At 32.9% G+C, this 144,179-nt stretch overlaps 8 protein-coding genes, 4 long non-coding RNA genes and 1 pseudogene across 20 annotated transcripts in view; 8 read left to right on the forward strand and 5 right to left on the reverse strand.

Annotated features, from left to right (window-relative positions):
- Positions 1 to 10,106: 10,106 nt before the first annotated feature.
- Positions 10,107 to 16,255, forward strand: LOC128160065 (uncharacterized). The gene is made up of 12 exons (XM_052823332.1): positions 10,107 to 10,418; positions 12,623 to 12,715; positions 12,795 to 12,887; positions 12,989 to 13,307; positions 13,512 to 13,794; positions 13,934 to 14,048; positions 14,378 to 14,499; positions 14,630 to 14,706; positions 14,802 to 14,906; positions 14,991 to 15,205; positions 15,330 to 15,494; positions 15,642 to 16,255. Exons 4-12 carry the CDS (start codon positions 13,098 to 13,100, stop codon positions 15,925 to 15,927), a joined length of 1,578 nt encoding a protein of 525 aa, XP_052679292.1. The 5' UTR covers positions 10,107 to 10,418; positions 12,623 to 12,715; positions 12,795 to 12,887; positions 12,989 to 13,097; the 3' UTR covers positions 15,928 to 16,255.
- A 157-nt stretch (positions 16,256 to 16,412) lies between these two features.
- On the reverse strand, positions 16,413 to 18,212 carry LOC128160577 (uncharacterized). Its single transcript, XM_052823911.1, has 4 exons — positions 18,138 to 18,212; positions 17,267 to 17,479; positions 16,930 to 17,178; positions 16,413 to 16,762 (listed from the first exon to the last, which is right to left on the reverse strand). Exons 1-4 carry the CDS (start codon positions 18,210 to 18,212, stop codon positions 16,499 to 16,501), a joined length of 801 nt encoding a protein of 266 aa, XP_052679871.1. The 3' UTR covers positions 16,413 to 16,498.
- A 2,449-nt stretch (positions 18,213 to 20,661) lies between these two features.
- Positions 20,662 to 24,636, forward strand: LOC128160560 (uncharacterized). Its single transcript, XM_052823898.1, has 4 exons — positions 20,662 to 20,785; positions 22,053 to 22,345; positions 22,577 to 23,089; positions 24,011 to 24,636. The coding sequence occupies exons 1-4, from the start codon at positions 20,685 to 20,687 to the stop codon at positions 24,472 to 24,474; spliced, it is 1,371 nt and encodes a 456-aa protein (XP_052679858.1). The 5' UTR covers positions 20,662 to 20,684; the 3' UTR covers positions 24,475 to 24,636.
- Positions 24,637 to 34,858: 10,222 nt separating this feature from the next.
- On the forward strand, positions 34,859 to 42,102 carry LOC128161288 (uncharacterized). 2 transcript variants are annotated; one of them, XM_052824544.1, is made up of 5 exons: positions 34,859 to 34,971; positions 35,135 to 35,187; positions 35,399 to 35,694; positions 36,673 to 37,176; positions 40,612 to 42,102. In XM_052824544.1, the coding sequence occupies exons 2-5, from the start codon at positions 35,150 to 35,152 to the stop codon at positions 41,073 to 41,075; spliced, it is 1,302 nt and encodes a 433-aa protein (XP_052680504.1). In that variant the 5' UTR covers positions 34,859 to 34,971; positions 35,135 to 35,149; the 3' UTR covers positions 41,076 to 42,102. The 2 variants fall into 2 exon arrangements, with proteins under 2 accessions (XP_052680504.1, XP_052680503.1); XM_052824543.1 differs by having other exon boundaries at positions 34,865 to 35,002.
- On the reverse strand, positions 41,943 to 45,640 carry LOC128161289 (putative universal stress protein SAUSA300_1656). Its single transcript, XM_052824545.1, has 4 exons — positions 45,427 to 45,640; positions 44,283 to 44,378; positions 43,406 to 43,512; positions 41,943 to 42,413 (listed from the first exon to the last, which is right to left on the reverse strand). Exons 1-4 carry the CDS (start codon positions 45,512 to 45,514, stop codon positions 42,219 to 42,221), a joined length of 486 nt encoding a protein of 161 aa, XP_052680505.1. The 5' UTR covers positions 45,515 to 45,640; the 3' UTR covers positions 41,943 to 42,218.
- Positions 45,641 to 46,601: 961 nt separating this feature from the next.
- LOC128161577 (uncharacterized) lies at positions 46,602 to 51,607 on the reverse strand. The gene is made up of 5 exons (XM_052824890.1): positions 51,511 to 51,607; positions 51,315 to 51,376; positions 50,837 to 51,075; positions 47,231 to 47,381; positions 46,602 to 46,949 (listed from the first exon to the last, which is right to left on the reverse strand). Exons 2-5 carry the CDS (start codon positions 51,373 to 51,375, stop codon positions 46,837 to 46,839), a joined length of 564 nt encoding a protein of 187 aa, XP_052680850.1. The 5' UTR covers position 51,376; positions 51,511 to 51,607; the 3' UTR covers positions 46,602 to 46,836.
- A 13,502-nt stretch (positions 51,608 to 65,109) lies between these two features.
- On the forward strand, positions 65,110 to 68,397 carry LOC128160104 (uncharacterized). The gene is made up of 3 exons (XR_008240237.1): positions 65,110 to 65,229; positions 67,957 to 68,034; positions 68,340 to 68,397. It is a non-coding gene; the product is annotated as an uncharacterized LOC128160104 (long non-coding RNA).
- A 7,271-nt stretch (positions 68,398 to 75,668) lies between these two features.
- On the forward strand, positions 75,669 to 81,213 carry LOC128160503 (uncharacterized). The gene is made up of 4 exons (XR_008240295.1): positions 75,669 to 76,126; positions 78,270 to 78,436; positions 79,760 to 79,834; positions 80,218 to 81,213. It is a non-coding gene; the product is annotated as an uncharacterized LOC128160503 (long non-coding RNA).
- A 12,093-nt stretch (positions 81,214 to 93,306) lies between these two features.
- LOC128160433 (uncharacterized) lies at positions 93,307 to 96,912 on the forward strand. The gene is made up of 3 exons (XR_008240279.1): positions 93,307 to 93,474; positions 94,989 to 95,063; positions 95,441 to 96,912. It is a non-coding gene; the product is annotated as an uncharacterized LOC128160433 (long non-coding RNA).
- A 4,521-nt stretch (positions 96,913 to 101,433) lies between these two features.
- On the forward strand, positions 101,434 to 106,919 carry LOC128159739 (uncharacterized; annotated as a pseudogene).
- Positions 106,920 to 107,942: 1,023 nt separating this feature from the next.
- Positions 107,943 to 108,800, reverse strand: LOC128158209 (uncharacterized). Its single transcript, XR_008239933.1, has 3 exons — positions 108,718 to 108,800; positions 108,496 to 108,589; positions 107,943 to 108,141 (listed from the first exon to the last, which is right to left on the reverse strand). It is a non-coding gene; the product is annotated as an uncharacterized LOC128158209 (long non-coding RNA).
- Positions 108,801 to 114,624: 5,824 nt separating this feature from the next.
- LOC128158712 (uncharacterized) lies at positions 114,625 to 124,786 on the reverse strand. The gene is made up of 10 exons (XM_052821660.1): positions 124,613 to 124,786; positions 120,774 to 120,945; positions 120,390 to 120,535; positions 119,937 to 120,054; positions 119,657 to 119,715; positions 119,407 to 119,523; positions 119,002 to 119,088; positions 118,696 to 118,765; positions 117,860 to 117,946; positions 114,625 to 117,669 (listed from the first exon to the last, which is right to left on the reverse strand). Exons 1-10 carry the CDS (start codon positions 124,709 to 124,711, stop codon positions 117,608 to 117,610), a joined length of 1,017 nt encoding a protein of 338 aa, XP_052677620.1. The 5' UTR covers positions 124,712 to 124,786; the 3' UTR covers positions 114,625 to 117,607.
- Positions 124,787 to 124,864: 78 nt separating this feature from the next.
- LOC128158711 (harmonin-like) overlaps positions 124,865 to 144,179 on the forward strand; it is a 22,857-nt gene continuing 3,542 nt past the window's right edge. Inside the window, exons 1-8 of one of the 8 annotated variants that reach the window (XM_052821653.1) lie at positions 124,865 to 124,968; positions 127,756 to 127,863; positions 138,278 to 139,090; positions 139,468 to 139,615; positions 141,120 to 141,207; positions 141,670 to 141,708; positions 143,137 to 143,230; positions 144,015 to 144,117. In XM_052821653.1, the coding sequence (XP_052677613.1) occupies positions 138,377 to 139,090; positions 139,468 to 139,615; positions 141,120 to 141,207; positions 141,670 to 141,708; positions 143,137 to 143,230; positions 144,015 to 144,117 (1,186 nt within the window). In that variant the 5' untranslated portion in view covers positions 124,865 to 124,968; positions 127,756 to 127,863; positions 138,278 to 138,376. Of the gene's footprint in view, positions 124,969 to 126,996; positions 127,468 to 127,755; positions 127,864 to 129,077; positions 129,245 to 133,283; positions 133,642 to 135,188; positions 135,540 to 135,568; positions 135,699 to 136,439; positions 136,629 to 138,277; positions 139,091 to 139,467; positions 139,616 to 141,119; positions 141,208 to 141,669; positions 141,709 to 143,136; positions 143,231 to 144,014; positions 144,118 to 144,179 lie in introns of those variants that run through there. The other 7 variants (XM_052821654.1, XM_052821659.1, XM_052821651.1 and 4 more) reach the window with 7 other exon arrangements.

Here is a 144,179-nt window from a genome sequence, read left to right on the forward strand (position 1 = left end):
GTCGCAGTCACCCGTTCGTTTGTATAGTTACGTGTATAAACTTTGGAGGTTTTTCTTAATCCCAGACAGGCAACAGATTTGTATCAGTATATAGACATGCACAAAAAAAGGAAAAAGTCCACCATCTTTAATTTTAGCGTTGACTTCCAATCAGTATGAAGACAATCATTAAGCAATGAATTTCAAATTATTTGAATCCATAGACATTATCCCGTAACTTGAAATAAATACATGTATACTTTTTGGACGCCAATGTACATTTAGCCTCTATCCAATTTACTGCATGTTACCTCTACAAGTACTTTAGAGAGAGAGAGAGAGAGAGAGAGAGAGAGAGAGAGAGAGAGAGAGAGAGAGAGAGAGAGAGAGAGAGAGAGAGAGAGAGAGATTTTCTAGTTTTTTATAGTGATTAGGGAATCAGTATATCAGCAACGAATGTCAATAAACGCATGCATACATGCAAGCGTGTATCTATATATGTGAACAAATACTAATCAGTCCTCCTTTTAAGGTCATGTAGAATAACGTTGGTGCATTGCTAAATGTTGTGTGCATACAGTCATTGAGATGGCGGCATTTCTTTGATGCCGGCAAAGCGACCCAGTGAACTCTAATGCGGTCGTACTGCAGGGGCGCTTCGGCGGCATGTCTTTGATGGCGGCGATGCGAACTGCTGACAAAAACGAGCTCTATATTTGTACTAAAAAAGCTGTTATTATTTTTATTTATGATAAAAATAAAACGGAAAACAATAAAAACCATCATTATAAAGGTAAAATCGTTAAACAAAAGAAAATTAGGGAAGAACAAATAATCGGCACTCGGGGATGGAACCCGGGTCGCCTGGGCACAAGTCCAACACTCTAACGCCTGAGCTACGCGGACTCTCGCTTCAGAAATTTTGAACTCAAAATCTCGGGAATGCCTGGATCGATTTTAACACGAATTTCATATTCTGAAGTGTTTAAAGCGTCTCTATCGAATAAAAACATAAATAAAATTCAAATCTAAAAATTTGAAAAATTAAGGTTTTTCATTTCCTTCCGGTGACGACCGGAAGTGACGGCGGACGTTCGGATATGCGAAGGGCACTGCGGCCGTTCACTCTCTACCATCTCTGAAAATTTGAAGTTTCTATCTTAAATACTTTTTGAGAAAAATCGTGAACAAGCAAAAACGTAAAATCTTTAATATCTCGGTACCGGAAGTGATGATCAAAAAAAGCCCGTGTACCTTTCTTACAAATTTTGTCATGAATAAGATCTGAAAATTTCATGAAAATTGGCTGAAGCATTTTCGAGAAAACGTGACAGAAAAAAAAAACAATAAAAACTAGACACGATCTCGTTGCGAGCAACGAGGAGGTCTTCCGTCCGCTGAAGACGGAAGACCCTAATCATAAAACACTGTTTTTGTCTAAATCTTAATTAAAGAGTGTTTTTCAACTTGTACTACAGTCAAACACCCTTTTATGTTGAATATTTTAGTTAAAAAATTAAATAAAAAGGAGAGAAAGAAATAGAGAGAAAGAACAAATCTCGGCTCCGGCGAGTTTAGAACACACTGCATGTGTCTCAAAACATGGCTGACGCGAAATAATTCCCGAATTTGTCTTTGAATTTTGGGCGTTTCCGCCCGGGAGAGGAGCTGAGTTTTTGTATGAGATGAAAAACAACGTGTAAGATGTCTGACTATTCAGGTTTGGTAACAGTGCGAGGTCATTTGAAATACTGACGCATGTTTGTGTCTGGAGGGGGGTGAAAAGACCCGTGCTTGATTTTCGTCGTAAATAAATCGAAAATAAAATTTTGAGGTGTGGATCTCGGATTTGGCTAACAACAATTAGGGCAAGTCCTAAAACAATGACTGATGCATTTTACCCATGTATTTCAGTGTTGAGAATTTTTTTTCGTGTCGTTTACTATTATGTTTGACTGTTTTATTTCAGCAGGATTGATAAAATCTTTATAAATGTAGAAATAACGAAATCAGTAACACGTTGATTTATTCGGTAAAAATTTGATGACAGTAATTTCCACAGTTCTAACATTCATAAGTACATATGTAGTTCACACGCTATCGTAAATACAGACTAAATGGAAAACAAGAAATATACATGCAACAGAAATATTACGCGGCTGCTTACATCCCTTGTATTGTGTAAATTTTAAGTCCCCGTACAGGCTATACTCGCCGATTGATCTCAGGAATTTCTTCTTAATAGTTCAATCCGCTGCATATTTGGCAGACAATAAAAATGGGGTCCGAGGTATATTTACACGAGATTGCATTAGGATTGAGTAAGGTGCGCGGGAGTTAGAATTTTTTTCTACAGTACATGTCAAGCACGCCAATCGAAACTCGAATGCCCAAAAATTCATTACTCTCTTGAAAATGAACGAATAGGTCTGGTCATCAGAAAACAGTTATCTAGAATTGAACTAGGTTGAAAATAAAGGTTCAGTTTTCACACCGTATCGCAGTCACCCAGTCGTCAGGGTTAGAGAGAGAGAGAGAGAGAGAGAGAGAGAGAGAGAGAGAGAGAGAGAGAGAGAGATTACATAGTGTTTTATAACGTTCAGGAAATGAATATATAAGCAACCTTTGTCAATAAACGCATGTATACATGCATGTGTGTATCTATATATGTAATTAAATACTAAGCAGTCCTCCTTTTTAAGCCGAGTAGAATAACGTGGGTGCATTGCTAAATGTTGTGTGCATACAGTCATTGAGATGGCGGCATTTCTTTGATGCCGGCAAAGCGACCCAGCGAACTCTAATGCGCTCGAACTGCAGGGGCACTTCGGCGGCATGTCTTTGATGTGGGCGATGCGACGAGCGTCGGAATTTCGAGAGCTGCTGACAGAAAACAGCTCTTTATTTGTACTGAAAAAAAGCCGCTATTATTTTTTATTTATGACAAAAATAAAACGGAAAACATTCAAATCCATCATTTTAAAGATAAAACCATTAATCAAAACACAAATGAGAGAGAAAAAAGATTCGGCACTCAGGGACTGAACCCGGGTCGCCTGGGCACAAGTCCACCACTCTAACGACTGAGCTACGCGGACCCTCGCTTCAGAACTTTGGAGTCCAAAATCTCAAGAATGCGTGGATCGATTTTAAAACGAATTTCATATTCTGAAGTTTTGAGAGCGTCTCTATCGAATGAAAAAATAAAAAAAATTCAAATCCAAAAAATTGAAAAATTAAGGTTTTTCATTTCCTTCCGGTGACGACCGGAAGTGACGGCGGACGTTCGGATATGCAAAGGGCACTGCGGCCGTTCACTATCTACCTTCTCTGAAAATTTGAAAGTCCTATCTTGAATACTTTTTGAGAAAAATTGTGAACAAGCAAAAACATAAAATCTTTAATAACTCGGTACCGGAAGTGACGACCAAAAAAATCTCGTGTAATTTTCTTACAAATTTTGTCATGAATAAGATCTGAAAGTTTCACGAAAATCGGCTGAAGCGTTTTTGAGAAAACGTGACAGAAAAAAAAATTAATAATAATAATAATAATAGAGGAAAAGAAACAAAGCAAAAACAATAAGGTCTTCCGTTTCCAACGGAAGACCTTAATAATAGTGAAAAAGAAACAAAGCAATAACAATAAGGTCTTCCGTTGGAAACGGAAGACCTTAATAATAGAGGAAAAGAAACAAAGCAAAAACAATAAGGTCTTCCGTTTCCAACGGAAGACCTTAATAATAGAGGAAAAGAAACAAAGCAAAAACAATAAGGTCTTCCGTTTCCAACGGAAGACCTTAATAATAGAGGAAAAGAAACAAAGCAAAAACAATAAGGTCTTCCGTTTCCAACGGAAGACCTTAATAATAATAATAGAGGAAAAGAAACAAAGCAAAAACAATAAGGTCTTCCGTTTCCAACGGAAGACCTTAATAATACGTGTAAGCCATACTGAGATTGGACTTGATATCTCTGCATTTTGATATGAAATAATCTGAAATAGAGTGTTCTGAATTTATTGAATTTTAATATCATGATAATCGAACTGGACATGGTTTGGTTTAATTTTTTTTTCATTTTTTGCAACTATTTATTAAGTGATTAATAAAGAATGTACATAGACTTTGGACACAAATAACATTATAGACTGTTTTAATAAGGCATAAAATGCAATACTTACTGCTTCCTAAAGTATTTCTCTGAAATTGTAAAAACCACAAAGCAACAAAAACTCAATGTTCAATGTTTCAACATAAGAAAAACTTGTCAATATACACTAGTAGATAAACTAAAAAGATGGATGAATAAGGTGTGTAAACTGCCTATATGAGGATAGATAAGATACTCTAAAATTAAAATATAAACAAACCTCAGAATTTATTTCTAAATCATTAAAAACAATGTATATTTACCATAACATCAGTTTTTAATATTTGAAATAGGTTAATATAAACTGGCATATGCGTGTCAAAACCTCCAAATGATATCGTTTTTAGAACTTCAATTTTTGCCTTTTCTTTTATAGAGTGAGTCTGAGCTCCATATTTTTGTCATAGTCTATGTAATGTTTAAAAGAAATCAAACCAATTTCAATCAACGGAAACGTGGAGAGATGGCCCACGGTACTTTAAAAATGTCATTTTGTATCGCAACGATTGAACGTTTAAGAAAAATAATACAAGTCCGTAAATTCGTGGTTTAAGTCGCATATAACATTTAACGACGGAGTTTGTTGTGACTGAAATGGCCCAGAGCATCAGACATTAGGTAACATTATAGAGCTAGGGTTTGATACCACCAAAACTTTAGAATTAATTAATCAAAGGTCTTCCGCTTTCAACGACTGAACCCGAGTTCAGTCCCCGACTGCCGTATATTTTGTATTCCTTAATTGTGTTAAGATTTATAATTTTATATTCAAATTGATAGATTTTACTTATTTCCAATATAATTTTATCAAAAATCATAATGATAGCGACTATATAAGTATCATTCAACGATAATTATATGTCTTTTGAAATTCTAATAGAGGGGTTAAAGAAATTTGATGAAGTATTGAGAAATGATAGAAAAGAACATCTATCCTAGAGTCTACTTTATAGTGCACTCAAACGGAAGACCTCTTGTTGTTCGCAACGAGCGTCTAGTTTTGTTTTTCTTATCGTTTGTTAAAATATTCAAAACGTAATAAAGTTAGAAATTGTGCTTTTGTAAACATGTATCTTAAAATTATCAAGTATATTTAGTTGAGAAAAAAAAAGAATTTGTAATTGTAATTTACGACTAAACCAAATAGCCATTTGTGCTACCATGTTCCCTCATATCTGTAACAGAATCCCTATGCATATGTATAATATAATATAGATTCACACTCGTAGACGTGGTATTAAATAGTATGACATTGATCCTTGTAAATGGATTATATTCAGAACTGCTGAATGTCGCTCATTAACAGTATCACGTTGAAAAAGTGTTAAAAGTTCAATTCTTGTTTTCAAACTCAACTGAAAAAGTTAATATGAATCGTTAATAAACTTAAATGTTTTTCATTAAATACATTGCTTTATCTAATAGTGTCTCCTTATAATCACTATCTTTGAAATGGTGGCAAACGACGCCATCTTTACTTGGTTTCCATAATCCATGCTTGCTTAAAGACCGCTTTATTGCCACTCTCCGTCTCAAACAAAGGTCTGGGACAGTCAGTATACACTGGCACACAACAGTGAATTGGCATTTTCACATCTTTGCAATTTTTTGAGCATACACAAGTAGTGATCACGTTTTCTCCAGGCGCATGACGAATAAAATCGTCTATAATGTATTTATCCTTTGAAAGAGTTTCCAATGTTTCTGTACTTCTGTATGCACATAAAATGATGCCTTATTTCGCTGGTACATCGGACACGTGTGTCTTTCATACAAAGTGCATAACGTCTGTATCTTTTCGGCGGCACTACATCCAAAACAGTATATAAATGATAGTTATTTCAAGAAAGATAGTAGCAACGTAACATCGTTTCGTCGGTTTCTACAAAACAGTCCCTTTATAAAATCCATTGCGTCATGGATATTGCCCATCTGGCACAGTGTGGGTTGCGCATGTGCAGTGTTACAACACATACAGGAAAACATTCCACAATTATTGTAATATGCATGTGTGCCTGGATTTCAGTCTGTCTTGTTTCGTATTTTAATGAATATTCCTTACCAGTGCAATGGTTGTCATTTTTGTTCAAAAAGCATTCTACAAGTCTTTTCGTCTTCTGTATATGTTCGGGTGAATGAAATATCGGAGTGCGATGAAGCATAAATAGTACTATAGGCCTTATATAGGGGTGTGTAGCGATGAGCAGAACATAGAAATTGACAACTAATATGGCGGTAGTCCGAGATAAAAGGAAAACAACATATGCTTATTTTTGAATGCATGTCAGCTTTAAATACCATAGCCCTCAGAGAGTCTCATGTTTGCATTTTAAGTAATTGCAGAGGCTCGTAACATAAAGCATGCTAAGATTTTGACTTAAGTAGGGTCATAAGTAGGACTTAGGCGGAATCTTAGGACCTACAAAAGTCCTGCTTAAGTATGTCTTATACTGTAACATAAGGCAAACTTAGCAATGTCTTAGCTAAATTATGCTTATGTCAAAAAGTAAAAACGATTTTTTTTCATTTCTTTTGCCGAATTTGAATGCATTGATAATAAAATCATTGTCTTTTTATGTGACTAGCTTGTTTATTTTTTTATATCATTGATATTAGATGGGGGTTCGGTAGATGTAATTTACGGACACAAAATCCAAGGTGGCATGAGTATTCATACATATGTACATAAAATTTCAAAAAAGTTCAAAGCGATGGATCTAAGGCAATGTATTCAATCTGTTGTTGTTATTTCGTTGTTTTGATGAATATCCACTAGTTTATTCGTTCTCAAAGACTGCCTGTGGCGTAAAATCGAGATGCCGTTAGAACTTGATAGAATAATATAGTGGATTTTTTTTTATCTTTTGTTCTACATCTTATCTCACCAATACGGCAATTCACATACTCTGAGTATAATTTCTTCATTAAGTCGATATACATTGTTATTGTAATGAAATGAGGCAATCGTCGTCTTTAAAATCACTGAGGGTTTTCTGTCTTTAAACGTATTTTTCTGCAATTTCTCAAATTTTGCGAGTTTGCTTATAGCAAGGGGGCGAAGCGAGCTCTACCGGCAAGGCGTGTGTGAATAGAAAATTCGGAGTAGTTGCACATTCATTCAACGGGTTTTTTTGGCGTCAGTAAATCGAACCAGTAATGCATTGTTTTAATCGTCCCAGTAGGTCCCTGTAATCATGGCAATTTTTATTACTCCACACTCTCACGAGAATCAACAAGTTGCTGTCCTTTAAAAAAGGACTACAATACGAGGACTATTTGCATGTGTTTTCAACGAAAACGTGAAAGCTTTAAGATAATCAGAGATTCCACCAACTTTAGCCCTCTGCATTTAACCACTAAATTTGTACATTGTATTAAGTATACTCGTATGTATAGCCCTGACTTTTCATCTCAGAATTTAAAGGATTCATACTTCTAAAATAATTATGATCTATTTATGAATGAAGTGTGCATGTATAGTATCAGGCACTCGGTGCATTCTACTATTTGCGCACACATTACGATTAGCACTACTTTGTTAACTATGCACTGACAGCTTTGTGTAAATTAGAAAATTCATATTTTGATGCATTTTTCTTGAGATTTAAACTTTTATACAGTGACTTATTGATATAATCATACTTAAATGCATAAAAAATTTAATCGGGAAGTCCTCTAGCCTCGCCCACTATAAAAGTAAAGTTAAGTTACATGTGTATTCGGAAAACAACAAAACATTGCAAATTATGCTATTTGATGCATGTTGTAGTTTCGGCATAACATTAACTTATTTAATAATACTGATATTTCATAGCACATGCCAATCATTTCTTTAAAAGGAATACTTTGTTTCCGTACTGTTTACCGACAACTTTACAATTACAGCGCCTTTGAACTTATGTGTGCATATGACACGGAAAAAAAAACCCCATGAAAATTCTAATCCTTCAGCTTTTTTTTTACAGTTCAATGGTTTCTTTATTTTCACTTCCATTTATTACATGCGGGAGGAGCGGGGGATGGGGGGGGGGGGAACTCCATGTTCTTTTAATATGATAAGCAAATATTTTAAGCGTAATTTTAAAAAAATAATATTTTAATAATAATTTTTTTTTTTAATGGAGGGGGCAAATCCATGATAAGTCGATTTTCTTTGTGTAAACTGAAAAAAAAAATTAACATGGGGGGGGGGGAGCTCTACGGTGGGTCAATTTTTATATGTAAGTTTAAGAAAAAAAATGTCTTCTGCAAAAAAGGGGATGAACTGACGTTACAATCACTTTAAAAGAGGAGATCCAGTGCAATGAACATTTATATTAAAATCGTTATAATTATTCAACAACATTGTATCTGAGATTAAACTATTGTTTTACCTATAAATAAATAAATTATAACAAATCTTATCAAATATGAATAATGAAAATTTACTGAAAAATAGGTATGTGTTATTTTATTTTGAAATCAAATTCATTTACGTTGTTAATTTTATTTTTATTGATTCATCATAATTCATTGTTTGGTCACATGCTGTGCTCGCTCCAACGGTTGCACCGTAAAACATATTATTATAGTCACAAGTACTTCTTGTAAACTGACCATTACGTGTTTACAACCTATTCAGCAGCCCAGTTGCATACTATGAGGAAAATGTTCCAGCTCATTAGGACCACTGTTAGACTTTCTATCAATTAAATCAAAACTTTTATATTGGTGAATATTAAGATATTGTTTTTGTTGAAATATGTAATTAATACACTGCATTCAAATGCTGAATTGAAATAATTCACGATAAAACTTCTAAATGTATGAAAACAATACTACAAGACATACTTAAGTCACCTCTACCGGCCGCTTAAGTTTTGGGTAAATTGTCGTAGCTTAGCAACTTCTAGTTACGGACTTAAAGAGGTTCGATCCTCTGATTTTGGGTAGCCATTTTGGGTCACCTCTAGTCTGGAAATTCTGTGTCATATATGAATTCTACTTGTAAATTCCTTTTTTTACAATGCCAAATAAACTATATTGAATAAAATAGTGAAGGAAAAATTCCATATTTAGTGAGTGTAGTAAGGGACTTGTGGCGGAAGGTTTTTAAGAAGAAAATGAACATTTTTCATAACTCAGTTGTTTTAGAGTACCGTAATTTTAGCTTTCTTTTTTTCTGTGCAGACCAAATTTTCAGATAGTTTATGCATTGGGATGTCTTCGTGTTGTTTCAAAAAACATATTTCAACATTTCTATCGACATATATTGGCATGTTTAAGTGATATTTCATAAAAGTAAAGAAAAAATCAACTCCAATTTCCCCCTAAAATTAGCTTATTTCATGCCATATCTCAAAATTTACATTATAAACACATACTTTTGGTTTTAGTTTCTGAATATTTAAGTTTTTTTGACAAGTCTGTCATAATTTGAGAAAAAGTTTGAGACTTTTAAATTATTTAATTGCATGTTGAATCGTTTATGAATAAAAATAGTATTTTTTCAGTGCAAAAAGGTCAAAATATCAATAAGGTTAAGAAATTGCAAACTTTTTCATTATGATAATTTAATTTTATTAATTCTTAATAATGCAAATTTGTATTTGATACCATGGTTCATTTCGATAAAAAATTATAGAGGGAAAAGCGATTTATGTACAATTTGCACTTTCAGTGCAGAAAGGTCATATTAAATACACAGTAGCACCGAAAGGAGCATTTATATTTACCATTATTTTTTACAAAAGATGTAAAATAAAAAAGGACATGTTTTATTTTAGCTCTATAATTAATAAAATGTCAGACTCGTGTTAATAGTTTACAAAACTTACTATAGTACATGTTGATTGTTCAAACCATAAATAAGCCTCGCGAATATATACACCATTTCAACTTGTTGAATAAAGCAAATATAAATTCACACAATATAGATATCCTCTATCTCTGTTCAAACGAGCTATTTACTATAATTTGGAATTTACTATGAATAATTGTTATGCTATTCATTGGCATATCTTTTCCTTATTATTGTAATAATTTCACACTTCTCTCTTCTGAAAAAAAAAATCTGTCCGAAACAAAATTATTGTTCTATTGAAATATAAATGATTATCTTTAATTCATAAGGTATGATCAGAGTGAAAAAGATACCGAACTGCCAGTTAAACAGAAAAGCAATGCTGTTGTGGCAACTCCTGATTTGACAGCAAAACATGGTCTGACATCAACACCAGGACCTAGTCATCAACATAGTGTTCAAATTCCAATAGATGTTTCAGAGATCTCCAACACAGATACAGATAGGTAAGTAGTATGTACTTTATACATATGCAGCAAAAATTCAATATGATTAAAATTAGTGGTTGTGATATGCTACCGCTTTTGAGAGCGAAAGTGTATCAAAACAGCTGATTTTAATCAAATTGAGCAAAAATTAATTCATGTGCAAGTCAGAGACAAAAATTTCTACAATTTCTTAAACCATGTTAATTATATATATATATATATATATATATATATATATATATATATATATATATATATATATATATATATATATATATATATATATTAAATATTTTTTTTTTGGGGGGGGGGGGAGTTGATTTTAATCAACTCTCCTATGCAGTTACTCTGGCAAACCAGAAGTGAAACAGTGTTTGGACCTAAGCACAAATCATCACCGCTGACAAGACTTAGTTCTTGAAATTAATAGAAAAATTTAAAGTGATGTATTGCTGAAGCATTGTTTTTCAGGAAACTTATCAATAAACACTTTGAAAATAGTCAGATTTTATATACCCGGTAATACGAACACATAAGATATATTTTTATAGTCTCATGTATTCCTACGCCAGATTTTAATATAGCCTCGTTCAACCAAACGCTCGGCTGTCTCCATAAATCTCTGAGAAGCAGAAAGGCTCTTTTGCTTGTCAAAGATTAATGGAGACGGCCGAGCGTCTGGTTGAATGGGACTAGAATTCGATATCAATAGTGCTTGGATCCATAAAATTTTTAGAATTGCTTCGATTACTTATAGCGAGCGCAGCTCGCTGGTGCGCAGCGCCGGCGTGAAGCGAGCTCTATCGGCAAGGCGTGTGTGAATAGAAAATTCGGACTAGTTGCACATTCATTCAACGGATTTTTTTGGCGTCAGTAAATTGGACCAGTAATGCATTGTTTTAATCGTCCCAGTAGTTCCCTATAATTATGGTTTCCCATTTCACACTCTCACGAGAACAAGATAAAAGACTGTGTACATGCATATTGTAAATAAACTGCCGACACAACGCAAATTCCATTACATAAGAATAACAGAGTTATCGTCCTTTCGAGTGACGTCACAATGGATTTCTTACACATTGATCCGACAGAATTTTTCGGCGTCAGTAAATTTCGACCCACAATGCAATTCCTCAATGTCGGACGATCTCTCTAGACTGGATACCATCTCGCGAGAATCAAAGTAAAACTTTTGAGAAATAGATAAATTATGTAATTTCAAGAACATAATGCTTTTAAGTAAACAAAACAGTATATTTCGCGGAGTTATTTTTTTTAGGGTGTTTTCAAAGAGACAGACGACACTTGACCGACGTGAACTATGACGTCACAATAAGGGGAAATTACTCTAAGTAGTTATTGTAAATCTGCAGAAATATAAATACCAAAATCTTACAGAGCAAACGAATGGGGACATTTCTTCAAAGATAGGAAAGAGCTGTAACTTGCTCTTATTTGAATGAATGCTCACATTTATTTTATTCACTATATTTACGGTAATTTCCAGGAACGTTTTTTTAAAGGGGGTGTGGCAACATCATTCAAAAATTCTTCGCAAGCAAAAAGAAAAAAATTCTCAAAATCAGGAAAATTCTAATCCGGGTGAAGAATTGGGAGTGCGTAGTATGCCTATAGCTCTTTAGCTGGTCAATAGTGTCTTTATTTTCACTTCCATTTATTACATGCTCCCGGGGGATCCATTTTCCTTCTATGATCAGCAATTTTTTTTTTATAGATTTGTACATTATGTTAAAATCTTTATTATTCAACAACATTTAAATTTATCCGAGATAAATTCTATATATAAATAGATAACAAAATCTTATGAATTATGAATAATGAAAATTTACTGGAAAAAATAGGCATATTTATTTTATTCTGCATTCAAATTCATTTACTTTACGTCGCTACTTTTATTTTTTTTTGTTGTATCATAATTCATATTTTATCACATGCTGCGTTCGCCCCAACGGTCGCACCGTAATACATATTACAAGTTTGAAATCTATCTTTAAATATTACACAAAATGATTCATATGGAGTTTCTCGATATTCTTGTTGTAAAAATCTAAAATTCATATAATAAAAAAGTGGGTAATTCAAATACAGACTAGAAACTAATTGCCATGCAAGATAAGTTGATTTTAAAATAAATGATAATCGACAAAATCAACTCCCATCAGTACTTCAGTACTTTGATTAAATTTTCTTCTTATTTTCAGTGATGGGGCAATATCAGGAATACAGGCATTACCAACAAAAAGGCCTAGAAAGGAAAAATCAAAGCTATCAAGCAGTTTTCTTGATCCATTTGAGTAAGTGTTAGATACCCAATTTCGTTCATTTTATTAGGCTATTAAGCATACTCGATACATTGAATGCATTTTTTTTTAGGTTGTCAATTATAGATATATCTGAATCAGAAAGCCAAAATGAAAGCCACAGGTCTGATGAGGATTATGACCCAAGTTTTAATATCACTATAAGGTACATATACCTTTTGTGCTTTTTTACTTTGTCCTTCTTGTTAACCTCATAAGTACATTAAATATGATATTTTGTTAACTTATACATGTAATTTTTTCCAGACCAAACAATGATGATTTTGATTCTCTAAAGATTTGCAGTGGTGTGAATGATGATGGTTCTGATGATGATGATGATGATGATGATGATGATGATGATGATGATGATATTATGGAAGAGGGGTGTGTGGATCCAGGCCCTGATTTGATTAAAATAACAAGTATCAACCCTGAGAAGTTGACCTCAGATCAACCATTTCTTGTTTATTACCAGTGTTTAATGCAATTGATAGATATATGCATCCAGGGAAAATGTAAGGAATGTGGATCAGATGTAGACCTGACAAAGAACATCATTGGGTCAGCATTACATTTGAAATGGGTGAGCTCATTTATCACAAGTTTTGATGATTAAGTTGAATGCAAATATTTTGTGGATTTTGATAATTACATGTATTGGTTTTATTTGGAGGTTAAATTCAAAATTGTAATTAAAATATATCATGGCCATAATTATTTTCTTTGCATTTTAAAAGGAAGATGAAAATATTATAACATTATTTAGAAGAATTCAATTTGATTTCAGACATGTAGAAAAGGACATGTTATCAAGAAATGGTGCTCGCAGCCGATATTGAATAGGAGGATGCACAGTGGGGATCTGATGTTTGCATCTGCTGTCCTGCTTTCAGGGAACAACTTTCAAAAAATTTCTTTATTTGCAAAGTTTCTGAACTTGCCCGCAATCAGCAGCACAACATTTCACAAGATTCAAAGAACATACCTTATACCATCAATTGATGACTTTTGGTTAGAAAAGCAGGAAGAAACCATCAATCTTTTTCGTGGTCAGGAATTGGTCATTCTTGGTAAATAAACTACTATTATATTATGTGTGTACATATACTTGTACTTCAAGTTAGAATATTTATTTTCAAATCTTTAAAAGTACCAGGTATTATATTTATGTTTGCTGAAAAGGTTTAAGAATATTTCTGCTTTTTGCAGGTGATGGTAGAATGGACAGCCCTGGGCACTCGGCGCAATACTGTTCCTACACATTCATGGAATATACCACAAAGAAGATCCTTTGCATAATTACTATGGATAAAAGAATGACAGACCTAATCAAAGTACTGATAGTACTGAAAAGCGCTAACCAAGCTTTTGTTTGTATACTAGTATAAAAGATATATGTATATAACATTTCAGCTTCTGTATGCGCAATATATTTCCTCATCACTGCGTGGCAGCCCCTGCAATGATGTATGTAAGCCCCGTACAATAAATTCACAATAGCCCGTACTAGCCCGTGCAGTTATCTGCACAAACTCCTGAAACTGGTTCCCTAACCAGTTTAAATGATGTAAACTTCTGCTCATAGGGGGCGGTTATTCCTTGCACCGGAAGTAGTAGTCTAACGACAATAAAGCGCTGAGCTATGCTTAGCGCTTTAAAAAGTACAAACTTAGAGAAATCTTGCTTTGTAAAAGGACTGCAGTTTCTTCTGAACAGGGGTTTGAAAGTTGTTGAAGTTGTAACTGATGCTCACGTACAAGTTGCTTCTATCATGAGTAAGTTTCACTCAAATAATTCTTGTCTATATTAAATTCATTTTTCATAAAAATTGAACTTTTAATTTTTGAATTGATTTAGTTTTAATCAGTGTTCTCTTTATATATTGTTTTTGTTTTCATTTCTCAGAAAAAGATTACCCAAATATTTGCCATTCATTTGACATCTGGCATGGTACTAAAAATTTGGGAAAGAAAATAATGTCAGTAAGTATGATCACCAAAACTAAATAAAAGCATTTCATTCATCTCTATTGATTATTCATGAAGAAAATTGATCTCCTGGTTTTTTTTTTTTTTAGATTGGACAAGAGTCAAATAAAAAAGAATTACTGCCATGGACAAAGGATATCATGAACCATTTTTGGCATGCAGCGCAAGTTAGCGATACATATGAGACGTTCATAGTAAGTTTCTTCTTTACTTGGTCAACTATCCACTGCTACAAGTTTATGTATAAATATATTATTTTTTTTGTCAATATTTTTCAGGGCATATGGTTTGGATTGCTTCACCATGTCACTGATGAGCATGAGTGGATTCTCTCCTACAGTGACAATGGCATAAATGCCTGTCAGCATGGTCCCCTGACTGAGGAAAGAACGAAGGGATGGCTGAAAAAGGATTCCCCTGCTCACATTGCTTTACGCAATGTTGTCATGGATAAGAGACGCTTAAATCAGATACACTACTATTTAAACTGCAGGTAAAACATGTTAAATGTTAAGCATGTTAGATTTACATGTATGTAAATGTATAGTGTTCAAACTTTTATGAATGCAATGTTCAACTTACATGATACATCTTTGTTCTATTTTTCTCTTCTATAGGAGTACTGCTGAGCTTGAAAACTTTCAAAATTTGATTTTGGTGTATGCCTCTAAAAGATACTCGTACGGTCCACCCACGTACAGGGCACGAAATAGACTTGCAGCCTTGGATCACAACGGGCATTTGGAAAGGGAGACAAAGATTAACAAGGATGGAAGTGTTAGGTCTGTATCCAATCATTGGTCTTAGGACATTTGTAATATTTACATAGTACATGTACTGAGAACTCTATATTAACAAGCTCTTTCGACAATTTAGATTAAATACCATAATATATTATAATGTAGTTGAGAATCGTTAAACTATTACAGGTATCAGAGATCCTTCAACAAGAAAAGTGGAATATGGTCCGTCCACGAATTGAAGGAGGATAAAACTTATAATTACATCCAATCTCTGGTTGAAAAGATTGTCCGAAGAAGATTAGATGATGAAGAAGGAATGAGTGGAAATGTTGTTTTGGAAGCAGATGATCCAAGAAGAATATCGAAGACTCTGGCCCGCATTCCTCCTCCCCCAACTGCACAACTTGTGAAGGAGAGGAAGTCACGATTTGAATATCCAGACAAAACATTAGACTATTCATGGGACTCTTGAAGTTATTTTATTATACCCCTGCTCTGAAGGAGAAAGAGGTATACTGTTTTACCTGTGTCCGTCAGTCTGTCCGTCTTTCCTTCCATCTGTGTCCGTAACAAAAATTTCTGTCGCATTTTTCTCAGCAAGTATTTATCACAGATGCTTGAAATTTTAACTTATTGTTTGTTTAGGCATGCCATATGGTGGGATATTTTTTTGTACCAATCGGACGTCAACTTCCTGTTAAATGACAATTTTGTTTATTTTGCATATTCACATTAGAGCGGGGGTATTGATAGTGAGCATTAGCTCACAGATATCTTGTTGTATAATACAATGCATGCTAAAGGACTGGATACAAATTCTTACAAAACAATATTATCATTCTTTGCTGAGTATGTACTTTATATGTCACTTGAAACATAAATGAATCCATGTACATGTATGTTTGAACAAAAGCAGAAATAACAGACTGTTAAATTTTAAAAGATGTTTGAGTTTTAATCTCTAATTGATATACTGTTACACATATTTCATATACAAACATCAGTGCAATGAGATTTTAAAAGTCTGGAGTTGGTAGGGACTGCTATGCTAGTCTGCCATGCACAAACCCTGAATATTGTCCAAAAGGATCAGGAAAAGTATCTCTAATCCTCCACACGCAACAGCTTGGAATCACTCGACGATTCCCAGCACCAAGTCGGCCATGCTGCCAGAGAATGTATTGCCTGTAGGCAGTATGACGGTTACCCTTGTTCCAATCGTTGTCATTTGGAACTGCCAGGACATCTTGCCTATATGTTCTGGCAACATGAAGGATCAACTCATCTAGAACTACAAGGTCAAAATCCTACAAAGCACAATTAAAACTGATCAGCTTGAGAATTTAAATAGGGTACCATGTTATAGACTGCGGTAAATATCAAGGATGATTAAATTTCGAGGCTAAAATTTGACTGAAAAATTAAGTATCTTGTGCACAATACATTACACATGTAGTATTGAGAAGCAAATTACTCGGATCCTGGAGAAGCAGTTCTCTGGCAATTGTCCACAGCATAGCCGTTCTGCTTCGGTTGGCATTTCTCTGCAATTCCTGCAGGAACACCAGTTTGGGCTTCCCTGGTCGGGCGATGGGTGATATCCTTGCTGCACCCTAGTCCTGCTTCCTGCCTCAAGAATATCAAACACTAAAGCTGGATACTTTTTGGTGACATCAAAGAGCAGCTCTCGCACGTTTTCTTCTGGAAGGTTATTAATGCGCTCCTGCAAATGAACCCACAATCATGTCTATGTATGATTCCAATAATTTGGTGATTTACTTACACTAGTGTCATTATTATAAATACCTTGCCTTCAATTCTGTGGATCTTTCTACTCTGGCAGTTGCTGCTATTTCAGCTCTGTTGGGGGTCTGATCTTGTCCACCACGTCCACGACTTCGACGCGTTGTCAACCCTCTACCTCTGGTCATGCGTCCTGCTCTCCTTACTCTTCTTTGACCTCTGCCTCCCTGCCCCCGTACCACTCTATCTACATCACATCTTATATGTTCCTCTTCAGATGTCTGCAACATCCATGCCATTGTTTATTTTAATTTTTATATGATATAGGCCTAATAATCAGTCAACGGGATTACAATATTCTTTTTATGGGATATCAAAACTAAATGTTAGTTATAAAAAAAATTAGGCCTTGTGTCAAGTCAAATCTACAAAAATATACAAGTTGTTTTAATATGCTTCAATTTATCAATTCACTTTTTTCATACAGACTGATACAATATGTATTCAAATATTTCGCCATAACCAATGAGTCAGGTAATGCATAAATGATGCATGTCAAATCACAGGCACCTGAATTTATATCGATCAGTTGCTCAACAATAAGCCCAATATAAATAAAACTCTACCTCATATATATATTTATTTTTATGTATTTATATATTTATAGAGGAGGTACGGTTTTTTTTATGTTTGGCTTATTGAGCGACTGATTGATAAAAATTCAGGAACTTGTGGTCAAATTATCGTATTGTTTTATATTACAGTTTCCCCGTTTTGGGCCCCTTTGAAGGGTGAGAAACACAAGACCCGTTTTCTAAGCAATTAAATTTTATTTACCGCTTCACTGAATGTTTATTGTACATGTATCACATATATTGCCTACTTACATTAAAGATGTTTTTATACAATGTTTCATTCAAAAAACTTTTTAAAACTCACATTTTCGTCATCGGTGTCCATGCTTGCAGACATTCGGTAATCTTCGTTGTCAGCAGCGCGCGCGCGACGAAGCATCTTCGGAACTAACGACGGTAGTTAATTACGTAAACCAGATTGGTTTTATTTACACTTAAAACTATAATATATCAAAATAAGTGTTTTAACCTTAAAATTGTCAATTTTTGTTATTGTTATACGTAAGGAAAAACGAATGTAATGCTTTTGGGCACTAAAAATTGTATTGATTTGAGCTTTAATATCCCTTTAAATATAAACAACTGACTGATCGCGGTGCACTTGTCGATGTGACGTCATACTGTAAATTTTTACGCATATATTTTGTGTAGAGAGAGGCAGATCAAACAATTTTTTTAACATGGAAAAAATGCATTTTATAAATGAACAGAGCATAATCTTAAAACAATTATTATACCATTAAATCCTATCCATTATTCTTGTTTTGATTCGATATGTGATTTTTTTAGAGCGTGTATTATTTCCTTTCTAGAGTGTTTAATGTACAAGTTCGACGTGTTTAACATCGGGAAGGCTATTTAAATCCAATCTTTACAAGGGCAAGGACTAAACAGGTCATTACAATCTTTTGGATATAAATTAAGGGAAGGTTTAATTTATTAAAAAGTGCTGTTGCTTCGATGAGATCTATAGAATTAATTTTATATATACGTAAAATATTAAGCGATGGTCATATAAATTCCAACCGGAGCTTATTTCTTTGATATTTATTCTAATATAAGATGAACTCTATACAATGCAACAGCACTTTTCAGAATCTACCAAAAGAGTAGAATTTCATTATCTTATAATTTACTTTTTTAATTCTAATAAGGGTATGTCCTTGTAATATTGAAATTTGTTTGTGACCTTCATTCGGGAAAATTATAAACACATGTCAAGTGACTGTTAATTCAGGGGACCACACTATAAGTGTAATACAAAGTAGCATTTACAATACTGTTTCATTTAATATCACATTTATATCATCTGAGGATGGAATAACTTTACGTAAATATTTTGTAATAATAGATGCATCGGTTTATGAACGTTTAAATCCGCTGATATTTTCATAGTAAGCCTTAACAGTGCTGCGTTTTTCAAATTTAAGATATTTCTTAACATTATATCATCCTTGCCTTACCCTTTAATCAATTTACAATCAATTTATCGCTTACCCCTCCTCCCTCCCAAAAATGCATTATACTAAAGGATGACTGCACTTAGCACTATATTTTGAGGGTTTTTTGGTCGCTTCTGTTCCGGTTTTTTTTCTTAACCTAATATTGTTTATTTTATAAAAGAGTCTTGTAAATTCCCAACATAAAATAAGATTTTAGACTGTGATACAATAAGCTCATTCTATGTTTTTCTCCTTACATTTTTCGAAAAAAAAGATGATTTTTGATTATCTGCCCTTGTTCGAACATTAGATTGATATCAAAATACATGATCATAAGAGGTGGAACTGACATTATCAGAATGATACTAAAAGTAGACTAGCATGAATAACAATGCCATGTCTAAAAGCTCACTCTTTTAGATCACTCTTTCACCATGGCCCGTATTATTCTATATGGTACACGTAAACTATTTACTATGGTTTCAACAATAAGACCACGCCCAGAAAACTTTAAAACTTTAAAGGGGTATGGTCACAGTTTTGGTCAAAAATTATTTTTCTTATTTTAATTTATACAAATGTTTCAGTAAGGCATTTTTAATAGGCAGCCAATTTGAGTGTCATTCGTAGAGGTATAGGCGATTGACAGAGCTTGCAATTCTTTACTTTATTAACAAAGATTTTGTTTGCATTTTGCATGCTGAAGTGAAAATTCCAGTTTTTAAGACCTAAAATAAATGTGTTACACGTAAGTAACTGTTTATTTATGGTTAAGATGAATAAGAACATAGACAAGTCAGCTTGAAAAAGATTTGTTACTGGTATATTGAATCATATTAATCTTCCTTTGACATAACTTAGACAATGCACAACTACTGTTATAAACAGAGAACAATAGAATAACAGGATCTGACTATGTATGAGGTCAATAGAAAAGTGTGCGTACTCATCATCGTATGGAGATTCAAGAGATCGTGATGACCCCGCCTATGAAAACAAATTCAAACAATATAGTATTGAACGCAATATAACGTAACGTTGCAGTTTGGATGTAGGCCATTTCTGCAATGGAAAAAAAAGTCTTTAAAAAGTTTATTTTCTCGCAAATATTGCATGTCCCCAAGTGTAGTCATTGTTTTAGAAAGAATTGACCATGTAGATATAAAGAAGCGTATAACCTGAATGGCCCAGGAGACCTAAAGTCCTTAAAGAACAAACCAAATGCAATTTAAAAAGATAAATTATTGATTGCTATCGTCTATTAAATTAAATTCTATTTGAGTCAAGCGTTTTTGGACTTGGTTAAAGATTTTTTTTTTTAAAACATACCAGGCTTTAAATTGTTTGGTATCAGACACTTACCACATTGAAAAAACTCAATATACTGTTCAAGTCAATACAACAACTGAATGGGTTCCTGTTTAAAGATCATGTATGCGCAATACATACTACTGATATATGTGTCAGCCGGTAATGACGTTATGAAATTCATGCTGCCATTAAAACACCGGTAAGTTCTGTAATTCCTGTTCAACAAACGAATTTTAAAATGCAAGACTATGTGTAGCTTCTAAACTGTATATGTACGGGAAATTCAGGCTGTAGAGCTTTAGTTTCATTTATGCAAAAAGTCTATTGGTCGATAATCAATAAATGTCACAGTGAACAGCAATAAAAAAGACTAGTAATACCGCTCCTCTGCAAAACGATATTTCATGAAAACCAAATATCTCTCTCTCTCTCTCTCTCTCTCTCTCTCTCTCTCTCTCTCCAATTTCTGCATTATTTCATTCCATGCATTTAACTACACTGTGTTTTGAAAAAAAGGATTTATTTCTATTAACTACAGATTTTCATAGAGAATTGAATGTTTATTAACACATATATAGCTATCTTAGCAGTGAATGTTTCGCAGATTCGTAACAATTGTATTTGGTTTAATTTGTCAAACAAAGCAGAGCAAAATTCGATTGTCCTTAAAACAAACCAAACAATTTTCAACAGAATTAGATGTACATATCTAGCAGAATGTCACTTTTGCGCCAGTTACATGTTTTAGACATAGCCAACTTTAAGATTCCATACATCATTTTTCCATTTAAAGACTACCGGAATCATGAATGAAAAATAAAATCTCAAAAGTTTCTTCTCATTTTTATGTAAATTTCTTTAAATTTTTTGTTTTTAAGTACTTTTATTAATACGAGATATAGTATGCCGCAGAAGCTTTGTTCTCTGATACATCCATATAAAAAAGATCCTAAAATTTATTATTTTACAAGTAGTTTTCAGGCCTAGGCGGCCAGTTAAGTACAAAAGCCTTTTGTTTGCATTTGAGCTTCATTTTGAACTCCATATTTTACCCTGATCTTAAACTCCTTTAAAAATGTAACCTTTGGTAAAAAGTGACCTGCATGCAATGTACAATGCAATGTAATAACAAAAATCAATGCTCGCACGACCGTAAAAGAGCATAAGTAATTATTTTATTTTACATTTTTACTAAATGAACAAATATATATATATGAACATCATTCTCATGTCTTTTTTTTATTGATAGTGTCGGGGGGGGGGGGGGGGGGGGCTTCACAATTTAAGTTTCATTCACACTAAATTTGAGTAAGACAACCTTAGCAGTTTCGAAGAAGAAACACGGAGATGGACAAAACAGGGATCACAGTAGCTTACCTGAGTGACTTACTAGGTACAAGTAACCATATATTGATCATAAAAGTTTAACACTAAGTACAATAAAGTGTTTATTTTTTTTATTTCAGGTTAGTCTTCACACTGTGTTTTGTGATAATTCAATTAGGATTTCTTATATATTTCACTTCGCTTATTGATCCAAACTATGGAAAGGATAGCAGAGTACGTTTCAAAAATGAATATAATACCGAAACTCAAAGACTTAAAAATATACTTCATGGGATGCAGAAACTGTTGACTTTGGTACACAGGAAAGCAAACGTTGGAAACAGCCGGGAGGAGTCTTGTGATATTGAAACAGCTCTATTATTTTTGAAAAACAATAATGTGTCCGAAACAGTGTTCACTAACACATTTGAAGGTATTTATCCACCTCCAGAGGCACTGTACTTTATATTGTATATCCATAAATCAATAAAATTTTTCGTGAAAAAAAAACAGCTCATAGAAATCACCATTTGATTTCTTCTATGCAGGTCTTTAACTATTAATGGTACAGATAACTATTTAATAAGATATCAACATATTTTAAAGCATATCCCCATTACACAAATTATTCAAGAACCAATTTTAAGCTTGTATTTATTTTCAGATGTCACACCTTTAGGGGGTACAGACTGGGGCTTTAGAACACACATACCTTGTTCAAACAAATCCTCAGCGGTTAATGACGCCGGTAAGGAAGTGCCTCGGAGACAGTTTATACCTTCGTGTTTCAATGATTACGTGACATTAGAAGTGAGAGAAAACTTTAATGAGTCTTTGCCATTATTTAAGTTTCCTGATACGTGTCTCAAAAAAATTATAGATAAATTTTGTACCACACCTTTCTTAGTTCCAAATATTATACACTATATATGGTTGGGAAAAGGGATATTTGATTTCATGTATTTTGTAAGCATCTTAAGTGGACATAAAAAACAACGTCCTTGCTTAATATTTCTGTATTACGACACGTTACCCTCGGGTGAATGGTGGAATCTTTTACTCCTGCATGTGCCTAATATCATACCAGTAAATGTGACTCCTCCATCAGAAATATCAAACCAGAAGATCCTGTATGTACAGCACAAGTCGGACATACTTAGGCTTCAAATTCTCACAGGTATAATTGTATGACTTTATCACGTGATGTTGTTCCAAGAACTTTTTATGTTTTAAGAATTTATGACATTGGTCATCCACAGTACCTGTACACTGGAATATTCCATCTTTCAAATAATCACTAATGCATGTAAGTAAAACATCCACTTTATATAAGTAAACGGGTTTTCTATGTATTTCAGGAAGGCAATATTATTTTCTTGGGTACGCGTGGAAATAAAACATAAATTTAAATGGATAAACCGGGCTTTCTAAAATTTGAACATATTTGTTGACATTCGAAGACGTTTTATAGTATTCCTGGATTGACAAGTGCCACAAAAGTAGTGAGCGCAAGAAACAATGGTTTTTTTTCAACAAATGATATACAGGATACAGAGTTATTATCGCCGCGTGTAGTGTTTGCCCTTCTACACTTGCAAACAATTTCGTCCCATCTTTAATTTACCCAGGCACACTGGTGTTTAAAAAAAAGAGATAATTTGAGACAACGAGTGCGAAAGGAGTGAACATCAAACGTGGGCGAGTAATTAACTGTCGGGTTTAACTCTGAAAACATTGACCAAAAATTATGCTTTGTACAGAATTAATTTTTTTTAAATCCATCAAACTTTAAATAGAAAAAACTGCTAGATTCATTTATCAATGAGTTATAATACAACATTTCCATGGTATGAATACATGTATTATCAACCCAGAAGTCAGGACCATCATTAATTTTTTTATGAAAAGAAAATTTCAAACTTATACTTTTGTTGAACAGTTGTTCTTTAAAAAATTGGTATCCAAAATAAAATTCATTTTAGATCTAAGAAAGAACATGGTCATTTGCGTTTTTAGGTTTTGCATAACCGTTAACACTTTATGCAAACATTTATATAACATAAAAAGTACAAGCTATCACTTCAGAATTGTTTTTCAGAGTATGGAGGGATTTATCTTGATACCGACCAACTGCTGCTTACATCCTTAGACAAGTTCCGGAACAGAGAGTGCACCATGGGAATGGCGGCGGACGGTTATCTTGGAAGTGCGGTGATTATCGCTCGTAAAAACTCGGCATTTATCAAAAAATGGATGGACAGCTACTCTGCTTACAAGCCAAACGCATGGGGAGAAAACTCGGTAATAAATGCAACCAAACTGGCCAAACAGAACCCGGATCTCATTCATACAGAAAAACATTACTGTTCATTTTATCCACATCCTAACTATCTATCTAGGCAAAATTACAAATGGTCACATAGCTATGGACTCCATATATACAAGCCAGGACGTGTGGAACAGTTGAAACAGTTAAACTTCTCCAGCATAAGAAAACTGAACAATACGCTTGGGGCTGCTTTCCGGTTCGTTCTATTTGATAATAAAGAACTATGTTTGTAATTTTCAATTTATAATTTTCAAACTTTCAAAGCACACATATACAACTTTTTATTACTATTCAAAAGTGTTTTGTTAGAGCACAATCTATGTGATTTTAAGTGTACCGATATAATTTATATGAAAATTAAACACGATTAAATGTTACAAATACTAAATAAAATATCATCCTTTTTTTTATAACAATACAATTGTTTTGATAAAATTCATTTGACAGATGGATTTTTGTAATTCAATAAACAACTTTTAAGTATGTAATTTGTTTTCATTGGTATTTTTTTTTTATCTTGAGTCAATCTTGAGAGGCTAAACGAGTAGTTTTTATGTTGGAAAATTGATTTTAAGTGTACTTAAAATGCTTTATATATATATTGATTTTTCAATTTTGCCTTACGAGTTATCGTACTTTTTAATAAATATTATCAAGAAGTAGAGAATGCTCCAAGTGGCCACGTAATGTTGGTGTCATCGATGAAATTAAACGCGGGAATTCTAGCGCTGATTCACTTTCTTTCAGGACGCTGCACGGGTAACACCTTTGAATACTGATTCTGTTCCTTCGGACCATTTCCTTAAAAATCCACCACCTTCCCTCCACCTTTTCAGTGTTAGATTTTTTATATTATTTTCTTTATTTTTCTTCTTTTTCATGCATGTATTTTTTGTAGGTGTACAAAGCGTTTTCAGACCACAAGGAATTTGTTTGACGATATTACGTAACCAATTTTCGATTTCAGTTTCTCAATACCGTCAATTAATAAAATTCATATTCGTATATGATTATTAATTACTATTCGGAAATTAATTATAATTACATCATATTAAGATTTTAAGATCAAATGCAGAATTGTGACATAATTCAATTAAATTTCAATTGTAGTATTACGTAATATTATTTTACATAATTTTACACAATGTGTTACAATTAAAGTCACGCTGATGGCAAAAAGCAACATATACAATGTCTTGTTTTAGTTATATATTATGTATCGAAAGATGGAGGTGATGGTCATACGTCAAGTAAACTACATAAGCTATCGCCCCTTCATAGGGAAATCAATTATTATCAATAAAGAGACAATCATAACACGGAGTGCATAGTTCGTAGTTGTAACGTTATTCAGACATCATATAGTGTTCCGACACTAAACGTGTAATCACTGCTCGTTGGTTGAAATTCAGAGTCCAATAACTAGTCAAAATTTAGTCGTAATTAAAAACGAGGTCTACATTACATGTACAGCATTACCTCAAAAACAAATATAATTGATACAGAAAATGAACGAAAGCCATGTAATGAATTGATTCAACATCACCCAAAGCAAGCGAGGGTCTGAAGTTTAACTAAGACGGATCGGAGTGGGCTTGATATACAAATAGTATCAAGGGTTTAACTGACTGATGATCGACGAACAAATGAACGTAATAGTATAACGATTTAATTTTAATTATAATATTAACTTACCCCTATAAAAACTTAATTCTCATCCTCCTCATTACATTTTCAAGGGTGTGAACCTTGTATAAAAGGTGACGTTCACTTTCACAAAGATAATAAGATTAATCGCCTCTCTCTCTCTCTCTCTCTCTCTCTCTCTCTCTCTCTCTATCCTTCCTTGAAAGATAAAACTCTGCGCCATCCAGTCGCCTTTAAAGTCAAGATGTATTAAATGAAAGGTGCCTACAGGTTTATGAAACTCAAGATATAAGTTTTTTTAATAATGCTTCATAACAATATTTTTGTTTCATAGGGTTTAAAACAACCATTTTCTATGAAATATGAAGGATAAAAGTAACAAATCTCGCAGTTTTGTTCATTTTTGACTAACGAAATATACCTAGAATGTCTGCAGTCTCTCCAAAAATGGCAATATACAAGCTCTTGACCTCCTCTTTAAAATGATGTCAAATTAAATATAGGTACCGGGATTACTTTTCCCATGATTAAACATACATGTAGAATGTCAAAATATTGTTTAATTTTCTACATAATTCCTTTAAAGCCGTAAAATACGGGAAAAGATTCATCAAATCAATTATGACGTCGATCATAATGGTTCTATCACCAAAAAGACAGTCTGGAATCATTTACTAGATCTTGACCTTAAGTTATATTTCAGTTGCCTCTCTGTTTAAGCTTTTTCCTACGATATTGGAAAAAGTTTCCTTAGACAATATATTTTGTTTGTTTTATATGCATGTATGATTATCAGAAGATTAACATTCTTATCAAATACACTACTTGTATAATTTCATAAGAAAAAAATGATGAGTTGGTTTTCTCCAGCTATGGTCAAAAATTTAAAGTGTCCCTGCACGTTCTCACTTGAACATGTTTATTTATTTCGCCATAAAACTGACATTTTTACAAGGTTTTTTTTCAATTTGAAAACGCCGTATTTGAAGAAAGTCGATAAAGCGTTATTACAAATATTCTTTTGCAGAGGAGACTTTGTTATTACAAGTAGCTATTTTTATTCTTATGAGGTAAGATAAGTAACAATTTTTGCATGATTATAATGACATTTCTCTAAAAGCTTGAAAGAGTAATATTTGAACACTCGGTTGAATTTACGATTTTTAACCATAGCAGGATTATTAATGCAGTCTGCCACTAATACGTACATTTGTAAAAGTAATACAGCTGGTAAATTGAAAGAGGGCAGATTAAGCCCAAACACTTTATCATTACATGTAAATTACTCTCCGACATTTTCCAATTTTCTATAGATAATGGTAGTCTACCTTCTAATTTTATTTTGCTATGACTTAAACAGTGCTTCCAGTTTGTCGCTATTTTCTTCCATTTTCACAGCTTATGTGAACTGTGCTTTGAATGCATTCTGGTGTTGTACTAGCTTAAGGGTTGAATTACAAAGTACGTTTAGTAATCGACTTTACCTTCCAATCACAAAATTCATTGACCCTCTATAATCTGCCTCTAAAATTATAATTCTATGTGTTCAGTGTGACTTTACTAGTGTCTTCATCCTTAAAGATGACTTGCGAGATACAACACAAAATTGATTATTCAGCGGAGGTAGTTTCATTTTATTAGGCTTTAGGCCAGTCAGACTGATAAAGTTGTCTGTTATTCAAAATGAGACTTGTCGTGACGGTTTATCAATTCTTTAAATTTAATGCAAGATGTTATCACTTTTTTTTAATTTTATCGTGTGGTAGGCCACTACTGTAATGTCCTTATGTTAATGAATACTTTTGTATAACATCGTGTAAAATCTTTTGTCGTAACAGTCAACTTCTGAATATAGTTTGTCGTAACGATCGTTCCCTGAATACAATCAAGATGTATTAAAACTGCTTTTAAAAAAAACTCTGTATAACAGCGATCCCGTCCTGTAATTATCTCCCGTAAGTACTTTAGTTATCCAGAATCGGAACTGAATTTCTGGCAAATGAAGTGAACGTATACTGTAAGCAAATATTTCTAGCATAAAAACAGCAGGGGTCATCAAAGGTCACCCTGTGAAGCTATACAATGCAGTCAATTGATCTGTGAGTGAGGAAAACACTTCAAAGTGATTTTTTGCATACTGTACATCTGCCATTTATCATCTGCCCCTATCCATTCCTTTCATATAACATTCAGTTGTGTAATTCCTTGGTTAATGGGATTTGGATCGAGCAAGCTTCCCTTATTACGGGCCGCCGGAAGGCGGTCCGTTATTTGATATACATTTAGATATTGTTACTGCGTTTCTGCGGGATAGTTCTTTTTTAATAGAATTAATATTATGCTTATTTTTTATGAATTAAAAGTAAATTTGCATGTAGAAATATGTGTTATGCATTTTTTAAAAAAATCATACACATTTTGTGTTTTACTCGTAAATGAAAAATAGGTCATACTTTGTGAATTGTCGTGTTTTGCGCGTTTTTATCGAGACTATAATCTATTCGGAAAATTTCAGAGTTCTTTATTCTTTTCAAAACAATGCATTGGGATCGGTATGCGGGACATTCTAACGACCTGAAATACTAAAGACCTGAATGTCATTAAATTTTATATAAATGATATATTTGAATTTCTATGTGCCGTATCAAGTAAAATGACTTGTTGTATATATATATTATATTTCCATGTAAAATGTGGTAGAAATATCATGAAATGACATCCATATCAATTAGTTACGCAAAAATATGACAGAAATGAAAATTTGAATTGACTGGAAAATTTGAACTAATACATTTCTATTTTATCACGTGGTCCCTTGAAATCATATAAACAGTAACGAACTCGATTCTTCATGATAATAGTAAAATGTTAAACTTCAAAACAAGTTGCTGAAAGTATATTAAAATTTACCATTAAAATTAGTACAACCAACTCTTATTTTCTTCTTTGTGGTGTGTGTTTATGTAAACAACCAATGATTCATACAACAATTATATTTTTTGCCGCCCTTTTGACGCTTGCGTCAATATGATTTCTTGTATTTATTGTGATTGTTTTCACTTTCCTGATTTTTACCTTCTGTGTTTCATTTAGAGGTTGTGATGTTTGTGCATTTACTTTCTGCTACTTTTAAAAAGTCACAATTTAATTTGTGCATAGGTATGCTCTTTTTCCATGAAGAATAGAAACACGTTTGGTACATGAATAATGAATAAACATCATGTTTAGTTTTAATATTCAGAACTATCAATGCTATATACGCATTTGTCGATAGAAAAATAAACTATGTAAAGAATGACAAATAATAACTTCAGATACGCCGAACCCTTTCATGAGACAAACCATTGATTCAAATCATAGCCTATGCCCATTTGAAACTCATCTTTTTAACAGTGACCATCTGTGACCTAAACAGTAACTATTCGTTATTACTCAAAAAACTGTTTACTGAACCATTGTTTGTACCTGTCTAGTCGTGGATTAAATTGTGTCTTAATATTTTAACCAATTACTTGGTGGTTTTCAATTTAACGTTAAGACTTCATACACGTGCCTTACTTACATAGCGTTTTGAGGTTGGGATCAGTAAACTTTGATGAAGGAGTTCTGTAATATTTTTTTTGCTTTGGACGGGATCGCCATATTGACGTGTTGTATATGCTGTGAATTTACGTCTCTTTCATCATCGATCACATTTTAACAAAAAGTTGTACTTCCCAGCCTACCATAGTTTTATCTTATTGTGTCTAGATAGCTGTTTTGTTTTTAAATTATATTCATTCCGCTGCATAGAAAAAGGTAAGATTTAAGTTTATGTTTTATAAAGTGCCAAATCAGTACAATTGATGATGATTTATATTTCAATTGGCTAATACAGTTCTGGAACAGCAACCTAAATTACTGGCTTTGTGTCCCTTATTCATTGTAATCAAAACTTTGCCCGTAAATAATATACACTAAGCAGCCTAGTATAAAGATAAAATGGAATAAAACAAAGTTATTTAACTGATGTATTTTTTACTAGTTTCTTCGGAAATGTCATTTTACATTTTTTTTTCGCTGATCAATCTACACGTACCTAACAACTATTAGAAGTCTTATTTGTAAATCAACTAAAATCCATGTCAACCTGTTGAGGTTTCTTTTTAAATGAGTAAACGTAAAACAATCATGTACACACGACAGAATAAATAATCGTTACCATCTGGGCTGAGTCTTGTAGGGATGAAACTTTCTTTAATTTTGTGTTAACCACACAACCCTTCTTGATGTGTTTAGGGTTCATTTCGCATGCTATTATCTACTATTATTCACAATTATGCTGTTTTATATATCATTCAATATACGTCTTGCTAACATATTCAGCTTTTTTTAGATGATCAGTCAGAGAACCTAGACAAAACAGAGATTTTGATTTTCCCTGTTCTCCATAGCCGTCCTTATTTTTTCTTTCACGATATAAGCCTGTATGGTGAAGTCTATTTTTTTCAATCTTTAATTCTTTACCACCCAACATCTCTAAAAAGTTTTTATATGTCTGCAAAAACCAGTTTATCATCAAACGGATTACAATTTAAAGTGACCGAGTCTCAAAGTACAGTAGCTCGATTTTGTAGCTATTTTGCAAAGGTGAGCGCAATGAAAACCCCAACACCAATTCTGTTCTTTTTAAAGTAATTTTTTATGTACATTACAAATGTTATCAAATTTTATGGATCATCCTGTATGTAATGAGACAAGCTGTAATTCAAGAATTGATACATTTGTTACTGTCACAATTTGTGTTAAAAGGCCTGGAAATTCCCTCGTTTATAAACTGAACTTTGAAAAGATAAAGAGGCAGAACCGTGAAAGTAACTGTATTTACAGTGTGAAGAAAAAATATAAAGCTAAAGCATACAATCCTCTCTAAACACACATACACTCATACACTCAATTCACACACGCAAATAGCTGAAAAATCACACAACGCATTCACACAAATAATATTAACAAAAAATAAACAATCCCCTTAAATACCCCCCAACATATATAAACAGAATAAATAACCCGACTTTGGCTGATGTCACTTTAGTCTTATGAATACTAAGTCCGGTCAATGCTTTTGAGAAGTTATATTTTAATAAATAATTTCACCCGCAGCAGGTACGTGCATAGTTGAGACCACAATTCTTGTTCATCATTGGTGGTAAGGATACATCACACGTTCATTTATATCGCATAAACTGGTACACGTACGTAGACACACTGTCATGTAAACCAAACCTTTCGTCACGGATGATACTGGACCATATCACCAGCTCATATAGTGGCCGTGCGTCCGCGTGTGTCACATGTCCCACGTTGACTATGGGTCCACTATGGTTACCTTGTCGTTGTCCTGAACCCACAGATGATACCGTCATGTATATAACAACCACACCCACTCAGCTAGTCACCTAAAATTCAATTCATTGTCGGGTCCTCAGTGAAAATTACAACACTACACTGTTCAAAAACACACATTATATTCAACCGTCGGGCTACCATATTTTAAATTCTTATACAAACAAACAAAAATGTCATAAAACACTTAGCAAAGGACAATATAGATATATACTTAAGTATGCTTCTAAATGGAAATGATAATGAAAAATACTTCTCACTTACTGCTGTTCTCTCTCAACACGGTTTATCGTACTTTCACCACACAGGAATTCTATTCAAACACTCCACACAGGATTAGACATAGGCCACACAGGTCCTAAGACATATTGTCAAACTCCACGAAGGTTCATACAGAAGGACACACCTTCTCTCATCAACGACCTGGCCGGAACTAACTCATGCACGAAAACCGGTCTAACAAACAATGACTAGCTGACCGTGGCACTCTATGGAGCGCCGTTTCTTACAAAAATTAATAGACTAATAAAACTTTAATTGAACATATATACAAAATTGTGACAGTTACATTTTCTTCGTTTTCAAATGCAACACTGTAATAAAACAGGCATTCTGATAGAATTGCAAAAGAAATACATGTTCCTCACCGGTTTGTTTTATAATATGAAAGCTTCGAAGTATGCAACTATTTAAGAACTGTAGGAGATGTTATACTTTAATAAGATATTAAAAAAAAGCCCAGATGAAATTCAAAATATATATTCTACACCGGATTAAAAACAAACTTAATATTACTTTAATTGCATGATATTTTCTTTGGAATTTTCTACTTTTAAGTTTAATGATAATATATGACAATTTATACTTTGATAAGGAATAAAAGAACAGAGAAAATTCAAACTGTTCAGTTAATATTGAAATAAGATAGAAAGTGGGTAAAAGAATATTCTTTATTTTATTTCCTGTAATAACGCCAAGTCCATTGAATATTTGCTAGTAGAAATTTGTGAAACAACGCACTGTTGGGCTCATTATCATATTTTACCGTCATCTGTGCCCCGAATCAAACCAAACATTTAAACAGCCCAATGCCATAACGAACCCAGTTGTAAAGATAAAAAAAACTGCCAGCAAAATTTACAACACAATAATTGACACTATTTTTCAGAACTTATTTTTTTTTGGTTAGGAATGATAAAAATAATGATACAAGTAACGCACGATATTATCACTGACCATATACTGGCCTCATCTGTTCAATACACACCGAACCCGATAACAAACCTGAACATTAAAACTTGAAATATAAAAAAATTATTTTCTCGAAAATATGTCGACCAGACGCTACAGAATTGTAAACTTGATCTGCTGTTTGACATTTTGAGGCTTTTCAGCAAGTTGCATATGTTTATTTATTTCTCAAACAAACTAATAAAAAGAGTGTGGAAAACTGAAGTGGGACAGACTGACAGACGGACGAAATGACGGACGCAGAGGAAAGCTTGAGTCCCTCCTGTGAAACCTGTGACTTACTTGACTTGAGCCTTTTTCACTCCCCTGTGGAGCATAGGCCATATACAATTCTTGTGAACCCTGTAGAGGACTAATAAAAAAAAATTAAGATAAATAAGTAGAGGAAGCCAAACGTACAGTATACTTCTTTAATTTCAATGGTAGCTACTGTTAAAAATCTTGGGAAAAAAATGAAATTATATTTAAAAAAAGTAAATTAATTTTTTTTCTACATATTCTATAGCTATAAACTATCATTAAGTAAAAACAAAAACCTCATTACGCTTAAAAATTTGAGAATTTCCCTATTATTTATACAGATTTTTTCTTTTATTGAGGATATTAGAATAGAAGACAACAGCCATCGAGCCCTCTAAACCTAGGTTTTTAAAAAAACTACTTCACAATGTATTCTTTAAAAGGGGAGTGGTCAGGATTTTGGTCATTTTGTTTTAATTTTCGTTGTTGACAATGCTTGAGTAGAGTAATGCATTTCTTATTATCAACCAAACTTTGATTGTGTCAGTTGTAGATTAATAAGCAAGATACAGAGCTCACAATTCTTTGTTAATTTGGTTCTATGTACCAGTATTTAGAAGGTACAATTTTATTCAATATGTATCATAAAATTAAAAAGTTGTTTAAATTTCAAGAAAATACACATATACCATTTTGACTATGTGTGCATATAAAGTACCAATATATATATTTCATCTTGTTTCAAAAAATAATTATTACTTCAACATTATGGCAAATTTCGAAGATTTAGTCAAAAATTATGAAAAATAGCTAATTATCATAGTTTTTTGAAGAGGAAAATTTGTCCGCAGCCGTCGCCAACAACACAATACATTTTATGTGATATCACATGATAAGATTATAACACGAGTGTCAATATGGGCGACAGCTGTGGACATAGATCTCTATTTAAAAAAAAAAACCAGTGAGAAATATGTTTTATGAAAAAATTCGAGAAAATGCACTGTTTATGACTTGAAAACTGCCCTTGTGAAAGTTTAATCAGGTAACTTTTTATTGATTCTTAATTTTTTTGGTATTGTTGTGTAAATAAATGTTACATTTCAATTTCTTGTGATAATTTTAATAATCACCCTCAAACAGGACAAAATATGGCTGAAGCTGTACCTAGTTCTTTCTTTATAACATGAAAAAAATAGTTCTAGCGTTTGTAACATTCAGTTTAGGTCTAAACTAGGAATTTTAAAATGCATACAAAAACATTATCTGAGCTTTGTTTACATTACAAAGAACTGTGAGCTCTGTATCTCTTATAACTCGATGACTCTCAAACTTTGGTTGGCTATTAGCAATACCTTACTGAAGCATTGTACACATTAAAAACGCAAAAATAAATTTCAACCCAAATCGTAACCATGCTCTTTGAAAACATGGTGCCTAAAATTTTTGAATTATTATTCAGATATGTTATCAATTTAAGATTTTAATTCTAATTCTAATTAAGACTTCAATCACTTACTCCACTTACATGCATATCTAAGGTAGTTATCAGTAAACATTTGATAGACAAATTATACATTTTGATTATCGTATAGACTTTCATAAGATACATGTGATTCAAATAGTAAAAATTGGCCGCTGTCTTTATCGATCAGATTTTAAACAGAACATATTAAACTCACCAATCAACTATACTTTTGTCTACTGTATACAGGGTTATTTCTCGCCCCGTGTTATTTTTGCCATTCTACACTTGAAAACAGCTTCGCCCATTTTGAATTCGCCCAGATACAGTTATTTTAAATAAGATAAAATTTGAGTCATTTTATCTCACTCAAAATAACCGTGCACTTACTTATATGAGTATTTTTGTGCGTGTTCTTCCTGTTCCTGCTTAACATATATGACACCGGAAGTACCAGTTCTCTATATGTATTAGTTAAAAGGAAATGTAAATGCTTGTCCAATAGATGAGGCATACATGTTTGTTAAATAGTTTACTTATATATATATATATATATATATATATATATATATATATATATATATATATATATATATATATATATATATATAAGTAATGCTAGTTTGGATGTTTCTAGATACGCAAATGAATGTGGAAAAAAAGAGGACTATATTGGCCACACCACGCACCTTTATCACTTTGTGAAACTTAACCGCAAACTTTTAGATGTGACTGAAGTCGGGTAGGATTATATGCTTACTTACAAATACCTGGTAACAGTTTTACAAAATTTATTTTTGTTTATGTATGTTTTCTTATGTATTGTTTATTTTATGTTTATGTATGCTTTTGTTGTAGAAAAAAAAATCTGTTAAAATAAACTCTTGTATTTCATGATTTTGTAGATATTGATCAAGTCAATGGTAATAGATGTAATGAAAACCAGCTGGCAAATGAGGTAATGTGATTATATTTAATTTCACGGAGTGAGTTTATAACAACACTTTCTACTCATCTTGATGCTTCAATGGAAATTTGTTAATTTCGTAGAGCGTACTGACATTATTACGATCAGCATTCATCTGCTTTTAAGGTTCTATTGAATGACATGATTTGTTATTATAAAATGATAGCGTCAGTTATTTAATATCACTTTCATATCTTTTTAGAGTTGTGTTCGCTTCGTTTTTTGTGATATTTGTGATTATCCAATTCATACATATTCTTGTGGCCACGCAATCAAATCCAAAATGCAAGGCAGAAAACAAAACGTGCGCCACAAATGAGAGTAGAGAACTTACAAAACTGAAGACTAGGCTATTGCGAATGCAAAGTCTTTTGACTTTGGTGCACAGAATAACAAAGGGCGGGAAACGTCAAGAAGAGTCATGTCATATCGAAACAGCTTTGTTGTTGTTAAACCAGAAGAAAGCGTCAGAGACAATTTTTAACGATCCATTTGAGGGTATTTATATATATGTTGAGTAGTTTAAAACATATTTTTATAAAAGCGATAATGCTCACCTTTCTACATACGCCAGATTTGAGCTTTCTTCGATTTTTTTTATTTTGGGGGGGGGGGGGTTCATTCATAAGGTGTAGTTTTTCTTGTTATTGTTTTTGTGATGTGTAAACTTTTATTCTTATCGTAATATTTCTTTTTTTTGTATTATACAAATGATTATTTATTTATTGTTTATTAATTAAGATCTCTTGTTATGGTTTGTTGAGAGGGATCTAATAATTTAATAATTTTCTTCTCGATTTGGTTAATGCATGGATTTTTGCAGTATAAAATGAATTTAGTACTTTTCAATGACAAGTATAATCACATTTAGTTATTGTTTTATAATGTAAATTATTTATTTAAAAACTTCATAGAATTTAAAGTTATACATAAGCACTATCATGAGCTACCGAACTTTTTTTTATAATCATCGTTTATGAATCACTTTCAGTCCATTTAAAGATTTTTCGCTAAAAGCTTTTGTGATTTAGTGCAAACCATTCGAAACACCTCGCGCAACGCCTAGTTAGCTATAGATATGATATATAATTTTATCAAATGGCATTTGTCGTATGAAAACAAAATATAAACTAATCCTTACAATGCAAGTTAAGATTTACTAAATATTTTTTATGAAGTTTGCAAAAAGGAGACTTTTAAAATATATATTAAAATTATACAATACAAATGAAATTAAGTACAAAGAGGCTATTAAAAGATAAAATTATTTTTTTAACAAATACAATGGATGAGATCAGATATGACAATTTAATGAATTTTTCAATACCATGTGTAAATAAATAACCCATTCTTTGATATATCCACATTTAAATGAATACATTCTGTTACGTTAAAAAATGTTGTAAGCTTTGCACACGAAATATCAGTGAAATCAACACAATTATTTTAATGTTTTACTTTCATTTTCATGTGAAGACTTCACACCTTTAGGAGGTACAGATTGGAGTTTTAGGACATACATTCCTTGCTCAAACATATCATCAAAGTTCAGGAAGAATGGGCGGCGGCGCCAGATCATACCCTCGTGCGACAATGATGACGTAAAATTGAAAGTGAAAGATAACTTTAATCAGACTATTCCGCTATTTGGGTTTCCTGACAGTTGTCTGCAGAAAGTCATCGACCAATTGTGTACAACACATTTCTTAGTTCCAAATATTCTACACTACATTTGGTTGGGAAAAGGAAGTTTCGATTTCATGTACTTTGTAAGTATCTATAGTGGATACAAAAACCAGCACCCGTGTTTGATATTTCTGTATTACGACAAACTACCCTCAGGCGAGTGGTGGAATGTTTTACTTCTATCCGTTCCAAACATAATTCCAATCAAGGTGAACCCGCCATCAAAAATAGGAGGCAAGAAGATCGTCTTTGTACAACACAAGTCAGACATACTAAGGCTACAGATACTTACCAGTATGTATTAACATGTGTACACTGTACATGTAGCATCAGTCTTATTATAATTAGATGTTCCGAATTGTATCACTTCTCAATCACAAGTTGCGGTGGGGGGGGGGGGGGCAGATTCGGAGCATCTGAATTTAATTAGATTGTTTTAGCTTCTGATAGTCACAATCAAAATTGTCTTGTGTAGTACGTAAATACATGTACGTATTATTATGGTGTTACTCTCAACTTTTGAATTGTAATATTGACCACAGGTTCGCTGTGGTCAATTTCTAGTTTTTTGGAAATTTACTATTGAGGGAAGAGTGTGTCGTTTCCAACACAGATGTTCGCTGTCGTCTGTATAAACAGCTTAATCAGGTGTTAAGTTATATCTGGTACTGGTCCGTTAATATTTAGGAAATTTAGTGTCCAATATATGCGGCTGGGTATGGCGATTGTAAGATTCCTTACAATGTTTCCCATTGAACTTTTATTGGATGACAACTTTAAGGTTCTTCCAATAAATTGTGATCCAGTTGTAAAACAACTGAGTTGTGATTCTACCAGAATTATAAAATTCAGGATCAGTTGTAAAACAACTGAGTTGTGATTCTACCAGAATTATAAAATTCAGGATCTACGGGTCAAAGGAGTCCGTGTAAAAGCGAATTTTAATTTCGTAGATAAAGTTGCGTTTTCCATTTTACTTTATTTCTCTTCTTCTTGACAATAAAACCTAGGCATGGACTTGGGCATGAACTTAAAAAGAAAAAGAGATTGTGAAACTGTTTTCTACTTGAGTTGTCAAATCAGTCACCTTCAGTCCCTGTTAATTTTTGTAATTAATTATTTCAGTGTAAAACGCATTATAAGATATTTGCGATACTACAGCTGTCGCATAATCATGTTTCATAATAGAAGGGGCACACATGTCAAATCTATATAGATAGACAACATGATCTAATATTTACATTCAATTTCTTTCCCCCTATTAGATTGCATTGATAGATTTGAGTGACATTTACGCATAACAGAAGACCCAATCACCAAATCTGGTGCATATGAATGCATTCATTCTTCCTTCAGAACATGACTGACTCTCCTCCCGACTTCAAACCGGATCACGACCTTATATTATACTTGGGCTGATTAAAATTTCATGGATGTAAAATATTTTTTTTAAAGATTTATATGAATTCAATTGATTAATTTCTTAGTATACCTAAAATTAATTCATCAAATTACAGAATGAAAAATAATATTGTGTTATTAGAATTTAAAACGCTGCGCTGTGTCAGCATAATTCGGCTGTTCCAATGGCTCTTCAGTTAATTGCGCATTTCTCGTTGAATAAGGCCGATATTTTTTAAAATAAATCTTATTTGCGGAAAGAGAACAGGTGTTAATAAACTTAAATATAAGCATTGAATCATTATTTTTTAAAGATGTGGTCTCATAACTGCAACGGTGTGTGCAAACAATTTTTTTATAACCCGCTAGCGCGCGTTATTCAATTTGTATGTACACACCGTTGCAATTATGAGACCACATCTTTCAAAAAGTAACGATTCAATGCTTAAATGTCGATCTTTAGTAGCATTACGTTGTGCATTTAGGCACACCTGTCAAAACTATATCTAGATATCAATATAATAAATGTCGATCTTATATTGCAATACGTTTTATTCATTTAGGCAATCGATAAGTACAGGTGCAACATGTTTTTGAATTATATATTTGAATACAAACAAACGACCAATGGGCCACATCGCTCACCTGAGCAACAATGGCCATGACAATATAAGCTTTATGGAGTCAAAATACAATTTATCTGGACAATGTAGTATAACACATGTAGATCCTGTACACAGAAATCCATTTTCCCCTGCATATTCTTATGTTTATAACAAAGTCCCTTATCTAACACATGTTGAAAATCGCAATTCTCACAATATTCTAAACAATTATTTATACATTGATATGGAATATAAAACTACATTAAACTCTGAACACTTTGAGAGGCCAAAGAAACGTCCATGTGCCAAAGTCTTAACAAATTTAAAGAATCAGGAATTTGTCAAAATGATTGCATATACAATGTAAGTGAAACTTTAATTACTATTAAAACGTTTCAGTTCTTGTTAATTAAAATGTTTTCATTTGTTAGATTGGATCTCTATCCTACTTCTCAATATTTTGATTTTAACGAATTTGAATCTACGCTACCTAAGGTTGTTTTCACTAAAGCTTTTCATGGCAAATGATTTTTAGAAGATCGTTAAAGATTTTGCTCTATATATTCCTATGTAAAAACGTGTCCCCCTACCCATTCCCTTCCTGATAATGCTTCCACATAATTAAGTCTGAGCTATTCTAGCCAAATGGTTCTTCAGTTTTGAAAATTTCTCAAATTTTCCAAGAATTTTAAAATATCCCCCTTGAAAGAAGATGTGGTCCCTAATTTTCACAACTTTGAATACCCTTTCCATATGCGTGCTTTGTGCCAAGTTTGGTTGAAATTGGCCTAGTATTAGAAGATGTTAAAACTTTAAAAATTTTACGGACAGACAGACAAAATGTGAACAGAAAAGCTAATACTTGAACTTCAGTTCAGGTGAGCTGAAAATCAATCTAGGTTTGTCTGGTGTTTCATGATTTGAAATTTTGGAATTTGACTTGTATCACAACATTACTGTGGAATGCTGTCTATTTTCAATGCATAGGAATTGTTTTAATATTTCGTTAGTGTTTTTTTTTTTTTATTTAAAAGTATATATGTATTGATTTAATGTTGCGCAGATAAACACATGTTTGCTAGGTAGTTATCTTCTTTTTAACTCTCTGTATCGAAATTTATTTTTTAGAAAGAGAATGCATAAGATGAACGTGTGCCAATCCCTCAACTGATAGGTCCGGAAATATGACCTGATAGCAAAACTTTGCCACTCAATTAATTTTATTGAGTCCACATTGAGTTGTTTTAAGTTGACTGAATGGCAAAGTTTATCTTGTGATGGGACTAGAGTCTGATAAAAAAAATTGAGCGTTCAAAAATCAAGTTTAAGGCACCTCACTACACTTAAACTTATAATTTTTACGACACAATGTAACAAGATGGCGATTTAAATGTTTCGATAATAAATTGATTGTATCGATTAATTTAGTTGTATATCATCATAGCTCAGTGGTTAAAGAATCGAATTTGAGAACCGCAGATCATGAGTTCGAATCCGTCTGGAGGTTTTGTTAATGTTTATCAAATTATTTTTTTTAATTTTAATTCTATCCATAATTGCAGATGTTTTACCTTTTTTTACTGAAATAGTTTTTATCCATCATGCTATCTATTATAATAAAGTAATTTTCTGCTGATTTGATAAAGTATTTAAAGGTGCAGTGAGCTAACTTAACATAATTTATATTCTTGGATTTACAATACGCCAAAACCATTTATTTCAGAGTATGGAGGGATTTATCTTGATACCGACCAACTTCTGCTTACATCCTTAGACAAGTTCCGGAACAGAGAGTGCACCATGGGAATGGCGGCGGACGGTTATTTCGGAAGTGCGGTGATTATAGCTGGTAAAAACTCAGCATTTATCAAAAAATGGATGGACAGCTACTTCGCTTACAAGCCGAACTTATGGGGAGAAAATTCGGTAATCATGGCAACCAAACTGGCCAAACAATATCCTAAGCTTATTCATGTAGAAAAACATTACTGTTCCTTTTATCCGCATCAAACTTATCTATCTGATCATAATTACAAATGGTCACATAGCTATGGTATTCATATTTACAAACCAGGACGCGAGGAACAGTTGAAACAGTTAAACTTCTCCAGCATAAGGAAACTGAACAATACGCTAGGAGCAGCTTTCCGGTTCGTTCTCTTTGATAATAAAGAACTGTGTTCGTAATTTATCAGTAACTAAGAGGAAAAGTATTATCAAAAAAATTGGAGCATGCAATAATTAAAATGTCTTCTCAAAACAGAACTGAGAACAAAATAGCTTTTTTATTGTATTACAAGCATTGTAAACCATTGTAGCGACTTCATTTCACGATTTACTTACGATACACTGGTTTGCGCTACAACTTATTTTCGCGACCAAGCTCTATCAAAACCCGTGTTGTTATAACAACCATAGGAAAAGGACTGGTTCGCGTCGTGAAATATTCGCGACGACGAAACTTGGACACGAGAAAAATTGGTTCAAAGTATTTGTTAGGTTCACTGAAAGAACAGTAACTCCAGCTTTAGAAAACAATTGAAATTCAAATTAAATTGTTTTTTCAAGAAGAGGTATATATTATTCTCTTGTTCACTTAGTTGGGAAAATGCATAGATGTGTGCATGCATTTTTGTTCGATAGATTGATAGAAAACCATGGCACTGAAAATCATTGATTTCGTATGCTTCTTCACCATTATAACACATTATCTACATTCGTATTCCAAGTTTTCCGTAAATTGAGTATTCACGATTCAAAGTACAATTCTGTTCAAGTTAAGATTATAAACAAATGCACTTATGTAGTATTTTCTACAGTCCCTACTTTCAGGCAAAAACAAATTTTCAATGGATCTAGTGACCTTAATTTGTACTTCAATGTAATTAAATAGGTTGTCTTGTCAATATCTTACAAGGAAAATAAACAAAATCCGGATAAAGCTAATCGGTCACTCATCCAACGTTTATACAAACCCAATTATTATAACAATGTATGATTGTCCGATTATAGTAATAAGTGGCGATGTATAATCAACAACAAATAAACAGTTGATTGTCGTCCTAAAATAATGAAATCTTTATTTCAACACAAACACTAATAACCAGCTACAACAAACTATACCGGGTCTATACACAGAGGTACACTCAAAACAAATATACATTTTTGTACATGTAGCATCTACTCTCGCGGTAATATTAATCACCTGTATACTTCTAAAACAAAACATCCGATTACAAGACCAAACGTACAGGTATGAATACTACTAACCCTTCATAAGGTGTTATAGAAAGTGTATCTAAAATACACATTGTTCATTGGTCGGCGCGCTCAGTGACGACACACAATGACAGGTACGTGGGCGTGGTGTAAGATGTAGTCACTGACACTACCCAGTAAGGTGCGTCGAACGCTCCCCATACCACGTGTCCCAGTAATAATCAGGTCGGCGTTCACTTCCTTGGCAATCTTACAGATCCCCTCTCCTGGACTGGATGAATGAACACTCTTTACTGTGCCGTTTATCTGAAAATAAAGACGGCATTTGAAAATGATATAAGGGAAGAAACTGCTCTGGTCATGGTCTTCAGCAGATGGGAGCACTTTGCCTTGAAGAATTAGGAGTGAGAACCTTGTGACATTCAGACTGAGTCGTAATCACTATCGAATCAGTGGCACACATACATACAGGTTTCAACTCACGCTTTATTACATTTTTTACTGAATTAAACACGTGGCACAAGTCGTTATAGTAATATGAAATATCAATTACGGATATGAAGTTATGACGGTCATAATAAGTCGCATTTCTCAATTTCCATTGCAACTTTTTAATACCCCCCCCCCTCCCCTAGGCAAAATCATACAAATCGTTATCGCTAGTTCGGAGAACTTTATAATACTTTGTTATAAGAACTCCCATATGATTTGCATCAACTGCTGGTCTAAACAGGAAGTCGTCAGGGAGAACAAAAACGGCGTGTATACCGGGAATATTATGTCAGACCATTAAAATTCTCCTGATTTCTCGCGTGATTATGTGCTCACTATTTTAACTGCCTATTTTAGTCGCCGCAGTTAGTAGCTTACAAGCAAAGTAGATCATTTTACTGGTATTATTTATCTTTAAACTTTCGAAACCATGAACATTATAAGTGGTTTTACTATCATTGATTACATAATATTATGCTTGTACATCTATTACACAATGATGAGGATAATTTATTTGTCAATGAGTTTTTTTTATTTCCCAAGGGCACTGCATAAGTTATTGGGCATTTTTAATTTCAAATAGTGATTGCATAATCACGTGTATGAAGTATGAGATCCCTGATTTATTTACATAAACACTTACCACGATATGCGTATTGAAAGGGACAGTCAACACACATTTGCACCCATCACTATAAATCTTATTTTAAAGGTGAACGCAAAAGGGTCGCTTTTAACACACTCGAAATTACTGGAGTGCTAACTATGCATAACACTTCAGTTCAATATGCACATGTCTTGCCTACCTTAGAGTCCCGGAGCAGTTGAGCAAACTCCTCCAACTTCGCAGTCACTTTCTCCTTCTCCTTCTCTAGGATAGCAAACAGGGTGTCCTTATCGAAGCTATAGGGAGCTGTAAATTGTACAGAAGAACACCTTTTTATCTTGATGATAATTACAAAACACCTGTATATTATATATCTGACACGGGATGCATGCTCTCTCTCTCTCTCTCTCTCTCTCTCTCTCTCTCTCTCTCTCTCTCTCTCTCTCTCTTTTCAAAAGGTCTGTTCATAAAACGTGTAATGAAATGAATGCAAGTAAACCTCCCCCACTGTGAATGGTTTGGTTGAACTGACTTGTCACAGATAGCTTTTATCTACATGTGCATCGTGTAATAAAACAAAATATAGGTCAATGGGGCAATCTCCCCATACATGGTAAAAGGTATCGTAGAACTGACATGCCACACTGGTCAGAACTTGAATACCTTGGTAGCCAACCCACCGTTAAAAAAGACCCGTACCTTTGTGACTATTTACATACATACCCCAGACCACTAATACACTCATCTAGCAAGAGTATCCTATATAAATCTGAACTGTCATCTGCATCATTACATCAAAGGAATTCAGAATTTACAACTCAGTCGTCTCTAAAGGTGCATTGTTTCGTTCGAAGTATAGAAACGGGAACTTGCATGTGGATGGAAGAATTGAAAATTTGACTTTTTAAAATAGATAAATTAACTACTAGTATAAACATGTACCATGCTTTCGTACTCTTAATAAGGACTGGAACAGATATAATAGCAATATTAGTTTTCAAGTTGGACACTTTCGTCTATATTACAAGTATTATGACAGCCCGACACACTGTTATTGTGACTCATTTTATACTTACTGGCATACCACTGTTGGGAGTTTAGGATTTCGTGCATTTCCACGGCATGGACCAGTACCACTTTGTCTGTGTCCTTGAAAATGTTGTTTTTGTACCCTAGAGAAAGGACACAGAATAAAATGACATATATGTCAACCCCAAAAATTAGCAAAATAACTCATTATTAAGAAATCAAACAAGGGACTAATATAGTTGTATTAAATGTAACGCCACAAAAGTATTACATCACTGCAGTAGTAAATACATGTAAGGAAAGGAGTCAAAGGACAAAGATACTTCGATCTGAAGCAGGTGCGTTTAAAATTAAACTTCAAAATTAACTGTGTGCTTGGTGCAATTCTAAATTACGCCAGTGTCAATATCGTTCATTCCCATGGTCGCTATTTACTTCGAATACAGCGAGTTTACACAGATGGGTCGATAAGGAGAAAACTGGTTTCATCTTAATAGGAGGATAATTCCCAGTAGAGGTTTTCCCATTATATTTCCACAGAAAATTCGTTATCGATCAACTTTTTTTCGTCTTGAAATATTGGTTCTGCTCAAAAATAAATTAATTATTTAGTTGTGACTAACATTCCCTTCCTGACAGTGTAATTTCGCGAGAAAAGACCAGCTGATCAAAGCGTTATACGTTATTTGTTAACAAACTGCGTAGTTTAAAAAATATCCCGAAACTCGATATCTTGTCGTCTGCTGAAAACATTTCAACGATGTAAATGTCAGGTAGATTTGCTTTCACACAAAACCGCTTCATGTTCAGGTTGATGCTCCACAATTTAAATTCTTTTCCTCTTTACCTTATCATGGAATTATTCGACACTGTTGGGTTATTTTTTGTTCACCGATGGCAAAAGAGTATCATATTTTTTTTTTATATCAGTGTGTCTGACACATAACACGTTATATATATTGAAATTGTAAGTGCAAGCTACAGTGTAGGCTAGCATAAAATTATCTCCAATTTTTATCAAAAGGCATACGTAAACAAACATGGCACGCGACAGCTTACGATTACTATAAGAGTACAATACGATTTAAAATTTTAAAATTGCTGACTATTACATTAATATTATCTACAAAGACGAACGTCGACTCTAAACAACCGATGAGCTACACGTGTTAATATGACTAGATAACTTACAATCGAATGCATTTCTGGCTTGTTCACTTCCGTCTATGGCAATCAAAACAGTTTTCCCCGATTCCGTTTTTGCTGCCTCGTCCGCCATGTCGACAGTTTAAAGTCCTGACCAGAATGAATCTTCAGCGAACTAGATCTGTCGATGGGTAGATAAAACGGTCTATGTCGTCTGTAAACAAACTCTCGCGGGGTGAACTCGCTGGAGTGGTGAACCCTGACACGGCGCGACGTCACAAAACACCAGCAGAAAGCAGTGGCGGATCCCAATTAAAATACTTTTAAATACCGATGTTTATTTTGCATGTCTTTACAGTTTTTTCTTTAATAAAAGATTTAAATTAATGTTAACTTTTAAATAAATTATAATTAAAAATGCATTGATAAGAGTATTGTAAAATTCCTTTTTTTTAATGGAAGAATAAATCAACTGTGTTCAATATTATTGGCAGTGATGACATCCTCTACTGTCTACGCTAAGCAGGACATATGAGTGTACATGTATAAGACATTAAAGATTTTAAAGAAATGCACAAATCATTAAACCTTCAATTTTATTTCTTTGGTTTAATTTTTTTAATTTTTTGGTTTAATAAATCAAACTCTGCAACTTTACGGGTGATAATTACATGTATCACGGAAAAAATGATATCTTAAAAAACACATTAGGGTTAAGGAATATTCTACACGTATAATATTATTAGGATAAAGGAAATTATATCATTTGATCTTTTAGATGTACAAGACCTATAAAACGCAAGAATTCCAAATTAAAATGACCTAATTTGTTAAAGGGCCAGTTTTGCTTATTTTATAAATATTTTTTAAAAAACCCACATCTATACGTACGGACATAAATAGAACATTCACAGGCTGTGCGAGAGAACAAACATGAGGCAAAATTTTACGGGGAGGTATGTACATTTCTAAATTGCTTTAAAAAATTGGTTATTTTGACTCAAAATAAACATTATAAAATAAATGAACTGTTTGATTCATTTTCATACTGTACGAAGAAAATGAAGCGTTATTTTTTTCTATAACCAAATATATTTATTTTTCATATTCTTATTTTATTCAATGTTTTAATAATTTTTAAAAATAAATTGAAACTATTACCACTGAGTCAGCAACAAAATAAAAAGTGAAAAAAAAATTTACATTGGAGAGTAGCATAATCCTTTATTCATTATTAATGTGTCATGTGATATTTACTAAAAATTAGAAAATTTAATCAATAAATTCCGATAAAACAAATGAAATTACGATAAAATAAAATTAATGAAATTACATTTTAATATTCATCATCTTGGTAAATGCAAATTTAACTGAAATAATTATATTACAAGTAAGAAATTTAAAACAAAACAAATATTCAACCATGATGACAATGTTCGTGGCACTGAAAACTATTTATTTTTTATCCTTTCTCTTTTTTCGAAACAAGCAAATTCCAAATCCAACCAAACTTAAAAGCACTACGAGCCCAATGGATCCCCCTGAGATGATTGCTATCAAGTCTTCAGCTGGAAGATAAACATTAACTTTATACAACTGGAATGCATGCAGAGTACTGTAATATTTCACTTTCCAAATATATGACAAAGGCGTCGGAACGAAAGGGGGGGAGGGGCTATTTTGCAAAGTTACATGTAATCACAACCATAACCAAAATCTTTTTTTTTTGGCGTGTCAATATTTCTGATAAGTCTTGCCCACCCACCCCCCACCACACACTTTCAATTTGCTTCCGACGCCACTGTTCTATAAAGATGAGTGTTGATATTTAAACGTATTGATTGCATACTGCTGAAGGTTGCTCCAGTAGGTATAAGTTTCAATTTAAATCGCGCCTTCTCCAGATTGGAATTGGTGGGAATAATCTGAAGGTAGAATGTAGAGTTCTTTGTCATCTTGAGATTGTATCGATCCTCAGCAAGAGCAGAGCAGTTGAACCTCTGCAAAACACACATTTATTTCACTTAGGTATCCCCAATTTTGATGTGTTATAAACAGCTGCACGTCTGTAGCTGTTCAATGAAATTCGGGTAAACAGACCGTATAGCCACAGTTCCTCCCGTAAAATAGTCGCGTTTGTTAACGGCGTTAAAGATTTAAACTAGCGCAATTGTTGTCAATATTTGGCAATATAATGAGAGGAACTGTAGCTTTATGGCATGTCAACCCCAATTTTCCTTGTAGAGCTACAGACCTGCAGCAACGTTAGAAACTATAACAAGATACAATTTCAAGTTTTAAAGTTACATTTTGCATGTCTTTCAAAATTATTTTTAATAAACCCAGTAAATAAACAATGATGTTGAACGTTTTAGGGAACTTTAATTCACCCTCTATACATGTATTTGGATGTTTTCAAAGTAAATTAAAATGACCGCAGCATCAAAAGAATCTTGGACTACAAAAGAAACTAAACGTAGTACAAAAGTACTGTCTGAAGTGGAACCTAACAGTAAATATGGACAAATCAAAAGTAGTGGTTTTCAAGAGAGGTGGAGTAATAGCAGGCACAGAAAAATGGATGTTCAACGGGAAATCTATGGATGTTGAGTCTTACTACAAGTACCTTGGTACCACATTTTCCTGTCGACTGAAATGGACCCAATGCTGTAAGTCACTAGCACTACAGGCACGAAAAGCATTAAATATGTTAAAACATTCCTTGAAAATCCTAAATAACCGTTATCCTAAGGTGTGTTTTAAACTTTTTGACAGCATTATCGTTCCTATTCTAACATATGGAGCATAAAATCTGGGGAACTGATATCAACGAAGAGATTGAAGCTGTACAGAATGACTTTTGCAAATGGATATTGGGAATAAGCAAAAAAGCCACCAATATAATGGCTAGAGGAGAATGTGGAAGACTACCCCTTTATGTTATATACATGATAAAACCAGTGAAATACAGGCTGAAAATGCAAAAAATGGAAACTACAAGATATCCAAGACATTGTTTCGAAATGCTTTACAATTTGGATTTGTGTAACAATCGATCAACTCCAAACTGGGTATCTAAATTGAAATCAGTCTTAAATCACTACGGCTTTGGGGACGTTTGGTTAAGTGGTGGCCCTGGAGATCCAAAGGTCTTTATGTCAGAATTGAACCAAAGGGTGAGAGACTGTGCCCTACAGGAATGGAACTCAAATTTAGACAATTCACCAAAGTGTGCTTTCTATGTGATGTTTAAAAAACAACTTGCATGTGAGAGTTGCCTCTCCTTTCTAAGCTACCCCTTAAAACAGGCATTAACCTCTTTTAGGTGTTCCTTACACAAATTACGTATTGAAGAGGGTAGATTTGAAGGAGTTGATAGTGTGGATAGATTATGTCAACTTTGTTATTTAAGACAAATTGAAAATGAAGTACATTTTCTATTTCACTGTCCAATGTTGGAGCACTTAAGAAGAAATTTTTTGTTTCACTGTCCATCAGTAAGAAAAGATGTTCCAACTTGTATTGACCATCTTTTTAACAGCAATGACCAAAATGTCATCAAATGTACAACAATTTTTATTAAAAAAGGTCTGTCAATAAGACAAGAAATTCTAATTCTATGACAATCTATGTTAAAACAATACAGTACCAGGTATTGTTACTGTTTCAAATTTTCTATGTATATGCATTATGTATATAATATGTTTATGTTGCATATAGATATGATGCCTAAATGTACAGTGAGCAATGGCCTTTAAGTACAAAATAAAGATCTTATCTTATCTTATCTTATCTTATCTTATCTTATGGAAAATAAGATTTGAATACTCTCCGTTAAATGTGTATTCCTTTTTTTTGCATAACTCGATCTTTGTGTCACATAATTACTTCAGGGTTCGTGCTTTCAACAGTATGAGTTTACAGAATTTTAAGTTGCTTCAATAATACATGTGTGATATCACAAATGTTATATAACTAAATTTGTTTTGAAGGCAATTAAATAAAGTAGAGTGTAAACAATATAATGCTAGTTCCAATTGTCGTGCGATCTGTTACGAACACTAAAATTGACCAAACGCAACCGATCTTGGTATGGTACGAGATGCTGCGAGTCGATATGCCAGCATGCAATTTGCTGAGCTTTCATACGGTAAGATAATGTCAATGTATGATATATTTCAGGTGATGTTACCTGTAACGATCTCATTTCCCGTTTAGATACCAGAAAATGAGTTCTGATACGACTGACCAAGTAGAAATCCCGATTAATTCTCGATTAGATCCGACCATTACTACACAAGTCCCCGATATGTTACGCTTGTGTATGTGAATGTAAGTTCGAATATATTAAGATACGTATATCACGAACCGATGTGCTATGTTACGATCGGGCATGAAAGTGATTGAGATTTTTGTCACGATCAATACGGAAGATGATCACGAGTTGAGTTACGATTCGACCCCGACAGTGTATCAATATAGCCCAAAATGACCATAACTACTCATCGCAACTGAAAGCAGCGCAGCCTGGTGTTTCTCTTCTCCAAGATTGATCTAGATCATCAGCATTTTGGGGGAGGGGAACACGGTCAAATGCGACGTGTTGCGCTTAATAACGATGAGCTGCCATTTGATGCGATGATAACGAACAATAACGATTGAAAATTAGTCGTGATGATCGTAGGAAACTTTTTTAAGAGTCAAAACATTTAATATTACACTTAACACAATTACGACGACAGACCTCAAGATCTTGTGAGATTTGATGCAATTAATACGATTACTCTACGATTAAGACTGCAATTTCGATCAGTCTGCGAATCATGATAATTGGACAAAGCATAAGCATGGTTGCTGACTTATTATATACAAAATGTTGAATTGTTGTCCTATTTTAAAGTTAACATTTCTCCAACATACATGTATTTTCTGTCATAAACATTACACAGGGGCCCAGCTATAAGTTATCGGCAAAATATAATAAGATCAATATATGAAATTTTGAGTATATCGCGATGACCCTGATTGTATATTCTTTTTTGTAATATATAATTTAAAAAAAAGATGTTCCCATTAAGATAATATAACAATACTCCTGCAGCTCCAATATTTGTCAATGCGCTCAGAATAAACGATTGGAAATATTGTAATCTGAAGCTTTTTGAAATTTCTGTGTTCAGAGGTAGACCTTTTAAAAGTTTATATAATCATGTCCCTTCAGCAGGATGTATTTCTTATTTTTTCCCCCAAATTGTATACCTCCTTCGCAAATTATTTTGCTAAGTTTGATTAAACGCGTCTAAGTGGTTCTGGAAGAGAAGTCAAACCATTAGATCATAACATTTTCTATGATGAAAAAAAATGTATAATAAATCATACGAGTACATAGATGAATTTCTGACTTTATCATGAGCTATAACCAGACGATACTTATATACGTTTACAGGTGTCTTACTTTTAGCTCTTTTGAGGTAAGCGTCGACCGATATAGTAATGATATAGCACAGTCTGGATCTTCGTGATACAACGGATTGACCATGAGCTCATACGTCACAAGGTCAGGGTCATTGAAAGTAGAAAACGCTACATAGTCACACCTGATTGGTCCTCCTTCATATGACGCAACAATCACTTCCGAGTTCAAAGGATTCAGGTGGTGAGGAGGTGTATCACAAGAATGTGACTCAAAAAATACTGAAACGAATTGGCAGTCTCAAGTAAACATCTTAAATAATCAGCTGTTCGTTATGTATGTTAAATATAATTGAAAAATGGCTTGTAAAATATAAAGTTTACTATAAATAATATTACAAGTGCATTGCTTTTAAGTTAGTAAGAGAAACATTTTACTAAGAGGCAGACATTCATAATTTTATGATCATCATTGTTCGACAATAGATAGATATTTGACAAGAATTGAATTACCAAATCACCTTCGAACATGTTGTAAGCCTCGTTTCCCTTTACGACTAGAATAAACACCAGCAGTAGCATGCTTTAAATAAAATAAAAGAAAAGTATGGTTTTGAATTACGATAATTACCTATTAAATTACAAAAACGTATCAATGCAATAGATGTTTAGCATATGGATATTATATGTTAAGTTAAAATATAAGTACATTCATACCTCGTATTGTATTGTTAGTTCCCCAAATTAATACAGAAGCGGATCCCATGCATTATTATTTCCCCCAAGAACTTCTCATTGGAGTCCTGAATTAAGTTTTGCACAAATAGTTCTGATTGGAGTCCTGTATCTTTATTTTCAATTACAGAGAGCCGTGTTAACAATCAAAGACCAATATAACCATTGGGTTTTTGCAATCCGAGAGATATTGCTCGAATGATCATCGTTTTGATGAAACCTACTTTTATTTATACGATTTGCTTATGGATTAAAACCAAAATTAAAATGAGTCTCTCATGAAAAACTCCAATAAAGACAAATTTAGGTAAATCAAAACTTGTATTAGTGCATGACGCTTCGTGGCGTTTTTAATCTGTCTAAGGCAAAGTTCTTTTATAATCAACATGGAAAGTAGATCCCTGCACAGAAAATGTGATGGCAACTTTGTATAATTAGTGTATGTGCATTTAAACATTGTATTATATCACCTGTAGGAAAATTGATTTGTTACAGAAATTTAGACTCAACAAAAGGTCTAACATTATATTTTATTTTCTTATTTGATATTTCATTCCAGTAAACTTTATATCAAAATCTGTTAGGCATGTTAAATTCTGCAGAAGGTATAGGTATATATTTATTTCTTGTAGTTATACTTTATCATGAATATTATTTTTTTCCTAGCGTGTAAGGTTCTTTTGGTGTAGTTGACAAATGTTTTGTACAATTTCAACGAACCCAGATTTAAATGCATACATATTTACATATATATCTGGGTTTACTTTTCAATTCAATTTCGTTGAAAATTTAGTTTCAGAAGATGAAGTTTCATAGGGATTTTCCAATTTTACATTCGTTTTATCCCCGCTTATCTGCTTCTAATGCGTTGCATCTGTTAATTAAAGGTAAGTTGAGTGAGATATATATTCGATGTATTTTTAAAGAAAAAAGACTTCAATTAAAATATTTGATGAGTTTAAAACATCACATGTATATCGGGATTTGTCTGAAATAATTATTTTACAGTGTCATATTTTATTGTTATGATTTTAATGAAAGATGTAATCATGATGTGAATACTTCTAGGTTTTGCGCATTTTGATAACTTAGATGCCTATATTGTTTTATTTATATGGGATGAACAATTTGTTCAAAGTGCAAATTAAGTAAAAAGAAAGAAGTCGCATACAATATTGAGCGAATTCTAAGTTTATATGCATTATGCACAAACACGTAATCCTGAATTTATGCTAAATCTTACTTGCAAAATGGTTTTTTAAATGGAAATGTTTCATAGCTTTTCAACTACTTTCATTTTTGCTCCACTTTTTGCGTTGAAGGGTCACAAAAGCAAAACACTCCTCGCATCCTGCATCTTTCATTTATTCTCATCACAAACTCCAAATCTACAGATATTAAAAGTTTGTCTTTTGGAGAGTAATATTGTATGAGTTGAAAGAGTTGAACAGTGTGTGAGAAAAGTTTTGGTAGATGTCAGAAATTGTTATGCCAAGCGTGTACAAAATAGATACTATACTAGGCTGTAAGATTTATGTACATTCATCGTGTTTGAAAGTACAATTGTACTTTGTTTTATTTGGATGCAAGGTACGCAGCGATACTGTGTGCCATTATGTTACTGAATAGAAAAGTAGTAAACATAAACCCAGATATATATACAAATACTGCAAAACAGAAACTTGGCCGTATATGGCTTGAATTTCATGACGAAATCACGCAAGGTAGTTACATGTAACATTGTGTGTAGTTTGATATAAAAAAAAATTTGGCCTGCAAATGTTGAGCAAAGTAGTATTCATTTCATCTAGAATCGATTTTCCTATAACTGAATATGTGTAAAAATATTTTAAAAATTTGAAAATATATGATAAAAACAATATGAAAGTAAAAAAGTTATAAAAAAAATGAAAATGACAATTTTTCTACACTCTGCAAAGTCTGTTTTTTCCCTGTACTTTTCTCTCTAAGTGACGCAATAAGATTCATTGGCAGTTTAAGAAGGACAACATGATTGTTTAATTTAAAAACTCACTTTTACTGATTTTAATTTTAACTGAGTTTTATTGACCATGATTTAAAATGTTGGTAATTTAATTATTTACTAATGAACCAGACTAATTTCGAAGCAATTAAACCAGAGACATAAATAACAGAGATTGGCAACCGATCCAAATCTCGCGGTCCCTATTGTAAAGCATTACCAGTTGAAATCAATATATCTTTCTAATAAACAATTATATCGAGATATAAACAGATAAAACCTATTACATTACCAAAACATTCAAAATATTATATTTTCATTAGTCTATGTCCTATAAACAATATTAAAAGAGGAGTTTTAGGAGGCAGTTGGCTACCCGTCGTCCGAGATTTCGCCGATGTTTTATAGCTGGCCAATATATTTTCTATATATTCATTTATTTTTGCTTAAAATGTCTAAAACCACATTTTTCATAAAACAATATACTTTTAGATTAAGATCATTATCTCAGTTTATTAATATGTACAGCAAAACTCGTCTATAACGAATTTCAAGGGGCCATAGAAAAAACTTCGTTATAGCCGTAATTCCCTATACGTTTATAACGAATTCGTAAAAAATATTATAGCGAATTCGTTATATGATAATCAAGGGTTTTTCCGGCTAACAGTTTTCTAAACTATCGTAAGTTATAAAATTAGTTTTACCTTCATTTACAAAAAATGTCAATATAACCATTTCATTTCAATATTTAAAAAAAATTCCATATACTTTTTGAATTTGAGTATTTTATATATGCATCTTAAAATTGCATGTTTCTTCAATGAAATTTGAAATGGAAAAAATTCGTTATAAAAATGATAAAATACGTTAAAATTTTGCCAGCGGGGGTCTTAAAATTACTTCGTTATAGCCGTAAATTCGTTATAGCCGTGTTCGTTATATACATCAATTTTCTATAGGTTCATATAAGAAATTTGCCGGGACATGAATAATAATTCGTTATAGCCGTAAATTCTCTATATCCGTGGTCGGTATATTCGAGTTTTGCGGTAGTTCTCAAAGTAAAGTTGGCCCTGTTACATTTTTCAACAACAAAACACGATACTGGCAGAGTTGCCCATCTCAGTTATTTATGTCTCTGATTAAACTGATTGTTAGATTTATAAAAAAATAAATCCTAATTCAGAGCAAAAAAAAATTTAAATCAGAATCAGAATCCATATGTGTGTACTAAGCTTTGTTTGTTAACAATAATTACAATTTAATCTCAGTTAAAAGAAATAAACATCGATTTTTAATGAAAGTTTATTTTGTTGTAGATCAACATGCTCCATGAAGTAAGATTTTATAGATACCATCTATTCCTCAGCCTTATCAAACATTTATATCATTAATAATTAAAAACTAATCAAATGAATTTTTTTCACAACCTCTTCAAAATAATCAAAATTGAAAGAAGTATTGACAGTATTCAAAACACTTTAAGATAACTAAATATCTTCAAACATTACATTACAAAGCCTAAAATTCGCTATTTTCATTTTTTTTTATCCACTTCAAAACATAAAACATATCTTACAGTACATATGTTAAATAGGACGGACTCAGATCAGCTGTAAATAATAGGAATTGCTATGTTCAAACCATAATATTATTTTATCCCATATTATCTATGTTTCATATGAATTTATTATGAAAGCCTCTCATGAAACATTTAATCAATTATGCACATCTTTGAATGTAGCCCTTTTTTAACAATTTGAGTTTTACGGTTTTACATATCTTTTGTTTTGTTGCGTGGTCTTCTACAATAATGGAGAATGTTTCCCTTTATGAGGATGATCCTTATATATGTTTCGTAAAGTCTTTCTGGAAATACACATGTATCAATTTATATCATACTTCGTGTTTGATCAATGGATATTTGAAACTGGTGTATTTATTGATCATTCATTTCATACTTTACTCACTTTTACCCAAAAATTGCAACAACGCTAGCTACCTTTTACCCATATGTATCATTATCATCAATGTGTTAACGAGTTCTATGATTTATACCATATCAGCAGACAAAACTATATGCAATGAATGCATTTATATGAATGATTACATATTATATGGATAGTAATTAAAAGATCGATTTTAACAAGTATCATATTACTACCAAAGGTTTTATATTATTTTAAAGTTCTCTATCGATGATTTCGAAGAGGTGGACGACACGCCTGTTTACAAGAAAGACAAGAGGTTTAAATTGGTAAGAATGAAAGACTTGCCCCAAGTAATTTTCATTTTTCTTGGGTATTCAAACATTGTAGATCTTGAAAATAAGCGAGTCTAAAATTATCATATTGATTATTAAAACATGTATGGTAATGTTTTAGAGGGACATGATCACGGTTTTTAACATTCCGGTATTCCATTTTTTTTAAATTTTATTATTAACAATGCTTTAGGAATGCATTTATTATTATCAATGAAATCTGAGAGTCAGTCGTGAAGTTATAAGCAAGATTTTAAGCACAAATAAACAGTTCCTAATGTGTAACATATTCATTTTAGGTCTAAAATGTTCACTTCAATACTCAAAATGTAAAGAAAAGCTTTGTTTATATAGCAAAGAATTGTAGGCTCTGTAACTCGATTAAAACTTAGCAATGACACTCAAAATTGGGTTGTCTAATAAAAATGCCTTACTGAAGTATTTTTAACATTAAAATCAGAAAAAAATATTCCCGAAATCGTGGCCATGCCCCTTTAAGCCATTAATGTTTAACTATATATTTAACTTTTTTTTCATAGAAGATTGGAATCGTCGTCCTACTTGCGCTTGTTCTAGCAACAATTGTGACAGTCGTTGTTGGAATCATCATTGGACACATACATACGTAATACAATTTAATTTAGCTCCGATTTTATTGTTTTTCAGTCAAAATCTTTAGAAACAGAATATTGATTTGACATTGTCCTTTTTTTTAAATCCTGCTGTGATACAAAAACCTGCTGTAATAAAGAACCTGTTTCAGGGTTTTGGTTTGCAAATGATAATATTTTTTAACGGGATTAAGTAAAATACTTTGTGATGACATCGTATTACAGTGTAAAATTGCAAATACTATCGTACAATTACTTAAAGGGGCATGGTCACGATTTTGATCAAATTCTATTTTGATGTTTTTATTATTTACAATGCTTGAGAAATGCATTTCCGATGATCAAATAAACTTTGAGAGTCATTCGTAAAGTTATAAGAAAGGTACAGGGCTCACATTTTTTGTGATGTAAACAAGGCTCGTGCCCTGTTTTTGTTTACATAGGTTCAATATACCAGTAAACAATCTTTTTCGAGCATATTTGTCTATTTTTTTTTTTTTATTTTTTTCAAGCAAAGATACACTGTTCCTAACGTTTAACACATTCAATTTAGGTTTAAAAGTGAATACCTCAACGTTCAAAATGTATACAAACGCTTTGCTTATATTGCAAGAATTTACTCTCTTACTCACTTATAAATCAACAAATGACACTCAAATTTCGGTTGCCTAATAAAAATACCTTTCGGAAGCATTGTAAATATTAAAAACGGAAAAAATAATTTTTGACCAAAATCGTGACCATGCCCCTTTAACATTACAGGAAATATGGCAAAAATGTAATTTGAATTTTGTTATTGAATTTTCTTAAAATGTAAAACCTTCTTTATTACGACGCTGGAGTCAAAAATTGGCACGTTAAAAGAAGAAAAAATCGATTTGTGTATCAAATTTTTAATTCTTCTTATTTAAATTTGCTAATTGATAATTAACATCCGCGGTGCTCCGCAATACTGAATATGATACAAGATTATAGTTTTAGAAGTTTATAGATTCGACTTTAAATGACAGCATGGCTGTGAAATTTCAAAAATCTAACTCATTAATCCATGGTCATCAACCTTGCATTGATTTAGCTGACTGATTGCGCTAGAAAGATGGAGATCTTTAAATTTGTAATCAGAAAATGTGAAATCGGCAAACATTAACACAAATATTAAAATCAAGTTTATAAAATGCATGTTAATGATTTTAGAGATTATCCTTTTCATATCGATTTCTTATAACAGTTATTATTTGCTATTTTATTAAAATGATAAGTGAAAACTTGAGATCTGATGTTCTGTAGGCTACCTGATTGTGATTTTTATATGTTTATACACTATGGGCAGTAAAGCCAATCAATATGTGATAAGGATGACTGTAATTCACAAGTTTACTATACCTAGAATCCGTTCAGTTTAAATTTGAGGGTAAAACCTGTGGTTAATTGTGCCATAGTTCCACAGTTCATAGTTCTTTAAATATTAAATATATAGAACTACTTTTAACAAACACTGAATGTGCCATTTGTTAATACATGAAGTCGTAAATATAAATAGTGTAGAAGTAGTACTATTGTAGAAAATGACGATATACAGCAGAGATCAAATGAATACAATAATATGTGTATATCAGATCAACGTGATATTTCATTGTTACGTCACAAAAGAGCAAAATGAATATATATTTTAAGACTAATTAAAGTAGATGAAAGATATGAACCCAAGAATTGAATTAGTTGAAATGTACTTTGTAATTTGAAATAGTATTTGCTTATTAAAAGGATTTTTTATTAATCTTTTTTTTTTTATGCATTTATTGTCCAAATTATTCGTGACTTGTATATGTGTTTGCATTAAACACAAGAACATTATGGTTGTTGGTATTAAAAAATACAATATTCATATCCGTTTTTTGTGCTTGTTCATTTCCAATTCTTTAAACAGTCAGCCAGCATTTTATACAGAGTTTTACCAGAAGGCATGATTTTACAATAACCATATGACAATTAAATTTTGAGAAAATTTAATTTGAATACGATAATTCAGACCAAATCTATAGAGGACTAACACAGACATTGTAAAGTAATACCTATCAATTTAAAGTTTAGTTTACTTTTCAAAACTTTTCTAAGCATGTTGTCAACCTTTTGCTTGCCGTTTGATTTGGTCATTTTAGATCTCACAGTACTCCTAAAAATTTACCAACATGCGCTTCTTCAAATTTTTTATTACTTGTTACATTTTTGCGCTTAATCTTTCTTATATGGTCTGTAATAAAGAAAAAACAACAAAACGTGTTTAAATTGCCTAATATTTAATTTACATTATGTCGTGCATATTTTTATGGCTTCTTTAAAGATTCGTAACATTTAGACTGTTTATCATTATTTTAAAAACAAAATTGATTAAAGGATCCAAGTAGTTTTACAATGGTTTTTAAACAACTTTTTCGGTTTATAACACTCTACTTACTTTTAAAAGTTGTTATTCTCCCTGCAAATAAACAATTTGTATTTACAGTTTGGAATCAGTTTTAAATGTGAATGTATATTCAGAAATTTTAGTAATATTTTCACATGACGGCTAATCCTAGTTGTATTCTACCAGGAGGTATTTCAAACAAATCGTACTAACTGTTTTGTTTTGCAAGTCCCATATATCATTGATTTTAATTTATTATAAGCACTACAGGTCATATGAATTCTAATGAAAAGTGAAGTTTTTGGTTGAATGTACTGGTATTGAAATTAAAACTGAAACTTAAATATTGGTATGTAACGTGTGTTGTTGTAAATATTGACGAAAAAAATATTTTATTTCTTTTTTATCACTTGTATAAATGCAAAAAATTATCTTGCTGTGTGTTATTGATAAAAAGAAAGGTAATGCATTTTAGACGAATTAACAATCAGAAAATATTATGATTCATGATAAAAAGTAGATTTACCGCATTTTGGGACTGGGCAGCGTTCCATGTCATTGTTTGAACTGATGTAGCAGTGAGGATAATCGCGATACATATCTCCTCCTCCATAATTTCGACAGAAATTGTGGTTTGGGAAACCACTTGTCATCTCTGACCATATCATGCAGGCTGCTTCATTCTTCGTTGTGTTGTAAAACCCTTGATAAGTACTGGCGTCACCAGTGTAACAATCTAATCAAATAAAGAGGCTGTGTACAGAATTATTCACAATTTACTGAATTTGACAAAAATCTGAATAAATGTTAAATATATTCAATGTAGGTTGATATAAGTTAAAAGATTAATACGTACCAAGTTATTTATCTATGCCAACATAATATTCATTGCATATGTATTTATATTTCTATTATTCATGTACCTATGCACTTTGATGTGTCACCCTGCAGAATAAAAAACAAAAATAACGAGGCATTGTTTTAGATAAGAATCATCTGATTTGAAACTTATTTCATATTTCATATTTCAATAATTGTTACAACTGCGTGTGCTGTATACGAGTATCTATGGTGTAAATTTTGCCACCGTGAGCATTTTACTTTCATATGCTAGGAAAACATGTCTTTAAAATAACGTGTCGTATTTATTGGTTCCTTGATGTTATTTATGGTTTAAACAAAAAGAAATGGATCACTTGATATGAAGTGTTTAAAACCGTGCATCATTATTATTTTTCTGTTGATATACATCAGCTAGTCAGGATTCTAAGTTCCTGAATTTTTTTACTATTATTAAAATCGTTGGCATTTCATCAAGATTATATTTTAAAAACATTAGTTTAAAATAGGAGGAGTCAAAAATCAAAAATAAAAGTTCTCTTTTCAAGATAGTCATGTTGAATAAATTTATACTTCTAGAACAATTAGGCGAGATATACTATAATCCCAATTAACAGCTTCCTCTAAGTTTTTGTCAAACGATATTACTAACATCTATCAAAAATAACAGACGACTTTAAAATTTATGTAAGAAGATATACCAAATGATTAACAGATTGTGCAGAATATATGAGAATATGTTTTGGATACCTACCAGCTCGCAGAGGTTATTTTCACACGTGTAGCCACATTGACACTCGGAGCAAGATGCCCCCGTCCTGTAGGCAGAGTTCCAGTAGAAATAGTAATCATCTCTTCAACACAGAAATAAGAATACTATTTATACGCAGGTTTAGGTCGTTATATCAGCTTATTACTATCATTCCAATTAGTTGTTTGTTGTTCAGATTTACTTTATAAATATTCTTAGAAAAATTACAAACTTCAAATTTGTATAGAAATGTTTACTCCAATTCTGTGATAATCATATTTTAATGTTACACCCTCTTTTCCTATTTTAATATTTGTAAAAAAAAACTTTAGAAATGCACACTTACTTAAGCAGAACAAAATCACAAAAATGATTCACAACTTGTAGATCTTTAAACATGTAGTTATTGATTGTTAATACTTGCTTAATGAACAATCAGTATTCCTCCCTGTCTTCTGTCATATATTGAAGGTACATAATACAACACCTTATATATGAAATCAAAATGAACATCAATTTTATACATACACAAGTTTATATTTGCAGACAAGAATACTTTTGAATTAAAACAAATGCAGACTACGTGAAACTTATTAAGCTAAAGATTTAGGTAAAACTAGTTATGTAACTGTAGGTGCTGGATACGTTTATTTGGGCATAAATCATACAGGTATATTCAGGCCTAATTATTTCTTTTAGAATCATATTGCATACATTATGTTTAACTTATAAAGCACACAATTCAGCTATAAAATTTCAATTTTTAGGGAAGGCAGCCATCCAGTCGAAACCATAGTGATGTCGTGTATATTGAACTATTTTATTTTTGATGTCTTTGATCGAACTTAAAGATTCATATTTTAAGATATTGTAAATGTAATATATCAAAAATGATTTTTTTTATCACATGGTCAGTAGCGGCATGAACTCCAGCGTATATATTTAAAGAGGGGGATGGAGTGATAATAATACAAGGCTTTTATACATTTATGCCTATTTAACATAATGTGAAATACGTCCCTAGCATATGGATGCATCTTAAAAATTGTTATGTATGTACCATAATCGAATATAAAGCAATCACATATATAAAAGATTATCATCCATATTTAAAGCAGGGGTATATAATATCTCAAAACTACATTTTATGAGGTTGCTGTTTAAAATGCCACATAGACCCTAGCTCCATTATCCGACACCGTGGTGTAGGATTTTTAGGTCCCTTGATTCACTCTGGTGATCTACTGCTATCGGTTTTCGTTCATCGCCGTGGGTCGTTCGTTGACAACTTTAAAATATAAATTCTTTTTGAAACTACAAAACAAACTGTTACCAATTATATTTTAACGCATATTTAGGAGTCTAAATTGTGAAATTAATAACCTTACCATCCCCGACGCCTCATGGGCGGGGCGCTATATGCTTAAAAGTTGTTTTTTTTTGGGGGGGGGGGTTATCTTCTCATCTACTCCCACATATTTTGGAAAATAATGAATACATGGTTATGTTGTCCATGAAGCGAGTAAAAATACTGTATTCTGTCGCAATATATTTATGCAGCACATTTAGACGATATTTGATGAAAATATACATATCTGTGAAAAAAGTGCAATTGAAATCGATGAAAAGGAAAATTTCCAAGTTATCTTAATTAACACATTATTATTTTTCACTTGAAATTCACAAGAATGAAAAGAAATTTCTTACAGAGATTTATAATGTGGAATGTTTGCATCTTTTCTCCATTCGGGAACACTCGGAAAACCTTGCGCGATATTTTAACGTTATCATCCGGGCTTGCTGCAATGCAAAATCCCCGTAGACATCACATTTGTTAGCCTTGTATTGAAACCTGATAAGTGGGTTGACTGAAAAATATTGAAAAATTTTCAGACATTAATAATTTTGAATGAGTTTATTTGAACCCTAAGGTATTTAGAATTATCGAGTAATTAGGCAAACGTGAATCGACGATATCTTGGGACAGAGTATACTATATTTTACTTGACACACCAAAATAATAACAATGCGCGTTTGCATTACACATTAGATATAAATTAATTCTTCTATAAATAAAAACAACTATTTGCATATTCGCAAGGGTGATAGTACCATTTACCATGAACCAGTTCCAATGGTGCTAAATCGTGGATTTTAAATGCTATTGATTTTATAGTTAGATTACCGAGCTTCGATCAACAATGCTTAAAATCTAATTTGAGTATTTGTGTTTGTTTACAACGGATGCGACTACATTTTAAAACTTGGATTTCCATGCACTTTTTATTGCATTGCATTACGAAATTTGTGTAGCATACTCCCATGATTACTGTTAAACATTGGACCCCTATACGATAGATTAATCAACCAGACTAACGTCAAAAAAGCTCGATAGTTTCTCAACATGTATACTAGAATTGGTAGGGAAAAATAATTAGAACTGCTGAACCTTCGAACTAGTGAACCATCGAAGTAGAGGGCCTTAAGACTGATTCTCTTTACAACTAATGAGTATTTGCACTATGACCTAATGATTAGTTGGCTTACGGACTAAAAAAGAAGACCCCGAAGAAAACCATATGTATACATCTTAGGTATTACCGATTTTTGGGTTTCTAATGAGACCTAGAAGTGTGTCAAGACATTAGTTTTAAAAGTGGTATTTTGTTTAAAATCTCCTCAAGAGTAATACCTAGAGGTTATTTATATTTATATTTTGTGCTATTTAATTAATAGAAATATTCATTAAAGGAAATTTAGTGGTGCATAGAGATTAAACAAAAGATAAATCAATGTGTATATATTGAATTTTTCAAGGCTGTCATAAATAGCACACCGGGGTTATCCCATTTCAGAAATAAATAGACTGAAACTTGGCGTCTTTATCTTAAAATGTAGTTTCGATTCTAAACTAGTCCGTTAGTTCAAAACTCTACGTCTTCACAAGTACAAGGTATGATATGGTAGTTTATATATTTCAATATAAGCTTTAAATTAGAAAATTAGAAAAAAATGATAATATAATTAAATTTTTTTAATTCGTTTTTTAATTACCAATTTTCTTAAGTCCCCAGAATGATAGCTCGAATTTCCATTTAATGGAAAATGTCCAAATTAAATAGGAGGTAAATCCGTTGAATATTTCATTTTCATAATGTCACTACCTGGAATATTACATTTCAAATTAAATCTCAAGAAAATTAGATGTATCATCAAATCCATGCATATTGTGACAAACACCAATCAGAGACAGGTAGGTTAATTTCTTTATTAAAAATGAATAAGTTTGGTGGTCATATACTAAAATTCTTTTAGAACGATATAATTTATCATGAAAACACACGTAAAATCAGTTTCTTTTCAAAGTTACCAGTATATGAAATCAATTTAAATACTGCTACTTTTTGTTGAGGTAAACAGAAAAATTAAAAGGCGCATTGGCAATCGAAATGTAAACAATCCCTCTATAAATAAATCCCACTCATTAGTGGGGCAAAGGTAAGGGTAATACCACGTTTAGTTGAATTAGGTCCAATGGTGCCAAATATTGCATTTATAATGCTTTTTTTTTTTAATTGTCGGATTTAAAGGGACAATGAGAAGCTTTAAACTATAACGTTTAAAGTTTTATTTATATATGTGATTGTTTATAATGGATGTTGTTAAACACAGAGCGTTTGTAACAACATTATAGAACATTGCATGTCCTTGTACTTTCTATTACATGCATCCTTAAGCAATTACTTTAGTATATCCCCATGAATATGTTATAAGCTGAAGACTAATGCATAATGTGATCAACTCATGAGATGACTAAGTTCAAGTTATCGTATTTTTGGTAGAAAGACCTAAAGATGTGTAGATGTTACTTATTGGCGATATTAGTAGATTTTAGAATCATTTGTAAGTGCAGTTTTATTTGATTTGTGATTAAATTGATGAAATGCCATGTGCATTTGGAATTCATCCATGTTTCCGAAGGGTCGATGGCTGATATTGGTCGTCGGCCCTCTGGCTACTTTTGGTGGAAAATGGTTTTTAATTTAATATCAATTAGATACAAAGTAACATTTTTACATAACATAAAACTGAAAATTGAAACCAATTATATTTAACAAAGTAATGAATATCAAGTAACAGCAACATTTTTACAGAGACAAGAACAAACATTGTTGTGATATCAAACGTTTTTTTTCACCATTTTTTCAATACCTGCAATGTTGCGATTAATACTGAGTAGATTTTACAATGGCTATGTTTATCATAAGATGATTCATTTCATTACATAAATGTACTTGTATCTATAACACAATTGCATGTTAAGCGACGACCTAATTTCGAAGCGTTCTGCAAGGGTCTTTTTAGCACGGCCTTGCTGGATTCTATTAGCCCTGAAGGCTGATACAGGTATTGTAAATTGGGCTGTATCGAGTATGCAAATACCTTGCATTTATAATGAAGAATGAAAAACAATAAGTGCAATAAAAATTAATTATCAATGGAAATAGCAGAAAAAAAGGGGAGGGAGAATATAAAAAAAACAATAGTCATGAACATAGCGCGCTGCCTGCCGTATGAAGATTTCAAAGGAAACAGTTTTTGTATAGAATTTGTTTGTTCAAAATTTACTCTTGTTTTATTTAACAGAAATTAAATTGTCAAATTCTGAGGTTGCCACAATAACTACCGACAAAGCGCTGAAGGGTTAAAAAGTGCTCACAATGTCTAAAGAAGAGGAAAGGAAGGGATACTGTACAAAAAAAGGGAAAGATAGTGACAAGGAAATTGAAAGGCAGAGCTATAAATCAGATGTCGTTATAGCTATAGAGAACCGAGATACAATAGGTGACGAGCTTTTGGTAAGAAGCTCTGTTTCCACATTTACGATGAATTGTATATGCAAAAGTGGGAACTGGCATTCAGAGGGAAATGCGGCCATCTTGTACATTTGAAGACAAGAATGTACATATTTCTTGAACTTGCTTGTTTCTGTCCGAAACTGGTAATGTTGCTAATAGCTATAAAAACAATAAATATTAAGTCGTACATGTCATTTAGTTTGAAAAGTATGCATACAAGAACATGGCAGTGTCTTTTGAATCACTTAGAACAGCTGTCGAACTGTGCAGCTACATAATCGTTTTAAAGTTTTAAATATTGAACAAATATAAATTGGGGTCATTGATGTCTTCACCACAACTATATGTCAAGAAAAAAGCCTAAGCTTGCTTATTTAGGTTGTAAATCTGTATCAAAGTAGAAAACCCTTTTCTTAAAATAGGCCTAAAAACTATTAATTCCCACAAGATATAAATTAAAACACGCTTATAACTAAGTGCCAGGGAACGGAGATTTCCCTTCGCTCTAAGCTTTATTTATTAAATCCGTCAAGTTTACAACATGTAATGAAGTCGTGAAAAATGAAAATCACACTTCGCTTTAAGCGTCAATTCATTATAAGCGTGTTCGCTATAAATGTGTTTTACTGTATTTGCCTCTGTCTATGGAGATACTTCGAAGATATATTGTCATTGAAATATTATTTTCAGTTTTTTAATTTAAGACTATCACGTTTTTGGACCTCCCCCACTTCTAAAAAGAATTTACTTTAATTCATACGTTTGTAACTGAAACCCCGTAAAACAAAGATAGGACAGGTATAGAGATGTATTTCAAATTTAAAACAGATTGTTTTGAATTGACATTCATTATTTTTTTATGAAAATATAACGTCAGTATGTCTCAATAGACACATGTGTTCTAAGTATAAACTGGATTTTTTACTCTAAAAAAACCCATGCCTACTAATGAAAAGAGGGTACACTATTTTAAGGCAAAGTTACAACATATGCAAGATTAAAACTTTTTCTCAACACATGGTTGAGGAGATGACACCAATGAACCCTATTCATATTTTTCAGATTTTTAAATCTTCAAAATAAGTCTGCACTGCGCTGTTCGACGTTTGTTTTAAGTTATTTAAAAGGCATTGTCCTGTTCTTGTATGCATAATTTGCATACAAAACAACATGTTTTATTACTAAATTACTTTATTACTATTTATTGCTTTTATATCTTTTGGCAACATTTTTGGTCAGTTTCGGTTATGAACAAGCCAGTCCAAGAATGTTTACATTCTTATCTTAGAATGTAAAAGATGAACGCACACCTTCCTTAAGGAGTAAAATTTTACAATGTCTGACACTTCAGATGAAATCTATAATCGGAGATCGTTTAGTATAGAGTTCATGATCATGAATTTATTATCTCATTGAATTCGTAATGTGGGTGTTTTCCCAGTTATGATGACATCCTTCATACACTGTGGTAGAAAACTACAAGATTTCAACTACACCAAATGCGTGAGATTACATAGTAATCTCCTGCAGTAGAGACCTTTGTGAATGATATATCCTCAATGTGGTGATGATGTTTTGTTCCCGTTTTGTACCTTTTGAAAATCAAGCATAGAAAAAAAATGCAGAAAGAGAATTTGTCTAGGTAGTAATTATTTAATTGGTATAGTCTACACCATAACTAACGCTTATATTTCGGTTTAATACCTATCTCCAAAGCTACAGAAAGCAAACTTACGAGAGTTTGATCTCTTAATATCTTTAATGATGTCACTATTCTTGTCAGGTAATTTGATGTCGCAAATTTTGGATATTTATTTTTTTATTATTTGTACAATTTTCGAATTCCAGCCATTTCCCATGTTCATTGCAATGATTGAAAACCACGGGAATCCTTTGGTAAAAAAGAATAAATTTTTAAATTAAGTTCATTCTCCCATTACATGAATGATCTGTTTACCAATAACGTGATAATAGAAAAATCGAGATTGGTAAATATAATTATCAATAAGTAAAATTTTGAATAACTAAGAATACATGTAGATGCATTAGAATTATCTCAATAAGTAAAATGGCTTTTAAAAAAAATGCATCTCAGATTTCATTAAAATGAATGAAACAGAATATTAAATAGATGTAGATCAAGTTTAGTACTGTACAATGTATTTTTTGCTGTCTGTAAATAAGTTTGTTTTAGCAACAATGCTCTAAAAAATAATTGACGTTTATAACGTGTTTTTATTTGTAACAATTTAACAAAAGATTTTAGGAGATATTACATCAAATTTTTTCAAATGATTTGTAATTGTCCAGTCTAAGATTGTGTATATAAATTCATAAGGGTATATAACTTGTGTTTTGTGCAATAACAATAATACTGTATCATCAGTTGGTTTTATTATTACAGTTTAAAGAAAAAATGTATTTCAAATCATTAATCCTTATAAAGTGCATCACGTGTTACATGTAAATAAAACACGTACACTGAACTTTTTATTGAAGTGCATTTAAAAAATACAGGTAAATCTCAGGTTAAAAAATTCACACCAATTGTCCTGTTATTGATTTCCAAATATGTGCAAAACGAGAACACAACAGGATAGGTCCCTTTACAATGATTCGATATTTACGTTAAATAGTCTACTAGTAAAAGTAAAAATGAATGTAGCAGTCTGAACACGGATCCATTTTCGTCATGGATTTTAAATACTTTTAGAAACCTTTGGCAATGTCAACGAAATCTAATGAAGCACAGAAAGCAGACATGATGCAATGGTGCAATGATATCAAAAAGGTATGATAATTCCTAAAAAGTCATGTTTATTTATCAAGCAGTTTTGTGTACTAGAAATTCTGTGCATGTAATTGTTTGTAAATATAAGAAGTAAAAATATTAACGCGATTTAAACAACATTATATATATTTTATTAGTTAATAGGGACAAACAATTGACCTTAAATCGAAACAATAAGAATCAAACCCAAACAAGTTGAATTATTTTTTATCTTTTACGACAATTGTTAATCATTACACATTATTACAAGATAATATAACGTCGCATGAGAATTTTCAAAGGTAACATATTTCTTTTATTTACAGAGCTGCACCTTTGGTTTTGTGGTCCTCCTTTTTTTAATAGTTGGCACAGTTCTCTCCTTTCTCTGTTATATTCTGTTCCGGTAGGATATATATAAAAGTCTTTTCTGTAAATAATTTTTTTTGGCAATTGAATTATGATTTTGGGTGATTGATTGTAAAATCTGGGCCGTTTTAAACTAAAAAAAAACAAATGAAGTTTCCACGAGAAAAAGTGGCTAAAAATGCGAATTTTCAAATCTTTATTTATTCAATTTTGTGAATATAATTCGGTTAACAGAATCAAAGGAAGAGTTTTCTGTTCTTTAAATATATTTTTCTATGGTTTTCTGTCTGATAATGGCTTGACTGAAAACGATGATGAAAAGAAACATTACGTCCAATATATATCGCTTGTCACCACTGAATGTTTACATAAACCAACCCATCGGCATCGCCAGACATTGGATTAAACGAGGTCCCATTCATTTCCTTTTTTTATGACATACCGGTATTATTTTAGGAATAAAGATTCATTTTTTAAGTATTGTGATATATTGGGAATGTCCTGATCTTATCTATTATAGCCCAAATTCGAAAAGCTTAATGATATGCTAGTATTTGATCACACCCCCACCATTAATATCACCTCATAATATTAAATAAATGAGTACTTATTAATTGTTCTTGGAGTTGTACGATTAGATATTAACATTTGTATTCAATTCCTTGTTTGCGCCAGTACATCATTTGCATTTGTTTAGCTATTCACTGACTAAAACAATCAAAGTTTATGGCATCTAGCATTTGGTTTGTTATTTACGTTATTTATTTTCAATATTTGTTGATTGTATATTGCATATTATATTTTTCTATATACTGCTTTGTAACTTTACAAGAATCGTTATAAGTTTCCTTATGAATTTTTCTTCGTTGTTGTTTGATTCTTATTTGACGTGTTAAAATTCTTAACGTCTGCATATACTACTTATTGTAAATACGTAAGTGCAATTTAAAATGTGCTGATTGCATCATGTATTCCGTGTTTCTTGAATTCAAAACGATCCGGATATATTCTACGGTGTACCAGTACCGTTTACCAGCAGAAAGCTTGAGTGTTTTTCATTTTGTACTATTTAAATGTTGTTATATTATATATAAAATGTTGTTATATACTATATAAAATATTGTTTTATTATCGTATCTACATTTAGACTACATTTAAGTCAAAATATGTGCAATTGCATATATGCTTCCTTATATGAACCTATGGAATTGAGAAAACGTTCAATTCTGTATGAACGTTTTTGTAACGTCACAATGATAACTGCGCGCGCTTATCGCCTGACGGTTGGAATATTGTAACCATAAAAACACCGTTATATTAATGATTCTGAATGGTTTACCATTCTCAAACGTAAATATAAGTGATAATCAGCAATGTTAAAAAGTTCTCCGAGATATGAACTTCGTTGGTTCATCAAATCTTCTGAGAAGCCCTATAGCATACTATAAATGGATTTTTATGCAATGTCGCTCTCTTTGTATTCCACATAAATCACCATAGAAAGCATTTTATTGTTTAAATGAATAGTGATTCCTATGTTCAAATGTGCAAGACGTCACGCACGATTCTTTTAAACTATTAATATGCACTTGTCTTATCAAAAGTTCCGAGTGGTTTAGAAAGAGACGTAACGCCAGCAGTTTTTTTTTTTATTTTTAGGTTTACGAACATCATAATGATAAAGTTCCGTAGGAGGTGGAAATAAAAAATAAATCACCTTTGACCAACAATTTTTGTTTTGGGTTTACGAACCACAAAATTGTAAAGTTCTATAGGAGTATTTTTTTTTAGATAATCTTTATTCTAATAATGTAATGAAAGGGAACTTCATGATAGTGGTGTGTAACTGCATCAAGTGCAACATGAGGTGTAGCATGTGAAACGTATGTAATCTGTGAAACATATCACTGAATTATATTAGTACAATGGAATATTAGACATACAGCTTTGATATTAAATGTAGCAATGTTCATTTGCCATTTTATAGGGATCGAGTCATTTATCATTTTGAGAATCTTTATTTACAGTTGTACCATATAAACTTTTTAGCTAGGAACAAATTGTTTTCCAATTTAATTGTTAAGGGTGATCTTCGCTAATACCAATGGAACAAAATTTCATATAAAATGTTTGAAATAAGGAATGCTATATATAAAAGTATAATCAAAGGTGTTAAGCATAGTCATCATCTTTAGACAATGTTGCTTTAGAATATGTTAACTTTCTTAAACAAATGGTATTAGAATTTTATCCTTCTGCGTTTTGGATGCGTGTTGACCGGTTCCTTTCCACTTGCAACACTTTGACATGCATTAATTACATATCGGTGTGACAAGATAGTATGATCTTTTGAAGCTGTTGATATCGACATTTTCAACCAACGCGAACAAATTTCAGACTAAACCATGCCGAAATAAACACAAACTTCTCTTCAATTTTCTCGCGCCATCTTGGACAGGAAGTTGTTGCCTTACAATATGAAATCTCGACCCCGAACCAAAATCTCGATCCTGTCAAAAATTTGCTGTCGGGGAGAAAAAGATCTCTTTTTTAATTTTATTTTTTTTTACTAAAAACTCAGAAAACCGAGCGGCGGGTTTGTAAACCTAGAAATAAAAAAAATGATGGCCTAAAAAGAAAAGTGTAAATTAATATAAGCAATAAAATGCATTTATGATAATCATGAAGGTAGCAATCAATACAGAAAAATAAGTGACATATCCCGCTAACCAGGGTGATAAATTGATTTCCCTGCAATGTCTCTACCCTTATCATCCAATGGAATCACCAAAGAAAGCATTTTATTGTTTAAGAAAGTAGTAATTCATATGTTTCTATGTCACCGATAATTGCGGAAAAAAGATACATAAGCCGCTAACACGGGTAATAAATAGATTTTTCTGCAATATCCCTCTCTTTATACTCCACATGAATTACCAAAGAAAGCATTATATTGTTTAAATGAATAGTAATGTTATGTTCCAACGGGTAAGACGTCACACACAATACTTTTAAATCATTAATATGCACTAGTCTTATCAATAGTTCGGAGGGGTTTAGAAAGAGCGTAAAAGGAAAAATGTAAACAAAAGCAATAAAATGCATTCTTTGATATTCATGCAGGTTATGAAGGTAGCAATCATCACAGAAAATTAAGTTACATAACTCGCACACCAGGGTGATTTATTGATTTTTCTGCAATGTCGCTACCTTATACTCCAATGGAATCACCAAAGAAAGCATTTTATGCTTTAAGTGAATAGTAATTACTATGTTCGAACTGCGCAGGTATGGCCGCATATCCCCCTTTTATTCATAATTTAACGATACCCACTCATATCACTCATGCACGATGGAGTCCAAATCTTTTCCAAAAAGAAATCGTGTTCTATGCTTTTGTGAACTCTCATGAGTTTGTTGTAAGCTCGAGTCCATCTTTATTTCCAACAACAAATTAAATTACCTTTAAAACCATTCTCATTTTATTGATATGTTTGCTATGATTTTTATAATAACATTTAACGCTGCTGTGATTTTCAGTTGCTCTTTAGTATTTTTGGCTTTCAAATATATCTTGATTAAAATCAGAGTTCTGAAGATTCATTAAGTGCTGACACCTGTTCAAAAGGGCATACATTTGTTGAATATTTTACACATTAAATACATGTCTCTACATCCATGTATAATAATACAACTAACTTCATCTACAAAATCGGATGTGATAAATGCGAGTCAAAGACAGGAAGGTACTTTAGCTTTGTTAAAAAAATCAAAAACATTATAACTTTTTTTACATGAACAACGTTTAATAGAACAATGTAAAAATAAATTAATGATAATCAAAGTTGTCAGAATATAATCTGAGTAAAAATTGTGTACCTTATGTTGAGGCACACAAAAATACTATACAATTGTGCAATTTAAATGTAAACATTAAACTCGAGTTCGCATAACGCATCTATAAATACATCCGAATCATAATGCTATTGTTTAATTTGATTCATCGAAACCGAAACCACACCTCTGAGGAGTAATTGATCCAAATATTTCTTGTTCAAATATAATATGTTCAATGTACGTCAACTGTACGAATTGAAATGGGGGTTATTTTTTTTTTATTTCATTCCTATAAAACATGCAACTACAAGAATATTGCAACAAAACAAACTTTAAATAAAATCAGATGTTACTTTAAATTTGTGTATATTGTAATAAATGCAAATCAGGTAATTTTGTTAAAAAAAAAAGAAAAAAAAAAGTTTTTGGTCAGATATCAAAGTATGGGTTTTAGACAAACAACCTTTCAAAGAACGATATTAATTCTCTTTCTGAGACATTCAAAAATCAAACTTGTCAGTATATAAACTAAAATAAAATCAATCGTTTTGTTAAGGTATACAAAAACAAATTGCAAATGCAAGGTAAATGTGAACATTAAAATCAATTTGACGCAAATCCATGAATACATCCGATTCATAGTTTTGGAGATGTTGAAGTTAATGCGTTAAGTTTCATATTCATGCAAAAACACCTGAAAGAAAGTTCCAAAGAAGCATCTTTTTAAATATTCGCTTTTCAATATAATCATTTCAACGAACGGCAACTGTTTATTGAAATTTTTTATATACTTTATTTCCATAATACTTTGTGTATAACAATATTGTCACCTGGCACCACGTACGCCGATGGATAAGGACCCGACAGGTGAATCAGTGTTTCGGAACATGAAGGACATGTTTCTGGGGGAAAACCGTCAGCACCCTCAGAAAAGTCACGGACTTTGCGGAATATTTATTGTGGTGCCAGATTCAAATTTCCATATATGAAGACTTGGCCATCTCTTTTGTCTAGCGTATTGATGTGCATGTACAAAAATTTATTTACTCATTGTCACGACACCCTTTGGCTCGATCTGTAAAAGACAAGGTTTTGTTTTGAATTTAAAATTTTATGTAAAGCAAAAATATGTAAAGAAATTCAAATACTTAATAATTAAATTCACTAAAATTGCCAAACACCATAACTATTATGAACATACAAACTACAAATCAATAAAAAAAAATAATAATAGAATACTTATCGTCGGTCAAATAAAATGAAGTATTCACAGGATTACGATTATTAAACACGTATGTCTTTATTAAGTTTTTCTTTGTTTAAAAACTTATATGCGAAAATAAAAACTTTATTACTTTTAATATTCATACAAATAACGGTATTGTAACAATCATCGGTGCTAAAAAAAAAAAGCTTACAAAACAATTGACAATATTAATAAAATAAATTCAAAATATTCCATTTATCTTAACTATAATTAAAAAATATTGTTGATGAATCATACTATCAGACACATACAACGCCCATATTCATCGGTCAAATGCGATATCAAGTTTATCAAATGCTAGAAACTGTATATGATGACGACTAACTTTAAGGTGGCTCTATACACCACTTTTTGATGACGCAGTACGCAAAAAAGTAAATCTGGAAACATGCAATTCCTGTACTGGCTGATTTAAACTTAGATTTAATATGTTAATAGGAAAAATCATTACTTATAAGTAATGTGACACCTTCACGTTGTGTCGTATTATTTATCAAAATAAACAATCAAATCAAGTATAATTTTTTAAATAGTTTCTTTCCAATTTTCGATATCTTACAGCGTAGAGCTGTGGGTCAGTGGGTTCAATACAAACCTGTAGGTCATGAGTTCGAATCCCGATGAGGACAATAAACTTTTTAACTTTCCGAAATTTTCTAAAACGTATTTTTTGGTTGAATACTGTGAAAGAAAATTCTAAACCGGTGAAAGTATTTTAATTAAATATATTTTAATCCACATTAATATTGACAGATGTTCCTAACCATCATAAGGGGATGGGAGGGTGGCTTTGAATTTCTCTCAGGTTGGGATACACAAATCCTATTAGTTAATTTTCCCCTTTATTTATTTGACTTAGTTTTGCATTTAAGCGAATAAATTCACTTATATAGGCCTATAATGAAATATGTATATATCATTCCATATATTTATACTCAGAAATGAAAAGAAAATGCCCAAGATGTTTGGGCCTTGGGACTTACATGTAGGAACGACAACTCTTACCTGAGGAACTTTCATACCAAATAAAATTTAAAATATGTTTTTGTGTTTAATTGCAATGATTTTCATTCAAATTTTTTATGTCACAGTTATTAAAATACATTTTCTAATAACATCAAGCAGCTTTTTCAGATGATTTGTCAACAGAGTAAGAAAATATGAAAAATTATGTTTTTGGTAAATACTTTAAAAAATTGCAATAATAAAATGTTTGAATTTTAAGAAGTATTATATTTATATTTAGGTGTCCGAAGGAAATATCCATCATAAGACAAAAAAATTCTCTCAATTTGTTGATAGTTAACTTTTTAAAAATTATTTTACAAAAACACGAAAAAAAAATTTAAAAATTCTCTAAAAATACCTATAGTATCACTATCATCATTTTCATATTTGATAAGTATATGTTTTGTGGTCTTCTATTGAAAATTGGAATTAACTTTTGGTGTATAGTGTCACCTTAAATTCATATCGACGATTTTCGATGCTATGTCTAGGCCTAAAAATGAAATAGATTCAAAATTGTGGACAAAAGAGATAATCATAAAAGTTAACGTTTTGTCTGTTGGACAGCAAAAATGTCAGGTATAAATGTCAATTAATGACATAGCAATTTATGATTTAATGAATAGGGGTGTCTTAATCAGAGACAAACCCCCTCCCCCTCTTCATCTGCATCATTGCCAGAACAAATAGTCTAAATTACTCCTCATATAAACAAACAACTTATTCGGTCAAACAGATACCTAAACCGTCCAAACAAATCCTACTGTAATTCGTCCGAACAAATAGATTATTTTGTCCGAACAAATCCTAATTCATCCGAAGAAATATTTTTTTCCATTTATTTTCTTAATTTGTTTTTAATTAATGGTAATATTCATCAATGGTAACTTAATTGTGCATAAAGATTCACAATTTAATAAGGCAAAAGGTAAATCTAAGATGGAGAGCTCATAATTAGGTGGCATATGAATTCATGAAAAACAATAGATAAATATGAGTGTGCATTCATTTTTTTTTCGTAAATATGCATATTTAGAACACCAGCGTCAACATCATTGTTCCGTTCAGTTCTTTAAAACAGCTTCGAATTCCCGGGGTTATTTTTAGATTAAAGCTGAACACCGCTCGTAAATAGGCACTGTCCGCCATATTTCTCTTTCATCACTGCTGTCCCTACAACCCCTATATAAGGCACAGACCATTAAACAGTTCAAAGTACTTTGCTGTAGAGGTCTCACATGTGTGGACGTACATCTCGCCTCGCTGTGTTATTCGGTCGCGATGAAATTATCAAATTTTACGCACTTTTTTAAAGCCAGGAGAATACTAACATCAAATAATTTGGTCAATGCATTATTTACAAACATAGTATGCACATAGAATAAGAAATAAATGCATAAAATCGAAAGACCACGAAAGGAATACTACACGTCGACCACGAGTTTCAGGTGTGCAATCGGGTGTATCGGAATCGAAGGGTTTATATACCAGGTATCTGTGTGACAGTGCCTATTTACGAGCGGTGTTCAGCTTTAAGTATCGATTTAAACTAGTCCGTCATTTGAAAACGCCAAGTATCCACATATACAAGGCACATGTATGTTGTGGGGTAATTCAAAACTTTTCAAATTGGTAAGCTAAGCTTTAAAAAATTATATTAGCTGAAGTGTGTAATGTTTTCATGAGGAATTATCTTCAATTATTTTCTAATAGTTTTATTACAAATTATGCTGTTACATAATTATTAATAATAAGTATTAAGTGTCTATATATGTATATAAATAAAAAGAATATTTTACTGTCACTATTTTCCAATCACTCAATCCGTGGTTTTTGTTGTTTTGTTCGATGTTAGATTCAATTGTACATGATTTTAGTTCGGTACATAGTTTAATTGTAAAACCGAAATATTGGGTTAAAAAGTGATTGATGATAAAACTGGTCAAAATGTTTAAAATAACAGTTAACACTGCTTAAATAAGCTCGATTTATGATTCTTAGATCTATTTATATAAAAAAAAATTACACTATCACATAATGCAATAATATGAATATGCATCAGGCGACAACCCCTGGGTGTATGTTTATAATTTAGGTAGCTATATCTTCAATATTTAAAAAAAACCGGCGCTATATATTTCAATCCTCAATATCCTCAATACTGTATATATTATGTCTTCAGATAAAAAAAAATCTTCATTTTTCATAAAGGATCAGGGATTAAATCGAAACCGAAAGTGTTTAATTCCAAAAAACCGGAATCATTGATTTGGACGTTAACATTTTTTCCAACAATGGCTCTGATCGATGACCTGCCGTTTTAATAATCAAATTATACATATGATTCATCTAATGACTACTGTCCAAATCGAAGAGCCTAAACGTTCAGTATATTTCATTCTGATAATGCATGTCCTACGTGAAATATTTCATCTAAACCAAGAAACAAAATTAGATGTTTCTTCACAAGTTTGCATATTGTGATAAATGCAAGATAGAGACAGATAAAGACAAATATATAAAAATGGAATTTTTAATGCAAACAAACCTTACATATTCATCAAAAATACACTTTAATATATCTATGTCTAATGCAAATGAGTTAACTATTACATTTTTTCCATATAAAAAAAATAACGGTTCGCATGTGCATAGAATGTAAACATTAACACCAGTTTGACACAAATACTTCTTGAAATCAATTCCGTTATATTATTTAAATAATTCTTTACCCTTTACCTTGAACCAGTATCAATGGTGCATCTGTAGTATGTCAGATTTAAAGCGACATTGCCAAGTTTTAGTTTAAAATGTTTAACGTTTTATTTGTATTTGTGTTTGTTGTTGATGGTGGATGTTAAAAAAAGCGCTTGTGAGTACGTTTTAGATTATTGCATTTCGTTTCATTTTCTATATATTGCATTAAAAAATTTCTATAGTACACTACACTATATAGGGTATGAACTAATGTAGAAGACTATCAACACATGAGAAGAACGAGCAATCACTTCTCTTTTTTTCTTAGCATAAGATTTTCAGAAGAAAGGTACATGTACAGAAGATGTTACTTCATGATGGCACAAGAACTGCTAATGTTTTTTAGAATATCATGCAAAAGAATACAACTTTTCCCCAAAGAATATAAAATACCCTAATATTTTTATTTGATTTTTGATTGAATTGATGAATTGTCGAGTACACTTGGGGTTCAATTCATTGAAAACAAAGAAATAATAGTGCAGATCTATGATCCTAAAATAATATGAACACACTTTCTCATCTCAAAATACTTCTGTTCTGAGACTTTTTTTCTTTTCACATCAATATCATACGAATATGGCTGCTATCGGTCTTCCTTTGGTTAGTATTATTTCATTGGGCTGATTGATACGGTGTGTACTATGAAAACGGGTTTATATTATATGATATTTAATAAAACAACTGCTCTTTAACTTCAAATTTACTACTTTCTTATCAATACAAGTATCTGCAATGTCATGATTTTTACATTAGCTACTATTAATCATACCATGATCTGTTTGATAACAATTAAAGCACATGTATTTATAACAAAATTTTATGTAAATCTAAACTTTGGAAATGATGTCTATATCAAACAGAATGAAGGAAGGGGGGGTGAGGATAGTATAAACTAATTAGTTACGAGCATTGTGCAATAATTGCATTTTTAAACAAAATCTAAAAGTTAGTATTTTTGAACTGTTGGTTTTTTCCCTAAATATTTGCATTTTTTTGTAACTTTCGTTTTTAACAGAAATTTTTTAACTAGGTGTGAAAAGGTAGAGTGGAAAACTTAAAGTTCTCGTAATGGCCGAGGAAAATAGAGGGAGGGAATACTGCCCGGCATACGGTGAAGGCAATAGCAGTTGTCAATTAGATGTGGCTATAACGATGGTAAACATAGAAACACCAGAGAATAAAGTAGGAAACTTTCATTATTTGTACTGAATACATTTCGTTTAAAATGATACTTTTATTACTTATTAGGTCTTTACACCACAGTGTAAAGGCCAATTGATATTGTTCTGTTTATTAACTCTCATTCTTGCAATTTTTCTTACTTTTCTTTTATAAGCGAAGTAAATTTTTGGTTCGCGACATATCGAAAAGCTTTTAAGTGCAAAGGATGCATTTGAGACATCACTAGACCATTCACCCTGCATATTGAAAACACCGCACGTTTCGAAGTCATCGTTGCGTTCACCTATAAAGTTTGTTATCGCTACTCCTTTGAAGCCGTGACCCTTGAGCTCAACAAACATTTAAGGATGTTAACAGTGTGACGAGTTTTTGCAGATCACCGAACGACAAATGGTTTCGCAGTTTCCGATCTGAGAAACTGTCCAAGGAGTTTTTGAGATTTTGCTTGCAATACTTTGCTTTGAAAATATTCGTAGGAATCTAAAGAAAGTATTTGATCATTTAATGCAATATAATTTGAAACCAAAGACGAGGAAAGGGAAATCTTATATCGTTTAAAAAAAAAAATTAAAAAGATTCAAAGACGTTTGTCCTGTTAAAAATTATAGTAACTCACGAAGCGAATATTAATACTGCCACACACAAGGCGAATGTACTTCTGTTGCACGACAATCGTAAGACACAAGTACAGTTCCATCGCGCGTTGCATTCAGTAATATGTCTCCAGATTAAACCGCATATAACATCATTTCTTGCTTCAGTTTTCTTTTATTGCTGTACGAGTTGATCAGATACGGAAGCCAAGACTAACAAAACCCGTAACACACGCACGTTCACCGAATACATACGAATAGTTTACCAGAGGCTTAATGTTCTGCAGTTGACACATTTGTGAATAACCAGAATATGGTCATGAGTCATGAGTGTATATTCAAATTAAGATGTCTGCAGTTGGATGAAGAATTAGTAATGTTGCAGTTTAATCTTGAAAATCTTTACTCGCCTTGGCCCTTCTCTAGTTCATGTCGTTTTTCTTTGGATTTGAAAGTTTAATTATTTGTATGAAATAAAATATCACGTGTGGAATATTCGTACCTTCATTTTGATGATAAGCAAAAACGGTATGTTTCTACCAAAGTGCAGATAACTCGTAAGAAAATTATGTTTTATACCGACTGGACATTTCGAAACTCATGATATAAACTGCTTAATGATTGAATAAAATCTACGATCAGCTGTGGAAAAATCAGCTATCAAAGTCCAACATCTGTGCTTTATTTATATATATAAGTTAATACTTAAAGTTCACTTATCAATTTTCAGATTCCCTTGATGCCAAAACATTCTAATGAAGCAGAGAAACCACACTGGAGGAAAAGGTGCAATGAGATTAAAAAGGTAGAAAAATTCAAAGAGTTAAACACTCATAAAACTACAGCAAACACCATACTTTTGTATTAAATGGTCATTCAAGAAAAACAATTGCAATGTGTATATAACAAAATAAATGTAAATGTAATATATAAATTCTGAAATTCCAAAAAATGTAAGGGAACCGTCAAAACAGGAGAAACTTGTGGGATATGAAAAATGTAATGATTTGTCTTCTTTTTTTAATTAATGTTTATTATATATATATATATATATATATATATATATATATATATATATATATATATATATATATATATATATATATATATATATAAAGGAATTATTTTTGAAGGCATGCTGCAGCTCATCATGACGTCGTAAAGTAATGGTTTTTCTTTTATTTACAGAAAAGTATATATGCGGTCCCCCTGTTTTTGATTGTAGCCGCAGCTCTATCCATTCTATTTTTGGTTCTTTTCGGGGAGGGTATTTTTAAAAGCCTCTTCAATAAATGAAACACTAAAATTAACAGAGAAGGACATAACATTTTCATATCTGTCTTGTTTACTAGTATATCTTTATTGCAGTTTATAGCGGATTAATGTTTTGTTAAATTGTATACAACTGTAATATTTTTTATCATTGTAAACCACAGTTGTAAGAGAGATAAAGTGATTTTTGGCGAACGATTTTCGAAACTGGGCCATTTCATGTACTGTTTATCTTATGTGAATGGTCGTATTTGTCACGATTTCGGGAGTGGGAAAAAAATTCGCGATTTTTTCCCGCATTTTTATCAACTTTTTGTTAACACTATTGTATTAATATGTACCTTACTTTGTATATACATGTTTTGTTAAATCAAACCTGTTTGTTGATGTCTCGATTGCAAACTATGCATATAATGAAAACAATCATTTTGTGTTACCAATAATTCCTGCTCACCACTAAAAAATATCACAAAGCAGCATATTTCCTTTATGACGTATCATTCTGTGTCAGTGATGTTTCAAAAATATGTTGACTTATCACAAAAAAAAAACACAGGAGCGTGTTAATTACTAACTTGTGTTGAGTAAAACGAATGAACTGAACATTTAATAGTCATGCCTTTCTTTGCATCATTTACTAGAGCTAAGAAATAAACCTGCAAATATCTAACTTTTAAGATGTAAAAGGCTCTCAATGACTGTACAGCGTGGTTAAAAGAGTATATGGAAACATTATTTTCGAGACATCAACCATAATGACATTCATTTAATGTGTCTAGCACAAAAAATACATTCTAAATGCACTTCACTAGATATGATGTGTCAGGTATTTATTTTGCTGTTCAATGATGAAATATTTCAAGTAACTGTTTCATATTACTTCATTTTGAATTTGTTTTAATACGTCATTCATATTTAGTTAACTTTTCGTTTGTTTTTTTTTTTGTATTTTTCTTCTTTGTAGCATTAATTGAATGCAGATTTCCACTATAAACAACTTTTATATATCTATATTTATATCTATATATCTATATATCTATATATATATATATATATATATATATATATATAAGAACAAACATTGCAATAACTGTATTCCACCTCTATCTCAAGCGACAGTGTAGTGCGCGGCCAGCGTGCTAGGTTCCATTCGTCATCGAAAGCAAGATTTTTGTCTTGCCTAGATGGCCGAGTGGGTAGCGCGGTGGCCGCTCACTGCTAGGAAAATGTATATAATGTAAATGAAGCGGCGCGTATGAGTACAAAACAACAACAGCAACAATATTCAAAATGGATGCGCCTTCAGCTGATGCAGAGCTATTTAGCTGAATTTAATGGATTAAACACAAATAGTGAGTTAAAATCTGAACCGACTGAATTGAAAACGAGAAGAAAATACATGCGATAGCTTGTGACATTATTCACTGTGCAGAAAGATTCGTAATAAAACTGGTTTTCATCTGAGATCGCTGGAATATGCAACTGGACATTACCATCCAACGAAAGGCGATTGTAGACGAAAATAGTTGATATATCGACAAAGAATAGTATGTATAATCGACTGAAACGAAAGTCGGAATCAAAATCATATTCCCTTCTCATACTAGAGTACTACTTCCTGTTTCTAGATCCCCAAGTATCACGTGACTTAGGGTATATAAGGAGAGTTTCTGAGCTCTCAGTCGAACTTCTGAACAGACAGCCGAGGTGAGAAGAAGCTGTAAAGGAAGCAGTAATTAGGGTGAAACCTAGAACACAAATAAATACCTTACGTGCCTGCATAAGGCTTTCGAGGTTTTATTGTATGTGTTGTGTCGGCTGATAACAGAATAAGTTCTGTTGAGGAAGCGCGTGCGCTCTAGTAGAAAGTGAATTGTATATATTACTGATTTAAAGCTTTGATTGAGAAATTTGATTTGTATTATAATTGCTCAGGCAGAGCAACCGAATCTTCGAACCCGGAAAACGTTACATAAATTTGGTGGCAGCGTCGGGATTCGGTTATAGATAATCATTTATTTATTTCTTTATAATCAGCTGTGATCAATTAATATGGATGAGGTGATAGATGAAGAAATATCATTTTTAGAGCAGAGCTGCGATCGATTGCGCAAAGAAATAGAGAGGTTTTCTACACCTAGGGAAAGAAGAACGCAAGCGCGCGATTCTGGAATCGCTACACTGAATGGAGCGAGCGGAGGTCAGTATTACGACCCTGAGAATACAGTTGTATTGCAGGCTAATGAAGAAAGGGATGGTATTGATGATATTGAGCGCACAAGCCATGTTACAGTGCGCCGGGCAAAGGCACACAGTGAAGGTAATACTAGTGAGGCTTTGCTTGCGGATGCGCTGGGTGATCACATATTAGGCACTGAAACAGCGAGCGCGCCGCCAGCCGCGGGAGCGCGAATACTGTCGAGTGCGACATTGACGCGTGCGCCATTAGAGCGTAGAAATGCTGATGCGATGAGGAGAAATAGAATCAATTACGCACCAATTCGTGAGCTACAAACTGAAAGTAGACAGTCAGCGGTTCCGAGAGGAGATATTGAAGCATGCACAGATCCAGGAAGTAAGGGCACTAGATGCAACATCAAACCAGCAACATTTGATGGCTCTCATTCATGGCTGGACTACAAATCTCATTTTGACGCCTGCGCTGCCCTTAACAATTGGTCAGAAAAGGAGAAAGGATTATACTTAGCTGTTTCGCTGCGTGGGGCAGCTCAAGGTATACTTGGGAATGTTTCTAATGAAATGGGACAACGGTATGATGTGCTGGTAAAAGCTCTAGAGGAACGTTTTGCGCCGCCAAACCAGACGGAACTCTATCGAGCGCAATTAAAGGAAAGAAGACAGAAAGCGTCTGAGACCCTGTCGGAATTAGGTCAGGCTATTCATAGGTTGACTTGTTTAGCTTATCCGACGGCACCGTCTGAGGTTAGGGAGACGCTAGGTAAAGATGCGTTTATCGATGCATTAGTCAACTCGGATATGAGACTGCGCATCAAACAGAGCAGACCTGGAAATCTAAATGACGCAATTCGCCTTGCTGTGGAGCTAGATGCGTATTTCAAAACAGAAAAGCGAGGAGACTTGCGCATGATTGAGAGTGATGAAAGCGCACAACCTCAGACAACGCAGCTAATGGATTTAATGAAGGCAATGCAGACTAAATTAGATGAATTAGAAAAACAGGTTCAAAATGGGGCACGACAAAGACGACCTATACAGACTTCAGGCGGAAACCTCAGCAATGGCGTGGTTTGCTACTACTGTAAGGAAAAGGGCCATATTCGGAGAAATTGTCCCAGTTTGAAGAGTAGAGGGGCGGATAAGAAAAGTGAGCCTTCTAGAAAAAGTCCGGGTGAGGGGAAAACTCGACGAATTCGTAGCAATCGCAGGAAAAACAAGTGTATGAACGCAAACATAGGCGCAAACACTTCAAACCATGAAGCTGGTATCTTTCTACAAACTAAGGTCAATGAAGTCCAAGCAAAGATGTTGATCGACACAGGCGCTTCGTTGACATTAATATCAAAGAAGATATACGATTTGATGCCACAACACACGCGGCCGATTCTAGAAGCAAGTTCGCAAAGAGTATTAAATGCAAGCGGAGATGCGCTCCCTCAGTATGGAAGAGCAATATTTGGTATCGCGGTTTGTCAATCTGAAACACATATTCCAGCTATAGTGACGGATATCACTGTCGATGGAATACTCGGCCTTGATTTCCTAAAAATGGGAAATGGTATTATAAATCTCGGAACTAATACTTTGCGGCTAAATGATGAGGAATGCACAGTCTCTTGTGAAGGAGCTATGGGCTGTTATCGTATCACTGCTGCCGACGATGTTCATATTCCTCCACGAAGTGAATTAGTCATTAAGGGTAAAATTTCTGGAGAAAATAAATGCGGTACCATAGATTACATTGTCGAGCCAGAAGAAAAGTTTCTGGAAAGGGGTCGTGCGCTAGTTGGGCGAACGTTAGTTAAAGGTGGAGAGAATATACCTGTTCGACTTATGAATATTACAGATGTACTGCAAACGATATACAAGGACACAACCATAGCTAAGATGACGGCTATTGATGCAGAGAAGAGCACGGCTAGATTTGAAAAGCAGTCATCTGGCGAGCTGCGAGAGGATTTGCGCGATCTCCTAGATCGAGGTAAAGATAACCTTACGCACTCCCAAGCCAAAGACGCTGAAAAATTCTTACGCAAATATCAACATCTGTTTGCAAGTTCAAATTTTGACCTTGGACGAACAGCAGTAGTTAAGCATAAGATAAATACTGGAACAGTTGAGAAACCAATTAAGCAAGGCGTGCGCCGGATTCCTTTGCATTTGTCACATGAAGTCGACAAACAAGTCAATGAAATGCTAGAAAGAGATGTTATAGAACCTTCCAATAGCCCTTGGGCATCGCCTGTTGTTCTAGTGCGCAAAAAGGACGGGACAATGCGATTCTGTATTGATTATCGCCGCTTGAATGAAGTAACTATCAAAGATGCATATCCCCTCCCAAATATTGACGAAGCATTTGACCATCTCTCGGGTCATGCTATGTTCTCCACATTAGACCTTAACAGTGGGTATTGGCAGGTTGGCATGGAAGAAAAGGATAAAGCTAAGACAGCGTTTGTAACGCGGAAAGGCTTATTTCAATTTAAGGTTATGCCTTTTGGTCTAACCTGTGCGCCTGCGACGTTTGAACGTCTGATGGAGACTGTTCTGGCGGGTCTCCAGTGGGACATTTGCCTAGTGTATCTTGACGACATAATAGTTATCGGAAATTCCTTTGAGAACATGCTAGACAACTTGGGAAAGGTATTTGAAAGACTTCAGCAAGCTGGACTGAAATTAAAGGCAAAGAAGTGCAACCTTTTTGCAACTAAAGTGAAATACCTGGGACACATAATATCTCACGAGGGCATTGCTACAGACCCGGAAAAGATTGCAGCAGTTGCCCAGTGGCCAACTCCTTCCAATGTGTCTGACATTCGCTCATTTTTAGGGTTGTGTAGTTATTATAGACGCTTTATTCGAGATTTTGCCTCGGAGGCAAAACCATTGCATCGTCTTACAGAAAAGGGGCGAAAGTTTCAGTGGACGCAAGAAGCACAGAGCGCTTTTGAAAATCTTCGAAACAGGTTAATATCTGCACCAATACTGGCGTTACCTGATGTGTCCAAACGATTCATTCTTGATACAGACGCAAGTAACTGCTCAATAGGCGCTGTGCTTTCGCAGGAAATCAACGGAAACGAGCGGGTGATAGCGTATGCCAGTCGTGCACTATCTAAAACAGAGAGAAGGTATTGTGTGACGAGAAAAGAATTGCTCGCTGTTGTCCATTTCATAAAGCACTTTAGGCACTATCTTTATGGAAAGCAATTTTTGTTAAGGACAGACCATTGGTCACTGAAATGGCTTCTTAGGTTCAAAAACCCGGAAGGACAATTAGCGCGATGGCTAGAAGTCATCAGCACTTATGATATGGAGATAGAGCATCGCCCGGGCAGAAAACACGGGAACGCGGATGCTCTTAGTAGAATTCCATGCACTCAGTGTGGATTTGATTCAAATTGGGAGACAAAAGATTCAAAACCTTTAGTAAGAGTATTGCACTCATCTACTGAGGTCGAGGAGAACAAAAATGAGTTGGTGAGCGCTAGTCTAAGAGGATCTCAAGATGAGAGCAAAGACATTCAATTAGTTCGCAAATGGATTGACCTCGGTAAAAGACCCTCATTTTCTGATGTTTCGCAGCATGGGTACGTGATCAAATCGTTGTGGAACCAATTTGAAAGACTAAGCATCCAGGACGGTTTGCTTGTGCGTCGATGGGTATTGCTTCCGTCAAATCGAGAGATCTATCAAGCCATAGTGCCAGACTGTGAGAGGAGAAATGTCTTGGAGATGTGTCACGACAATAAGACGTCAGGTCACCTAGGAGTGACAAAGACGCTGGCAAAAATAAGACAACGATACTATTGGCCAGGTCTACAGAGAGATGTACATCAGTACATAGCGGGATGTGTCACGTGTACTAAGCGGAAAAATCCTATTCCGAAACGCCGCGCTCCTATGCAAATCACAACATCTGGTGTGCCTATGGAGAGAATGCAACTGACATTTTGTGTGAGTTGCCCGAGACGGACCGAGGAAATCGTCACATTCTCGTCGTTTCGGACTACTTTACAAAATGGACAGAGGCATTTGCTCTTCCAGATATGGAAGCGGAGACCATTGCTCGAACCATTATGGAACAAGTTATCGTTAGGTTTGGTGTTCCATCCATCATTCATTCTGATCAAGGCCGACAGTATGAGAGTAAGCTGTTCACAGAAATGTGCAAATTGCTGGGCATTACAAAAACACGGACAACGCCCTACCATCCTAAATCCGATGGAATGGTTGAGCGATTCAACCGCACCTTGCTTTCAATGCTGAGCGCCTATGTCAGAGACAACCAACGAGATTGGGACTTGTGTCTTCCTTATATCCTCATGGCTTATCGATCAACGATGCATGAGACAACGAATTTCTCTCCTAATATGCTTATGTTAGGTCGAGAGGCAACGACGCCTTTAGATATAATGTACGAGATGCCGACAGAAATTAAAGAAATACCAGCTCATCAATGGGTTTGGATATTGCGCGAACGTTTGGAGAAGGCGCATGCCATTGTCAGAGACAATGTAAAGGGAGAGATGCTTCGTCAGAAGAAGTACCATGATGTTAAAGTATCTTGGTCGTCATTTAAACCAGGCGATATGGTATATGTATACTTCCCAGTAAGGAAAAGCGGATGCTCTCCCAAGCTAACTTCATTTTGGAGGGGTCCTTATAAAGTAGAGAATAAGCTGTCAGATGTTTTGTACACAGTTGCATGTGGTTTTCGAGAAAAGAGCACTGTCATTCATTGTGACCGAATGAGAAAGAGCCATGCTCAGACATTAAGGGGAGAGGACAATTCTGACCACGAGCCTGAAAACAAAGGTGACTTACAGATAGGTGACAGTTCACCTCATGACGATGTTCACATTGAAGAAACGGAGCCATTCAGTTCCGTTGCGGAAACTGGCGCGAGCGGAAACTGCCGACCGAGACGCGATAGAAATGCGCCAAAGTGGTTACAAGACTATGAAGTCGACTATAGCGGCTAGATACTAAACTTGAATAGTTGTTCAGAGTGCAAGCGATATCTTGACTTTTGTTTGTACGGGAACAGGTTAGATATAGTTGACCTGTTGTAAATCATAGCCGATTTATAGTCGCAGCTAGGAGGAAGACCACTGGCACATCGCGTGAAGACGAGATTTGGTTTTAGATAAATTTAAGTTGATGTGTTTTTCTTTGATTAAGGCAGATTCCTTATTGGCTAATTTTTCATTATTTGTAAGGCATGCGGACTGCTCCTAGATCATCTGCTGATTGCATATTTTTACTCATACTAATAGATCTTTTCACTGATTTTTGTAATGAGCGCACTGTCTTTAAATTATTTTTGTTGATCATGACCCTCTATTGAATCAAGTTGTTTTGTTGTTAGTTTTATATGTTCCACGCGCATTACCAGATCATATTGTTATTTTAAATGCGGGACGCATTCCTGGAGGCGTGGGTAATGAAACGAAAGTCGGAATCAAAATCATATTCCCTTCTCATACTAGAGTACTACTTCCTGTTTCTAGATCCCCAAGTATCACGTGACTTAGGGTATATAAGGAGAGTTTCTGAGCTCTCAGTCGAACTTCTGAACAGACAGCCGAGGTGAGAAGAAGCTGTAAAGGAAGCAGTAATTAGGGTGAAACCTAGAACACAAATAAATACCTTACGTGCCTGCATAAGGCTTTCGAGGTTTTATTGTATGTGTTGTGTCGGCTGATAACAGAATAAGTTCTGTTGAGGAAGCGCGTGCGCTCTAGTAGAAAGTGAATTGTATATATTACTGATTTAAAGCTTTGATTGAGAAATTTGATTTGTATTATAATTGCTCAGGCAGAGCAACCGAATCTTCGAACCCGGAAAACGTTACACGACTTTTGTAAACATTGTGTTAACTAGATAGCCAGTGATTTACTTAAATGGTATTTTTGTCAACCAAATTTTTCCATAAATATAATACATAAGCATTTCCAAGCGAAACACTTCTATTAATTTTGCCCAACTTTGAGCTTTGTTGCTACAAGTAATTTTCCCAATACAAGTAACTAAATCAAAAATCTTCCAATGAGTCCAAGTTCATTTGCAATGAAATAGAACAACAAATTGCGTTAAAGGTCGTTTATTCAATGAACCCAATTTGTATTGTTTAAATTGAAAACAATAAATTAAAGAAGAAAAAATCATTGAATAAATGACAAATTAATTTGCAAAGGTGGGGTTAAAAACCGCCAACTCACAATAATTCAAATACTCAATGAAAGTTAGAATAAATAACAAATTACTTTGCAAAGGTGGGATTAAAAATCGCCAACTCACAATAATTCAAAGTAATGAAAGTTAAAACAACATTTGACTATGATATAATGTGCGTGCATATGTAAAGGGTGTAGGTGGGTAGGTAAAACAAAGTTCATGGAAAAATTTACATCCAGCAGCAAAATCAGAGAAAATAAGAATGAGAGAATTTACATGTGCCAGGTTCTGATAAGACAATAATTTTTTACAAAAGATGATTGGATGCTGGACCTGTTAATTGATCCAAGATGTTTAACATTCTTGAAACCTACCCCCCAGTGACCCTGCTGTGCACAAATGCAAATTACCATCTGTAACATGACAAAGTATTTTTACCATGGTTGTTAATGAGCACCCCCTTTCATGCACACCAACATTATTTTACAAGCTTGACTTAACAAAGATATATTAATAAAACACACATAAGTATATTATTACAAAATTTGCTGCCAAAAATGATTTTATTTACAATAAAATTAATTTTTTGTCAACCAAATTTTTCCATAAATATAATACATAAGCATTTCCAAGCGAAACACTTCTATTAATTTTGCCCAACTTTGAGCTTTGTTGCTACAAGTAATTTTCCCAATACAAGTAACTAAATCAAAAATCTTCCAATGAGTCCAAGTTCATTTGCAATGAAATAGAACAACAAATTGCGTTAAAGGTCGTTTATTCAATGAACCCAATTTGTATTGTTTAAATTGAAAACAATAAATTAAAGAAGAAAAAACCATTGAATAAATGACAAATTAATTTGCAAAGGTCGGGTTAAAAACCGCCATGACTGAAAGACCTTGGTCTTGAAGGACCCCCCCCCCCCCCCGAGGACTCATTGGAAGAAATATAAAATATTCCTAGTTTCTAAAACTAGCAGAAAATTATTTGATTATGATAAAAAAGCATAATGGATAAGAAATACATGTACAGGTAACATAAGTCAAATATATGATGGAAAAACAAAAACAAAAAAAAAACAAACAAAAAAATTAATTATTACATGTATATGCTATTCAATGAAATATGAATGAAAACTCCAGGTGGATTATGATATGCGATTCACAAGTTTAACCAATGAGTTATGATAATATACAACCAAATAATTAATGCAAAAAGTATAAATAATTGTAAAGTTTCTGACATGACCCTATAAACATTATGGCAGAGCAAGTCATGTTGACCTCAACCAAAAAGTATGTATAGTACTTAGAATATTTTGCTCATAAAACAAAAAATTAGATAAAGCATCCCTTGTTGACCACTATTAACCGTAGACGAAAATAGTTGATATATCGACAAAGAATAGTATGTATTAGCGACTTTTGTAAACATTATGTTAACTAGATAGCCAGTGATTTACTTAAATGGTATATCTTGGAATGCGCCGAAAGAGTTTATGCATTACAAGGGCTTTGCTTTACGATGCTTATTCTGATGACGATCATGTACGTGTGTAAATTTACAAATCATTGTTAGCAAATTTGAACAGCAGCGTTACCGTTAAAGTGTATAAGCCTGTGTGTTCGTTATAATTATTCTGGAAAAGGAACAGCCAGCCTTGCAGTAATGTTGATTGATCTCAAGCAGACGATATCGTAAGAAGACGCTTAATTTTCTATTTCGTGAATCAAGTAATATTGTTTTTTTTTTTTTTAATGTTAAATGTTCAAGTTTTTATGTTTATATTTGTTTTTGTTTGCTGACAATAAAACAGACACAACTTTACATTTTGTTGACAGTGTTTATTTGGAAATTCCCGTTCAATCAAATGGGTTGGAGACTCCCCCTTCTATGTGTAAACTAATATTAAGTGGAGATGTTTTTATGCATGCAACAGGTTTGACGCATGTAAAAGATCGGGAGAAAAATCTTTGTATATTGCATAATGGCACGAAAACCATCTGTAATATGCAAATTGTAAACCCTGAAAACTAACTAGAAAAAAGAAATTAGGTAATAAAACAATTATTTAACGCCTGAACAGTCAATAGAACAGAATTTTTTCCCTTGGTGCAGGGAACAGCTCAGTATGATCTAATGCCCTCGGCCGTTGGCCTCGGGCAATAGATCATACTGAGCTGTTCCCTGCACCTCGGGAAAAATATTCTGGTCTATTGACTGCTCAAGCATTAAATAATTGTATAATATTGAATGTCTTAATTTTAGAGAATTTTTTACTGCATTACGTGAATTCTACGGCGAACAGTACGTGCATAATTTACGCACATGTAACAATTCGATGTTACCCGTTACTAAGTGTGTTGCTAACGCTGAGGGTAATAGAACGGATTATCAAGTGCTTCTAAACCAATCAGATTTCAGTTTTTAACATGAAAGAATCATAAAAAGTTTTATGACATTTTGTATTTGGTTATCAATTCTAAAATTGTTGATTTTACTTTTCTGTGAAGTGTTTTATAGCTTTTGTTGATAGAGAAAGATTGATTCTGAGTGGATTCTGATTGGACCATCAGGACCATCATGAATAGTGGATTCTGATTGGACCATCAGGACCATCATGAATATTAACCAATGAAATTGAGTTTACCATTTTCTATCACAATGGCCGGTCTGGTCAGAAGTTGATGTGGCTGAAGAATAAAAGTTCAGTTTGGAGAGTATTTAAAGAATATTATCGGAATTTAAGGATGTAAGTAGCGTGTGTTTGATGAGAGATTTTAAAAGATTAGTGCAAATGTATCTCGACTTGTTGCAATACTGCTGTTGTCATAGGAAAAATCCCATCGTGAGCCCTGGACCGGTAAAGGTCCGAGTATGAAAAATACATGCATATTGCAAATGTTATAAAAAATAATTGATTGATTAGGCTTTTGAAGCGAGCTGGTAGTTTTTTTATCTGGGTCAGAGTTCGAATCCTTTCTTTATTTATGGTTACATTGAAATTAATGTTAAAACGGGCTTGGCCCCTGTGAATATTTGATAAAAAAAAAAAAGGCGTTATAGATTTTAGTCCTCAAAATATACAATAAACTGTATATATTATGTCTTCATATAAAACATCTTCAATTTTCATAAAGGACCAGGGGTTGCATCGAAACCGAAAGAGTTTATTTAAAAAAAACTGGAATTTTTTATTTGGCCGTTAACATTTTTTTCAACAATGGAACCGAAACCACCGCTCTGGTCGATGACCTGCCGTTCTAATAATCAAATAATACATATGACTCATCTAATGGCTACTGTCCAAATCGAATTGGTATGGTAATAAATTATCATTTTTAATGCAAACAAAACAGACTTAGATATTCATGAAAATACACTTACATATATCTATGTCTAATGCAAATGAGTTAAAATACTACAGTACTACATTTTTTCCATATACAAAAAAATAACGGTTCGCATGTGCATAAAAATGTAAACATTAACACCAGTTTCACACAAATACTTCTTTAAATCAAGTCTTTGTCAATTATTTAAATAATGCTTTACCCTTTACATTGAACCAAAATCAATGGTGCATCTGTAGTATATCAGATTTATAGCGATATTGCCAAGTTTTAGTTTAAAATGGTTAACGTTTTATTTGCATTTGTGTTTGGTGTCGATGGTAGATGTTAAAACGGAAGGTAGATGTTAAAACGGAACGTGCTTGTGAGTACGTTTTAGATTATTGCATTTCCTTTCACTTTCTATTGTATTGCATTTATAAAATTCTGTAGTATACTACAATATATAGGGTATGAACTAATGTATAAGGCTATCAACACATGAAATAAAGAAGTACGGGCAAACCCTTTTCCTTTTTCTTTGCATGAGCATTTTCATAAGAAACAAGCAAAGGTACATGTATAGAAGATGTTACTTCCTGATGGCACAAGAACTGCTAAAGATTTTAGAATTGCATGCAAAAGAATACAACTTTACACCCAAAAATATAAAGTACCCTAATGTTTTCATTTGATTTGTAATTGAATTGATGAATTGTCGAGTACATTTAGGATTCAATTCGAGAAAAACAAAGACATAATAATGCAATTCTCTAATCCTAAAATATAAGCACAATAAAATGAACACACTTTTTCATCTCGCAATACTTCTGTTCTGAGACTTTTTTTCTTTTCACATCAATATCAGACGAATATGGCTGCTATCGGTCTTCCTTTGGTTACTATTATTTCATCGGGCTGATTGATACGGCGCGTACTATGAAAACGGGTCTATATTATATGATATTTATTAAAACAACTGCTCTTTAACTTAAAATTTACGACTTTCTTATTAATACATGTACCTGTAATGATATAATTTTTGCATTAGCTACTATTAATCATACAATGATCTGTTTGATAACAATTAAAGCACATGTGTCTATAACAAAATTTTATGTAAATTGAGGGAAAGGGGGGGGGATAGTATAATTAAATACGAGCATTGTGCAATAGCTGCGTTTTTTAATTAAGAACCAAAAGTATTTTTAATCTGTTGTTTTTTTTCCTAAATATTTGCATTTTCCTGTAAATTTCTTTGTAACAGACATTTTTAACTTGCTACACCTCTCTGCCTTTATAATTAGGTGTGAAAAGGTAGAGTTCAAAACTAAAAGTTCTCGTAATGGCCGAGGAAAATAGAGGGAGGGGATACTGCCCGACATACGGTGAAGGCAATGACAGTCGTCAATTAGATGTGGCTATAACGATGGTAAACAAAGAAACACCAGAAAATAAAGTAGGAAACTTTCATTATTTGTACATTTCGTTTAAAATGATACTTTTATTAATTATTAGGTCTTTACACCACAGTGTAAAGGCCAATTGATATTGTTCTGTTTATTAAATCTCATTCTTGCTATCTTTCTTACTTTTCTTTTATAAGCGAAGTAAATTTTTGGTTCGCGACATATCAAAAAGCTTTTAAGTGCAAAGGATGCATTTGAGACATCACTAGACCATTCCCCCTGCATATTGAAAACACCGGACGTTTCGAAGTCATCCTTGCGTTACGCCCTAAAGTTTGTTATCGCTACTCCTTTAAAGCCGTGACCCTTGAGCTCAACAAATATTTAAGGATGTTAACAGTGTGACGAGTTTTTGCAGATCACCGAACGACAAATGGTTTCGCAGTTTCCGATCTGAGAAACTGTCCAAGGAGTTTTTTGAAATTTTGCTTGCAATACTTTGCTTTGAAAATATTCGTATGAATCTAAAGAAAGTATTTGATCAGTTAATGCAATATAATTTGAAACCAAAGACGAGGAAAGGGAAGTCTACTATCGTTTAAAAGAAAAAAATTAAAAAGATTCAAAGACGGTTGTCCTGTTAAAAATTATAGTGACTCACGAAGCAAATATTTATACTGCCACACACAAGACGAATGTACTTCTGTTGCACGACAATCGTAAGACACAAGTACAGTTCCAACTGGCATCGCATGTTGCATGCAGTAATATGTCTCCAAATAAAACCGCATATAACATCATTTCTTGCTTCAGTTCTCTTTTATTGCTGTAGGAGTTGATCAGCCACGGAAGCCAAGACTAACAAAACCCGTAACACACGCACGTTCACTGAATACATACTAATAGTTATGACACAGGCTTAATGTTCTGCAGTCGACACATTTGAAAATAACCAGAATATGGTCATGAGATCCCTTTACAATGTGATTATTCAAATTAAGAAGTTTGCAGTTGGATGGAGAATTAATGATGTTGCAGTTTAATCTTGAAAATCTTTACTCGCCTTTGCCCTTCTCTAGTTCATGTCGTTAAGTATGGTTAAGTATACCTATTGTTACAAAAAAATTCTTACCTACCAAAATTTTGGGGTTGGTATACCTATGACTCCACCATCTCATTATTTCCATCTTTTCAAGGTAAATTTAGGAATTATTATCTTTCCTGCGAGTAAAAGTGGTGGGGCTGAACCCTCTATGATGCTATGTGCATAATGGTTAGGTCTATCTTTGCAAAAAAAAGGGGGGAAGGCCCCCCCCCCAAGCCCCACCCCAACCCCCCTCCCCCGGTTCCGCTTATGCAGTATGTTTCTACCAAAGAGCAGATGACTCGTAAGAAAATTATGTTGTATACTGACTGGACATTTTGAAACTCATAATATAAACTGCATGCTTAATAATTGAATAGAATCTACGATCAGCTGCGAAAAACGTGTCCTATCAAAATCCAACATCTTTGCTATATTTATATATTAGTCAATACTTAAAGTTCACTTATCAATTTTCAGATTCCCTTGATGCCAAAACATTCTAATGATGCAGAGAAACCACACTGGAGGCAGTGGTGCAATGAGATTAAAAAGGTAGAAAAATTATGAAAGTTAAATACTCATAAAACTTCAGCAAAATACCATACTTTTGTATTAAATGGTCATTCAAGAAAAACAATTGCAATGTGTATTTAACAATATAAATGTAAATGTAAAATTCCAAAAAATGTAAGTGAACTGTCAGAACAGGAGAAACTTGTAGGAAATGCAAAATGTAATGTTTGTCTTCTTTTCTTAATTAATCTTATATATATATATATATATATATATATATATATATATATATATATATATATATATATATATATATATATATATATATATATATATATATATAAAGGAATTATTTTTGAAGACATGCTGCAGCTCATTATGACGTCGTAAAGTAATTCTTTTTCTTTTATTTATAGAAACGTATATATGCAGTCCTCCTGTTTTTGATTGTAGCCGCAGCTCTATCCATTCTATTTTTGGTTCTTTTCGGGGAGGGTATTTTTAAAAGCCTTTTCAATAAATGAAACACTAAAATTAACAAAGCAGGACATAACATTTTCATATCTGTCTTGTTTATCTCTTTTTTGCAGTTTATGGCGGATTAATGTACTGTTAAATTGTATACAATTGTAATATCTTTATCACTGTAAACCACAGTTGTAAGAAAGATAAACTGATTTTGTGGCGAACGATTTTCTAAACTGGGCCCTTTCATATACTGTTTATCTTATATCAATGGTCGTATTTGTCACATTATCTTGAGTGGCAAAATTTGCGAATTTTCACCGCATTTTTATCAACTTTTTGTTAACACTATTGTATTAATATGTACCTTACATTATATATGCATGTTTTGTTAACTCAAACCTGTTTGTTGATGTCTCGATTGCAAACTATGCATATGATGAAAACAATCATTTCGTGTTACCAATAATTCCTGCACACCACTCAAAAACATCACAAAGCAGCATGTTTCCTTTATGACGTATCATTCTGTGTCAGTGATGTTTTAAAATATGTTGACTTATCACCAAAAAAACAACCACGGGAGCGTGTTTATTACTTACTTGTGTTGAGTAAAACGAATGAACTAAACATCTAATTTTCATGCGTTTCTTTGCATCATTTACTAGAGCTAAAGGTCAAGATTTTCTGTTGAAATAAACGTACGAATATCTAACATGATTTAAGATGTGAAAGGCTCTCAATGACTGTACAGCTTGATTAAAAGGTGACATGGAAACATTATTTTCGAGACATCAACCATAATGACATACATGTAATGTGTCTAGCACAAAAAATACATTCTAAACCAACTTAACTAGATATGATGTGTCAAGTATTTATTTTGCTGTTCAATGATTAAATAGTTCAGGTAACTGTTTCATATTACTTGTTTTTTAATTTGTTTTAATACGTCATTCATATATAGTTAACTTTTTGTTTGGTTTTGTTTGTATTTTCCTTCTTTATACCATTAATTGAATGCAGATTTCCGCTATAAACAGCAATATTTCTAATTGTAAACGTGAATGCAATTTTGTATACTACGAAAATATAGCCAGTACGAATTTTAATGATTCCACAGTATATGAGAGTGTTACCAAAGTTTTAAAGAGCTTCATATTTAATAATGAATTTTGATAATACTAGAATTGTTGTTCAGGTGAGCGATGTTAGCCATGGGTCTTCTGTTTATTGTAAAATTCATAAAAACATTAAATGGCGATATATTGTAATATTTTATGATTTTATGTATGTTTTGACTTCATTTAAGTCAAAAATATTTAACATGTAGTTGTTTATCATGATTTGAATTTAGACAAATTATATAATGCATTTTTTGCTTTAGGTTTGTTTTATCAATGGTTTTTGCCACTGAATTTTAAAACATTTTTTCATTTTTTCATTAATTGCAAAGAGCAATTATTTCTGCACAACATAAGCTGAATTCTCTATGAGTACATTGTATATTTATATTTAATAGGTTATATTTAATTGATTTGGAAGTCATCAAAAAGTTCTCTCTATTCCAATTTAAGAGCATATTTCAAAATATATCACTGAAAATAATATGAACTTTTTTTTAATATAGATCAATAATCTCCCGTTGTTAAGAGGTGGTTATCTGCTCAAAAAACATGGAAACATTTTAAGTAATTGAGTCTTTTTTTATATATATTTTTGAACTTAGAGATCAGTTTCGTCTATAAATCGTGAAAAATTCATGGGTTTCATTTGTTAAATCTATTTAGAAATACGAACTCTATTCTAAATTTTTGTTAAAGATACAATCTTTACAAGAAATAAAATCGGATTTACGGAATCACTGAGCCTAGTCTATATAAATTATAACCTGTAAAAAATGTCATAACTTTTAAATGCAGCGATTGTTGCTCTTATTAAAGTCATTCTGCAAACATACGGACATTTGTACATTAAATATAGTACATGTTTAAACTTTGTTTTTCGGTAAACTTCCATTGTGAATTGTAATTTCTATGTTCCAATGGTAATGACGTCATGCATGAAACTTATAAAAAAGCACTCGTAAATAGTTCATAGGAGTTTAGAAAGAGATGGTAATAGAGGAAAAGGATATATGTTAGATATCAATGGCTAGGAAAACGTCTAAGTAATATGTATCTAACACATTAATTTAGAAACAAAAGTCATTATTAGTCGGGTAATGACGTAACATTTCGATCTTTGGCTTTTCGTAATTAACAAAATAATAGTCCAATCCACACTTTGCAAAAGTTTTTCCCCTTTGCAGGGTCAACACAAAGGTCAAAAGGGAAAAAACAACTTTTCCCATCTTTATGCAACCAAATATTTGGGCGCCCTGTGAAGAAATTTCTCGGAATTTAATTTATTCCTTCGATATGTGGGTGGGCCCAACTTGGGGCAATCCAAATTCACAGTGGAAATGGATTACTAAAGTCAATTGATTAAGTTACAACCCTCTAAACTACAAAGGCTACTTTGAGAAATATGAGGGTTTTCCCCAAAGATGGCGGCCAAGGGATATAACTCTTGTAAAGTGTGGATTGGTCTATATTGAGAAAAGAGATGACACCATAAAAATTTAGGATGTTAGTTTACGTTGTGTTTCTGCTTCTCTTGATATTATAAAACGTAAATTAGCAACAGCATCATGGGAAACGTCCACGTCATCATAACAACAGAACACTTGCAGTTCATCCTGTAATGTTCACTAAAATATTCTTTTTGTTTAAATAGTGGAATAATTACAACGCTTTTTTAATAAAAAAATTAATTTCGAACAACTCTTAGTTATAACCGAGGTTATTAATAAATCGACACAATGATTGCAACAACTAATTCAGAATATAACTCATCTCTTTGCACGGAGTCCAGAATTTCTCCCCAAAAGAAATCATGGTCCATGGTTATGTGAACTCACGAGAATTTGTTGTGAGACTGACCCCATCTACACTTCCTTCAGCAGATAAAATCAACTTTAAAACCGTCTTCATATAATTGATATTTTTTTGATAACATTTAAGAGAGCTCGATCATCGTGGCTATTTTTAGACTGTATTGGTCTTCTTAAGAAGAAGATCTCTAAATAAAGATATAGGAAAATACTCATGGATTTTTCAATGTCCACACACGCCCAAGGAATGTTAGGGTAGTTTTAACTTGTGAAGGTTGATAATAATTTAGTCGATCTTAAATAAATTTGAAAGCTTCAAACGTATACAACTAAGTGTATCTAAATATTTTTTTCTAATAAAACTTCGCATATTATTTTCACTACAAGTTCAAAATTGAGTGGTTTTAATTGTAAAATCAAAATCATTAAATACAATTTATTATCAACAGATCACTGTGTCGGATGGTTATGGATGGATACACTAAAAACAACTAAAAACAGGCGCAGTTTTACTCTCTCTAATCAATTGTCCATTACACACACACACACACACACACACACACACACACATTTGAAGATTCATTGTTCAAAATAGCAGCTGTTCATTTAATAGTGCTGACAACTGTCAAAAATCATAAGGGTATAATTTTTATGTATTTTTCATTCGTTAAATACATGTCTCTACATCCATGTATAATAATACAACTAAACTAAAGCAACAAAATTTGACGTTTCGTCACATTTTTGCATATTGTGATAAATGCGAATCAGAGACAGGAAGGTATTTGAACTTTGTTAAAAAGAAATAAAAGCATTATGATTTTTTTTTCAATAAACAACTTCTTATAGAAAAATTCAAAACTTAAATCGATAATAATAAAAGTTGTCAATATAAGAAATGAGTAAAAATCATGTACCTTATGTTGAGGCACACGAAAAATACTAGGCACGTATGCAGTTTATATGTAAACATTAAAATCGATTTGGCACAAATAAAGCTATAAATACATCCGATTCATTAACAGGAAAATTTTTTATAAGTGGTTCGTTCATAATGCTATTGTTTCATTAGATTTATATTCATGCATCGAAACCGAAACCAAAGTTCTGATGAGTCAACGATCAAAACATTTGCTGTTTGAATATAATATGTTCAATGTATGGCAACTGTACAAATTGAAATGGGGGTTAATTTCTTTTATTTCATTTATGTAATATATGCAACTAGAAGAAATATTGCAAAATATCAAAATCAAAACAAAATCAGATGTTACTTTAAATGTATGCATACTGTAATAAATGCAAATCAGAGAAATGTAATTTTGGATAAAAAAAAGTTTGGTCTGATATTAAAGTATGAGTTTTACACAAACAACCTTTTGAAAAACTATATTAAGATTCCTACAGAGACATTCGAGAATCAAACTTGTCAGTATATGATCTGAAATAAAATCAAACTTTTTGTTGAGGTATACACAGAAATACACGTGCAGGTTAAATGTAAACTTTAAAATCAATTTGACACAATTCTATGAATGCATTCAATTCATCATTGGGACACAGATGTTGCAATTGTTGCGTAAAGTTTAAGTTTCAAAAGTTTCATATTCATGCGTAAACACCTATTTAAAGTTAAAAAAGGATCTTTTTTCAATTATTTGCTATTCAATAAAATACGGTCGATGAGTTACAACTGTTCATTAAATGTTTTGTATACTTCTTTCCCATAATCTATGCTGCTTTACATAATTGCCACCTTGTACCACGTGTGCCGAAGGATAACGACCTGACAACTGAATCGGTGTTTCAGGAACATCAATGAGATGTTTCAGGGTCTGCCCTTCATCAGAAGTCCAACCCGGCTTCATTTTAATTGTACACAATAAAAATTTGCATCAGTCCGAGCAGACCGCTTTTAGAACTAAGCAAGATATTTTATGTATTACCAATTGTATGGAAATGGTTGTTCTACATCTCATTCATCTTTCTAATTCATGTTCTTAGTTTTTTACTATAATTTGTCTAAAGCTTCAACATCTTTACTAAGCAAAGTGTTGAAATTTATTACCACATCTTGGGCACGCTATATATATATATAACAGAATCTGTTACGTAGCTATAATGGATGGGCAAAAAAAAATAAGATGTAGGATACTCTTCCATACAAATGATATGTAAATGCATATGACACAAAACTGCATCCCTTACATATCAATACACACTACAACCCTGGCAACATATCAAACACGGTCTTGGAAAATTATCTCTATGCAAACAGAATGGACCTGTGTAAAAATTATTTTCGTGAGCTGCCTTGTCAAGTCTTCAAATTGAGTCGATAATTATCGTATTAAAGGCGGACTAATATAGTAAGCACTTACAAAGACAGAGTAAGTACGAAGACATTGCAATTTTTTACGTTTGATCTGTGACTGAATCGATGAATTATCATATGCATTAAGGATCATTTTCTTTGAAGGATAACAATTCTAGTAAGTTGGATTTTAATAATCTTAAAACTATTGCTACAGTTTGAAGAGGTTGTTGCCTCGGGCTGATACATTATTATGAATGAAAAAAGTAAAGTAAGGAGGGGGTAGGCGAGAGTTAAAAAATAGTTATGGAAATTACCTGCAGCGTGGTTCACATGGCTTAGTTGTCATATGCGATAGGCCAGTAACCCAAAGGACGCTGGTTCAAACCCTGTTGTGGTCATTTAATGTAAACAAGGCACTTAAGCTACACTGTATCAGTCCACCCAATTGAAATACGGCAGCGGCATTCACGGGGTCTAACCTGCGATGTACTGGTGTCCCATCCAGAAGGAGCTAATAGCTTTCATCCGCATAGCATTAGGGAAATTGGGATTAGCACCTACCTTACATTGTATGTGCCTTTATGGCTAGGAGAAGAAATTCATTTAAGTAGGTAAGATAAGAAAATAAACCTTGAGTGTTTTCTGTTTTCTAACCGTCATAAAGAAATAAATCGTCAAATGTTGAACTCACAATGGCTGAGAAAGATGAAAGGAAAGGGTACAGTACAACTAAATGGAAAGCTAACAGGAAGGGCTACAAGCAGAAGTTATTATAGCTATGGAAAACACAGGAAGAGTTGGTGATGAAATTTTGGTAAGAGGCTTTCTTTCAACAATAACGATAAAGTGTGGGTGTGCATACAAAATCTTCGATCGAGTACAACTTGTGAAAGTTGTTCGTCATTAGAAAGTCATGTACTATTTATGAAATACACACCGTCAAAGCCATCGTTGAGAACATGTATTGGGATACATGATCATGCATTTATTGTCATAAATTTACCTTCATATTCTCCTATATTTATGAAGCGAACCGAAAGTAATTCACAGCGCTACTGAAACTGGCAGAGCTGAAATCAATATGATGGAGTTCTAAACAGTTAATTGATAGGTCGAAACCTTAGCAACCAAAGAAAAATCACAGACTGCATGAAAAAAATTATGATGGGGCAATAATCAAATTCTAATATATGAAAACTTGACTATTTCTTTTATCTAACGTGCTGATGTACATTTAAAGATTTACATACTTTGAGTACTGTTTATGATAAATTGAATACTTTATTACAAGAAAAATGTAAATAAAAACAAATATTTCATTTTAATGATTCATGCGGATAAAGAAGGTAACGATCATTGCAGAAAAAATTTCATTACCCGCTTATTATTGCGGAATATTCATTTTTTTCTGCAACGTTGCAACCTTTCTATCCCTCATGAATCGCCATGCGGTATAGAAATTGTAATGTGTGTATTCTCAAAATTAAGACCACATCCTATGTGCATACATAGAATACATGATCATGCATTTATTATCATATTGAATTTGAAATGTATGTGTATACACTGTTATAGAAAACCAAAAAGCATTCAAGTATACCTCAACGACACCAAATGCATGACATTACATACTAATCTCGTGTATATTTCTACTTTTGATATATCCTCCATGTGGTGATGAGATTGTGGTGCCTTTACAATGAGTCGTTATTCGCATAAATTCTATTGTTAGAAGTCAAGATGAATGTAGTGATTTCTGGTCCATCTTTGTCTTGGCTTTTTGTAGTCTATAACGTTTGTTTTGGTTTATGGGAGTTTCTTTGCATGAAATGAGTTCTTAAAACTGATGGTAAGACTTGACATTCATTATTTAATAATCATTGTATATTAAATTACATTTAACTTAGATCCGTAATTTCTCAGTTTGCTATTGTTACGTGTATAAAACGTCCATCATTATTGTTTTACCAAAAGAAAAACATACTATGATACAAGATGGTTATCATAAAAATTAAACGCTGTTTTATTTTTGAAATAATATATATTCTTATTCAATGCAATATTTGTTCAGTTTTCTCCAACCCCAACCTACGTGTTAAGTAAAGCAGTCACATATCAAATGTAACGTCACGTAATACGACTGAAATATTCGTATTCGTGTTTCGTATGGCGACCAATGCAAACAAATTGAAAAATGCTGAAAAACTATAATAGATACCATATCTCAAATATGTTGACCATAGATGCCAACAGCATCAATTCAAAACAAGTACTTTAGGACTATAAGTGTTCTCGTGTTATCATTCAGTTTTTGTTAAACTGAATCAAAAATAGGTAACGTTTAGACTATTTATAAAGGAAAGTTAAACTAGAATATTTTTTTTATAAATGGTTGCCGAAATCTATATATTTGTATCTATTTATATACACTGCCCGTTAACGTTTTGAACCACTTTTTGAAATCATAAATACCACTACAATCGAAATCCTATAACATAAACTATCATCTGTGGATGAATGTTTTCAATGAGTTAACACCATCCTAACGATGCTACTTGTACATGTATATTACTGTGCGTGAGCGTTTTCTCCGACAATATATTTTGTTTTTGAACACTTTTAGAAACCTTTGGTAATGTCAACAAAATACAATGAAGCAGAGAAAGCAGACATGATGCAATGGTGCAAAGACATCAGAAAGGTATGGGGAATTCCAAGAAAGTCACATTAAAACGTATTAATGATGTTATTTATCAAAACAATTTCATTTACTGAAATGCCATTGAAATTTGTAAATCCAAGAAAAAGGAAAAGTTTAAATAACTTTGAAACGCTATTCCAGCAGGTGATATTTGATAATTTAGGAGGGACAAACAACTGAACTTAAATCGAATCAATACAATTAAAACTCAATCAAGCTGAATTTTTAGGAAAATTTTGTCCAGGATAGTCTAAAAAGTCACATTAAAACGTATTAATGATGTTATTTATCAAAACAATTTCATTTACTGAAATGCCATTGAAATTTGTAAATCCAAGAAAATTGAAAAGTTTAAATAACTTTGAAACGCTATTCCAGCAGGTGATATTTGATAATTTAGGAGGGACAAACAACTGAACTTAAATCGAATCAATACAATTAAAACTCAATCAAGCTGAATTTTTAGGAAAATTTTGTCCAGGATAGTCTAAATTGACAGTTAAGGCAGACGCAGTTGCTTTCGAGTCCGGTTTTGTTTTTACACAGCGTGATAAATTTTCGGTTATAGTTTTGGAGAAACCAATGATCATTTAAGATGACATGTATTTGATTGAAAATATTGTACAAGAATGATAAAGTGGCTTCAGTACATATATATTGTTCATAGTTATCATTTTTTTCAAAAGGAAAGGAAACCATTAGTGTGTCAAAAAGACTTGTCGGAAAATAAATTGCTAGAAGGGGGGAGGGGGTATTACTGCACTTGTTTCTACAGTAGTATCATCTAAGACAAAAAATTGATATTTATGATACAGTTTGAATAACTTTATCCTTTTAAGTGACTGTCAGATTATGTCTAATGGAATATTTGAATGATTTCAAATGTATGCCAAAAAAACTCAAACAATACGGGGGTGTACATGTTCAAGAGACTATCAAACAAAAACTAGCTGGTAAATTGTAAAAAAATAAGTTTTTTGTGTTTTTTTCAGTTGTTGTTAGCAAAATATATTACTCTTCATAAATGTTGAATAAAAATAGTATGTAAACTCTATAACTTAAGAACTTTACAAAAAATGTGAAATTTTGTGAATTTTGGTACCCTTTGTGAAGATTAAATGTAACATTTTTGGTATAGTTGTATTTAACGACTATCATTAGATTTTCTTAAATTATAACCAAAATTAATGCCTTTTGGTGTGTTATTTAAACAATTATGTGATCATGCTAAAGCTGTTAAATTATTTTGACCTTATAAACGTAATCTAACTGTAGGAAGTCAAACGTGCAAAGGCATAGATATTTTGTAAGTTTTGAAGCTGTATTAACTGTTCAATTTTTTTTTTAAAGTTTGATTTGACACACATTTTAAAACACTGGGTCTTCATTTAGGCAGAAATTTATAGTAAAAAATATTGTTGATCGTGTTTATGAATAAAAATTCATTCAAAGTAAAACGAGTTATTTTTGTATGGTTTTGAATGTTTTTTTTCATCAAATGTAATTTTTAGATAACAGCTCATGAATTAAAAATTAATGCGTTTCTTCTATTTACAGAGCTGCACATTTGGTTTCGTGGTCCTCCTTATATTAATGGCAGTCACTGTTCTCTTCATCCTCCGTACTATTCTCTTCGGGGAGGATATTTATAAAAGTCTTTTTCAGTAAATGATAAACTAGTATTTTGCGATTGAACCCTGATTTTTGGCGACCAACTTTCGGAACTTGGGCTTTTCATGTATGGTTTTTCCTTCGAATAAAAAAAAATTTGTCACGGGAAAAAAGTGCCGAAATTGCGGTTTTTATCGCATGCAAATGAAAATTGGTCAGCAGTTTCATTATACGAAGCACCGGTACCTGTATGTTCCATATATTTAAAATCTCGCCTGTTTGTACATGTATATGCATTAAATATTACTCGATTGCCAACGATGATGAAAACAAACATTTGGGGCAACCATTATCTCATGTTCCATCTATCACTGGCTGACTTCATTAAGGATTGAGTTCAACTGGTATTCCTGGTTTTGTGACAACACTATCATTATATGATGTTCTGAAATATGTTAACATATTAGCAAAAAAAAAAAAAAACATTTTTACTTACATGTAGTATGTGTTATGAAAATATGAGTGAATTTTTCATTTGATATTTATGCATTACTTAACATCTTTATTTAAATCAAAGATCAAAATCTACTCATCTAAAGAAAGCTTGTTTTAAATAAGAGATATGAATTTCAAACATGGCGCTAAATTTCTACATAGCATTGTCTTAAATGATGCACCAGGAGAACATTTTTCAACAAATAACAGTGTAAAGTGTAATTTTCAACGAAATATGAAGAACATTAGTTTAAAACACAAGAGTTTGTTCCACGTCAGACAACCTTAGTGTATTCAATTTAAAAGATATTCATGGCATTTTCTTTCAAAAATCAGAATACCCCAACTACTTTTCTTATCATTTTATATGAAATGCGAAAAAATGCTAGACTTTTTACATAATTCCGTCTTGACCATTTATACCTGGAAAATCATATATCAAACCATTTATGATCCATGATAAATAAAGTACCATAAACAGATAAAGACAATACTTACCCCATTCTAACTAGATCCTAACCTTAAACAGACATGTCAAGTTTTCATTCTGTTGTTCTACAAATGAATATATTATATAAATAGTGCCTGTTTGGGAGGGTAACAGTTGAAATTGACATCCCGAGGAAACCATTATCAACCGACGCGAAGCGGAGGCTGACAATGGTTTTCGAAGGGTGTCAATTTCAACTATTATCCTCCCAAACAGGCACTATTTATTTTATAATATTGAATGTCTTAATTTTAGAGAATTTTTTACTGCTTTACGTGAATGCTACGGCGAACCGCGCATGTAACAATTCCTTGTGTTACCCGTTGCTAAGTGTGTTGCTAACGCTGAGGGTAATAGAACGGAATATCAAATGCGTCTAAACCAATCAGATTTCAGTTTTTAACATGAAAGTATCATAAAAAGTTTTATGACATTTTGTATTTGGTTTGCTGTTATCAGTTTTAAGACTGTTGATTTTATTTTTTTGTGAAGCGTTTTATAGCTTTGATTGATAGAGTGCAGAGTCATGATATGCTGTACACTGGATCATCGTAATTGGTTGACTTTTGTTACAATGTACTAACTAAAAATAAATCTTGTTTGAAGTTTGTTTCATTTTATAACTGTAAATGCATTTATTTAGTACAATTTGTCATGTGCTACCTTTATCATGTTCCTTGTATCATATCTTGCAGATTTTATGCTGGGTTTTTACATTCTGATACTTTTGATGTTCCATTTCATAAAGATGTTAAATGGCAGTACCTTGTAAAGTTGAATGTTTTTAAAGCCCATATATTTTTTAGATAAAGATTAATAAGCATAAAGAAAGATATGCCGTTTTTTACTACTTTACATATTGAATAAAATATAAGACTTTGTTTAAATTTTTAATGTATCTTGATAAGAAAAACCGGATTTGTTAAACTTACACTGTTCCGGATAATAATGCTAGTGCCAAGGTGGCATTTTTTGCAATCGCTTAAGATGCAGTTTCGGGAAAATTCATATATACCAAATGATAGATTGACCATTGTCTAGAGATTTTATGTCCACTTTTTTTAAAAATTGTTTTACCTGATAGGTGAGATATTTACCTTTAAAAATTAATGAGAAATATAGAAAAATGATAATTCCTATAAGAGAAAGTGATTCTCTTACAGGAAATATATACAATCCTATAGGATTTTCTAAAAATCCAAGAGGAATTATATTTCCTATAGGAGAATAGTATTTCCTGTAGGAATTATATTTAGACAGGTAGTTTTTCAATTAAATTAGGATTTTCCATCTGATTTTATCAAATCCTGTCGGAATTGAAATTCCTATAAGAATTTCTTGCATTACCTATTTTCCTGTATGAATTTATTTATGAAAGGTATATATCTCACCTGACAGGTGTTATACCATGAAAACAAAGTTGGTTGTAAACTCTTCAAGCAATGGTCTTTCATATGGCATATTTAGTTTTTCGACATATGCAGCTTAGACGGGTGCAAAAATGCCACCTTGGCATTGGCATAATTATCTGGCACATTGTATCTTGCATGACAACGTAAGGTTAATAAATATCAGTTGATCCCTCGAAGATAACGGAGGTGCTTTTCAATACTATGAGAACGCCATTATCAAAAAGAAGAACTTGAAGTTGCAAAAACTTTTGATACTAAAATGTGTCCAAACAAAACGACAGCGCGTGCACACATGTGAAAGACTGAGTTATAATGTGTATTCAGGAAGCGAAATACGTGCACATGTATTTTATCAGTGACATCGATATTCGGTAACCTAGCAATACGAATTGTAGTTGTGATGTTCAAATGTGCTTGTCATAATGCCAACATCTAGCTCTTGCAATTCATCCCGCAATATTCACAAAAAGCATTCCTTTTTATTTTGTCGACAGTTTTATTTTAAACAACTCATCGATATGACTGAAGCTATCAATAGATCAACACAAACTGAGTTATTTTAAAAGGGTTGCTATTTAGTGTCGTTAATTCGTATTGCACGATAGATTCGGTTTCTCCCGATTAGGAATCCTGTCCCATGTTTTTGTGTAATCACAAGAGTTTTTTGTAAGTTTCAGTCCATCTTTACTTCCTACAACAGATTAAATGACCTTTTAAATGAAATGTGGGGATAATAACGAACAGTGTTCCAAAATCAAAAGTCCAAATGAAAAAATTAATACAAAACAGGATCAGGTGTCATGGAGGAGTGAGCATCCTTTGCTCACCGGTCACATCCGTAAAACCATTTTCATATCATTGATATATTTTTTAAACATTTAACGCTGCTTTGGGGTTTAGTTGCTCTACGTTATTTTTGTGGATTTCATATTAAACATACATGACATTTTTTTCTATTAAATGTTCAACTGAATTTTTAAGAGAATATTTACGACACCAAAAATATATTTCTTTTTTTCTTAAATTTAAGATAATACATATTTACCGGATATGACGAAAGTCGGTCCATACCACAACAATAAGCCATTTAGTTCGCTTGCTTCTACCCTTATATACTCTGGTCGTGTTCCTGCAGGCCACTTAATTTCATATTCCAAATATTTTGAGATTGTAAAAACTGTGCACAGTTCAAAAGTGTTTCTTTTTTTTATTATCACTATAGAAGATTGTTGCTTTCTAACTAATTCACCTTGGCTAACATATATACCTTGTAAATCTGCTCTACATACACTGTATAAATCCTTAATCCTGATGAGCTGCCCCATTCGGTATCCCTTACCCGACCACGAACAGCTGTAATAATATAAGTTTACAGAATTTTATAACTGGATACAAATATCAGGAAAAAAATGAAATGCATAAAGAAGATAGGGGAACAAGATAACGCAAATACCCATTTGGTTAAGTCGTAAAATCCAACTTCAAATTTATTTTTTTCAATTAGATATATTTGATAATGTTATTATACAAATTTACAAAAGGACAATTTCTACCTATTATTTTCAGTTTTGAATATTTTAACCATATGATAAGAAAAAATTAAACCCTAAAATGTTTGTGGTATCGAACCCATAATCTAAAAACCATAGTTCCATAAGGTAACCTTATGTCAGGGCTGCGTTCAAGATCGTCGCTGCTACGCAGGGCTACGTAGTTGAACGGTAAGCTAGCCTAGCCGCTACGTAGATATTCGTAGCCTAAATATTTTTTGCTAAGCTTCAAATTTAAGATGGCCACCTTAGTTACTACTTTGTAACAAACGGTAAACTAGCCTAGCCGCTACGTAGATATTCGTAGCCTAAATATTTTTTGCTAAGCTTCATATTTAAGATGGCCACCTTAGTTACTACTTTGTAACAAACATGAAATATATTTACTTAGTGATATTTTGTTCATCCTCTAATTCATAATGAATTTTAACATGCATATTTTCGCTTGAAATTAACAAATTATGTCGATTTATTTTAATAGTCTTTATTTGAATATTTCCAACTTCAAATCTGAGCCCTAACGGCTAACCTGGCGGTCCGTTCAATAGACCTAGATATCTACGACCTAGCGGCTAGGTTAGCTGCTACGATCTTGAACACAGCCCTGGTGCTATACCATTTCGGTCACAACAAAATTCGGTGTTAAAATGCTATATTCGACTTTGGCCTTGAATCTATTAACTTTTTAAAAAAAACGTTCAATTGTTGGGTCATCTCTCTCCACTTTTTAGCTCACCTGAGCTAAAAGCTCAAGTGAGCTTTCCGATCACATTTTGTTCGTCGTCCGTCTGTCCGTCCGTTTGTAATCTTTTTTTTACATTTTAAACTTCTTTTCTAAAACCGCTTGGCCAATTTTCACAAAGCATCCTTATGGTAAGGCAAATAAAATTGCAGAAATAAAAGGCCAGTTTGCATTCAAAGCAGAGAAAACCTCGAAACTGAAGGAGAAAAAAAACAAAAAACAAGAGGCCCGTGGGCCACATCGCTCACATGAGGAACAATAGGTATGATAAAATAAGCTTAATGGAATCATATTACAAACTATCTGGACAATGTTGTATAATACATGTCGATCCTGTATAAATAAAATCCATCCCCCCACCCTGGATTTTCTTATGTTTATAATCAAGTCCCTTTTCTAACAGGATGATTTTATAGTCATATCACGCATTGCAGTTCTAAAAAAGATCCTAAACAATTTTTTATATATATGTCAAACCTTGCAAATAAGTAAACCATATGTGATAAGATTACATTTTTTGTGAATAATTAAAATGTTTTCCTTTGTACTATTGGCCCCACCCTATTCCTCAAGATTTTGTTTTAAGCGAATTTGAATCTTCACTATCTGAAGTTGCTTCCACTAAAGTTACAGCTTTTCTAAGCAAATGGTTTTTAGAAGAATATTTTTATAGATTTCTCTCTATATATTCCTGTAAAAATGTGTCCCCCTTATGTTCCATGCTACCCCCGGGGATCATGATTTGAACACATTTGAATAGACCCTACCTGAGGATGCTTCCACATAAGTTTCAGCTTTCCAGGCTGATTGGTTTCTGAGAAGAAGATTTTTAGTGTGCATGTAACAATTGTCTTTTTTTCATGCTCAAAGACTAAAATATAAATCATAATATGAAAAAATGATTAATCTCCAAAATACTACATCTTTGTCAATAAAATGTAGATAGAAAGTGCTTAAATTTGGTGATTTTAATTTTGGTTAATTTTCAAAAATCGCCTAAATTGCCCAAAATTATATCACCGCCAAAAAACAGCTATACGGTAGTTCAAGGAAAATTAAGCTTACAGAAGTCCGCTTGACAGCCATTCGTCGGGCATTGTATTGGACATGTGCAGGAAAGTACGTAACCCACACAGGCCAACAACACAGACAAACCCACAATGTGATATTGTGCCATGACTGTTAATGTATCGTCGTTGCAGCGATCTGTCGAAGCTTTATACGACAATAGGATGGAATTTTCCACTCGGTTTTTTGAAGACAAAAAAAAAATCCATTTTTTGATTGATATCAGGTCATATATATAATGAATAGCACGTTGACACGATTCTACATACATGTATGTAGTATGCCAACTAGCTGAGTTACTGATGATACCGATTCATCACGACAAACACGCTTTATTTTCACACCTACGAGAACCAAGGAACAGATGGTCTTGTAACCGTTGGCAAATGTACTTTCCATTCTAAAGAGCAGAGGTATATGTACCTACAAAAGTACTTAATCCTTATCAACTGCGCCGTGCGATAAAAAAAATGAAGAAAAAAATTAGAGCTACTAATACACATGTACATAACTTTCCAGTAAGACTATTTAGAGAAATTTATAAAATGTAATAAAACAAGAGGCCCATGGGCCACATCGCTCACCTGAACAACAGTTCCTTGTAACATTACATTTCGTAGCATATGCTTTTTCTATTTTAAACATTGAACCCCTTTCTGGGGACCCAGTTATGGTCCGAGGTTTATGGTTGGCTTGAACAACATAAATAGTAACATAGGAATGAAAATGTGAAGCACTGCGATGGGACCGCACGTACACAACCTGAAAAACTGAACATAGCAGAGTTCCACTTCAAGAGGAATAACTCTCAGACTGTACAGAACACAAGAAAGATAACTCTTGGTTCCACTACATTAGAGTTTACAAAATTTGAGGATCCTTGCATAGTAATCTCACAAACTGTAGCATTATAGTTCTAGAGAAAAACTTTTTGAAAACATTTTCAATATATCTTTCTATGTTAAACTTTGAACCCCTCTTGGGGCCACAGTATTAGTCCAGTGCTAAAGTTTTAATTATTTGGAATCTACATTATTTAAGGATGCTTGCCTAGTTATCTCACAAGCTGAAGCATTATAGTTCCCTAGAAAAAGATTTATCAACATTTTCCCTCTATATTTCTATGCTAAACTTTGAACACCTCTTGGGGCCCCAGTAATAGATTGAGATCACGGCTTTTATAATTTCGAATCTACACTATTTGAGGGTGCTGACGTAGTTATCTGACAAATTGATGCATTGTAGTTCTCGAAAAGAAGATTTTTTAACATTTTCCATATATACCGGTACTTCTACATTTAACTTTAAACCCATCTTGGGTCTCTAGTATTAGTCCAGGGGTCACTATTTTAAAACTGTCGAACTTTCATTATCCAAGGTTGTATGCATGATAGTAATCTCACAAATTGAAGCATTGTAGTTCTCGAGAAGAAGATTTTTTAACATGTTACCTTTATATTTCTTTAATAAATTTTGACCCCATCTTGGGGCCCCAGTATTGGTCCGGGGGTCACGATTTTACCAATTAGGAATCTACATAATCGAAGGATGCATGCATAGAAATTCCACAAACTAAAACATTGTAGTTCTTGAGAAGAAAATTTTTAAACTTTTCCTTTATGTTTTTTAAAATGTTTAAATTTTGAACCCCTCTTGGTGCCCATCAATTGTCCGGGAGTTACAATTTTTTGAATCTACATTATTTAAGGATGTACATGTATGCATAGTAATATCCCAAACAGTTGCACTATGGTTCTTGAGAAGAAGATTTTAAAACATTTTCCGACATATGTTAAAATCTAAACCCCTACTGGGGCCCCAATTTTTGTTCGGGGGTCACGATTTTTACAATCTTCACTATGTATACAACCTTTTGTTTATGTATTGGCATTTTTGGTGAAGTGGTTCTTGAGAAGAAAATTTTTAAACATTTTTCATATGTAGTTCTATGTTAAACTTTGAACCCCGCCTGGGGCCCCAGTCTTGGTCCGAGGGTCACGATTTCTACAATTTAGAATCTTCATTATACATACAAGCTTTTGTGTAAATATTGGCATTTCTGGTGCAGTGGTTCTTGAGAAGAAGATTTTTAAAAAAAATTTCCTATGTATTTCTATGTTAAACTTTGAACCCCGCCTGGCGCCCCAGTTTTGGTCCGAGGGTCACGATTTTTACAATTTAGAATCTTCACTATATATACAAGTTTTTGTGTAAATATTGGCATTTCTGGTGCAGTGGTTCTTGAGAAGAACATTTTTTAAACATTTTCCATATGTTGTTCTATGTTAAACTTTGAACCCCGCCTGGGGCCCCAGTTTTGGTCCGAGGGTCACCATTTTTACAATTTAGAATCTTCACTATATATAAAAGCTTCTGTGTAAATATTGGCATTTCTGGTGCAGTGGTTCTTGAGAAGAAGATTTTTTAAACATTTTCCTATGTATTTCTATGTTAAACTTTGAACCCCGCCTGGGGCCCCAGTTTTGGTCCGAGGGTCACGATTTTTACAATTTAGAATCTTCACTATATATACAAGCTTTTGTGTAAATATTGGCATTTCTGGTGCCGTGGTTCTTGAGAAGAAGATTTTTAAAGACATGCACCCTAAACTTACTGTTTCGCAATTATCTCCCTTTTGAAAAGGGCCGTGCCCTTTATTTTAACAATTTATAACCCCCTTTCCATAAGGATGCTTTGTACCAAATTTGGTTAAATTTGGCCCAGTGGTTTTTGAGAAGAAGTTGAAAATGTGAAAAGTTTACAGACGGACGGACAGACAGACAGACGGACGGACGGACGGACGGACGGACGACGGACAACGGGTGATCAGAAAAGCTCACTTGAACCTTCGGTTCAGGTGAGCTAAAAACGATTTGTTTACACGTTTTCTTCATAAGCACCCCCCATCTACATCATCGTAAAAAGTCCAACCCTATATATTTCAACCGTTCTTTAGATCAAATGCATGGTTTAGCAAATCCTTCTTTAAGGTGGCTCACTACACCTTGAAATAGTTTCTCAAATCATTAGAAAATTACTTGATTATGATGGATATCATGGTGGATAAGAAGTACAGTGTAATACTATATATAATTCAAAACGGCGAACACAATTGCAATTTTGGATAAAAAAATTATATTTTCAAAATTTTAATTCAGTAAAAGTGAACAAAAACCCCAGGCGGATTCGAACTCATGATCTGCGGTTCAACAGCCCGCTACTTTAACCACTGAATTATGGCGATAGTCAATACAAGCGATTGATGTAAAAAATTTAACAAAACATTTAAATTGCCATCTTGTGATGTAGTGGCTTAAAAAGTATAAGTTTCGGTGTAATGAGGTACCTTAACAAAAGATTGTCATGCAGACGTGCAGGCCCGGATTTAAGATTTGTATCCTGGGGTAGGAGTCACTCCACCACCGATACTCTAACCCATATACCCCCCTTTCAGTTTTTTTTAACTCCAGTATGTTCTAACAACACCCCCCCCCCCCCCATCCCCTCTAAATCCGAACATGCGTGTCACACGCTTCACTCTGTGATCCAACGAAGCCATCTTCTATTTAATATTGTTGATTTCGTTTTACCATAGATACAGCTTAAAAAATGCAAGTATGAAACCATTTTAATGCAGTTGTCTCGAGGTACTTTTTTAACATACTACATTTAATTAAGGAAGGGGTCATTTCACCATTTAAATTTGGGTATTTTTCTGTAATTTTATATTAGAGCTCTTCTTCCTTGGAAGATCAATACAGCCTAAAAATGACCACAACCATTCAGCCCTCTTAATATAAATTGATAACATCAATGCACATCAACACTTTATTTAACAATGTCATATATATGTATACACGTACATATACATACAGTTTAATGTTAACATTTGATATGTTCAGGTATTGTGAATCATAACAATAATTATCATACTAAGGAAATCCAATACCCAATTTGTATCAGCTCTGTTTTTTAATTCATTACCGGTATTTATCAGATTTTCATTATCTGAAAAATATATTGCAATTTATGCTAAAAATATTAAATTTCTGCTTTATAGTAGATGGTTAATGTATGTATTGGTATTAAACTATTTATCCAATGATTACATTTTGGATTATTGTGATACATCTACAAGTACCTTTAATATATCAGTATGTACAAGTAATGAAAAATGGGCTAACTTTATCAGGTCTAGGCAACCTCCGTTTTTGGAGGATAGCTCAATTTCAAGATGGCTGCTGATTTTTACCATATATGGAAAGTCACTTTGCATTGTGGGTGAAATTATCCTCCATTTTTGGAGGATAGCATGGGTATATTTCAAAGGCTTCGTGCATATCTTTAATGAAAAAATGCAAGCACCAGACCATATGGGAATTAAAGTTAAGGAAATAAACTAATGATTGTATGCGGCGATTTGAAATTCTATGTATAGTATTTTCACAATATGCTTTGTAAGTGTGTTCTTCCTGTGTTCAGTTTTACAAATGACATAGACTATTTACATCTGTTTCATTTAATAAAAATCACAAAATAGTGATGTTTATTCCTCATTAAAACATTAATGAGTTCATTCACGTTTAGAGACACATAATAGATATCTTGATCTGCTATATTGTACATGTACAAAGTAAATGTTTGCATATACCTTCAGAACTTTGTAGCTCTTATTCTAATTAATTCACAGGTTCTTAAGTATCATTTAAATTTAATCCCTTCACACAAAAAGACATTGTTAAATTTTATAAATCAAAATGATACCATTTATATAGATATCAAATATCCTGATATTGAATAAAAATGTGAGAGTCTTCACATAAAGTATTTTTCTTTAAAATCAGCCCTGCAATTACTTAAACTTAAATATTTATTAAATATTATCAATAAATATAATTATAAATAGCTAAATAAGGTGATATTTTTATTGTCTAATAATTATATTTTATTTATAGTTAACTCCCTTTGTAAAAACAGAGTTAATTGCCCTTCATCTGAAAAGATCCACCAGGGGGCGCAAACATCTATCCTCCAATTTTGGAGGATAAAATCTATCCTCCAAAAACGGAGGTTGCCTAGACCTGTTTATACAATGGAAGGTGTCAAACATTATCAATAAGTGTCTCAATATTGCACTTAACCCAATCCCATATCATTAGTTTTGCAAACTTATTTCACAGGACTTTCTCTCCAACAATCATTTTTCTTTAATTAATTTATATTCGGTTGTAAATTAAATTCTTTTCCCCATAATAGAGAAGTTAAGCAGACCAACGTGTACTTGTACGTGTAGGTTACAAGTTAGAACTACGCGTACCAGCTCAATTACTTTTCTTGTTTAGCAGTTGTAACGTGTACTTGTACGTGTAAATGTTTTAATGTAATTATGGATATCCTCTCCTACTAAGCTGAGAATGTTGGTTATAAACGAAAAGTAGGAATTCTGCATGTGTTAATTTTATTTAACATCATTTATTATGCACATTTTTATTTATCGCAAATTAATAAGATAACGGAGCCATTGCATGTTTTGGAGGAAGAGACGCATGAAATAAAACTCCAATAACATATTAAACGCTAATGAAAATTTATGTTGGTAGATATCAGTATTAGCATTGAATATTCAGGCTAAAGAAAAGTTAACATATTTATCAAAATTAACAGACAACAGGGAAACAGAGGCTACAAGTTCGACCTTACGGGTACTTTGCAATTTACACGTATGTTCATTCGGGTACATACGTGTAGAGATTCGTCATTACACAAACTGATGACGTAATGCACATATTTTCCGTTCTACACGTAAACATACCCGTACACGTTGGTTTGCTAAACCTCTCTATTAATGAAATTTATACTGCAGTCCTCCATTCTTTTATGAAATTAAAAAAAACCACTGCAGCTTTAAATTTTCAAATTATGTGAAGAAGAAATGGTGAATCATTTCCCTCTCCATGTTACACAATATAAACAACAATTAATACATGTATTTATACCTATTAGGTAAATTTTTTTTCTTCAAATTTACAGGTGATAATCCCGTCATTTTCTATAACAAACAATACCCCAACACCCCCTGAAAGGATTTCTAATGCCATATTTACCGGTACACATAAAATTCAATGCAAAGCTAAATTGCAGGTAAAAAAAAATGCAGTATACATGATTCATTTATAAGAATGAAATGCACTACTGTGTGTATTTACAACTTGCACAGACTATAGTACATGTACAATAGGTAACGTATGTAAACAAGGGGAACTCAGTTACAATAATACTGGTACTTGTACATTTTACATATGTCATTAAAGCTTGTACAAGTACTTTTTATGTCTTTTACAACTACCCATTCAGCTAATAAATTCAATATTGAAATAAAACATTTGAATATCTTATAATTATATAAACAAATGTAGGTAAATGTATGGTTACATTTCTTAAAAATAAAAAGCCAGTATGCATATGTATAAAATGCAAGTATAAAAATGATTTAACAGTAGATAACAACTTTCATTTTTCAGTTTCTTGATAAAAATAAAACAAGTTTCTACACCCAGACAAATTGATGAATCTATTATGCTGATGTTAAAAAATAAAATTAAAGTATACAGAATATACTTGTATTGCGGTAAAAAAAACCTAACTGTTTTCTTTCTTAACAGTGTGCTGTTTTCCACATTTACAAATGTCCTATTTTCTCCTTTGATAAGGCTTTTGTAATCACTGTTGTCTATCTTTGACATTAAGATTTTCAGTATCTCTCCAGCCTTCATTATTTACACACTCTCCGTCCGCCATCAGTTATGCACCCTCCTCCCTGTAATTAGACTCGTCTTCTCCGAGGCCAGAACATCAAATGCTGCGTAAAACATAAATACAAATAAACAGGATATAAACAAAAAAATTAATATAGACCACATACATGTAGTCAACCCTTCGACATTTTCTTTAAAAAAATTCTTTGCAAAATCAATGAAACTCAAGTTCTCTTTTCGAATTTCTACTTTACAAAGAGAGATGCATTTGAGTATGTATCAAAATGCACATACCTCTCTCCTTTAGTCCTTGGCCAAAGTTTTTGTAGACAATAGTCAGTTCTACCATGATGACACACCAAATCAGCACACCCAAAGCTCCTGAAATATCGGGAAATTGAATTCTAAAAATTCTTTATTTTAATGCAGTGTTTGTCATTGTTGATAGCAGTTGGAGATCGATCAGAATCTTTATCTTAGATTCATTAGGACTTAGGAAAAACATATAATTCTCAAGATAAATGATTAGATATCCAAGGATTCAAAATATCACTCCTTCGGAGTGGGGTTATAAAAAACAGAAACAGAGATACAGTGTTTGGGATATCAAGCTCTCTTCATCAATTGATTGTCATAAATACTAAAGCTTGACTGTACATATTTAAAGATATCTTGATTATACAACAAATAAACAAAACAGATAAAACTTTTATATCTGATCTTGGTCTGGAAAACTATAAAATGTTTAAAGTTTATCAAACTGGAACATTTCCACCATAAAAGATGAAAATTAAAAAGTGTTATGAGATATGTACTGTAATGTTAAAACATTATCTCAAAATGTAGAATTGGTTATTAACGTGGTAAGCTTAAAACTGAATAAAATATCCCCCCCCCACGTGTAAAGTAAAAAAAAAATAAAGCTTTAGAGTGGTAAATCATGCATCTGTGTATTTAATACCCAGGAGTATTATTTGACTATGGAAATTTAACACATAGCGGAAGATATTGACTTCCCTGTAAGCATGAATTTGTTTTAAGTGAGTTCCTTGTAATCATGTTTTACTGTAATATATGTAGATACACATTCACACGTTCCTTTATGACCAGCACATTATCCTGTGTGTTACCTGCTACTAGGGTGGAGTATACTATCAACTTCTGGCCCTCTGTGGCGTCATCTTCTAGTTGGCTGTACTCCTGTCAAACAAAAAGCACGGTGTGCTGATTACATTTCATTTTTGAAGAAGTATACTCATCACAACAAGTTACTAACTTATCAACAACAAAAAAATAACCTTACAATTGTATAAAAACTATTGATTTTTATTAAATGTCCATAAAATTAGAATGAAAGCATTGCTTTTAAGTTGGAAGAATTAATCATATTCAAAATATATATGCAAAAATCAGATATTTTTGTCACAGCTGTCTACCTTTATGATTTGGAATATATAGTATGCAGGTTTCGCAAGGCCAAAGAAAGCAAAGACCCAGGTTTGTTTCTTCCATTCTTTTCTTAACTACAAAACAAAACAGATTTAGCAAGGCAGCAAAATCAATCTTCAATCTTCTTCACAAAATAATATCCGATTTTTTACATTCATACAATTTTTTTTTCAATGGTTAATTTCTGAATTAAGTTAATTACAGGCAGGTTTTATTCATCAATAACCTTAAATTCTTCTGCTTCCAAAATGTCAATTTGGAACACCATTATAGAGAATCAAAACCAACATTACAGCTCTATATGAACTGTAAAATTACACAGTAATATACCTGTACAATTACCTGTATATGGTTTTACACATAAAAGTTCATAACGATATATGTGCTCTTACAATGAACCAGCCATAGATGTTCCACAGCACAGAGTAAGGGAGACCCACAGAGAGGGCCACCTGTTTGAACGTGTCCACAGTTGTCCCATCTTTGAGAACCAATATCACAAAACTTGCCTATTTCAAAGGAATCATTGGATGCAGTTAAAAAAATATCATTTGTTTTTTTTTTCTTTTCGGAAACTGATTTCTCTTACACCTAAACTGTGATCATAAAATCTATATGATCATATCTAAACATTTATCTTACCGTAACTTGAACATCAAACTTCAATAAGGAGGAAAAAATGGATGCTTGCTTGTATAAATCTGAAAATAAAAAAATGAAATAACTGCAGCGATGATTCAAATGAATAACAAATGGTTACCAGTATACAATATATTTGGTTTCATGAGAACATTAATTGTGTTTGCTTTTAATGTTCATCAAACTGTTTAATATAAAACCAACCACCTGTTTCATAGCAACAAAAATGATAAGCATTGTATCCTCTCCAATTCCTCTTTAATCAAGTGACCCTTATACTCACGCTGAAGGTATTCTGAGGCTCCAACAATGCGGAACGTCAAGTAACCAAAATGTCTGGCTACAGACCAAGCCAGTACAATGTTGGGCGGGGCCAACACAGCGACCAGTATTAATCTCACCTACAACGTCAAACAGAACGATCAATCTGACAGTGACCAAAACTAAACGCAGTCTCTATAACCTATACTGCAGTCTCTGTAAGGACATTAATTGATAAATACTGTAAATGTATTATATTTAGCATGTATGATATTTGGAGAAAAATGATTTTTCAACAAGTTGGCGTGAATTTGATTTTGCGTTTTCTGAGTGTGCTCATTTTAATGCATATATGAAAGGTATTTAGCGATAAACTTGATTTAGCGGAAGCCACTTTCTGCCAAAAATGCTAAAAAGAATACACAGTCAAATGTAATACATTTACAGTACATGCAAGCATTTGACGTTAACAAACCAGCTTGAGTGTAGACCTTCCTTTCTCATTGACAATGTACTCTACAATGCAGTACACCATTACTACTAAGATGGCCAGGATAAGGACGTACAGTTCGTACTTTTTCTCTCGTAGCAGACCATGAAACACATAGAAGATGGAGAATACTACAAAAATAGAATAATTCACAATAAGTATGCACCAAAGTGGTCATGCATTTGGTTACTTGGGTGGTTGGTTAATCTTACAAAAGGTAGAGACACATGAATAGTGAATAATTTCTTTGCTTTATTTCAAAGAAAAAATTAATCTATAACTTTTTAAACCCAATGCTACCTATACGGTGTATGTAAACATGAAAAGAAACTTGCTTTCAAAATTTAACATTACTTAATTTAAAGTTACCTCCATTGATGATAAGAATGAGGGCAAAGGTGAAGTCAGTACTGCCCGAATTCCCCTCATCAATGACCGTGATGAAGCGGTAGAGTGTCAGTCCCAGGGCGGTCAGGATATTCACAATGCTGATGATCAGAAACGAGGCCTCCTTGGCATTTAACCCCGCACAGGTTCTTGTCTGTTAAAAGATGAGAAAGTGAATTGAAAAAATTATTGCATGTGTCCAAATGTCTTTATTCGAGATAGGAATAGGGGAAGAAATGAAAATTAAAAAATTAATAGAATATGATTGCCTTTATAAAAGAATGGGAAAGTGAATTTTAAAAATTTACTGCATGCATCTTAATGTCTGTAATAGATAGAAATGGGGGAAGAAATAAAATATGAAAAAGAATGTGATTTCATGTGTCCTTGTCTTTATAAATTGAAGGATTAGAAAAGGAAATTATGGTTTACCAAGTAATTACAAATTTTAACATTTCAATAAACTTAAAAATATCAAATACCAAATGGTTAATTTAAGTTATAAGTTACACATGATTGTATGCATGTCTTAGTATCAAAAAGATATTTGCATGCATACATTTCATGAAATAAATAAAAATCAATAACATAAATATTTCAAAGTATTTTGTTTATTTCACAAGAAGATACCGTATCTTCTTATTTTGATAATCAATCAACAAGGCTTTTTACATGTATGTATAATTGCCACAATTTTGTCAACTTTAATGTGAATTCACATGAATGTACAAAAAATATAAACCTGTGACTACAAATGGACTAAGTGGATGAGCCTGTTACAATTGGTTACATTTTGATTAATTTCTATCACTGATTTAATAATAGGCCAAAAGAAAGTGTGTTAACTGTCATGTGCTGAAAAAAAAGAGGTTTAGCAGACAAACTAGTATCTACTTGAATGTGTATAAGGTTTTAATCTAGAACTACACATACTAGTTCACATAACTTTTCTTGTTAAGCAGTTATAACCTGTACTTGTACTTATGAATGTTTAAATGTAATTTTTACACCCTCTCTTTTTTTTTTTTTTTACATGTTTTAATCCGAGTCTTGATAGTTTCAGTTAAAAACTGAAGATTGTAATTACTAAGCGTTATTTTTATTGAACACTGTCGTTTCAAGCAAACATATATTATATGTTTTTTGCTTATCACAGAAGATTTTAAGGGTTAATGCATGTTTTTTAAGAGGAGATAAATGTTTTAAAACCTCTACAACACAATACATTTTAGAGAAAATTTATATGTCTAGATATTAACATCAGTGGTTGCATTAAATATTATGTCTAATGGCAAGATTTAGAAAATAAACACAATCATTTGAATAAAAAGCCTACATGAAAATATATAAGCTACAAGTTTGACCATATCTATACTACTATATCAAAATAATAGACTCAAATTTTTGGACTTAAATACCAAGAAATCAGAAGAGTACTGTCTTTTGTTTTATATATTTTAAACATCATTAGTACATGTAGTACTTGAAGATTACCAATTTGTTGTTATTTTTTCTCAATCAAGCTTCGCTAATAATCAACGAAAATTCCTTTTAAAAATCCGGGTATCATCTGGATTTTTTGGATTTTACAATCTTGCGCATGCGCATTACATTCATGCTAAATTATGGGAGGCTTTTTAGTTTATGTTTCCACAATATCACATTTGCATGGATAAACTCAGAAACGATAATACAAATACGTGTAAATTTTCATTGAAAATTTGCTATATATTCTGTTCATCAAAGAATGCATTTAATACGAAAAATTCCGAGAGTTCCGAATGTCAACATAGTGTGTAAATAAAAGTTTAACGTTGGTGAAAAAGTGTTGAATTCTTCATTAATATGAAAAATAAATTTTTAGATGAAAGGTATTTACAGCTTCAAAATGGTTTAATATGAATAATTTGACTGTTATTTTCAATGCAGCTTTATTAATTTCCTCCAAAATCGTTTCCGAGCAATTCTACAATTTTTTGCAACATTACGGGTATATGGGAGGTACTGGTGAAGGCCTGTGCCGAGACATAATTAGATTATTCAAAGCAAGCAGAGTGTAATGAAATTAATAGCATTATTGTAGGCTTAAAGCTTGGTTATGTAAATGACAAAAATATACAGTATGTCAATTAATCTATTTTGTAAATGTTCGATATCATATGCAATGTCAACCCATGCAATCACGGGTCAAAGTCTAATAATGTATAAAAACAAGTTAAAATGACAGCCAGTGGAAGATCCCCTGGGTTACGGAAATTTGATGTGATAAAAAAGGCAACTAAAGCAATATTCAGCCATTATATTGTTTATCTTAAGCCATGCTGAGTTCTATACTAGCTAGTACATATGTTTTTTTATATAAATATGTGTCTGTAATTCTTAAGCAACAGAATTATATAGTGAAGCAGTTAAAGGCCGAACATTTTTACCGGGTGGTAAATCTCAGGTGAGGGCGGGGCTTAATTATTAGAGGTGTGAAAGCCTCCAGGGCTTGCAGTCTACCTGTGGTCGTGAACGCTGCTAATCGCAATACACAGGAGGCAAATTAATACACAGGAAATAAAGAATTAGTCAGAATTGGTTTTAGTTTAAATATCTTTTTGTTCTAATGACCACACGAAGCGATTTTATACGGAAATGGTATGTGTAGTCCGAATTTTCTCTAAGCACACGTGTGTAAAGCACAATTGAAAAATGCCGTAAATTAATTCTGCTATAAAAGTATAACTCAGTGCATTGAGTTTAGGACTTGACATTGTTTAAAAACTTAATTTTAACAATTATAATAGTATAAGAAAACCATTCGATCAGTAAGAATGTGGAGTGTAAAGACAGCCATTATACGTCGACAATTAATGGAGTTTGTCTCCATGGAGTGACGTTTACATGCACCAACTTCCAACTCAGGGAATTACCAGTAAATATAGCCTTAGTAGCACAGTGTACGTTTGTTGTAAAAAGAAAATTTTATATGTTTTGGAGCTGTCCATGCATTTTCGTGGAATTTATCACGTCACACACATTTAACATAACTCAAATATAAATTGTGCGTATTTTCAATCACTGGATAATTATTTTTCAAAATCAATTTTAATACTGGTTATGTTTAAAAATCAATTTTCAATTCCCCCTTTTTAATACATGACGGAAGATATTAAAGATAACGTTGTTAATTGCTAGTAAACAGAAATCCGCGGACCTGGCCAGACCACGCTCGGACGATCACGTCAATCAAACTGGTAGCTATTGTTTTAAACTTGATTGACAAGCGGCATCATTTTGAAGTTTGTACAGGTAAAAAAGGGGGCGTTTGTAAAATGTTCGGCCTTTAATTGTTTAAAAACAATTTCTTTATTGTGAGTTTTTATAGATTTATCAATTTAAAAAAAATGCTGTACATTAATTTATTCAAAATTAAACAATGTCGAGTGAACCCTGAATCATATACCCCATTAATTATTAAACAGCTTAAAGCAGAGAAATATCATTTGATGACAGCACAGGGGCCAAGCCCGTTTTAACATTAATGGTTACATTGAAATTAATGTTAAAACGGGCTTGGCCCCTGTGAATGACAGACATAAAAATCTGAAGCTGTTTGATTGAAATTCTAAATGTTAACCTGCACACATGAGACCACAATAGCCTGTGCCTATAATGAAAAGATGTGTTAACACACAAACAATAAAAAAATTATAATCCCTTTGTTTTTACATGTAGATAACATTTCTATCACGTGCTTTAATTGATGTTGATCACTGGTTCAGATTCTGAAATGATAGGCCCACACCTTGCAAGTTTTGAAGAAATCGCGCACTTACCTGTCCTAAAGGTGTGGCGATCGCCGTTTGCGGGGCATCCTTGATTCCATACCTGGAGTATTCTGTCGAATCTTCGACATCGTCACCTGACGCAGACATAGTTTTCACGGATTTCTTTGCATCTGTACGTTTGTTTTTCTCTATTCAAAGTGAAAGTAAAAAAGGTGTTCCGAAAGCAAAAAGTCATATGACCAAAATACACACTCGGTACTTCTTGTGTGTCCACCTCACTCATCATCTAGCTTTTCCCGCTTGTTTTCAAAGCAGATAGTGTTTGTCTTCAGAAGCTCGAAGAAAAAACACGTGAAAAAGCCAATGAATTGAACTCTAAATTATTATGTCTACTCATCTTGAAGGTAATGATCACATGAAAATCATGAAAAACATTTTTTAAAGCATTGGACACATGTATTCAATAAACAACAATCCATGCTGGGTGTCTATCTTCCCCAGTCAACCGATCCATACTATAATGGTTTGTTTTGGCCAGAGTATACTGTGAACTGTGTATTATTCAAATGTACATTTCGTAATTGTAAGCATTGTTATATCCGCTGAAATTTGTGAATCTTCCATCATACACAATAAGGGTTGTCCCCCCTTAATTGTTCACTTCTATCAATGATGATTATGGTGATGGTTAGAGCATGTAAAGGAAACACAGAAGTGTTGAGCCATTGTCTGGGTTGTGAATATTTTTACTATACATGTTTTTATTCTCACTGATTTAATATCTAATAAAATTATATCCTTTAAAGCTGCTTGGTCCGATTTTATATCAAATTTTATGCATGCTTTTAAATGATGGCTATGCTTAGTATATGTACAATAATAGACATTGCAGTAGTTTTACCCGTCAATTATGCCAAATTTCAATGAAGAAAAATACGTACAAAATTTGCTAACAAAACAAACAACATTAAAAGGTACCGCGTTATTTTGCCTCATGTTAAATTTCACCTCGAGGATGAGACGGGTATGGTTGTATTACGACTTTGACATTGCTTTAAATAAAGTTCCAAATGATCAGACAAATTACAAATAAATGTGTACGTTTTGTTCGCTAATATTTCCAAAGTGTGCTTTCTTTACAATCGATGCATAGCATGCGGGTTGAATAACCCCAATTATTCGGGGGACGAAACCAAGCGGTTTCCTTTTCTAAACATTCACGTGATGCATTTTGGTTTGTTTTTTTGTTTGCCCAAAGAGAAATTATTGTTATTTACTTTGAATATTTCTAACTTTGAAAGGAGACTGATTCTGCTGGTGTAAATAGGAGGAAGTCCATAACTTTCTAAGATAAATGATTTGTATGGAAAAAAATTTGATACTGTAATTACAAAAAAAATCGGACCAGGCAGCTTTAAATGCACAGATCTAGAGGGGTGTCAGGGGGAGGGGTCCAGATCGCCCCCCCCCCCTCCCTGGAACACCTCACCCCCCCCCCCCCCCCCCCCCCCCCGCTTCACCTAGAATCAAAATTATCCCTTTGACCCCTCCCCCCTGAAAAATTTTTAGATTTGCATGTTATAAAAATATTGTCAATCACAATAAAACTCAATCATATAGACATACAGTACCTTAAAAACATAATGCAATCATTAATTAATATCACTGTATTTAAATTTCGAAGTGATTTGGAGCTATGATGACTTTGTAAAATTTTGACGTGTCTTCCAAAATATCACAAAGGTAGGACCAATGGTTTTGAGATGTAGGTATAAGGGTCATCTAGTCTTTCTGCCGAGTGTCTGACGTTTCAGATTGAATCTGTATATTAAGGTCTCCGCTGAACTGTCAGTGGATCTATATAGAAATCTAAATGGAGGGACCTCCCACTGCCCATCTTATTGTTTTATCATTTAAATAGTAAACATGTATTTTTTGGAGAGATTGTATAGCAATATGTATTGTAAACACTTTGTCTTATCATAAATCTGCCAGTAGTTTAAATCTGACTATGAGCTATGCAAGATAAATGATGTGTGTATTGAATAAAGATAGTCATGAATTCATGAATAAAAAGATCCTTTTAAATATATAAGAATTGATCATGTTGATAAGTTCTAATTCTGGTCCATGTCTGTAAGTGTCCTTAAATCAGCAGTGTAAGCTGATAATGATATTAAAAAAATACTATGATAAAATAATTCTCATTTGATTTTGGAGAATTACATGCACATTCTTAAATGCACATTTAAGAGGTACTATTTAGCTGCAGTAATAAAGTGCTAGCTCACCGATTAAAAAGTATCATTTTACGTTTTTCTGAACAATTCCTCCCCAACCCCCACACCCCACACCCCCCACCCCCAAAAAAGGAAGCGGGCTACATTATTGCAGCTATACTATAATGTATTTTTATATGCAGCAATGTATGTATCGGTACATGTAATATAATATATAATTATATTAACTTTAGTTATTGTACTTTAAAATACTTTACAGCTAGTATTTATGTTCAACAGTATAATGAATAAAGTTTAATGCCTGCTATGTCATTATAACACATTAGTTAAAATTCCTACCATTTTTCTCTTTGATAACACTGTTCAATAACTGCCGCAAAGCTTTTTAAACATTCGGTACGCTAGTTTTAAGATGTTAGATAACTTGAATTTTGTCAGTCACAGTTGAGTGAACATATTATATTTCACCTAATTATCAAGTTCTAATAGGATATTTTCACCCAGTTTCTTTATTATACCTATTGTATACAAGTCAGTCGATGGCTTTGTTAGGGTTTTTTACAGATGGCTCGTCAAGTCATTTAAATATTTCCCAATAACGGAGGAGTGTCCTTCCAGAAAAGAGAATTTTAACCCTGCAAAGACATTGATCAATGGAACCGGGTGAGTTACAGCATGTTGGGCCATGCTTAGTCCGATACTGTGTATTTAAAACACCCATCTATTCGCTAGGGCAGATTAGCATCGGGGAGAAAAACCTCTTGTCTAACATTACAATTGTAGTTCAGTTCTATAGCAGTAAATTCAATACTGACAGTCATATCAACCTCTTTATGAGGCCTATTGCACTATGAGAAATAATTTGCTCCTTTGATTCCGTAGTGAGAATTGCTCAAGCTCCAACTGGAGTGTGACTGTGTGTACTTAACCAATCAGTTTTGGATTTTCCAGGATCCAGTCCCTGACTTTGTATGGAATATTGGTCTGGGTGGAATTGATCAAGTCTTAGACTAGATACAACTCCTAACAATCTGGATACAACTCACCTTATTAAAGCAGGTATGTTATATAATACAAAATCACAATGTGTTTTTATTGATTGTATAGTGGTTCAGTTATTTGTAGACCAACTATGTGCTTTGTATAAAAATCATCACAAAAGCTTTATAATTCAAGCTTTCAATAGTTCTGCATAAAAGTAAACCAGTCTATTCATTCCTTTTATCTCTTGGTCTGGGCTTGCTATGTGAAATACTGCATGATTGCACATAGTGCCACATACTCATGTTATATTCTTAGCAAGCATTTGAATAGCTGCATTGAGATTTGTAAATGCATGTGTTCCTTGAATTTTCATCATTTTGAGCAAATAAAGCATCATTGTAATACTTTGACTCATGCCTGAGACTGTAAATTTTTTTTATTTCTGTGAAGTATATGTTGCATATCGATGCTACTTTTAATTATAAATGTTCTAAATTTATTGCAACATGTACTGTATTGAAATTCATCAATTAATAGTTTTTGCATTAATAGTTGTTTTGTTGCTGCTTCATACATAAAGTTTTGGGTCAGTTGTGAAAATCATGATTGTGTAAATAAATTAAATCACAACAAAAACACGCAAGTTTGCATGTTTCTGCATGAACTAAGACACAACATCCAAACACAACACCAAAATGAATACATTTAGATCAAGCGGATTTTGCTCAGAAACCATTTGCTCAATTATGGCATAATTTCACAATATGAAATAGAGCACAAAACATTTTATAATTGCGTAGAAGTTTGAAGCTCATCAATATTCATTATTTAGTAATGATTATACTCTTGGCTGGTCAATACTGCCTTCCTGTTAGATATGTGTTGAAATCCTGAATTTTCTTCCCACGATGTTATATTTAATGCATCAGTGTCATAAAGAGACATTGACATTGGAATCCTCGAGTCTTCTTTATTGAGTTTATTGATATCTATAATATCAGGTATCTGTAGTTTCATTTTCTCAGCTGACACATTTTCTCAGCTGACTAAGTATCGATGCCAAGTCGATTTTGTTTGAATATTATTTTTAGCCTATTTCAAGTATACCTGCAAGAATATGCATGGATAGATTCATTCACCATTTTCTTTGGTTAATGTGCATTTGTGAGTGTAGTACGTGAGTCATTGCTAATCATTAATTGGTATATCATATAACATGTATAATGACCCAGAAAATATTGACCAATGTGTTTAAAAAAACCTAGGCGTGGGAAGAAATATTGACCTCTCTGAGGACTCATCAAAACGAGGTATAAATTCTAAGTCCCAATGAGATCCTTAAACATCGCAATGTGTACAGTTTGCCAGAAACAAACATTCTGTTCGTTGAAGTGACTGAGTTTAAGGGGACCTACTCACAGGATATTGTTACAACAATCGCAGACAAAGCACCAGGGTAAATATGTCACTCTGGGACAGAACATGGTTTCTTTAATGGAGAATTCATGCTGGTTTTAGTATATATATATAGTCATTGCAAAGCTAAACATAAGTATTGTAAATATTTAATAAGTAAATAATGTATGTTGAAGGAATTTGAAGTACTCAAAAGGCCTATCTAACATGTGAATTATTTAGATTTTAATGAATATATCTAAAATAAAATTCCTGTCCCGCATGTAGGTTGGGTGAATGCATTTTATATCTGTGCTAGAAAAAAAAAAGAATTTTGAAAGGCAATGAAAACATTTGAACAAGGTCTCGGGTTTTTAATTGATGACTATTCACACAATTCAAGTGTTGTGGAATTTTTCTACATTATTCCTATGAGAAAGTAGGGTTCATATTTTGTGATATATCAAAAGCTTTCGATAAGGTCTGGCATAAAGGTCTCATCTATAAATTACAAAAATATGGAATCAGAGGAGAAATCCTTGGATGGATAGAAAACTATATTACTGATAGAACACAAAAGGTTGTCATCGAGGGCTATTCCTCAGGAATTGAAACCACTAATGCAGGAGTACCCCAGGGGTCAGTGTTAGGACCCTTCCTCTTTCTTATTTACATTAATGATATTGTTGAAAATATATGCAACCAAATAAGACTCTTTGCAGATGACACATCACTTTTTGTAGTAGTTGATGATAATGATAATAATTCAGCTAAATCATTAACAGCAGATCTTGAAAAAATCAAACAGTGGTCTAATCAATGGCTGGTGGATTTTAATCCAAGCAAAACAATAAATGTTAACTTTTCCAGAAAGAAAAAAACCCATCCCCAGGTCTCTTTTGGTAACACTATAAACAATATTATCCAAAAAAATAATCATTGTCATTTAGGACTTACTTTGCAATCAAATGGGGGATGGTCACATCATATATCAAATATCTACGAAAAAGCATGCCAAAGATTGAACATGCTACGCATACTCAAATATAAAATAAATAGGGAATCTTTGATTAAAATTTACTTTGCATTTATTCGCCCTGTGTTAGAGTATGGTGATGTAGTCTGGGACAATTGTACAGATGAACAAAGTAATTTATTGGAAAGTATACAGATTAAAGCTGCACGAATAATTACTGGTCTTAGACGAAACTCATCTAAACAATACCTATATCAGGAATTAGGCTGGGAAACACTTAAGAAACGTAGAAGTAACCATAAATTAATATTATTGTTCAAAATATTAAACAATTATACTCCTGAATACTTATCTAATATTGTTGGTGAATGTTTCCCCCCACATAATACCTACAATCTTCGAAACAATTTCATCTATCGCACACCTGTTGCAAGAACAACATCTTACTTCAATAGTTTTATACCATCTACAATTATATTGTGGAACAATCTACCTCAAAATACAAAAAATATAAATACAGTTTCAGCATTTAAGAACAGCCTCAAAAATATTAATAGTAAAAAACTGTATATGCATAAATTATTTAACCATGGCAAAAGATTAGAAAATATTTGGCATTGTCAGTTGAGAAATAACAGTAGTAACTTAAATGCTGACCTTTATTCACACCACCTTATTGCTTCTCCACTATGTCAGAAGTGCTTTCTTGAAGTGGAAGACTCTAAACATTATTTCTTACACTGTCCATCATATGCCTCCCAGAGAAAATCTCTATTTGATTATATGAACGACAATTCCATACCAATCACAATTAAGAATCTACTTTTTGGAAGTGATAAACTAACATTTCAAAATAACTTACTATTATTTGATAAAATTCATTTTTACATAAAAAGTACAAACAGATTTAAGTAAATGCATATAGGTAAAAATGTACACATTGTATAAAAAATGTATCAAAATGGGTACCACTGACTTTCCTTACACTCCTTTCTTTTCATTTTTTATTGCTTATTTGTTCTCCCCCTCCCCCTCCCACCCCATCCCCCCAAACTTTCCATTTTTTTCTACTCTGTTATTAATTTTTGTTTTGTTTTTATTACATGTTTTTTCTTTTCTTTCTCATTTTTCCCTACATTACATATACTTTTTTATTTCCAACCTTAGCAATTAACCATTATTTTTCTATTTTTTTTTATTTTCATTTTCCTATCATGAGCTATTTGTTTTGTTTATTTTTTTGCACTGTACCTCCTTCCAATACTATTTACAATATTAATCTATTATACAAAATTCCATGGCAATATATATGTATATATATGTATTATATATAATTATATAATTACTCATATTATACCTTGACTACAGGAGAGAACATAAATAGGCATTGTGCCTGCTGTTCAATCCAATTCAATGTATTTATATACTTGAATAAAATACTTATTAAATTAAATTAAATTAAAGTAGGGTTCTTTTTTTGTATTGGTTTCTTCTGTAGAATTTAAAAAAGAATTTTTATGGTCCTGGTCTTTGTGTTGGGTCTCAGAAATAGTTTTAGCCCAGGTATTAAATGTTTAAAGGAATATAAATGTAACTTTTTTGCTCTGTAATTAAGGATTATGGGACAATTTCCCTGTAATCTGGTTTAAAAGCCAAGCACAATAGAAAACAACTCAGTAACACTCGCCTCTTAGTACATGTATTAGTTGTGTCAATGTAGACACCACTGGTACAAGTTGTAAGTTATTTAATAAGTCTCTGTCTATACTCCACTAGACAATACTCTCAAGACAATGCCAGAGATAAAAATAGCCAAAAATTCTGAATATGCAGAGTACTATAAAAAGACAGATCGTTGTAAACTTTAATTTTGAGTGCCCAAAAAAGTGATCAGTAGTAGTCAATCATCTTGTAAAAGGTATTCAGGAGTTCTCCATTGTCTGCACAAATACAGATTCCATCATCTGATTTAGTATGTGTATGATATTGAAAACAGGTAAACATGTACAGTAACCTTTTGAACATTTTGAAAACTGATACATGCATTTATATAAACATGATTATAAAGGAAAAGTCTAAATTAATGCTTTCAGCACAGAACTTAGAGAGTACCACATGTAGCAATGATCAAATCTACATGATCTAAGCAGGGGACTTAAAAAATAAGAATTTTAATTATATATTTGCTCAGAACTGAATATGATATGTTTTGTTTGCTTAATGAACAGGTTTTTTGGATTTAAAGGTATTAGAAATGGATATATAGTATACACTGAAACAATAGCTTTCACTCAATGAAGACTTTTGGTGGTACTGGAGCGCTTTCAAGAATTCTTTCTGACTGTCAAATGCAAGTTTATGCCTAAAGGATTAGATAAATACAACCCCTATAATTGTTGTTTGGAATTATCTTTAGAGTCAACAAGATCTATTCTAATGACCTACTGTCATTGAAAAAACTGGTTTAAAGAGTTTTTGAAGTATTTGAAATGCCATTTATATTTCTGAAATTGGACTCAGAATGGAATGCAATTTCTAAAACATCTTTTTAAAATGGGTTTCAGGCTTGTGTGCCATTTAATATACAAAACAAACCTTCAAAACAGGTTTTATTGTGCAAGTTTATGATATAAAGACAGACGGTGTATTATATCTTTTATAAACCAATGATGATATAAAGAATTTCATCAAAAACAACATTCCAGGCATACTTACAAAATGTAGTATTTTTTGCAGTTGAGGATATAATGATGAATCTCTCTCTCTCTCTCTCTCTCTCTCTCTCTCTCTCTCTCTCTTTTTACACTGATATTTATTTCCTTATTTTGATTTACGAATGTTAGTCGTTCACTATAAAGGTTCCAGTTTATTAGCTAGAATTCTGAATGTTCTACCTTAATGGTTTCTATTACCTGCATGCTACCTGTGCTACTTCATGTACTGCTGTATTGTACAGTACTGTAGTGATTTGGTCAGTCAGATCATGATGGGACTGCTACCAAAATATACACCCATTGACCTATAGACCTATATGATTATCATAATCAGGCCAGACACTTTATAACTAGTGTCAGAAAGTGATCCAGTGTATAACTACCCAGCCATCTCACTGTCATAAAATGCGACTGAATCCTATCTGATGAATTGATGCGAGGTGTACTGCATTATTATCCCCCTACATTCAGGTATAGGTGTGTCTTCACTTGATCTAGTTTCTATGTGGCACCTTCTCTCATGTGTAACTCGTCGGTAAAAATCAAAACCTGTGACATGTGCACCGTGAACATTGTGAATTAATTAAGTCTTGTGTTCATTTGTAATTTATTACGAAAGTGACAAGATAGTAAGTTTTCCCACCAAACAAATCGGCACTCTGCAGTATCTCTGTACTAAATGTAAAGTGTTGTTGTATGAGCATGGATCATCCTAGGTACGTCTGGACCATACATGGACGTGTTCGCCCATCTATAGATTTCGAGAAGGTAATTAAATGCCTGTTATTGATTGTAGTGATTAGTTTACCTTCAACTTCATTACGTAGGTATTTTTTGTGACTGTGGTTAAGAAATCAAAGGTTAAATACCTGTAGGATTTTTGTTTTATACTGGATCAACTTTAAAATTTTTCTTGCCTTTTTTAAGTACTTCTGCAAATCTTTAATTAATTTTTTTTCCATGAGAGGTGGGTGACACTGAGGTTGTTTGTTGAATGAAAATAATGAAAAAAAATTGATTAAGTTTTGATTTTGATAATAAAAGACATTAACATTATAGACCATTTACATGATGTTGATTGTTGGATGATAAAAATCAAGGTTTAATTATTGATTGTTTGTATTTTAATACATGTATATTTGCGTCTTAAAAATGAATTTTTAAATACAGGCCCTTTTAATAATTCCATCACCCTCTGATGATCAGGGCTGTAGTGTATTGAGTTCCGTCTTTCAACGGATTAATGGAAACGCTGACACAGATCTAAAGGAAGTAGGCCAGGCAAAGAATTGGAGTGTATTTGTGTTTTAAAAACTAAATCTTAATTGGTTACGGGCTAATTCAGACTTTGAAAGTTCCGTCATAATGTAACTTGGATTGAACAAAGAAAGGCTGTCGTTCACCGGAGGTGAATTTCAATGTTTGATAAAAGTGTCTTGAATGGAGGAGACCATATAGGGACTTTAATCACTCGTGACACGCACTACACACAGCACAATATTTTCTTTTGAGATTTTTTTTGACCTCTTCAGAAGACAAAGCTAGTATTTGAAAACACAAGAAGGAAATAGTCAGAGCTGTTTAGCCATACCTGTTTCTTGATTAATAATGCAAACACCCCACCTTCATGCAGATTATTAATGGTTGTTTGTGAATCGAGTTGCACCTGAGAGATCAGACGAGATTTCTTGTGACGTGCAGCAGACCATGTGTCCAAATGCCTGGCTTAGCTTTCAAATAGCTGCTTTTATTATGTAAAAGTTGTAATTTTTATAGATGGCAGATAAACCTAACTACCTGAATCTCCTCAAATAACTAAACAATTAAGATTTCATCAATTTGAAAAATTATGTAATCATTGAATTTTGCACATGAATATCTTTTACATGGTACTTCCAGCTGAATTTCATTATTTCCTCAATACCTGCTTGGTAACAATATTAAATTGAGAGTTTTCAGATTATTCCTGATGAGAGAGATAGAATGTTATCAGCAAAGGTACATTAGTAGGTGTCGGAAGCAAATTGAAAATGGGGGGGGGGGGGGGGGGGGGGGGGAGGTGCAGACTTGTCCGAATCTTGACAAGGCCCCTCTCCCCAAAAGAAGGACAAACCATTCTCGCCAGTCCTCAAAATCCTTATCTGGTGGGGGGAGAAGAGGGCTTGCCCCGTCCCTCCCCCCAGCCTCCCTGGTTCTGATACCTGTGATCAGTATGTATAGCTCCTCTCCAGTAATAGATCACATATTGGGAATGTAAAGCCTTATTGTCAAATCACTTTGTCACTTTTTAGTACATTTGCTTAATTTTAAACAAAGAACTCAATCAAAAATTTAGAATCAATTGACCATGAAATCTACATCTATTGATTAAATCAGGGCACACATGGTACCCTATGGCTCGTGGACCCCTGAGTTAAAACATTAAGTACTTGTACTTGTTGACCTCAAGGGAGATAAACCATGATGTACAGGCCCATCTGGTGGGTTATGCTTGAATGGTTTGAGTCTTATCTAGTGTTTTGCAATTAATTATCAACTGCTAGGATTGGGATAAAAAGCCATGAGACACAGAGAGACAGCTGTGTTCTCTTGTGGGCCTCAGACAGGAAAAGGCTTCATTTTAGAAATCACCTTTCGATTAACAGAGGGATTATGTAAGATTAAAGGTAATTTCCTGTTAATTCATACTAAAGCAATTTTCATCTATTCATTGCATACAGACTTGACAGACACCAGCCTGTCTCATTCTGAGAAGCAGTGTAGGGTATCTGAAAAAAGGCTGCAGTGTTGATATATTATTTTTTGTGGAGCAGTTTCAAATATAGGTATTTTATAAAACTTTTTTTTAGGGAAACTTTTCTTCATATCCTTCTTTCTGTCTGTTTTCCCTGTCTGTGTCTGATGCAAATTGTGAGAATCTATACGTACTGGTTTATCAAATGATATTGCCCATTACAGCATTACAAAGACATTTACAATGAAAGAAAACATTTTTTAGCAACTTAAAATTGTTCCTTACTCATACCCTGACTTTGAGTTTCTTTCATTATGTAGATCTGTTTATTAATGCTTTGTGCATGCCATAAAAAATTAACAAGGTACTTTGATTTAAATATTGATTTCACACTGGACATGTATTAATTCTTTTATTCATGCATGATTACACATGCTTATACATGTTAGTCATAATTGATGAGTGTCTGTCAGATGATTGGTTTTCCATAGTGTGTGGGCTAAATGAACTAGAGGCACTGGGACATTGTGGTTATTATATTCATATGACCCTGTGTTAAAATACAAACTAGTAACTACCCACGGGAATGAATTCAATAAGACAGATCAAACTACTTATTGTAAACCTCTTTCAAAGTTCTACTGGTAATGTTGGCTCTGAAAGACAAAGGCAATACTTTAAACTTGTGTTGGCTTCTTTCTATCTGGTCCAGTTAATGCCCCAATGGGCTCATTTTTATCACCCAGCTATAATCTGTTGTACACTTTGGGAAATATTTGGCAATGTGACCACTCTGTCTTTGTTTAGACTATGAGACTATGTACTCATTTACGCCCCCGTTTTGAACTATGTCCATACCACACATTTTCATTGACATTTAAAAATTTAAGAGATCTTTAAGTTGAAATATAAACTTGGTTTGTCTTTGTACAGTACTGGTCACTTGTGCAAAGCTAAAACTTATTGAGAAAATTGTTACCAATCGTGGAATTTACAGCAAAGAATTTTTCTGTGTTATTTTGTAAGTACATGTACAATATATACCTTGTAAATTGTAACATGTGTAAAGATCAAATGTTCCCATTCATAAATAACCAATGCTCTGACTTGATTTCAAGAGATTTTTTAGAAGTTTATGTACTGTACATGTATGTTGATTTTTTTGCTGAATGCAATATGATTTATTTATTGCTATATGTACCAGGTATAGCAATCAATAGGTGGCTGTGAATTCACATTGTGACATTTCTTTTGTAGCGGTATATGTGCATGTCAATAGAGTTGTGTTAATAATCAGATATTGAAGTTCACTGAAGGTCCATACTTGTAATAATTTCACATCCACAGGCAATACTCACCTAGAGTAACCTCTGACTGACGGATCTAGACTGTTAGGGCCTGTCTGACACTATAGGTTTGAATATATTTTATGAGCACACTTAAGGCATGAGGCAATGCCCTGTTCTTGCACCACTGATTTTCACAGTCCAGGGTGGATGTTCCGGTCCATTTACTACAGGGCCCTCTTTCTAAATGCTACAAGTCCTTTATTGATTTAATGGTTTCATTGACTGTTTAACAGACTGTTTGCTCCTTTTAATGAATTAGTCATGACTTGCTTATGCTGAGTATCCGTTCTTGCTTTCCACACCCAGAATTTCTCCTTACTATTAGACAAAGGATATCTTGGTTTTGGACCCAAAAATCAGAAAATAGGATTTAATATTGTTGATGTTCAGAGCAATGAAATAGCTACACAAAGACTAACTTACCAAAAAAAGACATCCTTTCAGTGTGCAAACGTTATTTTTTGTGCTTTAGAATTTAGAGGTTGTCTGGAGCAAACAGAACTTATGTGCTGATGTTGACTTGGGAGAGACTCATTGTGTAACAACTGTTTTTTCTGGCCCTTGCAGTGTTTGTAGACCGTGGGTAAGGTATTGTTCAGTGACTCACAAGAAGCAAGAACGTTTTGGGTGGATGTCTGTGCTGTGGAACATTTTCTCAGTCGTAATGCTTCATAGCTTCAGTACGGAATCAAATACATCAGAAACATACCCAAAGGTGAAATCAAGCGGCATGCGATTTTATGACTGCTTATTTGTTGCAATGTAATATTCTAGTGTACCATAGGATTCCTGGTCTGGCAGACTCTGTTGACACTAATTTTGTTAATGTTCCCACACAAATTGCGATTTGTGTGTGATGTTTTATTGTTTTTCCCCCCAAACCTGTAATTGGATATGTTGTCTTACATGCGATACCAGTCATTCAGAAAATCTCATCAGAGGATTAGTACACAGAGTATCTAATAAGAGACTATAAGATTGTGGCCCAAATCTTTGCTAATGGAAATCTAATTCTTTGCGGACATAGTGTTTTGATTTTGAAGTGATTAGATTCATTGGGTGTGTTGAGGCCATTCTCAGCTTTAGTTTACCTAGCGGATGTAATATCCCTAAATGAGCTGTGATTTGCAGAGTTGACAAATCACCAACAACATAATAGTCATTGATTTGGAGACACAACTCATCCATTTAATTGTGCGTGCAATCTTCTGATTGATGGAAATATTATAACTTTTGGCCATTTTACCTTGACAGTATTTCATAAATCACCTGCATGCATATTTGAAGTGCATTTTATTTAACAAACATGAAATATTTCCAGGCAGCATTCCCTCAGAAAGAACACAGAACCTGGAGGCCGCTGGTGAAGAGTAGAAAGAAAGCTGTGCCAGTACCCCCTCCCCGACCATCCACGTATGTCATGGGTGAAACCCAGAGGGGTGAAGCAATCCTCCGAAACTTGGCCCAGCAGCTCTTGTCACACAGCGAGTATCAACACTTCAAATACGCTGTGAATAATTTCCAGCAGACCAAGTCTGTGCCGACTCTGTGCCATCAGTTGCGTCCTATGATCAATTCTACAGAGAGACTACTGTTGCTGGTAGAGCTGTGCAACAGGTTACCGAAATCTCTGCAGGAAGACTTTCATAGAATCTGCAGCATCCAGTTTCCTAACTACGAAACTTATTTACGGATCTACAGTAATGATAACGCAATGACGGAAATTCCAAAAGTCATTGCTCAAGATTCCTCTGGAAAATTCAAAATTGTCTCTCATGGCAGTGAAAAGAAAATCTTAGTTGATTACAATGGATACAAAAATGGTGACCTGGTATCCCAACATGGAACCAGTGTTACAAGTGGAATTTACAGTGAACAAGATGACTTGACGTCGTTGAAACACTTGGGTAATGAGAAAGACGATGATGTGTTTGTTTGGACTCCCCAGTATGGGAGAATCGACTCCAGTAAATCGGCGTTCGTTTCCAGAGAATCCTACGATGGTGCCATCAGACGAGTGTTTATTGCTCGGAGGGATGATGGCAGTCTTGGGCTGGGGATTGTCGGGGGTCGAGAGTACGGAACTGACATTATCATCAGTGTGGTGGATCCAGAGGGGCCTGCTGCTGAACAGGTATCAAAATTAGAATTTACAACAATACACGTACACTTATTTGATAATTTAAAGTTAAACATTCTGTTTTAAATATTAAAGAATTCACTCTTACTATTGGGGTATTAGCATACGATTTGTTGGTTTTACATTATACAACACAAAAAGTGCAAAATTGGTATTCTGGCAGACAAGTCTGACAGTATTGGCCTTCATGTACCGGTAATAATTAAATACTGGTATATTACACTATTTAAACATGTAACATTAAACATGTACAATTTGAGTATAGGGTTGCAACCATCATCATGATCATGAAATGAATTACATGCTGTATTCATAGTTCTTTTTTAATAAAAATTTCTAGATGTTTATGAATAAATTTTACTGTTTGACAGGGTGTTCGTGCAGGAGATAGAATTTTAGAAGTAAACGGTACAGACTTCCACCAGATGTCGCACGCGGAGGCTGTTACGTTAATGAGGAACGCTTGGAACGTCATCATGAAGGTCCAATCAGCATCTATCTATAGACAAGGCAGCCAAGGTAACCAGACAATTACTAACAAGATGACATTCTGGTACTGTTGAGAATTGATATATGGTCATTTTATGTCATTTGGCAATTTATTCCAATGATTTTGCATTGTATGGCAAAACTAATAATATGAGCAGTAAAACTAAGGTAACTATCAGGGGAGATAATTTGTTACCGTTTTGAGTACTATCAGTGTTAGATAAGATATAATATTTTCTTTAAAAAAAATAAATGCTGAACATTAAATATTCTTCAATTCTGAAAAGTTCCTTTTAATAATATTCAAATTTAAACAACATGAAAATGAATTAATAGATTGATCGCTAACTTGTTTCAAAAAGCTCATGCACCTGTACTTTACTTAGTTAATTAGAGGTTACTTTGCTTTGAAAGAAAAATTTAAGTGAAGAAAGAAAATTAAGATCGCCATGTATAAAAATTATTGATGGATGATATAGATTTTTAGATGAGAATGATTTGCCACCATTTGTAATGACATCAGTATGAGTACTGATCAATATCAAGATTATCGTGGGGCGATGGAGTTAAGATGTGTGCACCAAGGTTGAGACTGATTTTAAACGATGATAAACTTTTAAAGTACGAAAATAGGAAGTGGTTACTGTGAAAGGGTAAAATCGACGATTGTTCCGAGTGATATTAGATTCTCCTCTTTAATTTGCATTTTGAATTTCTTTTTTTTTTCAACAATTATACTCTACCCTGTTCTTGTAAAAAGTAAACCCCCCCCCCCCCCAAAAAAAGGGGGGGGTTAAAATTATACTTATTTCTATTGATTATAAAATAGTAGCTGTCACTCTCAATTCTCTACCAAGAGAATCAAAATATTCGTGGGAACATAGACAGGCCCTAGCAGTTTAAAAATTGTTTTAATTAATAATTCAGTGTTCTAAAAATAAACATTCAAAACTCTATGATTGTTTTGCAAAACCAATAGTGAGAAATTTTCTGCATGAGATCACAGCTTTCTGTGTGTATTTTTCATAGTTCATATTGTACTAGTTTTTTTTCCCATAGATCCTTATAGTAAACGTAGGATGTCAATTAATGATTGATAGCGGTATGGTGGTTTTGTGATGTATAGATCGACACTGGTATTTGACAATGAGGAAAATCTATTTGAAAGTTTAACTTAAGTGTCAAAGTGAATAAACAATTGAAGTGGAATCGCTCGGAGAATCAATACCAAATGTGGCAGCAATCATGCAAGTTTTAGAAATTATGGAATGAAAGAAATTGTTTCGAATTGAAAGTTGAAATTAAAAAAAACCTCATAAGCATTACGAAAGAAGGGAATGGGCTTGTAATATCTTTATTTTATCCACTCATGTGTTCTCTTGATCTTGATTTTAAAATGACCGGCACAGAATATGTATAGTACACATATAATTTGTATTTTTTATTTCTGTGTATCTATGGTACATTTGGTATCTGAAGGGGAAAATAATGTTTAAAGATATCTAACGGAAGTCTTGGTGTTTATGTTTATAAGGTGATCGGCCACAAAATGTCCATGTGAGGGACATTGAGCTGATAGTTCACCCAGGGGCGGATGGGAGACTGGGCTGTTCTACAAACAGGTATGTATATATTGTACATCATTAACATTTAATAAGTTGTATGTATAATGCTGTTTGCTTTGGCTTTTAGGTGGTATGGGACTCTCAGATACTATTGAATATTGATAAAAGTATATTTCGAATGATATATATCAAAATTTTGAGACTCAGAATTTTCCAAAATTTTACTATAAATTTATAAAACATGTAGAATGCATTCTAAAAATTCAAGCAAAAATAAAAATTATAAAAGTCTGAGCTTAGTTTTATGATTATATGGTGTGTGGATCAAAAGTTTTAATATATCATGCTTGGTGCTGTCAGATTAGGTGAAAAAGAAAATTGAACAAGTTTGGTTAATTTCTTTATGTCATTGATGACAAATCTCAATAATGGATAAGTCCCATTCCTCCATTTAAGATGTGTTTGTGATTTGTACTGTTTGCATGTTCTGAGAAAAGAGTGCTATCTGTGTTTTGACAGTGTTCTTATGGAGAACAAAAAGTCCGAGAATGTAAAAAGGCAAGTTGAAAGTAGGCTGACTCCTCCAGTCTGATTTTGTTTTACTCTAACCTAAATTTTTTTTTCAAAAATTAACTTCACATGTTTCTATAGTGGTGTGTCTATTTGTGTGTGTGTGAGATTGTTGTTTGGAAATTGCAGTTGGTTTATATAATTGTAATATTATGCATGAAACACTCAAATGGTTAGGTAAATGCTTGTATGAGGTATACACATTGTTTTGTTATTTTGTTGTTTTCTTGTTATTTTGTTGTTGTTTTCTTGTTATTTTGTTGTTGTTGTTTTCTACTGAGCACATAACCAGTTCTCCATCCATGAATTTTGTCTTTTATTTTTGGCATGTGGATCAGAAGAAAAATAGTTTCACTGGTTTTATGATTTTAGACACAACCTTGAATACTGTTGATCTCTCAAAGCTGGGAAAAATAACACAAACATTCTATTCATGAAAATTTTGACATGCAGAAGAACTTTTACTTAAATTTTCACACCATGAATTGCACAAAACTGCACTAATGATATATATAGTACAAACATTTAGAGAATAGATTTTAAAGTATTAATTGATTAATTGCAGAAATACCGTTAGTATACACGTTTTCAATAATTTATTATCATGTACGTCTCATAAACATAATGAAATTAATCAAGATCTGTTCATTAGGAGCATTTTATCTTAATTTACCTTTAGTTAGTTTTAATTATTTTGGGTATTTACTTTGATGATTGAATGCCTTCCTTGCTTTAACAGTCTGAATTATAACAGGTTTAAATTTTAAAGCAATAGCACAGTCTTGGAGCTGAAATTAGAACCATTATAACAGGAGCTTGGACTTTGGGTAGTTGTGTCAAACAGCAATGTCACGTATGCCTGTCTATTTCATTGCTGCCCACTCAGTGGAAGCTCATTGAAATCAACACGATTTGTCTGGCTTCTGAGCTAAGACTACGCAATCGGTGCATATTTCACTTGAATCCAGCATCATTTTTAACATATTTTGACCCAAGAAGTGATAGCTACGTCCTACGGAAAGTCCAAGGCCTTGTAATAATGGTTCTATTACACTTAGTTCCTTTTGTTCTGTTCTTATATTTATATTTACCAGTATTGGTGCATGTACACAATTTTCAACTTTGCCTTCACGTAACTAAATTCTCAAACTCTGTAAAGTGTATTGCTTAATGTCATCAAAGGATATGGTACAATGTATCAATTAATGATTGTGTGGGACTATAACAGGTTTGTTAAAGAGCTTGCCTGCCTTGATCACCAACTGTAACAGTGGTCTCTAAGACTACAAGGAAAGATGGAATAATTAATTAGAGTTGCGTGTGACTTTGAAGACTCTTTCCGTGTTGACGTTATTATTACAATGGAAGATAATTGATTATGCCTTGAGATTTATTGATTGTGGTTTTATTTTTCAGACAAAACAAGGTTCGTTACCTAGTGGTAAAAGATGTGGATAAGAACTCTCCTGCACAGAAGGCAGGAATAGTGGTCGGTGACTATATCACCAAGGTAACACATTCCCTAGAAGCCCTTGTTTTAAGTTACATTTTAATATTTCATTCAGTTGATACTCTTTTTATGCCCTCCTTCGAAGAAGGGAGGGCATATTGCTTTGCTGCTGTCTGTCGGTCAGTCGGTCCACCAACAGTTTACATTCATTTCCTTCGCAGAGGATGAACATATTGAAATTTGGTATACAAGTTTATCATGATAATATTTAGGTCAAGTTCGATATTCAATGGGTACGATCGAGCCATTTTCGACAGAGTTATGGTCTGTGGACGTAGAAAAATTCCAGTTATTTGCAGTTTCCGCTCATTTTCTTCACAGAGGATGAACATTTTGAAATGAAATTTGGTACATGTACATACACGCAGGTTTATTATGATAATATCTAGGTCAAGTTCGATAGTGGGTACGATCAAGCCATTTTCGACAGAGTTATGCCGCTTGGACGTAGAAAAAATTCCAGTTATTTGCAGTTTATGTTCAATTTCTTTGTGGATGTTTCCCAGGGAGGGGGGCATAAGTGTTTTACAAACATCTCTTGTTCATTTATAAATATTTTTCCTTAAAGTATTACTTAGTTAATCTCTATCAGTAACACACCTAGAGTGAACACATTTCTTTTCAATAGAAAAAGATTTCTATTGGATTGGAACTGTGAATAGTATCAGTGTGTTTGTTATTACAATATTGAATTCAAGCAATTCTATACAGTAATGAAAAAGATGTTTCAATATTAATAGCTACCATTACCTGTTTGAATACATCTTTATTGGTTATTTTTTAGATTGATGGAGTGGATATTAGAAATCTGACAGAGAGACAGATTACTTCCCTTACCCGCTCCAAACGCCTGCTGGTTTGTGTCCGGCGACTGGTACAAGATGATGGTAAGTGTCAATATTTCTATCTGTCTTTAACTGATTCATTGATCTCTTATAAATGTCAGAAA

Source organism: Crassostrea angulata, chromosome 8, assembly GCF_025612915.1.
Source record: "Crassostrea angulata isolate pt1a10 chromosome 8, ASM2561291v2, whole genome shotgun sequence".
NCBI lineage: Eukaryota > Metazoa > Mollusca > Bivalvia > Ostreida > Ostreidae > Magallana > Magallana angulata.

What these genes read in the sequence shown, in the direction of transcription:
- LOC128160065 (XM_052823332.1), top strand. Translation starts at nt 13,098, where the DNA reads ATGGAAGAGGGGTGTGTGGATCCAGGCCCTGATTTGATTAAAATAACA. An exon ending in ACAAGTTGCTTCTATCATGA is followed by an intron (nt 14,500 to 14,629) that starts GTAAGTTTCACT and finishes TTCATTTCTCAG; the next exon opens with AAAAAGATTACCCAAATATT. An exon ending in ATACATATGAGACGTTCATA is followed by an intron (nt 14,907 to 14,990) that starts GTAAGTTTCTTC and finishes AATATTTTTCAG; the next exon opens with GGCATATGGTTTGGATTGCT.
- LOC128160577 (XM_052823911.1), bottom strand. Translation starts at nt 18,212, where the DNA reads ATGCTTCGTCGCGCGCGCGCTGCTGACAACGAAGATTACCGAATGTCT. An exon ending in TGGACACCGATGACGAAAAT is followed by an intron (nt 17,480 to 18,137) that starts GTGAGTTTTAAA and finishes TGGATGTTGCAG; the next exon opens with ACATCTGAAGAGGAACATAT. An exon ending in ACTGCTTCTCCAGGATCCGA is followed by an intron (nt 16,763 to 16,929) that starts GTAATTTGCTTC and finishes TGTGCTTTGTAG; the next exon opens with GATTTTGACCTTGTAGTTCT.
- LOC128160560 (XM_052823898.1), top strand. Translation starts at nt 20,685, where the DNA reads ATGGGTTCCTGTTTAAAGATCATGTATGCGCAATACATACTACTGATA. An exon ending in ATGCTGCCATTAAAACACCG is followed by an intron (nt 20,786 to 22,052) that starts GTAAGTTCTGTA and finishes TTTTTATTTCAG; the next exon opens with GTTAGTCTTCACACTGTGTT. An exon ending in TAGGCTTCAAATTCTCACAG is followed by an intron (nt 23,090 to 24,010) that starts GTATAATTGTAT and finishes ATTGTTTTTCAG; the next exon opens with AGTATGGAGGGATTTATCTT.
- LOC128161288 (XM_052824543.1), top strand. Translation starts at nt 34,982, where the DNA reads ATGCTTACTTACAAATACCTG. An exon ending in AAAACCAGCTGGCAAATGAG is followed by an intron (nt 35,188 to 35,398) that starts GTAATGTGATTA and finishes ATATCTTTTTAG; the next exon opens with AGTTGTGTTCGCTTCGTTTT. An exon ending in AAGGCTACAGATACTTACCA is followed by an intron (nt 37,177 to 40,611) that starts GTATGTATTAAC and finishes CATTTATTTCAG; the next exon opens with AGTATGGAGGGATTTATCTT.
- LOC128161289 (XM_052824545.1), bottom strand. Translation starts at nt 45,514, where the DNA reads ATGGCGGACGAGGCAGCAAAAACGGAATCGGGGAAAACTGTTTTGATT. An exon ending in AGCCAGAAATGCATTCGATT is followed by an intron (nt 44,379 to 45,426) that starts GTAAGTTATCTA and finishes TCCTTTCTCTAG; the next exon opens with GGTACAAAAACAACATTTTC. An exon ending in AACTGCTCCGGGACTCTAAG is followed by an intron (nt 42,414 to 43,405) that starts GTAGGCAAGACA and finishes CTTTATTTTCAG; the next exon opens with ATAAACGGCACAGTAAAGAG.
- LOC128161577 (XM_052824890.1), bottom strand. Translation starts at nt 51,375, where the DNA reads ATGCTACTGCTGGTGTTTATTCTAGTCGTAAAGGGAAACGAGGCTTAC. An exon ending in GGCTTACAACATGTTCGAAG is followed by an intron (nt 51,076 to 51,314) that starts GTGATTTGGTAA and finishes AATTCGTTTCAG; the next exon opens with TATTTTTTGAGTCACATTCT. An exon ending in TACTGGAGCAACCTTCAGCA is followed by an intron (nt 46,950 to 47,230) that starts GTATGCAATCAA and finishes TTTATCTTCCAG; the next exon opens with CTGAAGACTTGATAGCAATC.
- LOC128158712 (XM_052821660.1), bottom strand. Translation starts at nt 124,711, where the DNA reads ATGTCTGCGTCAGGTGACGATGTCGAAGATTCGACAGAATACTCCAGG. An exon ending in CATTCTTATCATCAATGGAG is followed by an intron (nt 120,536 to 120,773) that starts GTAACTTTAAAT and finishes CTATTTTTGTAG; the next exon opens with TATTCTCCATCTTCTATGTG. An exon ending in CCAAGGACTAAAGGAGAGAG is followed by an intron (nt 117,670 to 117,859) that starts GTATGTGCATTT and finishes TGTTTTACGCAG; the next exon opens with CATTTGATGTTCTGGCCTCG.